The sequence below is a fragment of the Dermacentor silvarum genome, chromosome 5, assembly GCF_013339745.2.
Source record: "Dermacentor silvarum isolate Dsil-2018 chromosome 5, BIME_Dsil_1.4, whole genome shotgun sequence".
In the NCBI taxonomy this organism is placed as follows: domain Eukaryota; kingdom Metazoa; phylum Arthropoda; class Arachnida; order Ixodida; family Ixodidae; genus Dermacentor; species Dermacentor silvarum.
In genome coordinates, this window is record NC_051158.1 from 28,001,312 (window position 1) to 28,145,490 (window position 144,179).

Genomic DNA, 144,179 nt, shown 5'->3' on the forward strand with positions numbered 1-144,179 from the left:
CCTCGCTGACTGATCATACACTTGACTTGCTGGCTCACTAACAGAGTTATTGAATAATGGATTCAAGGCCCCAAAAATTACGCATGGGCAATGACAGACACTGCAGTGGGAGGAGCTATGGATTGCGCACCCAATGAACAATACACGAGCGATATTGCTTTTCCTCCCCTATCGGAATAGAGCCTCCCCGGACGGGATTCGAAACCGTTACCTCGCGCTCAGCAGTAGAACGCTATAGCCGGCAAGCCACAGCGACCGACGGAACATCAGTCTCTGATCGCCTCGAGTTGCGCGTGAATCTTCTTTATTTCGTAAAGTCTATGAATCGTAAAGCCGTTCGCTATAGGTCAAACACATCTTTATTCGTCTGAAAATTTCTGTATCGTGACTCAGGTCCCTTCTGTGGCTACAATGGCCTACACTTGCACAACTACGAGACGCTCCGAGCTCTCCTGTACGCGGCACCGACGACTTCAATGCAACGCCGCCGCGTTCATTGTATTTTTCGAAAATTTCGGCATTTCGCGAGAAATGTTTCGCAAAAGTTGTGAGGTTTATAAAGTCTTTGCATTCCCTCGCACGTAATGTAAACACTTTTCATCGACGAAGACTTAACTAGCCCTTGTTAACATATGCCTCCAAAACCCATGCGCCGCCCGATCGCCGAGGTCATCATACAAACAAGTACGCGTATTATATAGACTATCTATTATAGTAAATCATTTAGGTCGCTCTGCGAAGTGCCAGTATTTTTCTCGGGTTTAGTGGGCTCGGACTTGCATTTTATGCAAAAAAGACAAGCCAAGAATGCGATGTCAACACTCATTTAAAGGGCCCCTCACAAGGCCACATAGCAAATTTCAGTTATACTCTGGAATTTGTTACGTGCCTTCTGGGTAGCGTTCTACCACGAGAATTTGTTCAAATTGGTTCATTATTACCAGAGATGGAAATATTTGTCGCAAACTCATTTCAGAAGGCGAGCTTCACTGCCGACATCGACACACTCACCACTTGCCCCCGTCTAGCCTTCGGAAGACTTCAGGTAGTCCGCGAGCTGTTGCGTTTGTTTCGTTTCGCTCTGCGCACGTTCTTTCGAGCTGCGCACTAGAACGCCTGCGCTGTTGTGTGGCTTCTTCTGCGAAATGGATCCTGCAGTGCGCGAATGTCTGGAGACACAGGCCCGGCTCATGGTTCCTTACCGCATGGAGGATATTGCAACATCCCTACGGGCCCCAGACAAGCAGTACGATAAATCATTGCCACATGAACACTGAGGCAGACGCGATCGGATGAAATAGCACGATCGCGCGCTGAAAGATAGTCGAAAGTGTCGTAGTTTCGCTCTCAGCGCGCGCGACATGCACGACGTGGGAACAAGCAGACGAAACGGAAGTAGATCACTCTTGCTACGCACGAAGTAAACCAAAGACACGCAAACATGCAGTTTGAATGTTTTATTATTTCTCTAAACTTTACTCCGTCTATTGAAGCAACAGATCAAACAAATAACTGATGTTGCCTCGAATAATTCTCGAAGTCACGTGTCACTGTGAGTGACGTCACAGCACTGTCATTTACGTAGGCGCAGTTGTGCGACTGACGTCGACTACGTAAACGTAGCGCGGCGCTTAGCGGTGTAATATTGTGCAGACACGATCGTTCTCGCACATTGTGTGCACTGCGCTTGTCAGCTCAAAATGATCTGACCTGGTGAGGGGGCCCGTTAAAAATAACGCGATTTCCGTGTGCCGTTCCTTCGCGTATATACTCGATAAAAGGCTCGGTCGCTCCCACCTTGCTCTTGTTCCGGAGCCGTCCCCCGGGTGCCCTCGCCCTTCTCATCCGTGCTGAGCAGCCTGAGCACCTTGGCCTCACTCTGGCCGCTTTCGTCGCCCTCTGCCGGTCGTTTCCGATGTTCCCGGTCGTCATCATCACTGCTGCTCCGCTTGGCGGCCATGCCCCAACCGCTGCACTGGGACAAATAAAGGGACAAAGTCAATGGATTCTCAAAACCTTTTCTTTTTGTTCGTATGAAAAATGTCGCAGTTTCGCCCGAAAGGCGAAGCATGAATTGCGATAGCAAACTAGTAGACTAGTAAACTAATAGCAAACTAGTAGCTATTCGGAGTAGGGATAGTAGTTTTATCGGCTGCATAAACTTGGACACATTTGGACTAACTGAATTAACAAGCATGGTGTCAGCGCGCACAAGCAGACATGAATAGATCACACCGAATGACCGCAGACGACTGTCAAAACGCTGGCAGCAAGCGCAGCCGCCGCAGCGGGCGAATTGTTCGCGCGGTCAATCCCTTCAACGGAAACTGAGCGGCGAATGCACAGCGCATGCAAAAGCCAGAGCCGTGTGGAGATAAGAGACGGTGCGGGCGACCGCCAGCGCCGGGAAAAGTGCAGAGGAGTTGTGCAGAGAAGTTGTTGGCAGAGGAGAAGCTGCCCCCCCCTCCCTCCCGCGCTGCCTTCCCGCTTTCTTGCTTTCGCGTGGGAGATTGAGTGGGGAGATTGAGTGGGGAGTTCCCCTTGCACCCGGTTGTAAGATAAGCCTTTCGTGAAGCAGCACAGCGTCGCCCCGCCTCCCTCCCTCCCATACCCCCACGGCCTTTCGCGCGACGGTCGCGTTTGCTTTCCGCCGTGCGTTCGCTCTCCGTGATAGCGCACGTCCTCCGCGCGATTTCACTCGCGCATACGGCGCGCGGCGACGGTTTTATCGCCCTTGGAATCTATACGGAAACGGAACCTCACGGTGACGGCGACGGCAGCCATCCGGTTGAAGTGTCCATATAATTGCTATCGCAATAAAAAGATTTGTCCACGGCTGACCGCCTCAAATCAGCCAATTTGTAGGGGGTTAGCAGTTTCGACTTCGACAACTCGTATCCGAACCCTTGCGGATTTCCGCCTAAACTGATCTGCTATTTGTCGCTGTCCCAGTGCCTCGATTTGTCAGTTAATTCGGCCTCGCTCTGCGAAATCTCGTGGCTAGCTCAGATGGTAGGGCGATCCTCCCGGGGAGGCGTGTTGGACCCAGGTTCGAACTCCGAATCGGGACGTGGGTGTGCGTGTCACAGGCTACAAATCGCCAGCCAGTCTGTAACCCTGCGTTCACGCGCGTGGGCGATGGAAAGACGTTGGTCCCAGTTTCGATCCCTGGCCTGGGACGAATTTTACTGTCACTGCGAAAATTTATTTCTGAGGTAACAAACAGTACGTAGGTTTTCTTGTAGCAGAATCCTGCGACTCTCTGGTGGATGACACTCTTTTCCTTTAACTGAACTTCCTCCCTTTTGCCGGTTTACGTGGCACTGCTGATGTAAATGCGTCAGCTACAGCACTCATTGACGTATAGTAACTACGTTACTTTTTTTACGAGGACACTCGTGTAACACAAAATGCACATTGTAACACAAATTTTGCTTGGACTATTTGGTTAGTTTTTTAAGTATATATACACGGCAGAGCGTCAAAAAACACGGACGAGAAAGGGACTCGTAAACAGGACAGGCGCAGACTTCCAACTATATTTCAGAAATTAAAAACAGGCGCCATATAAGCGTACGTCTATCTGACATGTGCCACTCGAATGCCGATAAAGGCGGAGGGAAAACGTAATCACGGCTATGGATAAACCATATCTCAAACCTGACGCCATGTGCGAAACCACGTATATACCTTGTGGTTGATCAAACTGACCCAAGGTGTCGCTACCAGCCTCTGCCATTAGCGGACGCCATTTATGGACGTGTGAACAATGAACCTCAAGGTTGATGCGCGCTCGTCCATCTCATGGTGAACGGGAACGTACGCTTATTCTTGGTACGTCACCGACGAGATTTTTCGGTAGATTTCATCGCAATGACGACATCGTGGTGATAGCCACTGTTGTGAAGCATGAGCGCCAGCGAAGCGCCAGCGAAGCGCCGTCTTTCCTGTTTAGTCTGGTTCTGTGACCGCTCTCGCAAAGAGAGGACGACGGCTCATGACAGGCGACCATGACGTCACGCGCAAACTACAGCATGCTGGTGTTGAGCACGCGTGCTTTTTCGTCGGGTTTTCAATGGGTATTTCGTGTTTTATATCAGTGTTATTAAAAGGGCGCGCACGCTAGCTTCAAGCAGTTGTCCCAAACGATTCAATTTCGCGCGGCCAATCTACAGACAAGCACGCGCTCGGAATATCATAATGTTGCTCAGAAGAATTTACCTGCACAACCTGTTGGCCATATCGTTACTGGATAGGCACAATATGGAGTGGTTGCTGCATGGAGGAAACGCGTCAGTTGCTACCGCATTTCCAACACCGCTCCGATCCCATGCCAGTAATGGAAGCGGCATTTTACTTTTTGCAGCAGATTTCGGAGCCGAAAAAATTCCGCTTTGGAGCAGTCATAAGTGTTTTCGGAGCAGCTATTGGTGTTTTCGGAGCAGGTGGCAAAATATTCCATACGACCATCACCGAAGCGTCTCATAAATATTAATATTTGTTATGAAACATATTGCACATAATCAACGCACATTTCAAGAAATGAACAATTAAGATGCATGGTTATCGAATGCGCAGTAAAATGAGCTTATATTTAAAATACCAGTACTTGTGGCAGAAATGAGATCAAACCGGTAAAGCTGAGCACCACATTATAAAAGTAACCACAATCCTATATAACCGTTGCCAAAGTAGCAGTTGATAATCGGTATGGGATAGAAGTAATTTCAGTCACTTTCACATTTCCCCAAGATAGTGTGCGTGGAAAGTTTAAAAAAAAACAGGTAAATGGAGCAATATATATAAAATGCCACTTTTGTGCCAGAAATGAGATCAAAACCGACAAAAAGCTGAGCATCACAATGTAAAAGTAATCAGTCACACATCACAGCTGCCCCAGCAGCAGTTGGTAATCAGTATGAGATCGAGTTTCCCAGCGCCGTATCGGAGCAGGTTCGGGGCATTTACTAACAAAAATTACAGTTCGGAGCAGCGTGCAGCAGCACTTCTCTTTTGGAGCAGTTTGGAGTAAGTGGAGCAGCACTTCCATCACTGTCATGTATGCTATGGCGGCTAATATTCTAGAGCAATTCTGCCACGCTGGCATTTGGGCCAATCAGACATGGCGTATAGCCGCCCTCTGAGGCAATCAAAGATGGCGGGATGACGCAGTTGACCGTGTCCGCTCCAGACTAGCACTTCCATTTGTTTCAACACTGCGCGCTGTCGCTACAAGCTACATGAACTGCTCGTTTCCGTGGGCTCTTTGTGACGTGGGTTATCTGGCACCACGAAAATAATGCCTGGACGCTCTATTCATGCCAGCCCGTATATATGCTCGCTTCAAGAAAGCGAAAGCGCGCATGCGCGTCACAAATTTGCGCGGACTGTTTGAATTTCGCGCCACCTTGATACACAACATATCATCTTGTCAGTTTACATTGTTTTATAGTTTAGTGATTTGTATTGATTTGATTTGTTAATTAGAGTATTGTATTTGTATTGGTACATTATATAACTATACGTATAAGTGTATCCTTTCACAGAAATGTTTTTTGCCACTCCCCTCTGTAATGCTTCGGCCCTGAGGGTACAATAAATAAATAAATAAATAAATAAATAAATAAATAAATAAATAAATAAATAAATATTTTAATTGCTGACTCATCAAGTCGCCTTTACACAATAGCTGAGAATTTTCTCCGCAACCTTACCCGTCGTACAGGCGCCGTAGATCGAACACATGCAATATCGAAGCAGCATAGGTCCCATATACCATCTGAGCATTTAGGACCTCATGATCGTCGCATCTCAGCCAGCTACTGTAGGCAGCGCGAAAGACGGTGCTCTCGGGGCAAGCGGACGATCGCACTGTGCTTATACTGAATGCGAGCACGCAATACATGCCTCGGTGTACACCACGTCCAGTGTCTTCCAGCAGCCCTGGATTTCCTGGGTCGCCTGGATACAGCCGGGACGGAGGCGGCTGGCACACAATTGATGATGATGATGAAGCTCTGACATGGCTCGTACCCACTAAGGTGGATAGGCCAAGAGTTGTTGAGGTGGATGATGATGGTGATAATTATGACCTCAAGGACTATGGTGCATGACGTTACACATAGTCGTTGCTTACTAGTCGAGTGTGTTGCGATGACATGCTCGTTTCCTATGGCACGTGAAATTTGCACCACGACAACCGTTCGACCTCTTATCGAGCGATCAAGCATACAGATGAGCGCTCGGCAGCAGAAAATCAAGCATTCAAGCTTGATGGCAGAAATTCTGTTTGCATTCTCTTCCTCCGGTCGCTGTATAGCCATCATCAGCGTTGACCACGTAATGTGAAGGGTGTGAGAGTCGAGACCACGGTGGTTCTGACTTGGTAAACGAAGTCCTATACGCAAGTAGGCAGATAAAATTCGGCGGCGCAACCATCCGCGTAGATGATAGGCGACGTGAATGCAATTAGCAATTTTTCCTGTGACTTAATTGTGCATATAATTCGTTTATATGTTTTATATGTTATCATGATTATGATCGTGGAAGTAACAAGACCGAGTAACAAGACCGAGACAAGTGCAAAGTGTTTATTAAGCCTTCCAGCATCATTGACGCACCGGTACGTTACCGCGCTTCTGTCCCGCCATGATTCTTTCGACATTCTTTTTGTCAGGAATGCGAGCACCACACCAAGACAGCATTTGCCATTATCTGTGACAGTGACAAGAACTTTAATTGGTCCTGAGAAACTGTGGCCAGGAGTGTTCCTTTTTTTTTTCAGCGAAGCTGTCTATGGCTAGGGTTCTATGCATTTTTCGTATCCGTCAACAGATTGCGTATGCAAAGACTCAGCTCCCGAATTTGATGCAAAATCGCTTCATTCTGTGCAAAAGCCTTATACGTCTCATCACCTGGATATGCATTTTCAGTAGATTAGCTATCAATAGGCACCATTTTCAAAATCAGTAGACTCTGAGGTAGATAATAAGTTTCTCAAAGATACGCTCCTGTGCCACCCGCATCGACCATGTGTACGCTCGCACCGCCCTCTCTTTGTCGTCGTTCCAAGCGCTTTCGTGCCTAGTTTCCTTCCGCTCTCCTGGCGTGGCGGTCCCGTCGCGCGTGTCTAGTTTCCTCCCACTCTCCGAGGTGGCGGTGGTCTTCCACGCGAATGTATGCCGCCGATCAAGCCCGCTGATCAAAATAAAAGTGTGTATGCGGGTCTTTCTTCACGATGACCGCCGTCGCTGCTCAAGAGAAATAAAATTTGCTCATACCGGTCTAAATTCTGTCTTACCTCTATCTCGTGTGCTAAACTGCTTCGCTGGTAATCCACCTTCACGGCTAGCAATGGATATGAAGCGTGATTTTTTTTTTTTTTCATTTTTGTAGAGCCAAAAATAAACAGTTGTGTTCGTTTTATAATATTCGTGAAGGAAATGGCGACGCTGGGGGCGTGTCGCATGCGCAAAAAACCAGACACTGAAAGGAATAAAGAATTTTATGTGCTATCTTTATTTGTTTTATGCCCTCTAAAAGCATTTTACACTCTTTGGGGTGCATCTTTGTCCTACAATGAGAACCCTCATGACACTGCTTTGTATTACCGTATTTTTCGATGTATAAGACGCCGTTTTTTCTGAATTTTTCGTCGGTGCGTCTTATAGAACGGTGCAACTTATGTACGTCTTTTCTTTTTTCGGGAAAACTGCCGTCAAAATCGGATTCGATGTTATAGCCACGCGAAGCGCGCTGGTTTACTTAATTGCTACTGGTTCTGTGCGCGCTATTGAGGTGCCGGGTTCTTCTCGTGGTCGAGTTCCCGAGCGCGGTGCGATAAGGACGGAGCAGCAACGCAAGCGGCGGCAGGCCGACCACGAGTCGACCGAACCCGAAGTCGTCGCTTCTGCAGATCGCCGTCAAGATACGGCGCGCGCCGCTGCGCAAGCTACGCAGTTGCACCACAGTACAATACACGAGATACGAGTTCAGGAATTGAGCTTCACGACAGCGTGGCACGTGCTACTGTGAATACCGTGAAAAGCAGCGATGCTGTGTGTAATGATAGGCTGCAAATTGTATACTTCTTCTATCAGTTGTCTGGCATATTTATATTGTCGCCCCTCCTGCTTGAGCCAGATTGATATGGCTCGCAGTATTTTGAAATAAAATAAAGATAAAATGAAGTTGGCCTACCCCAACCCATGTATTTTCTGTGGAGCCCTATGTATTTCCATGGGAAAGGCGTCACGCTTATGCGTTACACACATGACTTTGCTTCCAAGATTGCTGGATACTCGATATGGAATGCTATGCAATAAACATTACTTTAAATTAATAAACGTTAAAATGCGGGCCGCTCCTGAATATGGTCTAAAAATGTAAGTCGATCCCGAACATAGTGCAGTCTAAATGTTTGAGTTGATCCCAAAGATATAGCATCAAAAATATCCCAGTTTCGCCATGAGGGCAAAGCAATGAATGCAGTAGCAACATATCTTAGAATAATATACGAAGTGTAAGACTCGTAGCTGTAGTGGCCATATGAATTGAAACGCAAGCTAATTTAACGAGTTGTTGTGAGAGAGGTTCACTGTTTGAATCCTGCCATGGGACAATTTCATTTACGTTTACTAATTAAAGCTAATGTCTTCCTTAGCGACTTTACCACTTTTCAGTAACGGGTACCTTTCAAACCTCTTTCCTGCGCCGATCCCCGAGGAAGTGCACAGCCACACCGACAAAAAAAAATGTCACAGTTTCGCCCTAAGGGCGAAGCAATGAATGCGATAGCAACACAGCAATGTCATACGAAGCAAGGTGAGCGGCTTTGGTAGCAATATGAATTGTAGTAAACGTGACCTGATTAAGTAATCAGGTGTGCTGCGGCGTAAGTAGACCGACATGAAGAGAGACTCGGTGACCACGAGAAGGCGCGTGTGAAACGGTGGTGTTGATGAGAAGCGCTTACCGTGGGCAGCGCGTGCGAAGGGACACACCTGTAGCGCTGCACTGCCGACCCGGGCAGCATTGCATGTGTAGCGTGCGTTGGAAAATGTGGCCCGACTATTACTAACTGATGGAACAAGCGTGGTGTGAGCACCCACAAACAAACATGAATAGATCACACTGAATGACTGCGGACAACGACTGTCAAAACGCTGGCAGCAAGCGCATACGCCGCAGCAACGGGCGAAGGTACGTGCGGTCTATCGCTTCAACGGAAACTGAGCGGCGAATGCACAGTGCATAAAGGTCAGAGTCGTGTGGAGATAAGAGACGGTGCGAGCGAGCGACGAGCGCGGTTGTTAGCAGAGTAGAAGTCCGACCCCCCCCCCCCCCCACACTCCCGCTCCCTCCGGCGCTGGCTTCCCGCTTCCTTGCTTGCGCGTGGGAGATTGAGTGCGTTCGCTCTCCGTGATAGCGCGCTTCCCCGCACGCTTCCGCTCGGGCATACGGCGTGCGGCGAAGATTTTATCTATAGGGAACCTCACGGCGACGGCGACGGCAGAAATCCGGTTGAAGTGTCCATATAATTGCTATCGCAATAAAAAAAATGCTGGCTCTCCCGTAATCGAGAATAGATGGAAGCATGAAATGACTACCTTATGGCATTTTTTGCTGCCTGTGGTGCCACCGCCTTCAACCGCTTTTCTTCCAACACTGCAGCGCGCTCAGCGGCTGTTGTACAAATGTACCATTACGCTCCTCCAAAAACATTTACACCCGCAGCAAAGTATAATACACTTGATCACTGCTATATTAGTTCTGTGTTTGGTTGAGCTCTCTGCCACCAGGTGGCTGCACCGTCCAGGCCATTCAAAAGGCCGTTCATGTTTGTGCCTCCGCCCATCCCGTAAAACGCCCAGGCGCAGTCAGCTTGCGCTCGAGTTTACCCAAATACCGGACACGCGGAACACTATTGTGGTATATAGCAATAATCCTACTGAGTGAAGTGACGGCAGCAAACGCGTAGATGCTGCTGAGAGTCGGATACCGACAACCAGCACTGCAGCCACTTCGCTCGTATGTTTGCCTTGCAGAGGGACATGTGGATCAACATGTCACTGATCGCTACGTTTGCAACCCAGAACGCAAGGGCGAACTATGGTGCTCGCGAAAAGATAGATCGGGACCAACACAGACCGTGCAGCTCGCATCAACACAGAGAACACAAGCAGATGACACTTGCTGTATGCTGGAAGTGCTTTCAAGAGTGTAGTCCTTGTGCATTCTCTTTCTGTTACTTTCTTTTTATAGAAACAAATTAACATTTCAATTATTACGAACAATATTTGTTCATAATGTTGGCACGCTCTGGGCAGCCAATCGGATAGCTCGCTCTACTGACGTCATATGGCCAAATCGCGTCACCTGGTCAGGGGCGGCTGAAAACTCGGCCGATTCGCGTGCTGCGATCGGTAGCGATGTGCCTTTTTTAAATCGTTATACTACATTACTACTGATCTCTACTTCAGAGAGCAAAACAGTACAGATCAGTGCAAATTACACGCTTAACGACACTTAAAAGTGTCAAAAGATGATCAAAAGGACCTACCCTAACGACTCGGTACGTTTGTACAAAATCGTTTCAGGATCCCTTGAAGGCTAAATCGGCTTCAAATTTTTCTATTTTTATTGGTGAAGCCAGCATAGGCGATGTCAATGGGAAGGCTACGGTGACAGTTTGTGAAACACAAATTGCACTGCCTAGGGCCGTTATAGATGCACCTTGAAGCCAAGTGATTGACAGGTGCAGGTCGCAGTTTCACGTCTCCGTGGTCAAGGGGCGTTGGGTATCTGAACGGCACCGATTCTGCATGCGCAGGTGGTGCGAGCGAGGCAGCAAGAGAATGCAAGCAACACATCTGCTAGGCTTGCGCATCCATTACAACACCCCGTACATCGTGAATTTTCTTGTACATCAGTGTCCACCAGCTCCGAACAGTCGCGCGACGCCAGAAGCAACTTATTTTGGATATCAGCCACGACATGACAGGTCGCATGTTGTAGCGCTGGTATCAAATTTCAGAGCAGGTTATTTTTTTTTTAATACCTTTCATCCAAGGAACAGGATGCAGATGACAAATGCCATGAAGTATGATTGCAGTCATCATCATCATGAGCCTATTTTTATGTCTACTGCAGGACAAAGGCCTCTCCCAGCGATCTCCACTTACCACTCTTGTGCAACAGATTCCAGCTTTCACCTGCAAATTTCCTAATTACATCACCATACCTAATTTTCTGCCGTCTTCGACTGCGTTTCTCTACCCTGGACAACCATTTTGTAACTCTAATGGTCTGCCGGTCATCTACGCTATGCATTACATGGCCTGCCCAGCTCCATATTTTCTCTTAATGTCAACTAGAATATCGGCTATCCCCGTTTGCTATTATCCCCGTTAGCAAACAGGGAAAATTGATGTAGTACGCTACCTTTAATAGCTATCGCTGTAACCCTACATCACTGGCAACAAGTTCATTCCATTGTTTAACCCTCCGTATGTTTGCAAGAACAAATTTTTTTTTTTTTTGCATTAGGTAAAGTTCCAAGCTCTTTAAACCCTAGAAATAAATACTGACAAGTCTCAGAGCACCATGAATAATTTACCATAATATTCGTTCTATTAACCAGTTCCTGTTACAATAGCCATCCTGCCTCAAGTAAGCATCATGGCGTCAGAGTACAGCTCACTTCACTTCTGCAATCGCTCCAGCTCCCACATTCTACACTCTTGTCTACACTCTATGATCAACATCATCCTACCTAGGCTTAAAGGTACTTTCTTCATCAAAGTTTGCTTTGTGTAGTGATGTCATGATAATGTCAACCACACCAGGCACAGACTTTCGAGAGGAATATCTTACTACTTCCCAATCAGGGAAACTGGAACACCAATTTCTCTCTCCGGAACGAAACCAGAAAAGAAAAAAGCATTCTTCGGTTCAGGTTGGCCGCCTTCGCTGGAGGTTTTTCCCATTCTTTGCCTGCACTTGTGGCTACTGTATCTATCAATACATGAAAGCCCACTGTCATTTTAGAAGTGACAGCACCGCTAGTGCAGTTTTCGAAGTGGCACATTGGGAGGCAGGAATGTTAGTAATGCACTCGTGAGCATAGGTCGGCACACTCGCTCCCGAGTATGGGCAAGTTTTGATCACATCGCTACGTAACGTGAAGTGGTGCAACAGAAATTGCACACTACTTCTGAGGTGTGCTATCAGGCTAAGCAAATAAACATAAACCAATGTGCACCATTTTCGCTGATCCAAAACGAACACTCGGTTCCCCAACCAGCATGCTAAGTGTCATCTCTCTGCATGCGAGACGCGAGAGCATCTACAGCTTGGAAAACATGCATCTATGAAAACAAAACTTCACACCAAATGCCCATCTCCACTGTCACAACTTCTTTTTTTTTTTATTTTCTCACAGCACGCAACCTTGGGAGCGCCCGTGCTTCAGCGTCACTCGTACAGCCGGGGGACAGAAAGGGAAGGGATGCCCCGAGTGTAAAATTGCAAAAATACCATGCTCGTCAAAGTGTTTTCTTTCACTCTCGGACGTCATCAACACTGAATATGAACATAAGAACAAGAGGAGAATCAGCACGGGAACCTTTCGCTTCTATTTGCTTTATGGCCATCTTTCAGTTTTTTTTCTCCCCTTTCTCCCGCGTCTGGACTCCAGTCAATTTATGAGGTACTGTGACTATTTTCCTAGGATGGTCTCTTTGATGGCATCCACGTACTGCGCAGGAACCCAGTAGATCCAGTAGCGGGAGGCTTCCGTTGTCCCAAGCTGAAGAGCCTGCAATAAATATTGCACATGGCCCGAAGAAACAATTTATTATGCAACAACCCAATGCACGCAGAATACATTGGTCCATTCATCATTGACTAATTCAACTGTGTTTGAAAGTCATGGTAAGTGCTTGCACAGAGGAAAAGGTTTGTTATTTTAAATTTACACTATATTGAACATTGGATCATTTATACTAGAGGCAGCAACTCAACATAGAGATTATGAAATCTACAGGTTCTGCTAAAGACTCTGCACTACCTTCTGGTTATTCTCTGTCCTACATATTTCAGACACATAGCTGACAGTACTGTCCCATTTGATGGCATTTGCCGTACAACCGTGTGGATACATTTTTCAAGAGACCGCATGAAGAAAAAAGTAACAATGAGAAAGGTCGTAAATCGCCACAGCAACGTCAGAAACTGCTTGGAATGACTGCCAGCCCAGTTCGTACTGTGACCGGAGACGGTGCGTGCATAATTAAGGGACAAGTAATATTCGTGAGGATATCCCCATTACACTTTTAAACGCACTTCACAACATAAGACGGCTCTACTGCGGCGAAGCCGACTTAAGGGAACCAGCAAAAACCCCAATTGCACCAAGACATCGCCTATTTCGCCTGCTTGAGGAACTTGTCTGTGTAAACTTGCCCAAAGCAAGTGCCCCTCTGGCGTTCTTTCACAATCAAAAGCGTTAGAGCGGAAGGTTCAGAGACGGAGGGGCAGAACTTTTCTGCAAACAGAACTAACTTGTCTAAAATATCGACGCCACATTCATAAAATCGCAAAAGAAGTCGAAATTTTTAAGCCTTACTGAAATATTCAGGACAGTTGGCAGGTATATAATCACCAATGTTATCGGAGAGGGTTCAAGCTCGTATCGCAAAGCCAGACCACAGTTTTTGACCTCGCACGCATTTTTAAGGACACGAGCCATAGTTATCGGGTATGCTAGCTCGATTCCTAGTGCTAGTTAATGAAGCAGCAAGGGCACAAGCTATTGGCAACAGAGTGCTATGTCATCAGTGGCAGCCCACGCCCTGGATTAAGGGGGGATGTGGGTTTTAAAAAAATTTTCTTTATTTTTGCTTCAATCTTAACTAAACTTCACAGTTATGTTCAGTTTTTCACACTGGTTTCAAATATATAATTAGTTTTTTGATAGCTACTCTGGTTCAGAAATTATTGAAGTCTGAAAATAAATTTATATGGGTAGTTCTTACGGGACTTTTTGGCAATTTCACCTTGCTAAACACAAAAAGTAAGTGCATGACCCTAATGCCAAAGACTTGCTCTAGGGGGTGATGCTATTTTTATTTGTTTAAAAGCATTTTTAAGGCAAGAAAGTAGCCCAACATTTACTGTGAACATTTTTTCCTTATTTTCACTCATTATTACTCTTAATTGTAATTTATAATATAATGCTAGAGTAACAGAAATAGCATCACCCCCTAGATCATTCCAATACGAATACACTGATACCAAACTTGTTATTGTCACTCAAAAACATCATAGAAAAAAGCCCCGTAAGACCGAGTGAGGTGTGTAAAAACATCGAACTGAGAAAAACGCATTTGAAGTTTAGACAGCTGTAACTTTTTCTAGAATGCAGCTACAGCAATATTAATGACATCATTTTGTAGCTCTATTCTTCATAAGAATATCCACACTAAATATAAGGTTGTACCCTCCCAGAAAACTGGGAAAAGTTTGTTAGAAAAAGCCATGTACTGCCCCTAAACCAGCAGGAGATACTATATTTACCACTTCATGTGCCCTGCAAGCTAAAGGAATATAAAAATTTTGTAAGGTATCCTTGCCATAGGCAAGTAAACTTACACAAACACACATGGAGTGTTTACTCAATTACCTAAATTTATTATTGTCGTGCACCCAAAAAACACTTCACTCTACAGCATGCCAGGGCTGTACGCAGGATCCTTTGCTGGCTTGTGCCGTTTCGATAGCTTGGCCTTGGTAACACGACTGTCCACATGCTGCTTTTGCGACTTCTGAAGCCTGTTTTTGTCCTTTTCAAGGCTGCGGCGCACAAAGCAAGACCCTGCACTGTAGCCCAGCTTCTCAGCAATTTGAGTGTTGCTCTTCGTGATGCCTTGATTGAAGCGGCTGATAGCCTCAGCCACTGCCCTTTCAATGCTGCGCAGTGAGGCATGCTGGGTTTTTGGGGCCTGCTCCCAAATCATGGCATGCAGGCTTTCATTAGAGTTTTGGGTGATTCCATCACTACATCGCTCCAACAGAGCTTCACTACCAAGACGCCTAAACACAGGCTCCAGTGCCTCGCCAACAAAATCTGGCAGGCTGTTTTTATGTGGTGGAGGCTCCTCATTGTTAGCCACAGCTCTATTGAACCTGCACCATGACTCTGGGCCTTTCGGGCATAGGTCGTGTCTGGGTGCCTTGTCCGTCGAGGACATGTGCTGCAGTGTGGCCTGCACAGCCTTTTGCATGCCTGGCACATCGTTTCTGTGGCTCCTCAAGGCATAGCCATAGTAGCAAGTGATCTTTTTGATCCTATCTTGTGTGAGTCTTCCTTTACCACCAAGTGGCTCACCTTGAGCTTTCCTTTTGTCGACAAGTGTGCGCAAGGCAGCTCCCATGCGCTTATGCACGTGGTTGATGCAGTCTTTTTTTTGCACTTTTATATAGCCATAGACTGCATCTTCCGTCAGGGCATGAAATGTTCGGCTATCACCATCCGAAAGCATAGTCGTGTAGCGAAGCTTGTGCTTCTGTAATGAGCGCTGGAACAAGCGCAGGGCTGCTTCCACTTCCATCTGGCCAGCTTTACAATCTATGTTTTTTTGGCACAGTGGAGCATGCTGACTGAGCCAGGCAGCATGTCCGTCCTCATTTTCTTTTGGCCCGTTGGTGCAGCCCAGGCAAAAGTTTGACAGAACAACATGGTCTATGACGAGACCGGTGTACATCTCAATTATGGATCCTACACAGATGTGGGACCGATGTCCGCGAGTCAGCCAGCTGCCGTCGTAGATAACGTCGATGTTTCCTGGCAGGTTGCCAAACTCCGCGTACAATTCTTTGACCCGAGCAACGCTAGCGGCCTCGCACTCAGTAGCAGTCGCACTGCACGCTTCTACCATAACCTTCATGTGGCCCTGGAAAGTCTTGTGGTGCAGGCCACGATGCGAAACGTTCATAGCGGCGAAAAAGTCGGACAGAGCCGTTGCTCCCTTGCCGATGCTATTCATGGCCTTCATAGCACGCAAGTTCACTTCGAAAGGCGTTATTTTCGCACCAGCATCACCGGCTACCCTTGGAGAAGAGAACCGCTCTTCGCACAAGTCGCAGGTGCGACAAGAGAGCACCAGCTTCGAACACAGTCCAAAGTCTCTGCTGTCCGCCTTCGACAAAGTCATGGTTTTCGTGCCGCACTCGGGGCAAAGCGCGATACCGAACAACGTGTTTATCACGGCCAAGTCCACAATAACAAATTCAGTGCCGTTTTCCTTGTCGTCACTCACCAGTTCAACGTCTAGCAGCTTGAATTTCCGCTCCGTTGCGCACTGCGATGCCAGGCTTTCTTTCAAAATCGCCGCACTTCTCGCGCGCTCGGCCGACTCGCCCACTGAATAGAACTTCGTGTCAACGCGGTCTTGGATGCCGCTGGATGTGCCGGCTGTCGATCCAATGGCACCAGATGTAATGCAGCTAGGCCCAGCGGAATCAACGGCGTCGGTAGACTGCGATTCGGACGCATCAGGTGGTTCCGGCCGTTCCTCGGTAGAATACTCCGCTTCGAGCGCAACAGAAGGTCGTTGCGTCAGCGCGCCGTCATCCGCGATATTCAGCTGTGCGTTCCATGGACGCTTTCGTTTTTTCCCGTAAGACTGACGCGTCTTCTTCTTTAGGCGAGCGTCTCCTGACATTTCACCGTAAGATGAAAAAAATGTGCGTGAGCCGCGTGAACGCAAGAGTAGCAGACGACCGCCGATAACACGGAGCAACGGAGGACTGACAGCGGCGCGCACAAAACACAAATAAAAAAGCAAAATGGCTGCCTCACTCACTCGCGCCAGCCAATGGGAGGCGCGAGACGGGGGGCTCGTCTTGCGCGCGCACGCTCCGCCCAATCAGAGGCCCGGAACCACCCTTCGGGAAAGTGGCGAGAGCGGTCGTTCAGCTTGAGCGGCGCCATTTTGAGCTGGCGCAAAATGCTCACAAAGAAACCAGCTACAAAACAAGCCCAAGATGGCGACGATCGGGTGGCGGCTGCGCCCGCGGCGCGCGCGGGAAGTTTGAACAAATTTTGCCTTTCGCAGGTCGTTTCGCGGCTCCCGTGGCGTTCTCAAAGTCGATTTTTTCCTATTTCCTGATCGAAATCATGGTTAATAATTTGAGGGCAGGTGCTTGAAGGCCCAAACATTCCTAAAATGCGTTTTTCAAAAAATCACTTTTTCGGCCGTTTTTTACCATTCTAGAACCCGCGTCCCCCCTTAAGCTAACTTACTCATAGTACCGCAAGTGATGTCCTTCACAATGTGAATACAGAGCAAGACTAACACTTAGTTTCAAAGCGAAGCGTTCCTTAGTGTTTTTTTCACCCACTTCGTAAGTGCTGGCTGAAGCTGTCTTGCCGTGTAGACAACTGGGGCCAGTGGGCATGCGCCCGTTTTTGACCTATTGCCCAGAATGGCTATACAGTAGACTTGCGTTAATTCGACTCATTGGCATAGCTGGCTATTGGCCAAAAGCACTGTGCAGTTTGCATTGACGCACTGCTCTTAACGAATCTAACCACAATACGAAGGCAAGTAAGATGTTATGGTTGCTTTCTTGCTTCCTGAAACGTTTCTCAACATCTTGGCTGTTTGCAACCACCGGAACAAGCAATGTGCATGCAAGCTCAGTGCACCACCCACAATCTTCACGTGAATAAAATGATAAAACCAACAGCTCACCATTATGTGATACTCTTCGTGACCCTCAATAGCTTCACTGATGACTTGCTTAATAGAGCTCATGTTGATTTTTTCTGTCCTCTCTGAAAAACATGATGACAATGTAAGCAATGACGTCGAGGCATTTGCTCCTGAGAGCGCCCATCAGTCACGAGATGAAAACTGCCGCTTCTGTGCCGATCTAGTGCGAAATATAAACGAGGTTTGTGCATGTCTTCAGTAAGTAAAGGCATGTTGATGTAGAGAAAGAATTTGTGGATTGCTTTCTTGATACATTAAATAATTCGGCATTGAGTTATTTGGACAGTTTATTTTTGTTCCCCAAAATCCGAATTAACGAGATTTTACTATACCTTGATAGCAGTGGCAAGCACTTAAGCACTTCTTTTTGCAAATGCACTATTGCTGCGAAAAATGGATAACTATTGTATTCAAGTCTGTGTAATCCAATTCTAGCCATTTTACAAAGGTACAAATTGATTTGTTTTTATGACAACGGCAAATTGACAGGTTTGGTCACTAGAATGCGAGTAAACCCAATTACCACATTTTCACGCACCAAAATCCCCACCAAAAATTCAACATAATTAACAGTAAGGTCGGGGTATGGATTATACGCAAATTTTGCTTTGAGGTGTGGCTCCACCACACCAAAAATTTCACCTAGAAAGCCCCGAATAGGTGTTCTGCGATGCCAGATGGGAAATTGTCGCCATGAAAGCAAGACAGGCAATCCACTTTTTTCTGCCGACAACAGCCCATCTTGACATTGCCTGTGTTGAGCTAGTAGAGAAGTTTAGCTTGTCCGGTAACCGGGTAAACGCGAGCGGACCGGGCGTTTTGCCGGAACCGTAATTGTAAGCGGCCTGTATGGTGCTACCACCTGGTGGCACAGAAATCAAAGAGACAAAAAACAGCTAATATTGCAGTAACCAAGTGTATTCTACCTTGCTGCTGGTGTAAATGTTCGACAGTGGCGTAATTGTGTTGCCGCCGAAAATTTACACCAGCAGAGAAGTAGAATACACATGGTTATTGCAATATTAGCTGTTTTTTTGTCTGTTTGATTTCTGCACCACCAGGTGGTAGCACCATACAGGCGGCTCACGTTTACGGTTCCGGCAAAACGCCCCAACACCAGGTCCGCCCGTGTTTACCCGATTACCGGACAAGCTAAACTTCTCTATTAGATCAACACAGGCAATGTCGAGATGGGCTGTTGTCGGCAGAAAAAAGTGGATTGCCCGTCTTGCTTTCATGGCGACAATTTCCCATCTGGCATCCCAAAGCACCTATTCGGGGCTTTCTAGGTGAAATTTTTGGTGTGGTGGAGCCACACCTCAAAGCAAAATTTGTGTATAATCCATACCCCGACCTTACTGTTAATTATGTTGAATTTTTGGTGGGGATTTTGGTGCGTGAAAATGTGGTAATTGGGTTTACTCGCATTCTAGTGACCAAACCTGTCAATTTGCCGTTGTCATAAAAACAAATCAATTTGTACCTTTGTAAAATGGCTAGAATTGGATTACACAGACTTGAATACAATAGTTATCCATTTTTGTCTTGTTGGTATGACAAGTGAACTGGTGTCTAGTACGAAAGTCTCTAGACCACATGCTTGTCCATTCGTCTAAAGACGGCACTTGTGTGTCCACCTCCCTCTTATCCTCTTCTCAAGAATATCACGATAAAGCACCAGTTCACCAAACTTGATGCTTTAGCAGGGCTTCTTACTGGCCCACCAGCACAAATGCCTTACTCACCTTTCGTGCCGATCCAGACCTGGTCTAGCTCAAGCTTGAACGTGAGTCGTACTTTCCCTCCAGATTTATTTAGCATTCCCGAAAGCGGGGCTGTTGGCAGTGAGTCCTAGGGTCAAGGAACAAGGGGTCGAATGAGCACTCCACCGAGGCATGAGAAAAATATGGCAACAATCACTGCCACGCCAAATTTAATGCAATCGTGCATGGCTACCTGAATTCTCATAATAAACACTTTGAAATAATGTTTTGTGCGATGTGCAGTGCATCATGCTATATCCTGTTGCAAGTGCCAATATAGCAAGAGTTCGTCCTGCTGAAAATTTTGTGCTTAAGCTGCTTCACTGTCACTTTTCATAGAAATTAAATTGCAAGGTTTTACGTGCTAATACCATGATCTGATTATAAGACACGCCGTAATGGAAGGCTCTGGAACACCTGGGGTTCTTTAATGTGTCCCCCATGTCTGGTACGCGAGCGCTCTTGCATTCTAGCTCCTGAGGAATGCGGCAGCCGCGGCTGGGATTGAACACATTACCTCTAGCTCAGCGGCGTAATCACTTTTCATGTAGACAGAGACTTAGCTATTCCATATAAGTATTGCCTTGCACAAATTGACAGTCGCTGGAGACATAGCTGGCAGTAACAATGCTATTAGCAATATCTTGTGAAGCTTTGTCTAACAATGAGATAAAGACATTATTGTGAAAATATAAAAAATTAAAGTCGCATTAACGATTACATTGCTGCCTTTGCTTTGCATCAGCAGATAAGTAGAACAATGTTGGTCACTGCAATAATAGGCACCACCAATGCAGCTGCTTGCTTCTACAATAACCCAGTACTCTGTAAAATACTATAATACAACGGAATCTCGTTAATTCAAAGTTACACTATGGTCCTGTGAAAATTATTTGAATTTTAATGTGCGAAAATGCCCAGTAATTCAAACTCTTAGATGCTTGTGTTGGTTATTTCGAAAATACTGCACAGCCGACCATCCTCTCGGCAGCCCAGAAAGTTAAGCGGTGGCACCTCCAACTCGACAGTGCGGCCGCACACCGGCAGCTGTTCCCGTCTCCTGTTGCAAGTGCCATATTTTGGCACATATAACCCACACCCAAAACTCGAATTGTTTAACAGTAAAGCCGGGGTGCGAGTTCTATGTGAATTTTGCTTTGAGGTGCGGCTTCACAGCAGCAAAAATGTCGCTTAAAAGTGTGGCTTCACTGCCTTGAAGTCACACTTCCAGAACTTTTCATTTGTGGTAGCTCAGTGCACATGTGCCGCGTAATGCAACAACGGACATAAGTCCTCCATTCAATGAGCTTCCTTTTGAACTCCGTTTAATTCAAACAAGCTATTCAGCACTTTCCGAGTTTGAATTGTCTATATTCGACTATATATATTCGGACAAGCTAATGCTCTCTGTAATGTCATTATTTGGTGCACACTGTTTGCTTGCGCGGCTTGTAAAGACAAAATTAGAAACCCCCGTTGTAACCCCTCCTCGCTATCAAAGAAGCAAGCTGCTACACAGAGCTGTACTGCTTTCAGTGCCTGCTTACTAGCAACTAAAAGTACAGATAGACAAGGCAGACAAGCTATGCAACAATGTGGATCGAACAATACAATCTCCTAACAAAATTCACATGGGAATCGGGCCAGTGGTAAGCATATGATCTTCATTTTAAGCTTGCCAGAATGAAAAACTGGAAAAGATAAATGGAAAAGATAAATTTTTTTTTAAGGACATGTCAGTCATGCTGCCAGGCATCAACATCGGGTGACAATCACCAATTGTGTAACAAAGTAGACCCATTCGACACCTGCGTTCAGCAGTTGAAGAGGATGCATGGCCTCCAATGCAGATATCCACGTCATCTGCATCATGCACGGTACCTTAAAACCACGTGACATCTTCGTCACAATGAATGCCGTGTATTTATTCGAATACAAGGCAAGGTTGTTTTTTCCCAAAATCCTTAGCCTTAGGCTGTTAGATTCAGTTACTGTTTCAATATGGCAGCAGCAATGCCACATTTCCGGCAATCCAGATTTTAGACCGCAGTGCAAACTGCAGCAACTAATAAACCTTGGCAGGTGAGGCACTAATGCTATTGTATACTATTGCTCATATAACCCGCACTGAGAATTTTAAAAATTTTACAGTAAAGGCAGGCTGTGAGTTATGTGCGAATTTCACCTTGAGGAATGACTTCACAGCAGTGCAGTGCACATTGCCGTAAAGCCACACCTTAAAGCGACATTTGCACTGCCGGGTAGTCGCACTGCAAGGCCAAATTCACGCTGCCGTGAAGTCGTGCAAGGCAAAATTCGCATATGACCCACACCTATTTTTCGGGCGACTTTCGATTATTATGTTTTGGGGGGAATCCCCGCCAATCCTGAATAATTTTTCAGCCACTCTATATCGCCCTATATATACGTGCATACTTCAGTCATTTTTTTCGGGTCCCCCAACTTGCAACCTCGCCGTATAATCATGACTGCCTTATATTAGACTAAATACGGTGTGTACTACCGCCTGATTACTCCTTCGTGTGAATACACCGTCAAACTAGAACAAGTCCTCCTAGTAACTGCTGCTTACAAGCAAAGAATAATGAGACTAATAAGTAACAATAACTTGAAGTGCTTTCACATAGCCATTGTGTCTACACAACTGCACACTCCAGAGCTTGACATTCTAGTCACTGCCAGACGCTCAGGTTCAGAGATTGTGACGTATAGCTTAGTCTTAAAAGTGAAGTAAGGCACAGCAGTATGTTCGTAAAATGCATCACCACTTTTCTCATTACATGTGATCAGCGCAGTCACAATTCTTCTGAAATGTAACCACAATAATAAAGCGAAAATAGGGGAAATGCATGTTACAGGCTCCGATCTCCCTTTTGCTGTTCTTTACATCAGTGTAGCCATTTTAGCAATTTTTTCGATAGATTTAGCGGCTTTCTTGTCTGTTTAGCATTAACTTTTTCAATTTAGCGAGTGGTTACTTTTTCAGCTATGTGACGGGACAACTTTGGCGACATTATAGCGACTTCAAAGCAATGAGAGTTTTTTTTTTTTTTTTTTTTAGTATGCTTCTAGAACGCGCTTTTTTACTCAAATGTTAAATTGATGCGGCAGAAATTGGCTGTATAGCACGTAAGCTCTATGACCATGATGAAGCAACAGTTGCCTTCACAGGATTCACAGTGTGTTCACAAAATGCAAGCGTTTTTCTTCTCTCTTAAACCGGTTTAAATGGGCTCTGCACTTGCGCCGAACACGTTGAATTCGTGGACATTTCCAAACTTTACAGTGAAATTTATAATGCAGCAGGTGAATGATAAGATAGATCGAATGCAGAAAGGTATATGTTGTTCACGCGAGCCTGAACACACTGCTTTCTTATTGCATGAATCTTGGACAAACGAGGAATGCCATTCTAGACGTTGACAAGGTCCGCCATGTTGTCAAATTTGCCATCTTATCAGCTCTGATAGGCTCAGAGGGCTGCTACTGGACTGCTACAGCATCTCTGATTGGCTCAAAATGCCGCAATCACAAGATTTTGACTATGTGGCAGGATTTTACAATGTCCACAAAGCACCCCGGTACTACGAAGAGCCTTCAGATAGACCAAGGGGTGGAAGCGGAGTATATAACCTGCACAAAGGTCACAGAATATGTCATCGCTGTGATTACATATGCGGCTTGTGCGTCTTCCAGAGCTTTGCTATCCTTCGAGGAGTGCAGAGAAATTGAAAAAAATTTAAGGGATAAAGTTGATCGAGTGCCTCTGCATGCTATAGGAAAGTCAGATTGACTGTGTTCTTTCGAATCATGCTGCATTTGGAACCTCACAATACGAGGGTAAACACCAAACTTCAGCTGTCATGCAAGTATAACAGTAAATTAAAAGCTCACTGCACACACTGCTAGTAAATTCACTGTTTATTCCTCACTCGTATTAGCCCTAGACAAATGTGAGATGTTTCGGTAAATGATTTACACCATGCTAGCCTATACTACAGTGCTCAAAAACACCTATGTGGCCTAAAGGTTTAGCGACCTTGCAGCAAAATTAGGGACCTTTTCATCTCACTTTAGCGAGGCACATCAAAAAATTACGACAACACTGCTTTTCATGCACTGCAGGCCTAGACTTACGGCAAGTAGAGACAGCGTGGTGTTGAAGTGATCTCAAACACACGACTTTAGCATGCCACGGGCAAACAAATGACTTCACTAGGCTCACTTTGACATTGCGGATTCCTGGGATGGCGTCTTCAGGAACCCCCTTTTCGACTACTTTCTGGTGCAACTGCAAAGGAAGAACGAAACACAAACCGACAGTTGTTTCCCAAAAACAAAAAAGAATAGAACAGAAAGAGGCCAGGGTTGGTATAATGTAAGGATGCCCTTCGTTCTATGCTTTATCTTTTTTATCATCCACCGTTTGTGACTGGTCGATACTGGTGATAACATGAACACACCACCGTTCACACCACCGATGAAGCACAAAAAAGGAATACCAATGGAATAGGATCATTAGATTATCCTTGGCCACAGCAACAATGCAGATATTTCAAGGGACAGTGAAGGTGCCTATGCCTCACTGATTTGTCACTGATTGCCTCACTGATTTGTCAAAAATGGGTTAATCACTAAAGGGGAAAATAAATGCCAGACTCTTTTCTTGACTTTGCGCCAAAACCTACATGATGGCAGGTCAGTGTGATGTCACAAATTTTAAAGTACCGCAGTTTCCAGACTATAATCTGCACCCGCAGTAACAGTATTGCAGGGATCAGTTTGGGCTTAAAATAAATGGGTTTTTTTCTAGAAAGTCCACTCTGCCATAGTCCACAGAGACGAATTTCGACTGAAATATGTTTTTTAGATTGTCTGCAACCAGTGCAAAGTAGGCTAGAAAATTTTTTTATTGTCAGCCAGCAAAAACCTAGCTTTATTTCATTAGGCTCGCATATAGCTATAGAGTCAATTCTAAAACCTAACACAATCGCTTTTGTCGGGGCTTCAGAACAAAACAAGCCAAGCAAGTCAGATTGAATGAACGGCTTTTCAATGTCTTCATCACCTTCACAATTCGATCTCTCCGCTGAAGCAGTTCTTAGTCCACCTTTCGTGAAACCATCGTACGGTGACAAGTATTGCAAAGCTGATTTCAACATGCAATTTAGTGAGGCAAAAATTTGCCGGCACAGCCTGGCCATGTTTCTTTCAAACGTGTTTCCAATGTTAAATAATAACATCACATATAGCCTGCAATTTTAATTTTAAACGCCCCACAGACTATAGTCCCGAAAATGCAGTACATTGTCATGTTCAAGCTGCATTGGGACAAAAAACAAGTCAAAACTTTCTAGGCCAAGTCATTCGTTTCTTTAGAAAGTGGCGTAGTCCTTCCCTAGCGAAAAACAATTAATGTGTTTAGTAGGAGCTTCCAAAATTCACAACTTCATGGACAGCTGTTGCAGTAAGTTCAGGACGGCATGGCCACCTGTATTCTGTTTTAACACGAAAGTGTTTTATGCCGGGGTCCACCAAGACTTCACTGACGTATTTCCGTCACGGATATGACGTTCTTACAATGTACACGAACATAATACAAAGAAAGAAACCAGAAGAAAAAGTTCCACAAACATGCAAAATTTGGAAATCGAACCCACGACCTCTCGGTCCGCGACGATAGATCGCCGAGCGTTTAACCCATTGCGCCACAAACGCATTTGCAGAGAGCTACACAGACGCGCCTTATATATCTAACACTCCTCCGTGTACCCGCGCTCTTGCTCGGGGCGGTGCCGCCGCCTACGAGCAGAAAAGAGAAGTACTGCATTATGACACTAACGCGCACCGACAGTGAACGCTTCGGTGGTCTCAGCACTACGACGCCTCGATGCCAGCATTCGAAGGGACGCTGGCATCAAGAAGCACTACCAACGCCACCTAGGTGGCGTTCACCGTACTCAGCACAGCGGAGCGTGGCCTACGCAATTAGCTCTGAAAATGTTTCTGAAGTTGATCGCGGAGGCTGCAATTACGACGCGCTGTACGCGCTGATTTGACTCGGTGACGATTCAGTTACGTGCTTTGTCTTGCGCGTTGTATTAGTGTGTCAGTTACGTGCTTCGTCTTTCGCGTTGTGCTAGCGTGTGCAGCGTAGTGCAGCTTCCATATGCACGACGGTTGCTCATGGTCATCGCCGTTGGTAGTCGTGATGGAGGAGACGTGCCACCAGGCATCAGCGTGGGTGCATCAACGCCTAAGGGCGCTTTAGCCACAAAACACCAATAGACATTATATATCAATGTGCAATAAACATTACACTACTTCTGTGAAGACACGTTTCACTTTCGTGTTCTATACCGATTCCTATATAAGAGGGATCAACCACATTTTTTGCATCTCTTCTCCTTTGCCTCATTTTTAATTCTCATTTGCCACTGCAGAACCATAATTTACTGGTATACATCAACTCAATATTCCTCTGTACTGTCTCTTTAACAACGGTATTCCTTGTGACTGCCTGAGAAGCAATGGTGTTTATGAAAAACAACTGAATGACTGAAGCAACTTGAATGCAGAACAATCGTTGAGTGAATGGATATACAGTGCCCTTGTTCAACATGCTTACTCCAAGAAGTTAAACGGTTGAGAAACAACGGCTTCAAGAGAGGGAGATACTCACTTTTTGTTTACTGATTGGCTCTTTCGTGGCTGAAAAGAAAAACGTAAAAGCGAAAAGTCAGCAAACAGCATGAGCTTCACAAGTTGGTGCATATGTATAAGAACGGAACAAGGAAGAAGGATCATGCCACTTAACTTCCAATTCAAATTAACCTCCGTGCGTTAGAACAGTGAGATTATTTCACAGGCACAAACAAACTTTTTGTGCCGTTCAACTACAAAGTCCAACAATTCTTAGTGTTGAGCAGAATCAGTGCAAAACAAAAGAATGTAAGGAAATAAACAGAAAGTCATATGACTGGCTGAACACACTGCTCTAACTGCTGATACCAACAACAATACGTATAGTTGCCATCAATCACCAAATGTATTTCTTCAGTGGCAACCTGTTAATACTACAAACATGCATTTACATACAAAAAAATCTTAGGGTGGGCAGTTTCGCTCGAAGGGCAAACCATGGACAGCAATAGCAATATTCAGCAGTGCACCAGAGTTTGTTGCCCAGTGTTCCAACAATACACAGGATGACACGTTGGCACAATGCAGCACCCAAGGTAACTGCAGCTTCGCAGTAGTAACATAGCCCTGGCAACTACCACGGTGGCAACATGGAATGGCAACTACCAAGTTGCCACTCCACGGAAAACCATCAGTGTTCGTAGCTTCAAAGGTACTGCCTGCTCAGACGACCACTGCATGCACTTCAAAGCTGGAACGCTAGTTTTTCCATGCACAACACTCGTGATGACCGCTTAAGGCAGAACAAGCTTTCATTTTTACAGCAGAACGCGCTGCGCGTCCGTTGCGTCTCTGAAGACCTAACCTTCCACATGCAAGCACCATCAACCGTGACAGCATGGCGGTGCAGAAGATGCAAAGGCGCCTCCCAGGCGTCCGTATAATTGCTATCGCGATAAAATGCCACAGAAAAACGCACCCTGTGGTGTGTCGTCCTTGAGCTGCTCGGGCGTGGGGACTTCTAGGTTGAGCACATCGTCTAGGGTGGAGCCGACCAGCATGAGCTTGGCGTTGGCAGACAGATTCAACTCCAGCAGACTCTTGGTATCGTCTGGTTTGGGAGCCCCTGCGCATGAGCACACACGGAAGGCAACATGCTTGGACACCACAACACACGAGTGAAAAATGTAGAGTGCGTCCATTACATAGTAACCAGTTCGTGGCACTGCTTTTACACAAGTACAGTGGAATCTCGTTAATTCGAACCTCCTTAATTAGAACTTCCAGTGAACAAGGTATTCACCCTTGTGCAATAATTTTCATGCTGCATGCTCGTACATACAACGACCATATAACGATTCGGCATGTGTCCTGATAAAACTACATCAAACTCACCGTTTCTAGATTAGTTCTGCATACAACAGCTAGTTCACTGTACTAATAAAAATAAATATAAAAGACGCAAATTGGCATAGGTATGTGAAGACCAGTGTCAAGTACAATAATCTCTCATGTGCCATAGTTGAGTTTTTTTTTTTCTTTTTTTTTTTACTGACACTGTGGTTTTGTCACAATTATGAGTATATTGAAGTGCCAAAGCACTCAGTAATTCAAGCACGTAAGCATTTGCAACAATTAAGTCAAACACATCACATCGCCCACCGTGCTCTCCGCAGTGCTCCTACTCATGCAGCCGTGGCTGCAGGAGTTGAAATTTCGAAATGTTATCTCAATTTTGGCCCTAAATTCGACTACTTGCAAAATGTACCAATTTAAACGCTTTTCCTTACAAGAATACTGGTAAGCTACGAGCTCCTAAACAATTCGACAACACCCTCATTTGCAAGGCTGTCTCCAAATCTTTCGGGACCCAATGGGACAAATGAGAGCCGAGCATTAGATAGCAGCACCCACCTTTGTAGATCAGCTTTTGCATCGCTGGCGGGACCCCTACAAGACAGAAGAAAACAAATTAATTGTACAAATGTGGCCGAACAAACTGTGTTCTCGCAGCGCCACTAAAGGCAAGTGTCAAGACCATCCTGGGGTGACAGATTAGTGCTTCGGAAAGTCTAAAACACCAATTTTAAAGGCAAGAAAACTTTTGCCAGTTGCAGGGAGGCCCTCTAGTTAGACATTCACAGGGGTGGAACTGGTACAGTGTGGCTTGGAACACTCCTGGATAAATTGCTGTTTTGGAGCAGGCTGGGAGCAACTAAAATACCATTTCAGAAGAGATAGAATGGGCATATCGGACTCAATTTTACATTAGAGGAGCATGTATCATATCTGAAAACGTTGAACCTGATAACAATGTTACAAAAAGAGGCTCGATTGCCTTGGACCATTTTATTACATAAGAAACACTGGTGTGCTAGGCACTGGACCGATTTTAATGAAATTTGTTACATTTGTGAAAGAAAGTTAAGTTCGAATGACTGTTGGAAGCGAAATCTTGATTTTGACCCAATTGGCGAGTTTACAATGTTTACAAATTTGAAGCTCTACACCAACAACAGATATCGCAGTTTTGTAAACAGCATCCGTTAGAGCATCCAAAGCAGACAAATTTTGTGCATCAGTTTATACCTTCAGTGAATTTGTTACATTGTTTACCAGGGCTTCGCAAAAGTCACACTCCATACTAACGGTATATTGCAGAGCAGTGTATTATACATTATTTTTGTCCACTTTAGATTAGATGTAATTTCCAGGATTGTGTTATCGGTTTTCATTCCCGAGTTACAAAGCTGTAAATTTCATAGTTTCGTTTTCAGAAAAGTTGCTATGTTCGACAATCTTTATAAAAAAACTCTATGCCTAAATCAAAAATACGCTTCCACCAGTCTCTAGATTTTAAGTTTATCTTTTAAATGCAGCAAATCTCATCAAAGTTGGTGCAGTGATTGCCGAGAAACAGTATTTCTCCTTTCTCATGTATTTAGATAGCAGTCCCGGAGCTAAAGCTTCCTTTTAAACCATAGAATGCCGTAACTTTTATGCGGGCACTCTAGAAGCAGAACCGCTACACCTGCTCATCCTACTACTCGATCGCGACAAAGGCAACTAACCTAAACGTGCATCGCTGAGAAAAGACCTACCGGCCTACCGCTCGCTTCTGACCGCTTTCGACGCTGGCTGGTGCGCTTTACACTTTCGCGACTGCACGCTAGTTGCGGTTACACAAAATAGCAGGAGAATATTATTTACTTTTGGCCATTTTTCAGTCCTTGAACTTCCAGACTGCCGGCGCACAATGATAGTCGCTGCTAACTTCAACAATCACCGCGTATGAAGAAGAAAGAGAAAAGGAAAAACCCTGGCTACAGCTACATCGTAGCAAGACTAAATTGAGCTAGCCAGACAGACGACGCACTTGCCTGTAACTGAAACCGAAACTAAGCCAAGTGCCCTTATTAACAGCGGAGCTGTTAGTCGACCCTTCGCCATCCGTGTAGTCCGTCACGTGACAGTAAAGGATGAGAGCCATACGGAGGGAAGGCCCCCCCCTCCCCACAGAATTTTCCGGTTCGGCGGGAGTGTGCAGGCGCAGTAAAGTGCGGCCCCTCTACCTCCATGCCCTCCCTCCGTAGCGCTGTCCGCGACTGGAAGACTGCGCACTTCTTTCCCGCTCCCCACCCTTGCATGCGCAAGCCGCGATTGCCGGCTCCCCGTCGCACGCTTTCACTCGCACATACCGCACGGCGCGCGACAATTTTATCGCCCGTGGACTTCATACGGAACCTCGCGGCAAAATGCCAAGCAACAGTCTACCATAACGAAGACAACCACAGCTCCGCTGTTTCGACAGATTTCACTTCGTGGAACTGGCTTGAGTTTATTTTTTTAAGTAAAATTTCCTGCATGGCGCAGTGCGGTGCAGGGTTTTATTTTTGGCTCAATTAGCGGGCGATGGAGCAGGATGGCGCAGGAAAACTCAAATGAAGCAGAATGGCGCAAACGGAGCAGGAATTCCACCACTGATCATTCATCCTGCCCGCACAGAACACTCACATATCCTAATGTTCAGCTTCCCCACACAACACGCAAAGGCAGTAGTTGTAGGAGCACAGCTATGACAAGAGACGGCAGAAGTCCTCCTATGCTAGTGCCACCCTGTGGCCACTATGGGGACAATCATATTACGCACCCCGACATATGTCTTTCCCCCATGTCACACATGCTCTGGTAGTGGAGCCATTGTTCTAGTTGCACAGATACATGAGGCAGCACGAGCACTCGCATGCTAGCACCGACTGATGGCTTGGACGGCTTAGGCGCAAGAGGATGTTTCTGCCTCCTCCCTGGCTGACAAATGTCAACACACACTGACCATGTGCTCTCCGCAGGACTATCTTGCTGAAAGCTTCCCGTCTGGCCCCAAAGTGTGACACGGCAAGGACAAACATGATCGCTCGGACAACGGTGATTTGTCAAACTTCCTCGAATCCTTAGCATAATATTTGAAGAACTAGGCTTTGCATGTCATTTACCTGGCATTACCAAGTCAAAAGGTAAATAAATACTACCTTTGCATTTATTTACACTACTACGTGTTGTGTTCATCCTTCCAAAGCTAATCAACCTCACAAGAAAACATAATGATGCAAACACGGGACAGGATCGATGCCACTGCTTTAAACATACAGTGCCAGCGCCCAATGGTGTCTGTGTCCCGTTTATGAGCCATAAATAGGAGCGATAGCACCACAATGTGGCATGCATAGTAGGCTGCACCACTGCACCAAACATAAACAGAGTGCGGCTAGTGAAACCATGGTTCCACACTCACTTTTAGTGCACGTCAATTTCAGGCATTTCTTTTCGTTATTTTTTTTTCTGTAAGGTAGTGCAAGCTCTAGCCCAGTAAATATGGTAACTGCAGAAGTCGCTCGCAAACGGCAGTGTGCTAATGCAACCCCCAGAAGAAAAACATGGCTATAAGCTCATTTTAAATTTTCTATGAATTTGTCACCTTAATGTGAAACTAAAGCCTTCCCTCACCCAATATCCATAGTACTTTACAAGCTCTCTGCTTTTATGACAACGAAAGCAGGAACAAAAGTGACCTAGTAAATATGAAATGGAACAACGAGAGGCAATTGTGAACTGCAAAATTTAAGTTTAGTTTTTTGCGTGATGACTAGTTATGCATGTGCTGAGTGTGATAGGCTATCGTGGTGTAATGGGTGCAAAACAGAGACCACCAGAGAAGGGGACGGACAACTGCACTACTCGCAACTGAAGGATTTAAGACAACACAACTAAATAGAATAAAACGGCCCTCACACCGGCTCAAAAAACCATGCAAGGAGTGACAGAGGAGGATCAGGAAGCAACACCAATCATGTGCCTTATAACACGTCTAGCTCGTGACGATAAGGTAAGCTTTGACAACTTGTCGGATACATTTCTTTTGTGCCGAAGCAAGGTCTAGTCAAGCAACAGCAGCAAGCAGCCACATCTCACACACTGGTTGGCCAGGTGGCTTCTGTCCTTCTCGTTGACACTGCAAATGTGTTTCCTTATTCTCCACGATGATTACACCACGATGATTCCTTACCCAACTAGGTTAAATTTCAGTTCTTCAGTGACAGGTTATGTCTTACACCACTGTTACGGTAATTGTTATTTGATACCCGCCAAGACCTTTCATCCCATTGTCACATACCGCATAGACTCGTGTAAGGCCCGCACCCGTGCACAATGTAAGATATATACTCTTTAGGTGAGGACACCTAAGCCAAGTTGTGGGTGCGGCCCTTACACAGGGCACCCATATTAGGGCCGTACCCCCAACTTGGCAGTCCAAAATTTGTTTTACACAATTCCTACAGAGAAGCAAACGCATTCGGTGTGGGTCCGCATGCCGTTACTAGGTGGTGAGAGCCGGGGTGGGCACAAGTCACCGGCTGTGCCGGAAACATTTCGAACAAAAGGTTTGGTCTCGTGTAAAGGCCACACCTTGTCAAAATTATGAAAACAAAAGGTGAGACCCTTACACGATGCTATACGGCCCCTTTCACGCACTGTCGCACAGCCATCACATAGTTCTCACAGGTCGTCACACAATCGCAACATTTTAGCTAAGCTCATCGTTCTTCATTTCTACCAACAACGCAAAGACCCTTGTGCCTCTTTTGCTATCGCCTCCATTTCGGGGGCAGGCAGCACGATCTCACCGGTGAGCTTCTGTATTTCCTCCTTGAGCTTGGCCATCTTGGCCGAGAGCGCCACCTTGACGTCGTACCGCCGCTTGTTGTACATCACGACCAGCGGCACGGCACTCTCCTCCTCCACACTATCCTCCTTGCCATCTTCCTCTTGTAATGACTGCTGCTTGCCGGCCACCAAGCTCTCGGGGTCACCGTCCTCTGAAACCACAACAACACACACTGTCTGAGCACACTTTCACAGCATGCAACGAGCGCCACACTTAAAGGCCAAATGCAGCTAAATGTTGCATCATTTTAAAACAATTGCCATAGCGATAGCAGACCAGCCAACCTTAGAATTTTAAAAGCACGACAACAGAAGCCAAGAAATACTACTAAATTTCGGCAGAAAATACCAAAAATTATTTGACTATCAATATATGTTGACTGTTTATTCTAGATTCACAGACAATGCTTTGTAGGGCTGCTGCGAACAACCACTCTGCTCGATAAAGTCGCAGCAGCAGTGGTCTGCACCACAGAAAAGCATAAATACTTGTTAAGTTCATTAATAGAATATTCACATGACGGCTGTCAAAGATTCGGCTGCTGTTATACATTGGTTCTATCATTCGATGCCGCCGCCACACTGGTAGATCTGTAAATTCAATGTATTCAAAACATTGGGCCGTATTAATCGCTCAGCGACCCTATTTGTCTATCCTTTAAAACCCACAAAGCTCAACGTATCATTCTAATGCATTGGCATTCTTAGGTTACCTCGCACACTACCCAGGGGCTATGTACCTATCTATCTACATACGTTTGTATCTATGTATCCAACCGTTTTCTCACCTACCTTGGCCACTGGGTAGTTTGTGGTCGAATGAGTAGTTCATGAGGCTGCTGTGCTGAGGAAACGGGGCTCGATCACTGGGTAATGCTGACACACTACCGTCGACAAAGTGATACTTAGCGTGCTGAAGTTCGCTCGCTCAAAGTGCACTTTACTTTGCCCGTGTGGCATGGGTATAAGACGAACTCACTTCGCTGCACAGAAGTGTGTAGTCATGATAGGAGTGCTTCAAGGATAAATAAACGACTACCCAATGCAGAGTCGTCACTAATTTTAAGGCCACTTTATTTTTGTATGTGTGAATTAAAATGTTACGAGCATTCTCGTAACATCAGTGAAGCCAAAGCAGGCTTGAAACTTTCATTTTTGGCACCTATCGAGCCCTCCACGGATTCAGCCATTTTAACTGCCGGGATTTTGGATATGTTTCCTAATTGAATTTGCTCAAAACAAATAGATATGTTAAAAAAATATTATTTCTATATTTTATTGCAAAGGTTCTTGTAAATAAGCATTCCCCCCACCCCGTAGTAATTGAGTAACCCTTTCCTGAATGACCCTTCATTGGACCCCGCCGCCAAAGTGACACCCAGCGAGCTAAGTGCACTGGCTCGAAGTGTCACTAATGGGCTATATAATTTTTTTTTTTTTTCGTTTTGCTCTTCCGAGCTTTGGCAAATGCAAGGCTTGCCACAGACAGCAAAGCTGTGCCAATTCGGTATCGGCTCCGAGAAAACAGAGCACGAAGCGCTGTCAAACTCTGCCGAATTATACTTGCCACAGTAACACGTGCATGGAAGCTCGACCTTTGTAGCTTTCCCATCGCTGCCCCAGAAAGTTGGGTCGCGAGACAGTGGTGTGGATTAGACAGCAAACGGGAAGGAGCCGATATTCTAGTTGACATTAAGCGGTACAAGGGAAGCTGGGTGCAAGCAATGTAATGCGTAGGGCAGGTAACCAGCGGACCATTAGAGCTACAGAATGGTTGCCACAGGAAGGGAAGCGCAGTTGAGGACGGCAGAGAACCAGGTGGCGCGATGAAATCAGGACATTCGCAAGCACAACTTTGAATCGGCTAGCTCATGAACAGGGGTATTTGGAGATCACTGGGAGATAGATGCCTTGGCCCTGCAGCGGACACACATAAGCCGCTGATGATGATGAAACTACTACTACTACTATGGCTGCTTCTGCTCTTGGACAGACAATTTCTTTTCCCCTTAGATTGTAGAGGGCGCTCACTCACCCTGGGGTGTGGGTGCACCATTCTGACTGTTCTCGTCGCAGCTTGTCTTAGGAATTTTGGCCTCGGTCTCCCCGCTTTCCCTGTCGACTGTCTGTTGCTGCTGCTGGTTAGTGCTTCCGTTGCTGCTGCTGTTGTTGCGCTGACCGGCCATGGCAGCTGCGTGAGCAAGCGCACAGTTGTACTAAACAATCACCCGCCGCGGTGGCACCAAGATCACGGGTATTGACTCCCAAGGGCGACGGCCCCATTGTGATGGAGGCGAAATGCAAGAATGCTTGCTTGTGCACTTAGAATCCCAGGCGGTCAAAAATTAATTCGGAGTCTTCCACTATGGCACCATAATGAACCACTGTGCAAAGTGCCATTCCCGCCTGATTTCCCCCTTCTTCCATTTCACCCAATTTCAGAGGCGAAATGGAATACTCGTGTACATCAGATCGAGTCGATTTAGGTATACGTTAAGGAACTCGAAATGGTAAAAATTGATTCAGAACCCACCACTAGGATGCGCCTATTGTTACGTGTCCTTCCACACGTAACAATATTGTGGTTCTAGCCCGAAAAACTCCAGAATTTAACAAAATTTAGCTTTTATGACATTAAAGTATAAACCGCATGCAAGCGGTCTTGCGATTGACAGCGACGTCTCCGCGGTGTTGCCGGTATGAGGGCAGCAAATACGCGCCGAAACTGGCGTGATGCGTGCTTTATTGATTGAAGTTGATGTCTTTTACAGTAAAGAGCAGCATAAATATTTCTAAAGGTCTTGAACTATGTTCTTATCCTCGCACATATCAAAATTTAGTAATTTGCTCGTTCCGAGTGCCAATCGGTAGTACTTGACTGATGTACATCCTGTTCCGGTTTCGCGCTATTGGCTAATCGCTCATAGCACTTCCAGGCGACAAGCGACGAATTCTGGATTTCCAGAACCGAGCGATCGAGCGACAAGAATGAGTGATCTGTTCGCACGACAGCCCGTTTCGTCGCTCGTTGCGCACAAAATCACTCTCATGTGGTTTGGGCTTAAAACCCCCCTATTTTTTTACCAACAAGAAATTCACTTCGGTTCATCGATTTCATGATAGGAAAAAGAGAAAACATTCTTTAAACACTAACTGCAGCAGAAGTTTGGACCAAGTAAAAAAAAGCCTGGTTCCAGGTAGTGTAGATAGCCTTTGCGCAAAATTTTATGTTTGGAATGCAAATGTACGTGTCATGAAAAAGCTCGCAGAAGCAGAGACTTCCGATTGAAAAAAAAAAACAAAATTTTTAAAGAAAGATGCCGCTATTACCGCTTCTCAGAAATGATGCAGAACCCCAAACAATGAGGGCCAACGCAACCACTGAGCATGAACTCCGGGAGTTTGCTGGATTTGATCATTCAAACAGGAAGCTGCAGAGCTGGCTAGTAAATCTTTCATGCAAGACTGTAAACCAAAGGCTGGTGAAAGAAAAGTGATTCGGAAGGTCAAGGTTAAATGCATATGCAAACAGGAGGTCATGGAGTTACACAAATGTTGATTTACTAAGCCACAATTAGACAGGGTACAGAGTGCAAGTCCTTCTAAGGGCTCACTCACACCAGCGACTTGAGGAGGTCACGCAAACAAGTTGTCACAAGCAACCGGTCGCAAAAGGTCGCTTTTCTCAAAAAAACTATTGTTTTTGAGACAGTCACTCACTGCTCGAATTTTCAGTCAAGCGACCAGTCGCAAGGCATCTGAACCAATCAGATGTGCAGGAACATGACGGCTGTATACAATAACGCTTATTTTATGTGGCAAGGGCGTTGCGAGCAGTCATTAACGGCATAAATCACGAGATATTTCGGTGCCGGTCATACATGCCAGTGACTGGTCACTTGGAGTCGCTGTTTCGTGGCCAGTCACAATTGGTCACGCGACCTCCTGGAGTCGCTGGTGCGAATGAACCCTAAAAAGGCATGAAAGCTGTGCATGGAGTACTATCAGATTTTGGCTTTTTCTGAAAAAAAAAAAAAATACTCCTATTATTGAGTTCTCTTTGCACTATCGAAATACAAAATCAACCAAATAACATGTGTCCCAACGATAATTACATGCCCCATTATGAAATTATTTAGGGCATTAATTGGTGAAAATTTGCTCATTACCACATTAAACAATGTGATTCATGAGTTAAGTACTGCAATTTTCTAAATACAAACGAAGATCAAAGCTGTTAACAGATTCACAGTGCAAGCAAGAGACAAGGACTTAGAAAACCACCGATATAGTTTCTTTGCTGGTTCTGCTTATATGTTTACATGCAATTCCTTTATCTGATTTATTGTACTTTATTTTTTAACTACACATATCAATCTAAGAAAAAACATTTTGGCAGAAATTGGCACATGGCCTGTCATTTTCTTTGTACTTGCCTTTGCCAGTGCTGTTATAATGTGTTACCATGAATCACCAATTAGCCTACTCCACCACTTTGCACTGCGGGAATTGTAATACGCCACGTGCGATTTTCTTTAACCTTGGTAAAGCAAATCCGAAATACATCGTGCCTAGTTAATAAAACAAAACAAAAAAAATCTCGCTGACTGGCTCACGCGTTGTTTACGAGACGCGACAAAGTCAACACGTGCACGACACTCGAACACGTGTCATCCACGTGCTTTTTTTTTTTTTTTTACAACATTTAGTTTTGCGTCACGCTGTCCCGTCCAGTGCACGTCGATCAAGCCATAAGCATTCGCGCAATCCTATTAGTGCACCTGGGGCAGAACAACCGATACGACGGCGGCTACTGCACAGAACTGTTGGGTTAGTACCAAAATGGACCGTGATCTGTGGGTAAGTGATCGGCCCCGGACAGTCCCAAAAACGGATCTCTGCGGAGCATAAACGGCATGCTAAGTTTGTTCATTTTGAACAACAATGACTGAAACGAAAAAGTCCCGACCAATCATTGTGACACCACGAGAACTGCCCGCACGAAACCCGGACAATTTCCAGAAAAGAAAATAATAATAATATAGTCACGTTTAATCGACAATTAATACAATGACTAATCTGACTTCTGAGAAAACGCCGCCTAGGACAAGTACCGTGCAAAGCGATTTGCGTATCTCTACGCACACAATGACATTTCTCAAGCGCTGATAATAAACGACCCTGTTTTTGTCACCGCGCATGGTATTTACACACAGTACAACGCCTGAGACGCAGAGAGGTCTTTTTTTATCTCTTTTTTACTAATGCAGCTAATTCTGTCAACACACTGTTCGCTTACCGAAAGTGGCCTTTGCGCAATCAGCGAAGCGCCAAGGATTCGCAAAATGACTTGCGCATTCTTTATATTTCTTTTTTTTTTTTTTTTTTTAACCCAGCAACGTCGTCGAAAACATCGACGCGTTCAAATCGTCTGACCAAGTTGCTAGCAATCGTTCGAGTGGGGCTGAAGCCGAGGGGAATAACGAGCAAATAAAAGACCGCGTTTCGCGATGTGCAAGCACAAGGCGCCCTATGACTATGCGATTTTTTTTTTTTTCCGCGCCTCTCCCAAACAAAAGCATAGCGTGGTCAGCTAAAACGGGTAAAAAGAAAACTCTGCAAACGCTTTCTTCGTCGAGTAAAGAATTATCAAAACGAACCAGCGCGAACGGTGGGGTTGGGACGGCGTTACCAGAAAGGCGCGAAGTCGTACTGCACGGCGTATCGCACGAGTCAACACATCGGGATCCCAAAACAGCTGAGCGGTATGACTCTGTTCACGCAAGCTGACGCGTGGACGGCGCCCGATTCCCCGCTTCGCGGCAGACCGCTGGCGCAAAACTTACGACTCGGCGAACCACGAGGGTTCTCAAAGCTCGTCTCCACTAAGGTCTTGGCTACCAGAGCACCAGCAATCGTCGAAATAGCCCCAGCAACTCACTTTCGCCGTCAGATGTGTTGTTTTCGGAAGCCATGTTTGAGTGCAACTGCGAGATTGCGATGTCTCAAGACACCAAAATATTTTACAAGGCAAAAAAAACATGACAATATACAGTATAAATTCTAATAATTATTTAATTATAATTTAAATGTAACTGTTTCTTTAAAAAATATTTTTTGTTTTATATTTTCTGCGGTTCTGCGGAGTTTGTCTGCTGCTCACAACCGGCAGCAGCTGAGTTTGCGCAACTACTGCTTTCGCTAGTTCGGTCGCGTGCGATCGCCACCGCGCAGCAGTTTTAGCAGTTTGTATGGGTGTTCTGTGTTTTAGCTTGCTGCTTGCTTAGGTCGGGATCGTCCGCAGGTTTCTTGCGGCGTCAACCGTTCGCGATGGCGTACTGCATGTGGAACGGGGCCGAAAAGTACAGAGACACATTCGTGTCAGGTAAGCGATTTCGGTTTCCTCAAAACTCATCGCCACGAGCGGCGCGCGGCAGCCTTGGAACCGCGGGACGTTGCTATCGCGACGCCTTTGCGTCACATTTTCCGCGCTGAGGTCAAACGTGTCCCGTCTGGTCCCGTCACGTTGACGGCTTAGCGACAAGAAATTGCGAAAGGTCGAGTCGGTCGGTTACTCGGGGCGCCGGCGTACCAGCAATACTTGTGGAACGCCGGAGATATACTTTGCCGAGGGATTCGGCACGGGTTTGATTATGGGGAAAGTGCTGCCGAGGGCCACCAACGCGGAACGAAGTGCGCAAAAGCGATGTCGTTTCCTGCTGCAGTTTTGCGGCCAATCGCGCGACAAATCTAGGCGGAAAAGCTGTAGGCGTGTACTTCCTCTACTGCTGCACATCGACATTCTTTTCTTGTTGACGTTCTCGCTGAGCGCGCGTGTATGCGCTTTCCGGGCATCGGCATTTCAGTGCCTCTAGCTACCGATAGTTAGGTCTGATCCAAGTTTTCAAACGTCGCCGCAGAGTACCTCCTTCGCACAAAAACTCTCGAAAAACAAGCTCAGACGCGATCTCATTATAAGGCGCGCACGCTTGAATGATCCGGACAGACCTCCCTACGTTAGCCACAGCCGCAAAAGCAAGGTCCGAATAAAGCGCGAAGCGGATTAGTCTGTCTGCTTCTAAGGTCAAAGAGAAAGCGTGAACACTTAAACACGATTACAGTGCAAGTGCATACCGATTCCAACAGTACACGCCGACTCCTGCTAAGTTAGCTCGAATGTTTAAAGAAATCTTGTTTGCCTTGGTTGTTTAGCTTCAACGCAAAACCTGAGAATAGCTGATCGACTGTCATGCCTAGGCATGTGTTGACTGTTCTCTTTCACATTGTCCCAGACTGTATAGAAGTAGACAAGCTGGCTTTAAAGCATAAGTATTCCTGAACTCGTGATCTACAGTACACACTCCACTTTGGCTGTTACCATCTGCTTTTCATATCTATATCCATGTCCGGCACTGCATTCTTGCTCATTGGAAGAAGCGTACAAACGTCGATTCTGTGCTCTCTCATTTACTAACCATATGCAGCGTGTCAACCTAACTATGGATGTCTTCGTTTAGTGTTGCATAAGCAAATTAAGCATATGAGTGCAGATATGGTCGAGACACTCATTCAAACAAGCTCTGATTGGCGTATCCCCTCACCGTTCACACACTGAGCGACAGTCCGCCCCGTGTTGACACGCAGAAACTGCGTTCGCTGGATCGTGTTAATTTCCCTTGCAGTCACTGTTCAAACATGCTTTGTTTGATAACTTTCCTTGAGCTCTTGTCTGGCTTTTGCACTTTTGTATAATGGTGAAATGAATGGTGGTCTATTGTGCAAAGGTCTATAACTGGTAGGCTTCCGGAAAAAAATGCCGATAACAATCCCTTGATCTGAACATAAAGAGCACTGCATTACGCATTACCTTTCTTATTGCAACATAGAGTATAATAGGGTTGGTAATATCAATGAGCGATTAATCTTCATCGATGTCCACCTTTGATTTAATGGACTTAATCGATTAGACATGTTCGATTAATCGTTTTCGAGAGTTTGACAGGAGTTGCACGAAAATTTTAAAATCGTACTAGAATAGCGGAGCACGAGCAGTGACTTTGGGGGTGTGGTAAAGCGGCTGTCGACTGTTTCTCGGAGTCCTGAGTGATGCCGAGCCAAATGCTTCCCCTCTCTTCACCCATGTACACCGCACATGCCACCCGACGCCAGGGGCTTGAGATGTCCTCGCAATGCAAGGCATGCTGTAGCAACCCAGTCGTTGATCGTCGTGTCACTCCCAGTCCACTAAAGACGTGGCACAGCATGCGCGCCGTTTTGGAGCACGTATTTGACATAATGATTAAGTGCATGTCGATTCCAGCAAATCTGTAGCTTCTGAGCCTATTCGTCTATTCTTGCGTGCTGGTTGTATGGCCATTCAACGAAGGTGTCGCTTTCACCCAAACATCCCAACCAATTGACATTCCTTCGCTCTGTGGAAAAGAGCATGTGGCTTAAAATCCTAAACCATGGTTTTGGGGGTGGTGGTGGTGGTGTTGCAGCAGGCGGGGTTAGCAATACATAGCCGGCAACTGTTCCACCCGGGCTTCCTGTGAGTTGAGATCAGGGGTGTGTCATCAGGTGTCGATGAGCCCCGGGTCTCACAGGAAGGTAATTAGCACTCGTTACACTCTCTTCCTGATTGCCACAGGCCCTCCGTAGAAAACGAAGTCTTCAATGTTCCTGCACAAAAGACCACTCTTTTGCAGACTGTCGACCATCACGTTTCTTTCTGTGTCGAGCTGTGGGCATAGCCAAATGAAATGTTCAGTGTCGCCGATATCACTGCAGTACCTTGGTACAGAGCGAGAAAGCACAGTCTTGAATGACCAAGCTGGGGTGTACACAGAGTCGGTTCTGGTGTGGTACAACAGTGTCACTTCCTCACGAGAAAGTCCATGGATCACACAGGCTTGGTGTGGAGTCTTGTGGATCACCCTAAAGTGATTACGGATTGCATCCTTAGAGTTCTGAAAAATACTTGGCGCTCTCACTTTTGGGACACACGTCAGCGCTAGGCGTGCAAGAGCGTCAGCTTTCTCGTTTCCTTCAATTCCTACGTGTGATGGGATCCGTTGAAATTTTACGTTAAATTCCTTGCTCCTTAGATCTTTTATCAATGCTAGAGATTGCCTTGTACACTTATCTCGAGGTAGGCCAAGATGCGATCATTTTAATGCTGACTTTGAGTCCGTCAGCACCACAATATCTTGTGCAGAATAGGCCCGCCAGATCATGATACATCAAGGGAGGGTGTGCAGAATTCTGCTGCACAGCTATCTGTTTGTGCACACACTGACCCGTCTGTGTACGCTTGTGGGTGGCTTTGATATGCCATGCTCAAGTGGTTCAGTACAAGGATCTTAGCTTCGGCAGTTGGAATGGAACCTCTAAAACATTAAAATAGGGTCCTAGAAAAGTAAATAACTGTTTCAATCTTTTTAAGGTGCCCAGCAAAAATTTCGATTAATCGATTAAAGGCTAAAATGATTAATCATTAATCGAATAAAATAGTTAATTGACCATCCCTAAAGTGCCAACACGTTTAAAAATGCTGCCACAGCAGCTGATGAGTGTAGATGAAACCAGCCGTCGTAGGCCGGCGACGGCATAAATAATAGTCGGATATATAGCGGGAAACATCTGCTGCTTGCAAGGGGACACAGCTGTGGATGCATCCACTTTGCTGACATTCAACATCCGTTCTGAAAATTGAAGAAAAATAAAAAATTTAATTGAGGTGTATGTTTTGTGATTGGAGATTTCCTAGCGGCATTAGCTTGGCAATGGCATATGCAAAACATATTAGAGAGTTTTAGCGCACTGCGCACGCGCGAGATGCAAACTGCATTTGGGTTTTCGTCAGGCACGTTATTTCACTGATTTAGCGGGAGCCCCAAAAGCTGCCCCAGAAGCTTTGTGTCAACAAACATGGCGGCGCCCATCGAAGCGACAGCTCTAACCAAGCACCAAGCTGAGCTCGATTCGTGGTAATGCGTCAAGTTTGTAAGCTAGGAGATGTGACTACGGTTATTGCTTTCTCTCAACTAACGTGTGTAATGAAGATTGATTCATTAGACGTCTCTGAATCTGAATGCGATTGTCGATTTCGTGGCTCGTAGGCCTAACGTGGATTAGCTTGGCTGGTGAAGGCACGTAAAGTTGATTACTCAAAATTAAGTGCAACAAATCGCTTGCTGCTAATAGAATGGCCTCTCAATTGTAATTAAATGCAAAATCACAAAAGTCATAATTACTCTTATCATAAAATGGTATAGTTTATTTTACTATTTATAATAGTTTTTCTTTGATACCGTAGTGGCGCTGCAAACGCAAGACACTATTCGCAAATGCAAAGCCCTATTCTAAAGCTCTTCACTCCTGCATGCCCCAACGCTAACACCAGCAAAGTTCTTTGGGGCCCCTATTCTAAAACTCTCTAATAGCCATCATTGGTCAAAGCAGATAAAGTACATTGCAGCTGATGCGAACCAGAAACTGTTCTTTATCCAAAGGACCTTAAAAATTGTCAACCCCTGCTGTTCGGTTGCTGGCGTACAAACCTGTCGTCTTACCATTATTAGACTCTCTGCTTCTATGATATGGAACCCTTTTACTAAAACTTTATATTAATGAAATTGTGAAAGTACCCCAAGAAATGGCTGTTGGCTTTATAAGTGGCAGTTTTGGACACATGTCAATGACAAGGTATGCCAATTTACCTACCTTTTACCATAGAAATTGCTGTTCCTGTCTGATATTGTTCCTTCAGCTAATTAAATGGCACTACAAGACCGATATAACAAAAATGATCTCATCTGGATTATGCCTACAGAACAAAGACGATGATTTGGTAGTAACTGCCTTTTGCACATGAGTCATTTGTTTCAAGTGCCCCTTTAAGAGAGTTGTTAATGTGTGGAGTACTCTAACTAATCATCAAGTTATTCAGCCGAGTTTAAAGTTTAGTTTATGAACTGTTGGCATAAAGTTTTTCATCTGGCTGGTTAGAGCAGTGTTCTGTTTTTATGTGCTGCGATTTGTGTCTGTTTCACTCTTGCAAATTTTGTAATCAGTTTGTTTTGTCACCCACGCCACTAAAATCCTCAGTGGGGATTGCAGTATAAATAAATAAATAATGTACAGTACTGTGAGAAAATGGGGCACAGTAAGTAGTCCTCGTGTTTGTCTTGCCTTGTTCTTGCACTGCTGCTCATCACGTTTCGTTCGTACTAAGCAAAGGAATTTTTTTTTTGTCTCAATTAAAGGGGCACTTAATCAGATTAAGCAGACAAAGTATACTTGCAAAACTCAATTCTTATTCATTTTACAGAAAGAGGCTCGTTATTAAAGGAGAAACATGAAGGCCAAACATTAGTGTGTGTGTGTGTGTGTTGTTTTTTAATTTTGTGCCTGGAACCTTAGCACCAGTACTACAGCATGACGTCGGAGAATTCAAATAATTTTCTTATATCTAAGACACAGTAAAAGTTATCAAAAACTTGTCAAGTTCATTTTAACCAACAAGCAGTTAGCTAGGCCTGAGCAGATGCCATCAAAATCCGTAATGTTATGGCAAGCTGATGCGGAAACATCAATGCAGCGTCGTCACCGGTTTTTCATTTTTACGTCTTTTCTGGCTTGCCAAGCCTCTCACAGTAAGAGTGACTTTTCTTTTAAGCGTAATTAATTAATACAGTTCAATTTTTCTCTTTTGCGTCCCTTTAACTATCGTACTCGTCAAGACTGAGTTCGCACAGATCAGGTGCATCTGTAGATGTGATGCAGTGCCCAAGAACACCCTTGTCTGAAATCTCATGTTCATTTAAACCACAGGGGTGGCGACAACCCTTGCATTTCTTTTTTTTTTTTTTTTTCTGAATTGCAAGTTTTGTTTCGCATATTTCTATCCATGTGCCAAAGTCCTATGCTTTGACCAAGACACCTGTACTCCATTTCATGTGCATAGAAGGCAACGCTTTGAAGACTAAAGAGACTTTTCTCACTGTTCGCGTTTGCTACGAAAAAAGAGTGCGGCACATGCGAAAGTGATACATAAGTATGCATCATGTAATTTCAAGTAACTTTAGACTCATACATTTATGCCGCGAAATATGGCGCAGTTATTACGTGGAGGGCGTCCACTAAGCAGGCTGTCCGTTTCAGCGCACGCTGAACGAGTAGAGCTTGTGAGTTGGCAATGACAATTGGCACCTGCCTCCCTCCCCCCTGAATACATGTACAATGCAACAAGCAGAGCGACACGTGCCTGTGGGCGGTGGCCACAGCACGCCTATAGCGAGTTTGCAGTCGGTGTGCGGTACATACCAAAACAGGGTGTGCCACATACTGGAAGCACGAAGGTGCACAAACAAAGTGTGATTTGACACGACCTTATGTCCACAAGCTGTAGTTGTAACAGATTAAGTAGTTGTTCCGTAGAAAGCGTTGCAGATCAAAAACAATTGCACTGCAAAATGCGCGGAGTGGGACTCTACAATGATGCTACTTGCGTAGCGTACACCGACGACAAATTACTGTCGTTTCAGTTGAGCGTGTCTGCCGCAGTTTGGATGTAAATTTGTGAATTACTTGGAAAATATGAGACAGCCACTCTGTGTATCACAAACAACTCGTGCTATTTGCAGGCACTTACGTCTGCTCCCAGTGTGGCTATGAACTGTTCTCGAGCCGAACCAAGTTCTCTCACCACTCCCCCTGGCCTGCATTCACCGAGACGATACACGAGAACAGTGTCACCAAGCGACCCGAGATTGGCCGGCCTACTGCACTCAAGGTTGGCACACTCAAGCCGTAGAGCTGTAAATTTCGTTTCATGCACAAAAAAGTGCAACGTATTCACAAAAACATTGTCAAATTCTGTCAAATATATATTTTTTTTACAGCCGAACATCAATTACAGTGAACGGTGCCCTGTATCAAACTGAAAATTAAACTTATTGAGCGGGGACACGTGTACTGCCGCATCTGAAAAATGCCTGCCTTCATTTACGTCAGTGCCTGGCTTCTTTAAAGTGTTTTTCAAGGCCATTCACAGCTGGCTCTCTGGGCAAACTCTTTTGTGCTTGGCCTGTCTTTGTCCTCTTTGCAAGTTGCATAACTGCAAAATTTATCTATGGCTAGAATGATCGCTAAACAGAGCCAACTGTACTCTCTAGTACCTCTGCATACTTCTGCTAAATTCCAGGCTGTTCCTGCAAAGTCTTTCCTTTCTGTACTGACGTGACACCTACTTGCCATTGTAGCGCACTGAATGAAGGTCAAGACCCTCTTAAACCGCAGAAAAAGAAATACCATCAACCATCAGTATGCCCTAAACAATTAACTGTAATTAGTTGTTTCTGCAAACCAATTTCAGTTTCAGTACTTGGGAAGTGGATGTTTCATGATAAAGTGTTAGCTCACTCCGTTACGCAGTTGCTACAGCTGTCACACGTGAGCGCAGTTGTCTTTCTTTTTTTCTTTTAACGAGCATCATAATCATATTCCACATTATTGCTACACAATGTCAGAAAATTTTACTCAGTGTCGTGATATTGCGGTAATGTTGGTAATACCAGGTTCAACATTGCAATTAAAAATTATCAGATAAGAATTTCTCAACCTTCATATTTGCCAAGTTTTACTCTTTTATGTGCAAGAAGCATTTAATATAGAGTTTCCAAAAATGTTTCAGTACTCTATTAATGAACTGCCATCAGAAGAGCGTCATTCATTGAAAGCATGCATGAGAAGGCATTGCTGACCTTTGCGCAAGTACATAGTGGCATCGTCATTTCACATTTCACAGGCTTTTTTCAGAGCCTAGAAAATGAGAACAGCATAAGACACAATTCATTACAACTGCACTAAAAGGACGTTTGTCAACAATTAAAAAAAATTATTCTGGGTTTTACATGCCAAAACCACGAGCTGCTGGGAGATATTGTAATTTCAAGTAGGATATCAGCGTTTCACATGTCTTCAAGAGTATGTATGCCAAATTTCGTTAGTGTAGGTGCAGAACAATTATAGTGTACAAGATTATGCTTCGTGAGATTGTGAGAAAGGTTAGTTGAAGAGGTCCTAATGTTTTTTTTCACAGTTCTAATAATCGGACATGCTGTTTGGCAAATATTGGCACTTTGCGGTCTACAAAAAGCTAAATAAGCTAGAGCGCGATACTTTTTTGTGAAAATTTAGTACACAGAGAAGTGCCCCCAAAGATCCCTATATTTTACCACTATGTAAGACGTAACTCAAGAACTATTGCAGCTAGACAAGAGCTAATGAGCTAATTGAAATATGATCGAAAAAGTGTATGGGCTGCCTTTTCAAATCTCCAATACAAATATTAAAAAAAGAAAACTTCAAGGAGTGTCTCCCCTTAACACGGTTGCCACCAAATGGCTGTTTTAGAATATTCACCGCAACTTTAGAAACGACACATGTGCTCCAAGATAGAGCGAAGCAGCCCAGCAATGAAGTGGCACAACATCAAGTGGTAAATAAAACCTATTGTCAAGTGTGCCTTGGCATTGGTGCGTATTGGAAGTGGGGAGTGGCAGATATGTTTTGATCCAGCTTAGCCGCACTCAAAGCGCAGCATGTTATCAGCTCTTGTTCATGAAGTGTCATTGGTGGGCACGAAATAAGGCTGGTGACGTTCTTATCACTGTCCAAGGCTACAGGTAGGCAGGAGGTCAAAGTTTGGCACACGTTTGCCTGTTGTTGTCATGGCAGCCTGATATGTTGCCTGATATGTTGTCATGGCAGCCTGACATTTATTGCTACAGGAATGTATTAGTGCAGTGCAGCTTGTGAACAATGTGTACTCTTATTTATGAATATGTTGCGAAATTTCTAAGTAATGACAGAAAGAGTGGGCGACCACAGCTAATAGAAATTTTAGTAACGCTTTACCTGTGCCAATTTCACCCTCAGGTGAGCCATGTGGGAAAGCTACCACATGAGGATTAAAATGTTCATTGTTTTGAAAATGTATTTTACTTGTGGCCAGCACCAGTTTCTTTTCATCACGGTTCTTCCCAACCGGGCAAGTTTTCATACATTCACCGACTCGTTTCGAAAGGACGATTGTAATCACATGGTAATCAAATTTGTCTCCTAGCTACAGAAAAGCCGGCAAATCACTTCTTTTTCACTTCTGTGTAAAAGCAGTACTGATGCGATTAGCCCAGCCCTCGTGAGAAACGAAAATCCCGACAAGAGATGGCTAGCCTCACCAGCTCCAAGTGGTGAGGCTTTGGACTGGTGAGGTTAGCCGTTCTCAAGATATTTACTTAAAGTGTATATGTATTTGCATTGCCTCTCACATTTAGAAATGTGGTATAATCTCAGACTTTCAGGTGCGTGTGTCGAAATTATGCTTTCCATGTTTGCACAGCCTTGGAATGGTGTGATCAGCACTTTCTGTTGCTTATTTTACCTCTGTTAGAATTAACCCCTGCAAGCAACCGAATAACAAGAATGTGTTATACATTCGAACATACTGAATCACTAGATATGTTGAACTAATTTCTTGCACATCGTGCAATCCTGTAAATACATGTTTGACAACACTTCTGCTTTTCCTGTTGATGGTATTACCCACTGGCAACATTTGCCCCAACATTGCCCTTGCAATGCTGCATTCCAATTGCATGCGTAATTAGTAATTACGTATGTTATTGCGCCTATCATAAGAATGTAAAGGCTCATTGGCATTTGGCAGTGGGCCTAGAAGCCTGCGCATTCTTTTTCCTGCTCAAGGTGAGTTGTAAAACGAAAACAAACCAGAGAGCCATACTGTGCATGTTTTTTAATAGCGAACCTGCCAACTTGCAAACTTGTTTAATACATAGGGAGCTTTTTTTTTTTTTTTTTTATCTCCACCAAACTTTTTTTCAAATTGCCTGTTGCAGATAGACAAATTCTAACCCATGATCTAAATTACTCGATGAGGTGGCCATTACTTCTACGAGAAATCAAAATGATTAATTGAATTATTACGACAATTATGCTGATTCACTTTATAATTAATTATTTTATGGCATATATTTAATCTACAAATTGTAGCTAGTGAGTTCACAAGGCACTCTGAACGAATTCTCGAGACTGCACCAGTTTCGAGATATTAATTTTCAAAGTGACCAACGAAATCCATTGGCGTTCCACTCACCTTATAAAAAAAATGCTGTTTGATGCATTGAAGCACAAAAGTAACCGGAACACTAATGCATTTCGTTGGACATTTTGAAAATTAATACATCTCGGAACTGGTGCCATACAGAAAATTCATTCCAAGTGGATACGCCTTCCGAACTCACTAGCTACAATTCGTAGATTAAAATATGTACCGTAAATAAATTAAGAAGTTACTTAGTATAGTTATGTCAATTATTCCTCGCAGATTTAATGGTCATCTCATTAGATGAAGGATTAGAATTGTGCTATGTGCCACGGGCAATTTTTAATAAATTTGGTGCAGCTGAAAAAAAAGACGCTGTGTACAGTCAATCCCAGGTATATCAAACAGTACAGCGCAGCTTTTCTCACAGAGCTGGAACACTGTTAGAACAGAGGTCACTTGTAATAGCCGTAGAAACACCAATCCCAACCTACGTGTGTGAATTGACAAAATAATGTCACTTATTACTTTGTGTATTAGTGTCAACTCTCAGTCTTCTCAACGTCATGCAAGCACAGTAAGTAGCAACAAGCAGAATAATCACTTGCAGATGCGACCGAATCGCCAGAAGGACGTGTATGTCAGATAATAACCGTCAGATAACACTAGTTTCTCGAACTACAAAGAGCCCACAAAAATTATGTACATTTTATCACTAATCAGCGAACGTAACGTGTGGGTTTCGAACAATTTTGTCTTACACCAGTCGTCATCGTCATTAGGGCCCCAAGGATGCAGTTAGCCCCGGGCCCCGAAATTTCTTAATCCGGCACTGGGTCTGCATACTGGCCATTTGCACCTTGGAAAATTCCTGTTCCTGCTTTGTACGCTTGCAGGTGTACTGCGGAAAGTGCAAGCAAGGCCTCGGCCACGAGTTCCTGCGAGAGGGGCCCAACGGCAAGTCGCGCTTCTGAATCTTCTCGGAGTCGCTGCGGCTTGTCCCCAGCGACCAAGGTGATTGCAGCAGTGGGTCGGCCTAAGGGGACCCCAGTCGGTGCTCGGTCAAGCATGTGCCTTTGCTTTTTCAAACTTTTTCCACCACTGCCGTAGGAGCTGTTTTCTAGTCTTCAGATCTGTCGCGAACTTGTCGTCGGAGACGGCTTCCGTGTTCCCGAGCCCCCCCCCCCTGTCCCAGTTCCCGAGAATGAGTTGTGCAACGTAGGCACAAGCGCGGGAAGAATAGATCTGATCTCGCCAACAAACCTGGGAAGGAGAAGGTGCTGTCGCGTCTGCTTCGTGGCAGACGGAAGTGCTTTTAACCGTGGTTCAATCTTTGCAGTAGCATAGTCACACTCACTGTGAGATCAGTTTATTAGATTTAGGAATAGCTCTGAGGATGTGCTGTTAGAACTCCTAAAGTATGTGAAATTATTCCTTTTGAAGGAAGTGTTGTTATGACTTCTAAGGAGTATACTATTATGACTCCTAAAGAATGGTTTATAACTCCTAGAGGGCACAGTTTCGTACAAAAATTAAGAACTTTGGTGCTGGTGAGGCTGTTAGTATGGCAGTTCAGAAAGCATGGAAATGATGGGTACCCAGATTGGCCTAAACTACATCCTTCTGGCTTCAACCAGCCTTGCAACTTTGTGACTTGATAATTTTTATCAAAATATGGATGATGTGTGACATACTGCATCTGTGGAGTGTTTTCAGCTCTTAAGAATGCTTCCGGTGCACCTTTAGTGCACGAAAGCATGGCCTCTGAGATTTGCTTCGTGTTACTCGAGGGAGCTTTCTCTGGGTGTGCAATGTGGACACTACCGATCATGCTATGAATTAGAACAGTTTGCAGTTCTTATGCACGTGTGTGGGAATTGCCTTCGTGCATTTAGAAAAAAACGTACTTTCTTGGTAATTTAAAAAGCGTAATGAATAACACCACAAGAAGATCTGAAGTGACAAGCTCAAAGATGAGACAAATCCAGATAGTACAACCCATCATTCTCGTGGTCTCTGAGTGATAGCGGCGCCAGCGTGCCCTCTAGTAACGTTTGTTGAAAATTCTATGCTGCCTTGTTTTAAGAGGCTACACAATTTTGATGTCGGCTTTCAGGAGAAGTTACAGCATTGTAAGCTTAACGCTCCGTTTTCGTGAAACGTGTCAATTTTCAGCAGTTTATGCAAACATTTTGAATGCATGAATCGGATATCTGCTCTGAACTGCAAGTACAAGTTGACGTCTTTTAAGTGCAACAAGTTTCATTGAAATTGGCTCACTGGTAGAGCAATTTCTGCCTCCCTGAAACATGTGAATTTTCAAATTGTAATTGGTCAGTCCATGCTGCTGATTGTGTCGATGTTTGATCTGTGGTGCAATATTTGAAGACAATCTCCGAAATGCATTTGTTGCCAAATCCTGTACTTATTTTAACTTTGTGTCTTCTACTATTTATAGAAAGTGACGGGAGAGTATATTTATGTATTTATTTTTTCTCTTTTTGAAGTGTGATGCGAGACGTGTTTTTTCACAGTCATTTGCCTAAAACATGTGCTCCAAGAAGTGGTGGTGTTTCTTATCCAGCATTGGCACAGCTCTCTGCACATGGCATAGTACTATTGTTTAATATGTTTACTGTTTAATCTAGTGCATACAATTCATGGCTGCAGAAAGGCAGTCTTGTTCAGCTGCAAAACATGCAGGGTTCTCAGAGCTCTGCTGACAAGTGCTGTTAGGTCGTTATCATTGGCTGTACGGACGCAGGTGCATCTTTTTGCCCTCTTTAGGTAAACTGTGCAAATTTGATTCATTTTGAAGGCAAGATACTCAAAAGTATGCTATTTGCAAACTGAAAAATTGAGAGGGCTCATCGTACTTTCTCAAGTGCCATCACATGTCCTTTTAAGTGGTGATTTCAGCGTGTCCGACACCTGCTGTGATAAAAACGAGGAACACCTAAGGTAAAGCTTGTTTGCCTTTAGCTGAATTCTAGAAACAATTGGCAATTTCAATTTTCTTATCCCTGAAGAGGGAGGAGATGCTTGCTTAGTTTGCGCTGCTGTCCCGACGCATTCTTGACGGTTTATCGCACCTTTTTGCTAACAGCTGCCAATTGACATTCACGTGCAAAGTAACTTGTACACCGTGTAGTGCATCGAAAGCTGTGGGTTGCATCAACTAACAAGAAAACAAAGAAAAAAAAAGGACTCCTCCATTGTGGGCCTTTGAACCTGAGCTTCATGTAAAGATTGATGGCGCACAATGGGCGAGCTGCGCTCTTTTGTCTGAAGCCAGTTCTTGTTGATTGGCTGACACTAACTAACCCTAATGTTCAATGCACTGCATGAAGTTAAGTAAATCTGAGCATACTCCGCTTCATACATAGCAGACAATGCTACAAAGACCAGAGAGACTTACTGCTCTAACTCATGGCCAAAAAGTAGTGCGTCAAGTACAAAAATAAAAGACCTGGGTATGCATCATGTGATTCGAGTGGAGTGACATGTTTCCGTGACCAGCGGTCACAGCCTGCCACGTGCGGTATGAACCGGGGTGTAGTGCCTCTTTTTAGGTGGCCCAGTGACAACAGCTAGGAAACCTACACGGGCTGTTCTGCCTTCTGTCGAGCTAAATACTAACCATTTTCAGCTCTCCGCTGTACTTGTCACCATATGCTATATCTCCCTTTCCTCTCGTCGCTCCGTGTGGACATTCGTCGAGCCATTGCTTTCGCTTCAGTGCCAGGTTCCAGCGCGGCGAATGCCGGGGACACCCCAGACAGCAACACGGACCAGAAGCCGAAGCCTCTGGGCCTTCTGTATCGCTGCAACCTGTCCTAAACGCTGCCTGAGCCAGTGTGTCTGGCGACTCCAGCGTACCTCGTGATCGCCGCCTGCGGTTCAGCCGGTGGCAGACTGTCCGTGAAAGTAATCCACAATGTGCCTGGCGTTTCTGTGGGCGCATGTTCTGGGCTGGGATAACGTAGTGATTCTAGTCCATTGTTATTCCTCTTCGCCTTTGGTTTGAGTGGCGCTCTGCCAATGTTATCACCGGGATCGGCTGGCCGTGAACGATGGTTGATTCCTCAAACGAAAGCAATCCTTAAATTAAACTGGCCCTGCTTTCTGAACTTATGTGGCGTTTTATATGCAGCGAAAATGAAAAAAAAAACATAAGCTGAACCAGGTTGTAGAGCCAGGCTTTTTGGCATGTGATGCATAGCCGCAACACTACAGGCAGGGGAGGGAGAGGGGGCCATATTGCGACTTCCATCCCCATGGTGTCATTGGTTGATGCAGCAGAAGCAGTAGGACCTGTTTACGTTTCCAAAGAAATATTGCTTACCATTGCCTTATCATAGCTGTCTGTCTGCTTAAACTTGCTTATAAATCTGCCTAAGTGGTCCTCATATTTGTGGCTATCTCATGCACTTTGTAACTTAATAAACAAAATAACCTAGTAGAAATAGTTTTGGGAAGGAATATATTACTTTCAAATGAGCTGAATAATTAAAGGATCAGTGCTATGGGCAGCATTGTAACTGCAGCGAGTTGTCATGCGGGTGTTGCAGAAGTTTTGGCAGAAGTGTGGCTTTGGAGACTGCAGTCGGTTGTTCGATCTTGGAGAACTAGAACGCGTTGCAACTACTGGCGGCCAATGCTCTGGCACTTTGCCGTGCTTGGTCTTATCGGCTTCTGCTGCTTCAGCAAATCATACGTACAATACTTGTCAGAGATTGCCAGTGATCTTGCAGACTAGAGTCACCCCTAGTGACCAGTGCTTTGGCACTTCTGCTACCAATTGGGCTTATCGGCTTCCGCTGCATGAGCTGATCATACAATACTCGTCAGCGATTGCCTACGCAGGGATGGGAATTGGAATGTGGCCTCACGACTCGGGGGGTTGAGAGGAGCATATGCATGTTTTTCTTTCTGCTCACGTGACCTGTCTGTTCTTAGCCTATACCATGCCATCCGTCTCACTCTACCCATACAGGTGTCCTCACTGTGATGAATACGCCTCCTTGTATCATGCAGTGTGCACATACACCCAACCTTCAACCCATTCCCAAACCTGTCTGTAACAATGTTTGGCTTTGCACAAAAAAAAAACTGTTACGGAGCTATTTGTTGCTTATTAGAACAGTGATGACAGTTTCAGAGGAAAAGAGACCCATCTGTTTGAAACAAGGAACCGTATAAAGGGATGTTAAAAGTACACATTGAGTCAGTCTAGAGTGTTGCTTTGCCAATTTAGATACCTCGCAGTGCTTGCTATATCGTTGCATACAATACTGCAACTGAAGGGGCCATGACAATCTTTCTAGAATTCTCTAGAATTCGAACAGCCCGCAATGAACAGTCTATTTCACCAATGTTGTAGCAGTGACACAAATCCTGTCACATGTTAGTTGCATACGAAGGCTGTTCTAGTTAAACTGACACCTTGAACTCCTTGGAACACTTCGAACACCTTAGAACACTGAATCTAAATCGATAACTTTAGCTTGACCTAATGTTTGCCTCTAGTGCCCCTTTCAGAAATTCAAAATTCACTTTACAAGTGCGGTGGAGTGCAACTTTTTGAGATTGCTTGATGTTGCAGGCTCAGTGAAATGTGTAATTATGTAGTTTTCAACTGAAACTGTGACCTCGCAAGTGTATATTGTGAAACATGTGGTGTAAAGTGATGTGGAGCCTGCCTGAAAAAGAAGCCAGAGAAACTAAATGTGCCTGTAGGCTGTTGCTGGAAGTCACAGTAGCATTCAAGTAACTAACGCGTGCTTGTTTTTCATTGAAGAAAAGTACTGGATGTAGCTGTAGGCCGATTACCACGAATCGCTTTTGCATAAGGGTTGAACAAGATGCAACCACTGATCTCCTCAAAGATGCTTCAGGAAGTCCCTTAGTTTTAGACGAGTATTTTTTGAAAGGCCTTGTATTTACACATGTGTGTTCCCGTTTTGTCTTTCCCAGGCTTCTGTGTTACACTGTTGCCACTTTCGCTAGATTCTTGCATCGTGTACCAACTACAGCACAAATGACGTGGCATTGGTAAAGCCTTCGAAATGACAGGCGCGGTGCCGCTGATGCCTTGTCCGGCTGTTGGATGTCCAGTGCAAGTTGTCTTTGTGAATGCTGGCATGTGCAAGTTTTGGATATGCTCGTGTTATGTAGTGCACCGTGTCGGCCAACCTCGCCTTTTGGTGTTGGTGACACAAATAAAGTTCCTGTGTGAACAGATTGCATTTATACTTTTTGTTTCACTCGATGCAAGAAACCTGCATGAGTCAATTCCTTCCAGAATGACAAGGAGAAAAACATATTGTCCAACAAGCCTCAATCCAAGCTAGCGCCCTTTCTATGGTGGATCCACTAAACAACTGGAACATGTTTGGCTTGGTCTAAATGCACAGAAACACAAGGGGCAAGAGAAAGGGTTGAGGCAGCACATAGTTGTGTGTGATGTAACCCTAATTTTTACTATTCTTTTTAATTCTGGGCAGATTGTAGTGCCAACTGTTCCTGAACCTTCAGGCACCTCTGTGATCCAGCTCTTCGTGGCAAAAATAACCTTAACATTTAAAAAGAAAACTTTTTGTGGTATCTTCAGAATAGGAGGAGGAATAAACTTTATTTAGGGAAATGAGCAGACGCTAAAATCGTCCGAGGTGGGCGGCGTCCCTAGATCTTCAGAATAAATGCCAGATTTTAAAGTTCTTTTTTTTTTTTTTGAAAAGAACAGAAACTGGTCTTTAAAGCTTTAGATGTCACCACTCTTGCTACACAAATGAGTTACTGATGCACATGGAAGCGCCTTTTCAATTAGCAAGTCAAACTAGTATCAACAAACAGGAGTACGAGATAAAAATAATTTATTGTGGAACGACCTTGGTCGATGTTGCCTTAATGAAAAGGAAAATTCATTTAAATTGTTGGGGCTTTAACGTCCCAAATTGCACAGTGGTTTATGATTGACGCTGTAGTGGAGGTTTCACAATTTTGATTGCCGGAGCTATTTATAACGTGCATCCAAGGCACTGCACAAGAACGTATTTGCATCCAACCCAAATCGGGATGCGGTAGCCAGGATCGAATCCGCAACCTTGTGCTTGGCTGCACAACGCTACAGCCACTGGGAAATCGTGGTGGGCTTCTAATATTTTGTATGTGCCACTCGGAAGAAACTCGGGGGTTCCCACCCAATCTTAGATATGTGCAGCTGAGGGACAGCGAGTAGCAGTTGCTGGCTTCCCGAGTGGACACTGGCATAGGAGTGCGCTATCAGGAGCACAGAAGTACTATTGTTATAAGCTTTGCTAGTGTCTCGCCACGTCATCATTGGGTATGTTACGCAGTTACTGGGCGCCCATCAACCCAGATTATTGGTCGATACCATGTAGTCGAGGGCAGGCCAGGTATCAATTCTGACTGGCTGGATTTCTTAAGCACAGAGATGTCTTCGCACTCTGCCCCCAGTTGAATGTGGCTGATTTTTTTTTTTTTTTTTGGGGGGGGGGGGGGCACAGTGGCTAGTTGTTTATGCATTGTTCTGAGGACTATATAGCTCTTTCTTCATATGTCGGCTTCCTGCTGCTGCAACCAATAGTGTACACACGCGTCTGCCACTCCTACACGTTCGCACTCAAGCAATGACATGCTTGCAGCCACTCAAAACGTTCCTCCAGTCAGGCACTGCACCTTGACTACACGGCAGCACTGCCCACTGAAACTGATTGCTGCAGTTCATTAGCACCTCTAATGCGATTCCTGAATTAAACTTTTACTGGCCCCTTGTAGGACGGACATGTATTTCTCAAGGGACCTCTAAGGATCACTAAGGTGCGCTGACAAACTGCCATGATCATACTTCAGTCAACAGGTGTCGCTGCTCTACACTTGCTGATACTTTTGGAAGTCAAGGCGCACTTTTTAGTGGAGAAGAAACGTTTCAAGGTTTTAAATATAAGTGTTCGAGTCTGCTGAGAGCTCACTAGCCACGCCGCCGTTGCAGATTGTGTCCACCCCGACACGACGCAGCTCGCACAGCTCGTCCCGCAGTCGCTTGCACTCGTCTCTCAGCGACTGTATCTGCTCCTCGTACGCCGCTATCGTCAGTCCAGTCACCTGCGTCTGGCAACAGACAGATGGTCTCGCGAAGTGGCTGCCGTGCACCGGGACAGCGACAGGCTTTTGTTGGCTACTGCTTCCTGCCAAAGTTCTAGCGCTGTGTGTAACACCGGGGTCAGCGTTCTGACTCGGCTCTGTAGTTTCAGCGCTAAGCCTAGCGTTGGCACTTTCGCTTGGCACCGCATTCGTAATCTGCGTCGAGACTGCACTGATGGCACCCTGGTGGTCGCGCCTCAAACAAGAACCATCCCCCAACAGATGACGTATCACCATGGGGGTCGTCGTGACGCCAGCTTGAGGCCTTTTGCTGGACTCCCTCGCGCTTGGGGGCTCACTCACAATGGCAGCCGAAGAGCGGTCTTCGGCCAGCCGCGGCTTCCTGGGCCTGCCTCGGCGACCGCGTGTTTGGACACCGCATGTCTGCTGGAACTGGGAAGGTGTGGCGTGGGGCGCCAGGTAGCGCTTCTTGGGGCCCTGTATGTAGTCGTCTGGCTTGAAGTGCTTGCTGCATATCTTTGCATACTCGGACGGCACCCACGGATGGTCGGAATCTGCAATGTGGAGAATGTTACTGCCAATTAGGACCCCGCACCAAACAGGTGGCTATATGAGAGTCGTGATCAGGAAGGTGAACATGTTCCAACGATTGACCGATATCTGCTCAGGCTATCCTTTAGGATATCCACTGCAAGAATATATATATATGTTACAGAGATGTGCTGAAAACATCCTGCACACACCCCTTTCCTGATCGTCTTGCCCCAGATTCCATCTCCTAGACAGAATTCTAAGCACTCTAGCTGCAAATAGCCTTGACACGTTTCTGTAATGTACTCGGCACATTTCTTGTGCATCTTTTTTCTGTAATGAAAGAAACATGTTAGGAACATCTTTATATCTCTTTCTTAGAATAATACAAGAAAGAATGAGCATGAGCAGCTTGCCAAGCATGTACATCACAAACTTGTCAAGGCTTTTTTGCAGAATATGCTTATCAAATCAGTTTGTCTATGGCACTGCCTTAGCCATTGCGTCATCAACATCTATCACTAACGTCAGTAGTGGATATTGTGTACATTCCCGGCAGACGCCATGTGTGATAAATTAATATCTCGTGTTCGTGGTGCCCGTCGCTGAGAAAACGTTACAGATGTCGCCGCTCTGCTATGCTACTGATAGAAAAGTCCTAAAGCAAATTGTAATACGACATACCCGTAGTTGGAGACTGCGAATTAATCTTCACCACCTACATTAATTTTCGCACCCGGCAGCGGTGACCAGAAATCAAAATGTGACCTCGTGCCAGCTTAGCTGTGCAAGACGCTAATCCATGAGGCTATTCCATTTCCAGATTTACCACATATATTACGGAGCTGTGTTAAACAGTGTTACAGTCAGTAAAATGGCCGCATTAGCTTACCCGTCGCCAAGCACACCTCACGACCGCCTTTTGTACAAAGTACCTCACGTATGCACAGGATTCTACCGCATGGGCACAATACACAAGTCTGAACTTCAGATTGTCAATCGCTATCCATCTCCTCTTCCTTCATCACAGCTGTGCCGTATAGACTCGTGTAAAGGCCGTACTCCCAACTTGGCAGCCCAAAATTTAAGGGGGTGGAGGGGGGATTTCAACAGAGAAGGAAACGCGTTCGGTACCCCGATGCCGTGCGCGCGCATCGGCGAATTTTCACGCGCTGCATACTTCCGCGTGCAGTTACTAAATGGCGAGAGCTGCGCGTTGACCTTCCGGGTGTGCACAAGTCGCCGCCTGCGCCGGCACCATTTTGACCAAAAGGTTCAGTCCGCACCTCGTCAAAATTGTGTGTGTGGGGGGGGGGGAATGCGGCCCTTACACGAGTCTATACGATATTTCGATCTAAAGTAGTTCGGCACTAAAGTGGGAACTACATACAAATGGCATCAGCTAACCCAAGGAGGTTTAAAACAAAATTTTTAAACTTCATTGAGCCAGCCAGAACTGCGAATGCGCAACCGAACAGACGTGTTCCTCCGTGAAGTTGCGTCGTCTGCTCAATCTCGGCCGCCTGAGCATGCCATAGCTTTCGTAGCGAAATTTTGAAAATACGTCTGGTTTACTGCAGCCAGCCGGCGCTGCCGCCTCGGAATAAGCACACATGTGGCGGTACACGGAACAATGCAAGAGTGTGAAGCTATGTGAGCACGCCTGGCAGCCATTTGTACGCAAGCAAAGGAGACAGCCATTGCGACTAAGTGATGTCCGCATATGAGCCCGTAGGCGCGATAAGCGCACGATTACGATGAACTCTACTGGTGAGAGTTTCCCAAAGTACATGATTAATGCTCACTTAGCTGGAGGAAAACCCTTAAGGAACATCGAGGGCAAATATTAAGTCGAGGCGCAAGTTGGAATCAGCAGGGATGATGACAGGGGTAATTGGAGATCGCAGGATAGGCTGATGATGAGTAAGTCGAGCTAAAGTCGAGATCAGAAGTTTCACAATAAGCGGGAAAACGCTTGACAGAAGTGGCGCCGCGACGCTAGAAATACGCCATGACACAATATGTCGATCCCGTTTATGATGAACAAATTCTAGTAAAAATTGATAACTTAAAAAGTTAATTACGTTTCATTTAAACATACAATAAAAGTGTGGCTTGACCAATTTTAGTGGAATTTCTTACACAAAAAAATTCCCTCAGCCAGCGCAACTTGAGAGGCATAGGCTACGAAACTTGGTTCGCGGTGGGCGGTTTCAATTGGGGAACCGCACAAAGTCGTGTGTTAACCCAAAATAAGCATTGAGTCTATAGCAATTCATTATTTGCCTTCAGTGTCTCTTTCGAAGTTCCCTGGCAAATTATACCGTTGAAAGCACTGGACAACAAACAAGGAGTTGGACGGTCGTTTGTGTGCTTTTTGCCGGCACAATTTCCACACCGCGCGTCACGGCGCTCACAGTGTTTCCAAGCATACAGCTTGAACATATTGCCACATTTAGACATCGATTGCGATAGCAAATTAGTAGACAGCTATACGAAGTGAGGATAGTATTATCGGTCGTATAAACTTGTAAACATTCGCTAACTAAATTAGCAAGCATGGTGTCACGCGCACACAAGCAAACATGATCACTCGATGACCGCGGAAACTCTCTGTCAACACGCTGGCGTGATAAACCTCACGGCGACGGCAGAAGTGCGCCTGGAGTGCCCATATAATTGCTATTGCAATAAAAAAATGTCGGATACTGTGGACAACGGACTTCTAACACCGTACCGTAGACGCCTTTTGCGCCGAGTGACAACTTGATAACAGCGATAATGCGGTAAGAACACCGGCAAAAAGTATAAAATTCAGTGGTGATGTTGCGGTAAGTGCAAGAGACATGCGTGAGCATTACCTCTTTGAGTTTCCGGATCCATGATTTAAACCGCGTACACCACATTGCAAAGTGATGTTCAGGAGCTCACTCAACACGTCCTGTCTATTCAAGGAGCAAAGTGCAACTGAAGGTGGTCCGGAGCAGACCACTGTCAGCTGCACTACATATATATATATATATATATATACACACCACTTGACCGGCTTACCCACCACTTCACACACACACATTCTTCCACTTTGACGCTCCTAACGCTACCGCATTGAAAAACGATGACGCATAGCAATACACTGATTTGGCTGCTATAGGAACCAAGTCGCTCGCCTTGAGCGGGTGGTTGGAGTGCGCGCACGGCCAGTGTCCACGTCTCCCGGCGCTCCATGTTGGAAGGGAACTCGTGGAACACCACATCCCTGGTGGCACCCACCTGGGAGCAGCAGCCGGGAACCACGCAGTACATCATGGCCGACGCCGTCAGCTGCAGGAACTATATGCCGCCCCGCAGCTGCGGCATGTGCTACAACCTGCAGGCAATGCAAAGTGCAGAAGGGAGTGTGACGGGGCAGGTGGCAAATGGGAAGTGAAGGAATGACAGAGGGGAATCATTTTTCGAGGGCGCTGCAACAGAGGGGAATTTGGGTCAGAAAGGGCAGTGCTGCAACAGAGGCGAATTAGGGTTATAAGAAAATTTGAAGATGCTGCAGCAGAGAGGAATTAGGATAAAGGGTTAGAAGAAAATCTGAGGATGCTGTAGCAGATAGGAATTACGGTAGGAAGGTAATTTGAGGGCACTGTATAACAAGGGAATTTGTGGCCATTGTAAGAGAGGGAAATTGGGTTCAGAAGGGAAATTGATGGTGCTCCAACAGAGGCCAATTAGGGTTAGAAGGAAATTTTAGGATGCTGCAATAAAGAGGAATTAGGATCGGAAGAAAATCTGAGGACACTGTAGCAGAGAGAAATTAGGGTAAGAAGGGAATTCTAGGGCACTGCAACAAATGGGAATTATGGTTAGAAGAAAATTTGAGGATGCTGTAGCAAAGAGGACTTCAGGTAAGAAGGGATCGAATTTGGGGTCAGAAGGAAATTTGAGGACACCATGGTAGAGGGAAATTATGGTAAGATAATTTTAGGGTGTTGTAGCAGAGAGGAATTAGGGTAAGAAGAGAATTTAAAGGTGCTGTATAACAGGCGTTGGGGTAAGGAGGGTTTGTGGATGCTGTAAGAGAAGAGACAGGGTAATTGCGAAGGAAATTCGTGGACGCTGTGAGAGGGAAATTGCGGTCAGAGGAAAATCTGAGGGTGCTGTAAGAAAGATGAATTAGGCCAAAAGGGAATCTCAGGGCACTCTAACAGATAGGAATTATGACAAGAATGAAATTTGAGGGAGCTGTACAACAGAGTGGAATTAGGGTTAGACTAAATTTTGAGCACGCTGCAGCAGAAAGGAATTGGGGTAAGACAGAATCTAAGGGCGTTGTATATCAAAGGGGAATTGGGATAAGGAGGGAATTTGTGGACGCTGTAGCAAAGAGGAATTAGGGTCACGAGGGAATTTGAAGGTGCTGTCAGAGGAGAATTGGGGTACTTAAGGGAATTCGTTGACATTGTGAGAAGGGAATTGAGCGCACTGGGGAGGGAAAATTGTGGTCAGAAGAAAATTTATGGATGCTCCACCAGAGGGCAACTTTTCTTCCTTGTCACATTTCTTTTTATTGCGTTAATTATATGGCCACTCTTATAACTTTCGCCGTCACCGTGATGTTGCGTAATAAAGCCAAAGTTCGATGATGAGCGGCCCACGCGCTGTATGCTACGGGCGCAAGAGCAAGCGTGCGAGATTAAGCTTCACGCGCCGTCTTGCTATTCTAGTACATTTTAGCTTTGCCTCGCGCCCAAAATTGGAGCTCACGTGATCGCGCATGCGCAAGGGAAGGAGAGCGCGCGTCCTCCTCTAGCCCTGCCGCGGCTGCGCGTGGCTGTTCGCGCGGCTGAGCGCATACACGGCCTGCGGGCCCGCGCCCCGTGTCTTGGAATTAAAGGGGCACTAAAGGTAAATAGCAAGTCGACGTGGACTGCTTAAATACCATTCCAGAAACCTCGTAACGCTTGTTTCGTGCAAATAAAAGACTTAGTTTACGAGAAAATTGCATCTGAAGGGTCCGAATACCTTTATGACAATTCAAATCTACTGCCACGCCAACCAGGGAGTGGTGACGTGGCATACGCCATCACCGCCCTTTGCTGCCGTCGGTGAGTAAAACGGCGCCCGACAGACGGCCGTACGATGCGCCGCTGCAGCTGCTTTTGGTGAAGTGGCGTGGACCGTTCGGGCACCCCGCGACATGCGACAAAGTTGGTTCTTTATTCTATGACATCGCTTCTTTATTCTGTGATCACATGCAAGTGGAATTCTCTGCTACTTGCAGTTTGTGTGAGTTTCGCGAGCCAGCAAAACCAGCGCAGCACTACCACAGGCACGTACGCGATAACGGAACTACTGAAACGCGAAAGCGCAGGCGGCGCAAAGTCAGCGAAAACAAAACTTTTCGACCGCCCGTGTCGCTGTCAACGGTGTAATGTCAATGAGTTCTTTTTTTCTAAAAATGAAATAGAACTGGTGAAGTAGCATTTTCTTTCGTCTTATAGTACAATACAATGTAAAAAATTATAACGAGTGGTTTAGTATTAGCGACAGAATATAAATGAAGAGTGCCTTCGTCATCGGACAATTATACAGTACATGAATGTCCCGGGGGAGTCACTATTCGTGTCCTGCATTTAACTAAATTTCTCGAATATTAAGGCTGTGTTCGCGATAATAATGACGCCTTAGAGATAATCGAGCACTCATCCATCAATGCCTGGTGGCTTCATGCGCGCTATCTTCCCGCGTTTAAAAAACAATAAATTTTTGGAACTTCTCACATGCATAGCAGACATGTAGAGCTATATAATGATGCATCACGACGACCAAAGCAACTTTTTTGACATTGAACACGAAGCTTTTTGCAAAAAGATGGAACATTACAGTCTTTTTTTTTTTTTTCAGGCGATTTGCTGAACCTTCAAAGTTTCAAATATTTTTCGTCTATAATATGTTAACCGGGTTACCAATCTATATTTATTTTGTGCCCTCTAAATGTTCCTGTGTACCGAGAAAATTTTCAAACTGCAATTTTACCGGCTTTCCCGGTGCCAAAAGCGCTAGAAGTGTTCAAATATTTGAAGTATTGGTTATTTTGGCAGGCACATCACTTCACTGCCTTGTCGTAAACGCACCATTTGAATGACTGGATCATACAATGTGCGTTTTTTTTTTTTTTTTTAATGTTGATTGATGCCTTCTGGTTTAGCTGGGCAAGAACAATAAATTTTCGCCAAAAATGCTAGAAAAGTTTTTAAAAGAAATATAAACGATGGGAATGAGTTTTGAACTTCAACAAATATCGGGAAATTTTTTCGAAAAAAACGGTGGTTGATATGGCGTGGAATGACTCACTTGAAAATAATAGCATATGATGAAATAAACGCAGGAGTTGCACTTCCCGACTACATACCGGTATTTTTAGCTAAGTTTCTGGCGGTTATATTGGTCCTACGAAAAGCGAACGCATCAATCTCGGTTGTTATAGTAACAGATTCTTTATCGTTATGTTCAACTCTTACTGCAAATATAGTGGCTCACATAGTTCACGTACATTTCAGTCTCTAATACCCTCTCACTTAACGCTAATTAGATTGGTATGGGCGCCTGGTCACACAAAGGATTATATATAGTTAATGAATTAGCAAACAGCTTGGCTAGCTTGGCGAAAGCGACCCTTAGTGGTCCCGTTCTTCCGATCCTTCCTGTGTCAGCTTTCATAACTGCTGCTAGGTTCAGGAGACGGGCAGTCATGCGAGACCCTTAGGACCTATCGTTAACAAATTTAACTGATTACCGACCGCTATTCCCCTGGAGTATAGAGACTTCTGCCGTACTAGAAAAGTTTAAGTCCTGTTTACCAAATTCCGACGTCGAATGACGTCGACATGAAACTATTTACAAATTTACATGAAACTAAATAACAAATTTACTTGTTTTTTCCTACTATGTAGTTATTTTTATGCCTTATTTATTGCCTTTTTTCTGTAACCCCCGCCCCCCCCCCCCCTACGCAATGCTCCACTGGACACTGGAGCCTGTGGGGTAATATGAATAAATAAATAAATAAATAAATAAATAAATAAATAAATTATCTGCATCGATCTGGTCTGGCTCCTCGTGCTCATACTGTGGTGAGGATGAGACAATAGAACATGTCATGCTGCCGTCTTTCATTCTACTTTAGAAGGACAATTTCATGGTGCTGGAGTGAATCTAGCCATGCCCGATAATCTATCTTTGGGAACCTCCTCTCTAGGACATTATCATAGGGACGTTGGTGCAGCTGTTGTGGGGTTTATAATTGATCAGGACGATTTGCTTGCTAAGTTCTAAAATTTTTATCTGGCTTCATTCTTTTTTTTATCTATTAAAATTTCTCATTAGTGTTTCTTTTTAGGCTCGACTAATTATTTTCCTACCTTACCCGATTCCTGGCCAATCCCCCATGGTGGGTAGGAGCCACTATAGAGGAAAACCAACCAACCAACTTGGCCTATCCCCCTTAGCCCACGAGCCATAACAGAGGTTCATCATCATCATCAACTCAACCTCGCGGGCCGCGGCTGAGCCCGCGTCGAGCGCGGAGCCATGTTTTCCCAGTGGGCGGCCTCGGAGGAGTATCGGGACCACTTCAAGGCCGGTAAGAGCTCAAAGGCTCGCATATTGCCAGTTTGCGCCGCCATTGTAACATATGCGGTTCGCACGTATAGATGGCCTGGCCAGGATATATTGCGCGCTGTCGCCATTCGACCATGTAACATGTAACTGCTCAATAGCGAAATTAAGGTGTACAAGCGTGGATCCCGTGACGTCACGTCACGCGCGTATGCCGATGAGGCATATTTTTCACCGCAAAATTGCTGGGTTACCTATAATGTCAGAGTATAAGCCTCGAGACACTGCATACGCAACGCTCATTGGCTGAAAGCACCGCCTCAGTCAGTCCGGAACTCTCAGGGTCGGATAATCGAAGAGCCTCATACACCGTGGCCCCATGACGTGAGGGCGCGCTGCCTTTCTCTTATCTATTGAATGTCGATGGAGATGTCCAGGATAATTGTGGCACATTCAAGGCTGGGCTAGCTGACTCTGTGACTGGTCGAATTTCGACAGAATAGGTTGATCATTAGAAGAGAAAATGAAGATTAAAGTTTTTTTTTAATTTCGCGCCGATGCACCTGCACTGTTACGTCAGTGTGACCCGTAACGTATTTCAAAATATTTTATGGTATTTGGGCCGCGTTGGCGCAGTGAGTTGTAGAAACTTGCCTCCGGCACCTTTAGAACACACTGTGGTCCATCTTTACCGATAAACAACAAGCCAGGCCCTAGCAGACGCTGTCAAAATCCGTGACGTCACGGCGGGCTGGTGCGGGAAATTCAAGGCGGCGGCGCCACCAGTCCTTCCTTTTTCTTGCGCCAGTTCTGGCTTACCAAGCCTCTTGCAGTAAGAGTGGCGTTTTTCAGTATTGCAGAAGCGTAATTTATTAATACAACTAAAATCATTTTTTTTCTTCTCTTCAGTGTTCCTTTAAACGCGTGGGCGCCTGCACCCGATGCTACTAACAAAAGGCTCCAGTCAATGGATGAACGTGGGGGGGGGGGGGGGGGGGTATTCTGTAAGAGTCCACCTAGTGGACTAGCTGTCCATTTCGGCTGCTGTTGATTGGTAGCGAGAGGGAGACTGGCTGGCTCCTTCTCGCTCGTGCAGGTGGAGCCAATCGCGACAGCCGAAATGGACTGTCCACTAGGTGTCTTACAGAATACCCCCCTGGCGTATGCCTCCCGTTCAGCGTAGCTCATTTAGTGGTTGTATAGCGGAGGCGCGTTGTAAAGGGCGGGAGATTAATTTCCGGAAAAAAAATGTAGCCCCCAAAAAAGTCAGTTTCGCCCGCATGGCGAAGCATCAACTGTGATAGCCAATTATTAGACAGCTATACGAAGTAAGGACAGTAGTTTTATCGGCCGTAGAAGCTTGTAAACACTCACTTAGTAAATTAACAAGCATGGTGTCGCGCGTGCACAGGCCAACATGAAAACATCTCACTCGATGACCGCGGACACTCGCTGTCAAAACGCTGGAGTGAGGAAGCGCGGTAGCGAGCGAAATGTCCTTCGTGCTGCCTCTCTTCAAGGCGAACTAAGCAGGCGAGAACACAGCGCACACGAAGCTATCAGCCCTCGGCGTGCCTATAGACTATGTGCCCATCGCAGGTCGTTTTCAAGATAGGGCCCGCGTGGCCGCTCTCAGCCGCGCCATTAGCAGCCGCTGCCGGAGTAGAACGCCCCCCCCCCCCCCCCCTTTCGGTGCCTTGCGCGCTTCCTCCCCGCCTCCCTCCCTAGCGTGCGCGAGATCGCGCCACCATCCTCGTCTCTCTCGCACGCTTTCACTCGCACCCACTGATACGGTGTGCAGCCGCGATGCTATCGCACTTGGACTTTATACGGATCACGGCGACGGCGGAAATGCACCTGTACCGTCCATGTAATTGCTATCGTAATAGCCACATAGACAAAAGAAAATTTTCGACGCCAACTCGCTCCGGTTGCGGCCTCGGTTACAAAAAATTAAATCTAGGTTTACGTGGCAAAAACCAGGATCTGATTATGAAGCACGCTCCGGCTTAATTTAAGCCAGCTGGGTTTCTTCAACTTGCATCTAACTCTAAGTACACGAGCGTTCTCGCATTGCGCTTCCATCAAAATCAGGCTGCCGCAGCTAGACTCGAACCCGCAACGTTGAGCTCAGCAGCGCATCGTCATAGCCAATAAGTTATGGCGCTAAGTTTATTGCTGTTCTATGCAGTAAGCAGGAAGCGACTCTTCCTTTTATCCGATTGTACGATCGAGATCTTACCAACAATATGCTCGACATACAACACTAGCGCCAACCCGACAATTCACCGCTTATATCTGGCATTGCGTCGGCCTGCAACAACACCGCAGCCAGTTTCTACTCCGCATAAGAAATGCTTGAGGGATTAGATTGTTAAGGCAGAAAGTTGGGCAGGTTGGTATCGAGCATAATAAGACATGATTACTAGCTTAAAAAGACAGGGACTAAAGAAAGAACACAGGACCACGCTAGACTTTGTGATTAGATTGTACCTCGAATTGCCGCTCGTGCAAAGGACACCCTGGTATTGCTATGGGCCTTAGCATGCACCACCGGCGTCCACCGCTGAATGTTTCATTCCTTTTTTTTTTCCCTCCTTGCAAATAACTAGGCCATACTTATCACAATAAAGGTTTGAATCAATCAACCCTTCCGCTCGAGGACAGTGAAACTTTCAGGCCTTCCTTAATAAATAGTCCAACAGTAGTCTGTCACCTCCGCTGTAGGCGTGTACGTCTGCGCGGTGTGCGGCAACGAGCTGTTCGAGAGCGGCTCCAAGTTTGCCCACCAGTCGCCATGGCCCTCGTTCAGCCAAACGGTGCGGCCCGACAGTGTGCGAAAGGTCAGGGAGATGCCCAGGGCACTCAAGGTGCGTACATATATCTGCAGCGAACAGCAGTGAATCGAATCGAACCGCCATCTTTGCTGGCTCAAGTGGCTCTCATGACGCCACATGCAAATCGCATCACAGATCTTTTTCCTAGTTATAAAGTTGAAACCGGTATGCTATCCACTATAGCATGGTTGCCGAGACATGGGCTTTTAAATTAAATAAAATGACTAAGCCAGCAATAAACTTTGGCTTGTACATTTCTACGAACTGCGGAAGCTACACGTCTTACAGACGTCTGACATGGAAGTCTCATACTGCGAATTTTACAGAACAGTTCTGGATCTGCAACGCTTTCTATATTACGTATAAGTACAACTTGTGGATGTAAGGTTACATCAAATCACATATATTTGTGTAAAATTGTGCGTCTATAGTAAGTGACGTACTAGGTTTCGGTCATGAGCACAAGCAGAGCGCTGTGGTCGCTGGTCACAAAAACATGCCACATCGCTTGTTCGGTGGCAACAGGTGCAGATCTGCGATGCCTTACGTGTAATAATTACATATTTCCAAACATAAAAATATGACTTACGCTACATCAAATTACATGCCACATACCTATATACATTCCCAAGTGAAACACCAATTTTTTGTTACGAATGCGATAAATGAGAAGTCTCTAGCCTTTGTAGCATTGCCTACTATGTATAAAACGACGTATTGACCAAGTTGTTTTCAAACCTTGAATACACAGGCACTCCTCACAATCTAAAAAAAAAGAAAGATTGCGGTCTACATCTCCTCTATTGTCGTGCAGGTCTACTGCAGCAAGTGTAACAACGGCCTGGGCCACGAGTTTCTGGGCGAGGGGCCGGGCGGGAAATCCCGCTTCTGAATATTCTCCGAAAGCATGGACTTCATCCCACGAAGTAAGTACATCGATCTCGATTCACTCTTTTTCCACCACTGCATTCGCACTTTTTCCAGATAGCCAACTGCAGTGCCCTCTGTACTGGCTGCAAGTGGCACAGCAATACAGTATCTCCTCACATACTGCTAGGAAACACGCACATGGGGCTAAAAAAAGAACAAGACAAGGCGCTGGCTTTCGACTAAAGTTTATTGGTTTGTGCGCACATATATAGGCCAAATGGCAACATTATCTGACAAAAACATGGATGACAACAAGCAAAAAACAGAAAATCATGCCGTATCCAAGAAAGTCACTTCCTTTGGTGACGGCGTGGCGACAAGGCCTGCAAGACCCCTTGTCAGGTGTGCAACAGGCCTTCTCTATTCCACAAGTTTGTCATGAGGGAAGCGATATTATAGGTCAGATGTGCAGGTGCCTGAACAAGCGTTTGGTGGAGCATGTGTCTGCAATATAAAAGAGTGATTCAGCCCATCTGGCTAAGCACCGCTGCTTGTGCCAGTGCTGTCCAATGTTGCAGGAAACCATAAAGTTGGTTAATACTAAGCATGCTCTCACTATATTGATTATTGAGGTTTACAATATTATCAAAGTGGGTGATGTGTGCTTAAAGCCAGGCCTCTATCATAGTGTCGCCAAAGGAAATGGCTTTGTTAAATACACGATTGTTTGTTTTTGGTTGTTTTCTTTCAGGTATTTGTGCAATAACAGCGCTATTTTGCCTATATGTGTGTGCACATGCCAATAAACATTAGTCAAAAGTCAGAGCCTTGTTCTTTTTTTTCCCCCGTGTACGTGTTTCCTTGCACTATTTAGCCACAATGAATCCACACAGACTAGCTGAAAACTCAACTTTCATTGCTTCACATAATGCTCTCATGTTTTTTTTTTGTGTAATACTGATGTGAAGTTGCATGGTGCAATAATTACGCAGGGAAAGTTTTCCGAGAAGGTTCTAGATGCTAAACAGGAAAGCGGTGACATGAAACAAAGAAAAGCAGTGCCAACGTTGGCTACCCACCTGCAACTAACTTCACGAAATGACAGAAACCTTGCAGATAGTAGTGTATGGCGCTCAACAGATGGCACTCATCAGCCATGCACTATTATCATCACCGGTGAGAACAAACACAGTAGCTGCAGCAATTTTCGTGGGGGGGGGGGGGGGGGGGGGGGGGCATTCTTGATCCCAAAAGGGAAGAATTTTTCATGACCAAAAGGGGAGGAGGGGGGGGGGGGCATTATGTGATCAAATGCGGTAGTTATTGAGACTGCCAGCTATGACATTTCGGCTGTGAGATACATCATGGCAGAAGGCTCTGGTATAATTTTTTACTATGTGGGGCCCTTTAATGTGCACATAAACCTAAGTACACGAGTGTTTTTGCATTCTGACCCCATCAGAATGCAGCTGCCGCTGACGGGAATCGAACAATTCAGCAGGAGAGTGCCATATCCTCCGAGCCATCGTGGCAGGTGTTTTGCTACATGTTACAGTCTCCCCACCTAATTTTCTGCCATGCTCGACTGCGCTTCCCTTCTCTTTGTATCCATTCTGTAACTCTAATGGCCCACCGGTTATCCATTCTACGCATTACATGGCCTGCCCAGCTCCACTTTTTCCTCTTAATGTCAACTAAAATATCGGCTATCCCTGTTTGCTCTCTGATCTACACTGCTCTCTTCCTGTCTCTTAACTTTACACCAATCATTTTTTGTTCCATTGCTCTTTGCACGGTCCTTAACTTGTTCTCGAGTTCCCTTGTTAACCTCCAAGTTTTTGCCCCATATGTTAGCACTGGTAGAATGGTATGATTGTAACCTTTTCTTTTCAACGACAGTGGTAAGCTCCCAGTCAGGATTTGGCAATGCCTGCCGTATGCACTCCAACCCAATTTTATTCTTCTGCAAATTTCCTTATCATGATCAGGGTCCCCTATTCAGCACAACCTGTTCAGCACAGCCCGGATGACACATGGCAGAAGACAAAGAAATAATTTTTTTTTTTTTTTCATACGGTCAGATTATTTATTTACATATGAAGCCACTACAATGCACCTGGGTTTGGTGGACCACCTCAACACCAGCAGCAAGGAACAGTTCTCGGACTGAAGCCACGCCTGTTTTACAATGGCGAGATCACTCAGATCAGCGTTTCTCGAGGGCTTTAAACTTCACCTCGAGGCGTTTAGAGTAAGCGTCCAGCTTGTATGCTACTTGCTCCAGCTTGGCAACGCTGTCCTCTACTTCGTCAATCTGGTCCAGGTATGGTTTAAGGCACTCACACTTGCCGTTAAGGTCTTTCAGGGCTTTGGTGACGCTGCCGGCAATTTGTTGCATGTCGCTGTACTTCGCTACTGTGGCCTTGTTCATCTCCTCAGTTAACCTATAATCGTCCAGTGTGGCTGACAGTTCGCTCTGAATGTACTGTCCCGTTTTCTCGAACACTTGTCGCGGCTAGCTCATTCAGCTGCTTGGACGATTGCGCTGCCGTATCGCCAGATTCCATAGTGAGATGCCCTGGCAGCAAATTCGGTAAACTGCGAATAGCAAAAAAAAAAAGAAGGTACAGCCAAGAACAACATTACTTGACAGCTTGAAAAGGCATAGAGCACAGTTGGCAATAGTGGTAATTGAGCAGCACAGACAGCTTCTATCTTAAGCATTCTCCCACGTCATCCAAAGTTGTGCCAAAATTCCTCACCGTGAACAACATCCCTTGTTAGTCAATGCCTTGTGCAGTCAACTTGAATCGCTGACCTGGTCACCACAAATATATGCTCATAGGCACCAAGGTTGAGAGGTCTGTACATTTTATTCAACTTTGTTTAACCCTTCAATGCCCCAAGCCCAACCTGAACTGATCCTGCCAGTTTCTATTAATAGTATTGTGAAATACCTATCCTACTTGTTCACAGCTCCCTTTCTTTATCTCTGCAGTAACAAGTCATGCCTATCAACTCATTCCATCAATAACTACTGGCTGTGGGTACTCATGGATATTTCTTTTTTGTAGTCTACATATTTCACTGCCATGAATGCAGAGAATATTTTTCACTTTTACGTACTTTTGAGAAAAAAACTCCAGACATCTTACTCAATACTTCCACCAAATATACTAGTATAAAACTCAAAACTCAGTATCCTTTTAATGAGAACATTACATGCAAAAGATTGGACACTTCCCCAGGAAAGAACTTGGAGTTAACTTTTTAACCCCAAGTTCGTTCCTGGGGAAGTGTATTAAATATTTTCGCCCCCCCATCCCCCCTTTTTTTACGTACCCAATCTTTTGCGTGTAATGTTCTCATTGAGTTAACTTTTTAACTCAACTTCATGATACCTAAAACAAAAATCTGTGGTCCCTGAAGTTTGAAATAACAAGAGTCGACTACAACAGGTTTCAATGGCCCCTTCAGTCACGAATTATGACCGCGTGTTCCTATGGCCTCCAAATTTACTTATTTTTCTGGAGAAATGGCGCAAACTTTGCAGTAAAAATTTTGGAGCTGTAGCACGCACAGGAAAGTCCAAATCAGGGCTGTCGCAGAATTACAAAAATTGATTATAGAAATTGACCTCTCATAGATGAAGCATTATATCATGAAAAGAACGGAAATATTTGATACAATTATAGGGCAACGAACTCGCTCAGATTGACATGCAAGTCGGAGTGAGTGAGCCTGGTTGAGCAGGATATTGGTGAGTAGAATTTGGTGGGTCTGAGTTTGAGTGAGCCTGGCTGAATAAAATTTTAGTGAGTCCGAGTGAGTACAGCTAAGTAGAATTTTGGTGAGTTTGGGTTCGAGTGAGCCTGGCCGAGTAAAATATTGAAGTCTGAGTACGAGTGAACCTGGCTTAGTCTGATCTTGGTGAGTCTGAGTCCGAGAGATCCCAGCTGAGTATAGTGTTGGTGGGTCTGAGTCCAAGTGCACCTGGCTGAGAAGAAATTTGGCGAGTATGAGTTTGAGTGAGCCTGGCTGAGTAAAAATTTGATGAGTTTGAGTGAGCCCAGCTGGATAGAATTTTGGTGAGTCTGAGTGAGCCCGGTTGAACAGAATACTAACGAGTCCAAGTGAGCCCGGCTGAGCAGAATACTGGCGAGTCCGAGTGAGCCCGGCTGAGCTGAATACTGGCGAGTCCGAGTGAGCCCGGTTGAGCAGAATACTGGAGAGTCTGAGTGAGCCCGGCTGAGCAGAATACTGGCGAGTCCTAGTGAGCCCAGTTGAGCAGAATATTGGCGAGTCCGAGTGAGCCCAGATTTTGGTGAGCCCGGCTGAGCAGAATACTGGCGAGTCCGAGTGAGCGCGGTTGAGCAGAATATTGGTGAGTCCGAGTGAGCCCGGCTGAGCAGAATACTGGCGAGTCCGAGTGAGCCCGGTTGAGCAGAATATTGGCGAGTCCGAGGGAGCCCGGCTGAGCAGAATACTGGCGAGTCCGAGTGAGCCTGGCTGAGCAGAATATTGGCGAGTCCGAGTGAGCCCAGCTGAGCAGAATATTGACGAGTCCGGGTGAGCCTGGCTGAGTATAATATTGGGGAGACCGAGTCCGAGTGAACCTGGCTTAGTCTGATTTTATTGGAAGTCTGAGTCCGAGTGATCCTTATGCAAAAAATATATTTTGTGAGCGAGTCTGAGTGAGTTTCGTTTATTTTGTCGACCTGTGGCTAAAGTATCGCTGCACTAATTATTATTGAGTAAAAGGCCTTCTGACAACAAAAACCCTTATTAATAGCAATGATACACAGCAACATGTCAAAGTTCTCATCAAACCTGCTAGAGCACTTAATTCAAGTATGACTGTTTTGCATTAACTTTCCATACTAATATGACTAATGACATTAAAGGGTTTTGGCTTGTCTGTACATGTAATTACCGTTAACGGAATGCTGATTGACCGAGGGTATACTAGATGTAAGCAGCTAGGCTGGTGACACCATCTAGTAGCACACATTTTAACCAAAGAGGAGACAGAGTTATTATAACTACCATATTCTACTTAGCTGCAGGTGTAAAATATTGGTAGCAGTGCAATCAACAACGTACGGTCTCGCATGTTGTCACAAGGTGTCGCTACCAGCATTAACTGCCCATCCATGTTCATCGCAACCCTATATTTCCGCAAGGAGTGGACAAGCAAAAGCTCTCTATTGTCTGCATTTAGCTGCAGATTTTGTTTACATCCAGAGCTATGTGCAATGTTTTTCCTTGTCATCACTAGTCGGAACATTCAAAAGTAAGTTGCGTCTCCATACGGGGAGACATTGGGAGACAAGTCCCACCTGTACTTCTAAACAAGCACCTAAAACAAATTAGTACCAGCAGGTGCTAACATCGTGAACAAAAACCCATTTCTCGCATTTCAGAGGCAAAATCCAGTCAAGCTGTCTCATCAGGAGGTGGGAAGCCTGATCCAAAGGCTCCTGACAAGAGGGATTCCACGTCTTCCACAGAATGACCAGGCGAAAAGTCCAAAGCTAAGGCGAGCGGCAAGGCCAAGCCTGAAGCCAAGCCCGAAGCCACAACAAAGCAATCCAACAGCACTGCACAGGCTGAGACCTGATCAAAAACCAAGCAATCCGATGACACTGCACAGGCTGAGACCTGATCCAAAGCCAAGCAATCCGAAAGTACTGCCCAGGCCAAGCCCAGTTCCAAAACCAAGCAATCCGACGACGCTGCACAGGCCAAGGCCTGATCCAAAACCAAGCAATCCGACAGCACTGCCCAGGCCAAGCCCTGATCCAAAACCAAGCAACCCGACGGTATTGCACAGGCTAAGCCCTGATCCAAAACCAAGCAATTCGACAGCTCAGTGAAGACCAAGGGCCAAGGGAAGGCCGAAATGTCATCGACAGAGCCAATTACAGGGCGATCAGGTCAGAAGCCAAAGATGCCTAGCAGGTCCAAATCAGCAACATTAGGCAAATAGGAGGACAGATAGCATTTGGTACTAGTCTCTGATCAGCTGTCAAACCGCTCTGATGGCCCGTTCACTTCTCAGCGCATGAAGCCTGTTTGAAAAAGCCTGACCTGGTCACGAACAGGTGGAAGAGTGGGAAGCCACGGTTCATCTTATAAAGTATTCAAACTGATGCTATGTGTGCTGTATATTCAACATGTATTTTGAGCTTATCCGAGGCCTATTCGATGTCATTTGACACATATCAAATCTCTGAGTGTGATGTTGATCGTAAATAACGATTTATTAACAAATGGTTTTGAATGTTTTCAAAAGTAGACAATGTACAGTAAACCATCATTATAATAATGAAATCACTTTATTTAAGATATCGCTTTATCTGAAGTTTTTTCATGTTCTCACGTTCCTGTGACTCTCTTAGCTTATTTGCTTTGAGAGAAATACTGTTCATAAGAAAGTCAATTTCCCGTCCAGATTACTTCATTACAACGAAGGTTTACTGTATTAGCATAAACTGCTATATAATTTTTACGAAGTGCACTCTCTGAAATGCAGAATGCAGATATATTGCAGTCCCCCCCCCCTCCCCTTTACATCAACTCTCTTTTTCAGATATTTACGCTCAATAAAAAAGCCAATTTTAAAGTTTACGACCTGACCCCGTGACAAAAATGTCTAATGCTGTACTTGCTGTACGCATCCATGGAAAAGAATGCCTTGTCAAATATTGTCAAGAGCATCTACATGACAGGCAGCAAAGACAAAGAACTAAGGAGTTCTCTTTGGCATGCAACATGTTTCACACAACTTATACCAAGCTGTGGCACTAGCATCTTGTAAACATGTACTTTAGAGTCATATGACTAGCTAATTGGCTAATAGGAGCACCATGGTGGAGCAACGTTTCCTTTTTCCTAAGCAACCACAAATTTTCGTCACCACAAATATAGTTGCACTTGCTCAAGGTGATTGATAGTAACATAATGCTGCCTAATATGTCCAAGATGTACAGAATCTTTCTTTAATCTCAGCAAGGAAACAGCCAGTACACTAAAGTGTCAGTGCCAGATGTTGCTTCATGCCAAAGTGAAAGTGTTGCCAGAAACAAATTATTCAAAAATACGATGCCTGGCAAAGGTGAGACTACGATCTTTCCAAAAAAAGACATCACACAACCTGCAGCATTCTCCAGGTAGGGAGTGGCAGCGACTGAAATCGCATCGACCGCATTCAGGGGTGGGACTGTCCAAAGTCATTTTGGCGCAATTTCTGGAGCAGGTCAAAATGCATTTTGGAGCAGTTTGGAGCAGACAAAATAGCATTTTGGAGCAGCTTGGAGCAGACTAAATTTCATTTAGGAGCAATTTGGAACAGATAAAATTTTCATTGAAAGCAGTTTGGAGCAGGCCTATCTGAATTTTTGTGGAATAATGGAATACGGCAACGCAATTCGAAACCACGACGAAACACAGAATAAACCAACAGGAAGCTCGTAGTGGAAGCGCACTTCGTAGCTATAGAAATATGGAAGAGTGGGTCGAGCGGGGGCTCGGCGCATGCTTTCCTATAAAGCCAGAAACATCGGTTTCACTACGATCAAACTATATATTTCCGCGCCTACGCTCATGACTATAGCGGAAAATATTCTCAAATTATGCGATCAATTTCTGTGTCACCATATGTCACCGCAGACGAAGAGAGCCGCAATCAACCCTGGGCTAGGATAATGTAAAAGAATTCCAATCTGTTTTTGTTGCGATAGCAATGATATAGACACTCCAGGCATATTTCTGGCGTCGCCTTCGCCGTGACGTTCCATATAAAGTCCAGGGGCGATAAAATCATCGCTGCGCGACTGTATGTGCGAGTGAAAGTGTTAGAATGAGCCAACAAGGGTGAGCCGACAATGGCAGCTCAATCTCACGTGTGCGAGGGAGGAAAGCGGGGACTAAGCGCGCCGTCTTCTATCGCGCGCAAGGCACCGGAGGGGGGGGGGGGGGAGTCATTCTGCTCCGGCGGCTGCTGCGTATGGCACGGCCACGCGGGCCCTATCTTGAAAGCGATCTGCGATAGGGACATAGTGCAAGTGTTGATAGCTTCGTGTGCGCTGTTTTTCGCCGCCGCTTAGTTCGCGTTGAAGCGAGGCAGCACAAAGGTGAATTCGCTCGCTGCTGCTGCCGCACTTGCCCACTCCAGCGTTTTCACAGCAATTTTCTGCGGTAATCGAGTCAGATGTGTTCATGTTTGCTTGTGCGCACGTGACACCATGCTTGTTAATTTAGTGAGTGAACACAAGTTTCCAAGTTTATACGGCCGATATAAGTACTATTCTTGCTGCTTATAGCTGTCTACTAATTTGCTATCGCAATCGATGCTTCGCCTTTCGGGCGTTGCTGTGATGTTTTATTCCAAATCCGCCATTAGCCCTTCGTGATAGGTCAAAATGGCTCACGCCTCGCCCATATGGGCATAAAAACAGATTGGAATAGTTTTATGTTATACCGGCCTTGGGGACACAGATGCCCGCACGCTTCACCCGCTGCAGCGCGTGCCTCCGAAATATCTAGTTCGCTCACAGCGCTTCTCAGCCTACTTTTTGTTGTTTTGCACTTCAGCTAGGGAGCGCTGCGGTGCTCGGCCCACTAAACCGTATTCTAGTACTCTAAACACAGCCGCCCTAGCCGTTCCGACAGCAGCGACAACAGCTGGCAGTGGCCGCGCGCGCGCCTGCCACTTGCCGGAAGCGCTGAATAGTTCAGTGGTCCAGTGTTATACGCGCGAAAATTGCGAGAAACTCTGCGGAAGGTGCCATCGAGCGGTGTGCGTAATGTGAATGGCTGTACTCTTTTTCGAGGAACGAATCCGCTCGCTGTTAGCGGCCAATGGTGAAGCCGTTCTGGCGCAGCGTGGCGCAATTTCGGTCAATCTTCTGTGTTTGGCGCAGGAATTTGCGTCTGTATCAAAAATCCGCAATTGGCGCAGGAGTCCCACCCCTGCACATTGCAATGGCAATATTGAAGACTACAATGCAAAACCAGACAAAGTAGGGTGAAACAGACACAAGCATTTATCTGTTGCAACTTTCTCCATCCTCGTCTGCCTGTGCGCTATGGCCTTCAGGTCATGGATAACCAACTACAGTCGAATCTCGTTAATTCGAACACGCTTAATTCGAACTGCCGGTTTATTCGAACTGACGCTCTGGTCCCGTCAAAGTTATGGGTATTTCAATGGGCGAAAACGCTCAGTAATTCGAACGCGAAAGCATTTGCGACGGTTAATTCAAACACACCGCGGACCGACAATACTCTCAGCAGCGCGCCGAATAACGCATGCGGCGGCGCCTCCGACCGCCATTGCTCCGACACTGCCATAGAGCAAAAGCTTGGGAGACCCCTTCATGCAGCGGCGGAGGCCCAGTCCGGCCAACGAACTGCCCACGCCGGCAAGCGTACGCGCGAGCGGTGCAGCGGGGCGCTAGCGGTCGAGCGCTGTACGAGGGCGCAAATAGAAATACGCCAACCGGACCGCCGCCAGTCCGCGCCGGGTTTTCAATTGACGATCGTCGTCTCTCGCATGAAACAACGAGCGCTCGCGGTGTTGCTTGCGCGTTCCGAGAGCGCGGGAGATCTTAACGCGAGTGCCACGGTGGACTCGCGGCAAGGCGTTGACGCGCGCCAACTTGCCGCTCGCGGCATGACTCGCGGCGGTGCCAGCGGGCGTGCACGGAGATAGTTGAAGGTGTGGAAGCTGCGAGGGAGTTGAAAAAGAGGGCGAGGGGAGCCACCGAAGCGGCGGAGTTGCCGAGGCCAAATCCGCTTTCCTGCCGCCTTCCTCCCTCACCTTCGACGGTCTCCGCGCGTGCGCCCGTCGCCATGTTGGCGCCGTCCACTCCCTGAAGTTTCTTTTTCTGCCGTTATCGGGAACCGAACGTGGGCCGGCGTGGGACGCAACTCGCTATGCGCTTGCGCGCAGCGAAATTTCACAACTCGCACCGTTTGTTCATCTTGCTATGGTGCTCGAATACTTCAAAAATATGTCCTTCCGTTAATTCGAACTTCTCTTAATTCGAACAAATTTTCGGGCCCCTTCGAGTTCGAATTATCGAGATTCGACTGTAGCATACTACTTTACATTGTGAAACAATAGCAGGAGCATTCTGCTGCCAATCACTATAAGTCATCAATAAATGGCATCAACATTGCTCCAGCCATGGTTTCCTACAAGAATTACGAGTGAAATCGGGCACTAGTGCTTACCAGCGCTGCGAGTATGGCACTTCAGCCAGCATGTGAATGACGGGCGGTACACGGGATTTGCACAAACTTCCTCCTTCTGGCTTTAAACGGCTTTGTCACTTTGCAAGTTAAGAATTTTCAAACAAAATATTGTGTTATGTATGCAACAATTCGCAATAATTATGCATTTGCACAAACCCTTATCCTCTTGCTATGTTTATAAAACTATGATTGCTTTCATGGACACCTCCAACGAATACTTGGAAGACTCCTTCAGAGTAATGGAAACCAATTTCGGGAGCCAATCTTTTGCCGCACTATGGGCAGTAGAAAAGAGCGCCAACAATGTGGCTGCCATTTTTAGCACCCCGCCAGTACTTCTATAAATGGTATTCCACGCTTACACAATGATTCAGCACAAACAGGAACCGTGTTCTCATTGACACAAACACTGCTGAGCTAGTTTATGCACGTCAGAGAAAAAGTAAGATCAAGAGTGTAACGCAACTACAAAGAAAGACATCAGTAATGTGGTTACAGGATTGTCATCTTTGTAGTTGTCCTACCAGGAGATTTCCTTCATACTTTGCCCTGTTCTCATTTGATCAATTTCAGCCATAGAACCTTGAAACACGTTCTGTGTCATCATCACAATGTGCAGAGACAATCGCTCGCACTGATGACAGACCATTGTCAGAATAGACCTTTTTCGAATGCTGACCTCATAAGCCATCGCGGCTGTATGCGTCAAAGGCATTGGTGCAATTCTTAAAGGGCAACTCTGGCGATTTTTTGACCATGTCAAGGTAATGGAATATTTTTCTTTATCTTCCTGTCTCCCCTTACCCCTTCCCCAGTGTATGGTAGCAAACTGGATATCTACCTTCCGGTTAACCTCCCTGCCTTTCGCATCTCATTTATCTCTCTCTCTTAGGTTCCCAAGACCCCCCTGTCACGCATCTGATAGTACAATTGTTCCGCAAATTCGAAAATAATTTTAAATAAGCAAGAAAGTGCAAAAACGAAACCGAAACCTGGCCAAGCAACCGAGCAAACCTGTATGTGTGACGTCACAAGTATTCCCTCATTGGGAAGGCGCGCAAGGCATGCCAGTGAAACCGGCTCAGCTGATTCGTGACCGCGCCGAACCTTCAGGTGACAATGTCAGCTGCACCAGCTCTTCGGATCTATCAAACAGTGACAGCTATGATTCTGATTAATTCCATAGCCACGAATCGCCGTTTGCATTCGACCCACCACCATGAGAGCCAGCGCCCATGCGCAACATATCGCGCTGCAACATGAAGACCGAGGGTAGCCCTAATTACTGATACTGTACGTGCTGCTTGCTTTTTCAGGTGTTTTACCTCTTCTCAGAGAAGTGCTTCACATGCTCACAGCAAGATGTGGAGCACGACTTCGCGCATTTGTATCCCGCGAGAACGCAGCTGACAGTCCAAAGCACCGATCCGGTGCATTTGTTTACATGGGCAGGTACAGCCACCACTCGTCGTTCACTTGGGATATGATGCTAGCCGCCCATCGGTGACCATCAGTTAATGTCAGAACATATAAAAACACGCAGATTTTGTGCATGTAAGCACCGTTGCATCACTCTGGGTTGCGCTGATGTGAGTGACCACACACTTTCGAAAACAGCGAGCAGGAGACCATACATACTTCCCGCTCGCTGTTCGTACGAGAGCGTTGTTATGCCGCCTACTTATCATTCTTCGTATTCCCTTCATGCACACAATTAGTGTCCCGTAAAGTAAACCTATATTAGGACATTGCGCATATGATCGCTCATTTAGAGAACGCATAGTTTTCTCGCGGAAACGCTGATTCCAGTAATTGACACCGCTGGCTGCTGAACGAGGCGGCTGTTTACGCTGCTGTATCGAAGGGGCCTCCACTTGCAGCCCATTTGAGATACGAGGCAAACAGTGCACCTCGTAAGCTAAATAATGAGTCAGCATAGTAATAGGTAAAAAAAAAATACACCCATGTACGTAGTCACATTTAATTTAGGGAAGCGCCGGCGAGTGCGACTGGCCGCCTTCAAGAACGGCAACGTACGGATGTTGACTGCGCGTCGTGTTGTCGCTTCTACCTTTTTGCGTGTGCACTGTACGAAATGAGGAATGGTTTATTTCAATACTGTATGGCCAAAACTGAACTACTGAAGCAGTTTTCTTCATCCAAATGTCTTAATTAGCTTCAGATCAGTCGCTCGGATACGCCAGCTGCAGACGCACACTCGACGACTGTGATAGGCTTAACCTCGGCTGAACGTGATCGGCATCGGCTCAACCTGTTTGCGGTTGGCAAGAGCTGAAGTTCGTGCAGCCAACAATGCAACACCGCTTGCCAGCCCCCATCACTTGCCCGTCCACAGGGGACGCAACTTCTCGCGACAGCAACTTCTCGCGCTAAGCACTATAGCTCATGATCGTCGACTTCTGCAAGCTCTCGTCGCTGTCGTCTGCATGATCCCGGCATGCTCTGCGTGGAACACTCCTGACGTCATAAACAATGTGGCCTGTAACTGAGGAGGAGGTAAGGAAGGGTGTTCGAGGCCGTTAATTAAATTAATTTGTAAAAAATCTGTGCAACTCTCCAACCTGCTGTCTTGAGGACATAACGGAAGTCTTCAGAGGAACATACCCAGCGAATTTCATCAGCATCCGTTGAGATGGAAAAATTTCCAGAGTTGCCCTTTAAGGCCAACAAACCAACACAAACAGCTTTGGCCTTCAGCCATGTTCATTGTGCTGCACATGATCCTGTGTTGTAATCGCATACTGCAGTGATTGTGAACAGTTAAGATTTCATGAACGCTCTATTTCTTTCCTATCTTTCTACCCCTGCTCCCCTGTGCACCAGCACAGGGCATCCAAACTGGATTTTCCATTCCGGCTTACCTCCCTGCCTTTCTCCTTTCTTTCGTATCTCTCTCTTCAGTCACTGAGTTTCACAGTAAAAACACCAGAGGGAAATGTGGCACTAGTGCCCACGTGCACCGCCTAAGCAAGCAATCCCTTCAACATGGGAATGACCGGTAGTACATGGGTTTGCCTGAACTTCGTGCTTTCCGCTTCAGGTAACCCTGTGTTCGCTTGTTTCGACCTAATATCGTCATCTCAAGTTTGCTGTAAGGCAATGGTTAGCCTCATATACACTACAATTTCTGTTGTCGTACCTTTTTTTTTTGGAACATTGCAAATAAAGACAACTCTTTAAAAGATCTCAAATAGTCACCCACACAGTGATTGCTGGTGCCCAACAGCCATCCAGATCTCGCAAATAACTGAACCACAAAGAACAACAGGAGAAGCTTCAATCTGCTTCCTCAAGAATGCACCATACCAAATCATATACAGGTCCATGTATTACTAATTATTGCCACAGTGATTAAACGACCTGCAGTGCCAGTTTTATCCTGGAGTAATTTCATTAGGAAACTCCTGTTTTGAGCTGTAATGCTTCTGCTGCGTGCAGGCCAGCCAAGACCAGCAGAAGCAGGCGTAACAAAGCGATGGCAGGCAGGCTTACAGTCGACATTGCTGTAAACACTGCACATTCAGCGTGTTTGCAAGCAGCACACCACAGACTTACCTAGTTTGTTACACTGGCTGTCGGTGTTGCCTTGCCCGTTGAATCTTGGTTGGCAGTCAAAGCAGCACTATCTTTAGCAGGCAGCAATGGCTTGGTTGCCGAGCGCTTCCGCCTTGTCGTACCACAACTGGTAGCCCCGCTTGGTAGGAAACCGCTTGATCGTGCCGCACTGAAGGCAGGTGACGACGAGGCGTTGACCACGTCGAGCTGAGGCTGCAACAACGGATCTGCATTCAGCAATAGGCCTCTACAGCAAGACAGTTAAATTCTCATGTTTAACGCACCAAAACCACGATCTGATCACGAGGCACACTGTAGTGGGGCAATCCAGACTTATTTTGACCGTCCAGAGTTCATTAATAAACAATTAAACTTTTGATTACGGTTCAGAGCATATGTGCGCCTAAATCTAAGTACACAAGGGTTTTTGCATTTTGCCTCCATCGAAATGCGGCTGGGATTGAGCCCGCAAGTTCAAGCTCAGCAGTGCAAAACAGTAACCGATGGGCTACCGCAACAGGTGAGTCTCTCTGGCAAAATGAGTATCTAGCTTCACTGTTTAGCAATGGAGATGGCTATCTAGCAGTGTGGTGCTTCTAGCACTGCCTAGCGTAACGAATGCATCAGGGAACTTGTGCACTTTGGTAAGAGGGATGGCAAGCACTGGCTGTCGGGTAAGTATATTGCAATGACAAGACATGCGCTGCAACAAATTCTGGCCAAAGTTTTGAACCTCGATAAGATGTTCCAACTCTTAAAGGGACACTAAAGAGAAACACGAAATCAATTTCAGAATGATAAAGTATTGTGTCGAAGCTCCATCTTCACTCTTTGGACCGTGAGATGTTGATCATTAGAAGAGAAAATTAAAGTCAATGTTTTGCTTTTTAATTGATCTCCGACGTCCTGGTACATGACTGCCCCCCCCCCCCCCACCCCACCCCGACATGACGAAATTGAGAGTACTTCGTATTTGGCCCATTGCGAATTGGCAAAAGCATTGGAAACCAGCCAAACAGTTTCTAGCTCTTTTGAAATGCAATGTAGTCCATCTTAGCCGATAAAAGATTAACTAGACCCAAGGAGGCACCATCAAAACTCGCAACGTCAGGACGAGCTGGTGTGGCAAGTTCACCAGCAACACCGTCATCAGTCTTTCGTTCTTGCATCTTTTTAGCTTACCAAGCCTGCTTTCACGGCAAGAGCAGTTTGGTCAGTATTGTAGATGGGCAATATACTAATACAGCTCAAGCTATTTTTTCTCTTCAGTGTCCTTTTAATAACAAGTTAATCAAAAAACACCAATAAGCCTGAGTGAGTAAGCTAAGAAAGCTGAACAGCTCGGAAGTGAATGACTCGTAGCTTTACTACGCAAAAGTTTCACTTATTTTATGTTTTTCTTTGCCATGAAATAACCCAAAGCGATGTTCACAAACTGAAGAAATCGAGACTACCAAGGAAGACAGCAGATATACGCTCATCTGCAAAATAAGGTTGCATTTTATTGCGATAGCAATTATATGGACACTCAAAAGCAGATTTCTGCCGTCGGCGTCGCCGTCGCCGTGAGGTTCCGTATGACGTCATTTGGAGAAGAAATCGTCGCCGCGCGCCGAACGCTGTATGTGCGAGTGAAAGGGCGCGAGGGGCGCGTCTTTCACGGGGAGTGAACGCACAGCGGAGAACAAACGCGCGTTCTGCGCTGTGCTCGCTTAAGGGCTGCAGAAGTAGGCGTCTCTGTTCTCCTTCACAATCACCATGTATGTAGAGCAAACGCGCCTTCTTCCGACGAGCGAGAGGCCGTGGGGGAGGGGGAGGGAAGGGAGGCGACGTTTAGCTGCGGCACGCAGTGCCTATTTATATCAGAGGCTCCGGCAACAGTCACCAACGCCGCACGCATTTTGAGCGAACGCGGGCAAAACGCTGATGGCGTCGACAACAGTTCTGCGTGTTGCCGATGCTGCTGCATGTCCAAGTTTATACAGCTGATAAAGCTAATATCATTACTCCGTATAGCTCTCTACAAGTTTGCTATTGCAATTGATGCTTCGCCTTTCAGGTGAAACTGCGACAACTTTTTTTTTAAAGAAACGTCACTTTTTTTTTTGTGGGTGTCTCTGACGTAAGTTCGTGCCCCACATCAATGTTTGGCCAAAGCAGATTTTTCCTGTAATGTGTTCTGCGAGGAAATGCTTCATTTCCTGGTGTTTTATTACTATGGGTGTGTTCCAATACTCGCCTTAGACAGTTAAATGGACGCTAAGACAGCTAAGTGGACGGCGGCCATCTTAAGTCTCGTTCCAATTCTCACAATGATGTCAAAGTAGACAACATCGCAAAGACAGCATCGAATTCAAGAATGATGCAGGCTACTTTCCTGTCTAAACAAGATGGCGACTGAGCAGGGCGCTTAGAAACTCGACGGGAAGGTTGTCTGCGCAAACAAAAACGTGGACCTTAATGTAAGTCGCATCATGTTTTTCATAGGTTCGCAGGCGAAAATACTTAAAATACAGAACTAATGTGTGCTTTTCTCAACATTGTTTTTGTCGCCGCGAGGTGGCGTCACGTCGCGGAAGCGTCGTGACTGATTGGTGGCTGATTCACCACTCTGATTGGTGGCTAAAATCAAGGCAGGGGTGAAATTTCACCCACCACAAAGTACAAAATATGCTAGGTGGCGTATGCCACCGCCCGATATAAAGGGTTCAGCCTCATCCATCCATCCATCCATCCGTCTTCCAGACTGCTCGAAACGCGTTCCATTACTTGTCCTTGAAGCTGTCTTGGCTGTCTTCGTAGACGTCAAAGTCAACTGTCTACGATGATGGAAAGAATTGGAACACAGTCTATGTATACGGCCACTCACCTCTCAGGCGCTCTGTGCAGGTGACTCCAGGACAGAGGAGGACGCTACATTTCTTGCACAGACTGCGTTTTATGCTGGGGTCACTGCAGAAAGATGCAAAGCTCTTAACGATTTAAATAGAATTTGCAACAGTGCCCAGTTCGCTTCTTACTAGCCTCTGTAAAGTGAGAGAGTGTGTGTTTTTCGTTTTCTTTCTAGTTTTTTAAGGAAACAATAGAAAGATGGAAATGCTTTTTATTTGAACCACATAATTTCGCTCACAAATCACGCTGTCAGTATAGTTTGTTCCTCAACCGACATTCCTTAGAAAAAATCGGAATGTGCTTTCTTGAACCCCATAATTCCGCGCCACCAACATTCCTCATAATGACGGGAAAGCAGCACAGCAAGTCTCTAATTTGTTCTTCGGAAGACCTTCGTATGCAACCCCAGTTTAAACAAAACACGCTCGCCAACTTCTCTGTCACCAACTAGCGCGAACGCATGACTTGCTACGCCTTGACAACCACTCGGGACGAATAGCGGGCAAGCACATGAAACGATTTCGAGACCAAGGACAGCACCATCGTTATCACGCACGCAAAACGACTCTAAGCACTCACAGTTTGGCCTGAACGCGTCGAGATATCATGTGCAGCACATGACCGTAGAACGACGCAAGCTTGCCGGCTGACGGATCCTGCTCCAAAACTTTGCTCGCAACCTGCGAGTAAATTACAATCAACGTCAAGTAAGAGGCGCAAGAATATCTGAAAGCGGCGAGGAACAGATCGCTCCACGTTTCAGCAGCTCGAAGATGAAGACAAACACAACACCTGATACAGAAAGTTCATGCGATGAAACGCGTCCCCGCCTTTCACCAGCGACATCACAGCTTACCCACCTTGGCTCGGCTAGGCTAGGGTAAACTGGATTCAGTAGACGACTGGAGTTCGTTTCGGTTTTGGCCTTTCGGTTTTTGTGGTGCTACCGTTGGTACCGGTCTTTTAGCTGGCAAAATGAAGAATCGCTACTTTCTTGAAAGTGGGTCACTACCTTCCGCGATGTTCCGGTTTGATGTTCCGGACGTTCCGGTTTTGATGATGTATTAGCAATAATTAGCTCGTTGGGCTGGAAATGAAACAGCGAGGAATAAAAAACAACGCTGTGTGTGGTCTGGCGTGCTTTGTCTCTGGTGGTGTTTAGATAAGCACTAAACACAGGTTTGGATCAGAATACGTTCTACCGAGACTAGAGTGTACTAGACTAGTACACTCTACCGAGACCAACTGGTTCTGGTCTACGTCGAGCAGCCATGGCAAGTTGGTTCTTTATTCTATGCCATGGCCAGTGGCGTCCTGGAATGAGGACACCACTCGCTCGACCTCAAGAGCAACGACCTCGTTGGACCAAATAAATGTTTTCTCTCTCTCTCTCTCTCTCTCTGGTAACGTGATTGTAGAAAGCAGGAAAAGCGCACATGTCATATTTCTACTTTCTTCATTCCTAGTGCCAGTAGCGCTACCACCATACAATGAGTAAATACAGGTTCCGACAGCTTTTTAGGATCAAGTTTTCAGCGTAGCAAGTTGTGTAAAAAAAAAAGAAACTTATCAACTGCTCTGAAGCCACTTCATTTGTCGCGCACCACGACATGGCACTTCGGAGTAAAATTGTAAAAGAAGGCCATTCCCCGTAAAATGTCTAGGCATCCTCAGCAAACAAATTATAATCATTACTGATCATACGGTAATTCCAGCTGTAATCTTCATCGGACACCACAATATACGACAAGCAATGGGCGTACTTTATTTATAGGCGCGAAAGCGCTTCACCCATTCGGGCCGGTGACGTCCACCAGTTTTCTCACTAATGTAAGTAAGACAAAAAATATTATTTAATTTTACGTGAAGCACTATCTAATAATTGACATTTCACGTGTACTTGTAATGCAAGATCTTCATTAGCTCAGCCAAAAAACAAGGAATCGACTATGTTGTTCTACGACAACGTCGCATATTGACATGGAAAGCGCCATCTGCCCGAATATTTGCGCACTATGGAATAAGTAAAGTAGTTGGGCAACAAAGATTAACAATTTTACAGAAAAATTTTTCCACAAAAGGTGGCAGCACGTGTACAAAGGCTCATGTTGATGATGGAAAGTGGGAGGGCTCAATCTGCGTGGCCAGCAGATCGAATGAACATTTTATTATGTCTTTAATTAATGCCTTTCACGGAACGCGCATAATTGCTTTTAAGAAAAGCCTCCAAACACCAAGCAGTTAAAAGCAGCCCTTAATGCGGTGCTGCCATGTAGCGGCAACATGCAAAAACAGTGTCCTTATCTAAACACAGATTTACAATGACGTGCGTAGTTTCACGTACTTATAAAGTCATCAATCGCACACTTTCTTTTCAGTTTCTTCACTCGTGAAAAGTATATTCATTACAGTTAAATTTTTAACTAAAGATAGATGTGAATAAATAATAAAATTGGTGCACTGCACAAAAATGTTCTAACCTGCAATATGTTTTCATAAATGCAATTCGTGTGCGGCCGTAACCCGGTACCATGTGCAAGGACGAAAGTTGTGGCTATATATAGTGAATCAAAAGATGGTCTAGTGTACTTCCAAAGTACATATACTAAAATTGGAACGATACAGAGAAGATTAGCATGGCCCCTGCGCAAGGATGACACGCAAAATCGTGAAGCGTTCCACATTTTTTTTTACATTTTCACTATTATTTGTTATGAATATGTGCGGGTGTGCCTTGAAACAAACGTAAACTTCCGAAGCAGAAAACGCTCTTCGGCGGCGTGCACTTACCGTAGACTTATGTTATTTATTTCATGTTTACATGAATTCAGCATTTATAGCTGTTCCCAGAGCACTGGCTCGAGTCAAACGAAATACCGCTGGAGAATCATCTGTGCACACGGGAGAGAACACATATGCATGCACACGGTACACACGCCGAGAACCGGTCAGCGGGCGGGACGCGCATACCAGAGCCTTTTCTCATTTTTCTGTTTCTTTTTTGCGGCTGAATGGTGCTGCGCCATTGGTCGATAGCCTTGAACAGCGCGAAGTTTGCAAACTTCGAAACGGTCGTGCTCTGCGCGCATTTGACGCCTGTTTGACGCGTCGTAACTAGGCGTGCCGGAACCACAAGTCCGAACCTTGCTGCGCGACCCACGATATGCAAAGGAGAGAAAACATCGCATCTCCAGCCGCGGCTACCGGCCATCGTCTTTCGAACTGTCGCACGCCACCGGATCGCCAGCCGACCACGCCGTCCCCCACTGCTCACGATGCCCGTCGAGAACGGCTCAGCAGGTTAGACGCCACTCGCAAAGCTCTGCTTCTTCGCCAATGTGTCAGCGGGCGTGCGAGGAACGCATTGACGCCACGTTACGATTTGCGACGACGTGTTCTCGAGACGAACCTCGTTCGCGAGTCGAAGTGCCAAACGGCGCAGCAGCCCGGCGACCCGGTGCTTTCGGCGGCGCCCGAACCCCGGCAGCCTACGCCTCCGAGGAGCTTCAGGCGATGGGGCTACTGCGACGCGGCGCAAGCGAGAAGTCGACTCGAGTGCCGCGCTCGAACGCCGCAGCGCTCGCCAGTGTCAACCGAGAGACCTCAGCCCAGCTGCTGGGCACGACCTCAGCTGGCCGCGAAGTTGAGTCCGCTCAACCCGACGCGATGCGGCGCCAAGTCGTCCCCTCGCAAGTTGGGATCGCCGAGAAACTTCGCTATCGTCAGCGCGGCGGCGATCAAGAAAAGACTGCGTCGCAGTTGGTCCTACCGCGAAGCGATCGCCGGCGACGCGCCGGCCGACGAGCAGCAAGACGTGCAGGCGCCCCCCAAGCGGTTGAAGACGGATTCGCTAGATTCGCCCGCGGAAGCAGCAGCGACGAACACGCGACCCGTGCTGTCGAAGCGGCCATGCAGAGTGCAACACGGAAAACCGTTCGCGATACCAACGCCACCCGCGATAACTCCTTCGTCGACGCCGCGTAGCATCTTATCTTCGCAGCCGCAGCAGGTTGCTCGAAGCGCGATAACTTCACACACGGCGTCGCCCACAGCGGGCCGTTGCGTAAGCTGTCCTGGAACCTTGGCTACACCTAGCGCGAGAACTCCTACAGCCCCACACGCGACGTGGACTCTCTCTCCACTTTGTCATAATGGGCAAGGCGGGATAATTACACCAACTGTCTCACCCTACCACCAACACCTTCAAGTGATCAAGCCACTTTCGCCGCCAGTGGTGTCGCAGGGCACGCAGACGTCGCCGAAGAGGCTGCGGCGAAGGTCATCGCTCAAGCGTGCCTTCGAGCGATTGCTCAGCAGTGGCAAGGAAAACGAGGCAAACGCATCGCAGCAGTCTGCGTCAAAGAACGCGAAAGCGAAGGTCAAGAGACGACCGTCTCTCGTGGAGTCTCTTCTGTTCAGGCGTAGCAGCAACGATAATGACACCCAAAGCAAGCCCGGTAGGCGTTCTACCGACTATGCGGGAGCATCAAAAAACATTGTTGGGTCGAGTCCACGTAGGAACAAACCTCGCCGAGCACACAGCCTGCAATTGAAGGCACCAGAGTTTGACCCATGGGGATAGATACTGCTTGATCATCCCAGCAATCTCGTACAGTGGACATACTACCACGGCTGCTGCTGAATGTATTGCAGCTGAATGTATTGCTGAATGTATTGCAGCTCTCCGTGCCAACCCAAAGGTTGGCACGGAGAGCTGTTGAGTAGTTTTTTCTTAATGGTTACTCATTTCTGTACATCACTGGCAGTTAGATTTTCTGACATGTGCTTGGGCTTTATAATGCAGGGCCACAATCAAGCACAGCATTTCATGCATTAAATGTTTGTCATACTGTAGGCCAAGTAAGAAATGGCTAAATGTGATATGTCATAAGTGTGATGACATATAATTGTCATCACTGTGCCTTAAAGCTTTTTATTTTTTCTTTGCAAAAATTACAATCAAAAGAAGTTGGTATTAAAACTGAAACGGCACTCAATAATGATAAATTGAAGTTGTATTTGTGTGCCAGCAAGACATAGTGATAGGCTATCTTCGAGAACTATTTTGTTACAGCTGCGTTTGACAAAGTGTGCAATAGTGTGTCTGGTTGTACTTCTTTCTTGAAATGGGGTGAATTCTAAGTTGCTTTAGCTCTTTGTTTCAGTTCCTATGCTGTGTCTGTTCACTGTGTCTGTTCAATGCTTCTGACAAGAGCATGACAAGAAGTTCCTTGCCATTGCTTGAACAGTTAGGTTACGTCATTATATAAAAGTAGCAGCTAAGTGATGACCTTGCTGCAAAGCCAATTCTTTTGCCAAACAAAGGCATGTTAATCAAATGACTGTGGCTTTTACTCATTTTACTTGTAATAAACATGTTTCCGTTGCAAACATTGTCTTTTTTGTTCTTGTGAAGTGGTTTACTAGAAGTGAAACTTACTGTCAATGTGACTGCACCAGAATGCTACAAAAGGAACCTACACAAGTCCCTCAAAAATGCAAACGTTAAAGTAAAAAAAAATTTGTTTGGCTCGGGAATCGAACCTGGGATCATTGCTTGATGGGGACAGTTGTTCTACCAAGAAGGTTAACCAAAAACTAGCAGAAGGCAGCACAAGTACAAGTTAACACGCACAAGAACTTCAAACAACAATATAACGCTGACTTTCATTCATTTGACACAGGCTAGTTCAGCTTATTTTTTCGTGTGAGTATTCAAAAGTCCTAAAAAGCAGCCATTGGATGGGTTCAAGCCAATTCCGCATGTTCTTCCGGGGTCAGATTAACAAAAGTCAACAATGGTGTTTACCAGATGAGTGATGGTATGTGCTTGTGATCAAAGAAATGTTTGTGCAAGCATGCATTATTATTTTTACAGTGTGTCGGCTGTCGCGCATCAAGACCTCCAGTACTGTGACGTTAGCAGAATACCCTTCACTGAGGCGATGTACCATGCTGGATGTTACATCACACAGAACTGAAAGTAACTAAGAAGAAGTGATCATTCTATGTGCAACTAGCAATGAAAATTAGCGTGCCAAAAGCAGCGCCGTAACACATGCCTATAGCAGGCTCAGGAAATAGCTTTTAGCAGAATACAGTGCTACTTCGTGTCAGCGATTCCGTTGCTCATCTTGAGACACTTATGTCAAGCGTCTTATCTGACTGGGCACTGGCGTGTTAGAATGTAGGAGCACATGTGCTCCTCGGAACACGCATACCTATGGACAGAGCTCGGCTGGACATGTCGGGCATTAGCAAGTGTTGATACAGGCATTTGTCTGTCGTTATTCAAATTATTGTACCATTTTCATGGCCTCCCTACCAGCTACCAGACAATATCAGCATATTTTAGTAAGGTACCCAAACTGCAATAGCACCTCTTGGCCAGCCTATGCATGTTTTCATTTTTACGCTCTGTAGATTGAGCCTTCGAAGGGTAGGATGAGCAGTCTGCTACCGTTCACTGAGCCCATACATCAGCGAACTCATGAGTCAACTCACTGATTCAGAGCTACTCATAAGACTGAGCCTGAAATAGAGCCAGTGAGTCAAAGTGGGTCTAAAGCGAGCCTAAGGTGCGTCCGAGTCATAGTGAGCCCCAGTTAGTGAGCTTGTGCAAATAACTCATTGTTTTTGAGTCGCGACACTTCATGCAAGGCTGAGTCCGCATGGTTTCGGCCAAGTGAAACTTTTTGTTTGGACCAGCAGGGTCCAGCCTGAATGAGTTGGCGGTTTCGTTAACCTGAGTGAATCAGAGGGAATATGCGTGCCCGAGTCTCTGATTTTTGGGATGTTTGGCCCTGAGTGAGCCTAGCTTATCGTGATGCTGGCGAGTCTGAGCTTGAGTGAGGCCTAAGTTTACATTTTCTTTTTTTATATTGTCAACACTATTTTTTTAAATTGTCTGTGGCATTCTGGCACAATTCTACTACTTGAGCTGGATTACTCTCAGAGGCGGACATTATTTGTACAAGAAATGAATATTCGGCTAATTAACGTTAAAACTAATTACGCTATGGCATATATTGAAATTTACGAGTTGCAGCGGGTGACTTAAAAAGTTATATCTACTAGTACTTGGAATGAATTCTGAGCATAACCCCAGTTTCGAGATATGCGTTGCCAAAGTTTGTGACTCAAAATGCATTCGTGTTCCAGTAGTTTTGTAGCTTCAATGCACAAACACACCATTTTGTTAAAAAAGTAAGTGGAACAACAGTGCATTTTTATTGGAAGTTTGACTGTGTTTATCTCTAAACTGGTGCTATAGTTTAAAAATTCATTCCAAGTGGCTGTCTCTTGTGAAATCACTGGCTTCAATTCATACATTACAATACGTGCACTGAATTAATTAGTATAGGGGTACGCAAGTACCAATTTTTGAGATCAAATCGAATATAGTTCCAGAAGGAAGCGAATCGAATCAAATACCTTAAAAGTAGTTTTCAAACAGTGTGTGGCCGTTTTCACAATTGATATAAAACGGATGTTCACATATCCTAGTATTCATAAAGTTAGCCAAGTTTCTGTCATAACACTGCACGTTGTGAATCATTGTAAATTAACTCGAGCATTGTTTAAGACGAGCTGAGTTCGTGATGCGCACTTGCAAAAAAGACGAACGATGATCCCAACTCGTCCAGTGCCATTTTACTTCTCACGCAGCCCTTAAGGCGCTTTGAGCTCGTTCTCTGCTCTGTGGTTATTGTAAACAGCACCAGATTAGGTAAGGTGCCTGTTTATTGTGTTGCCAACTGTCTACTTCAAAAGGGCATCCTCCGTGGGACGATTGAACGCTTCGGGTAGTGTTGAAAAGAAAAGAAAGCGTGGTAGATTCAAGAGCTGAGCTACTTTGAGTGAGAGCAAATTTGTGGAACAGCGCGTTATGTTGAAACGTGTAAATAGTAACAGCCAAAATGTGCAGTGAAGCCAACCTGTGTGCAGCTGACCGTTGTTACAGTTAAAAACAAAAATAAAGCCTAATAAACTTTGCCTTTCTGACACAAACTTTTACTTTGGTCTTGCTTTATGTTATCAACAAATTCATTTGCATGCAAATAAAAGTTATGTCTTTTTTGCACGTCTTTTACCGTCCTTAGGGAATTATGAACAAGTTGGAGCACAACGAACAAATAAGCAGTTTGTTTGCATACACAGGGCTCTTCGGAGAGAGCAAATGATCGTTGTATAGCCACTCAAGTCTGGCTCTTTCGGTGGTGTAGCCTGCTGCACTGGATCAATTCTCATGTTTGATGCCTACACTATGCCGGCAGGGAAAATTCATTATATTTTCGCTACAACTTATGCCTGATTTGCCAAGACGTTCTAAAGTATTCAAGAACTTTTCAAAAGATATCCATATTTACGAATAGTGACTATTCAATTTGAACCTCGAATCGAATAAAACATCATTCATGGGGGCGAAATGCGAAAACACCCGTGTGCTTAGATTTAGGTGCACACTAAAGAACCCCAGGTGGTCCAAATTTCCGGAGTCCCTCACTACGGCGTGCCTCATAATCAGAACTGGTTTTGGCACGTAAAACCCTATAATTTAATTTAAAACATCATTCAGTTCGCTATTAGAACGTTTTGAATGTTCGCCCGCCCCTAGTAATTAGTTAAAAAGTTGGTTAGTGGAATTTCATTAATTAGTCAATTACGCATTTTTATTTCGAGTCTAATAACATCAGCCTGTTCGAGTAATCCAGCTCAGCAAGAAAATTTAAGCTATATATGCCACAAGCGATTTTTTTTTAAATCTGTTTACGTTAAAAAAATTAGCACCCTGCATAATTTGTGAATAATTCTTAGCTCATTTCGGTGACCTCACAATGCCCAAAAAAGGGGTGACCCTCCCCCCATGCACTCACTTCCACTTTCAATTAGACTGATTAAAAAATTTCCAGATGTCCTAAGCTATCGCCTAAAATATGCCAAGGCGACAGCCTTGTAAAGCCTACTGTAATTCACCTTAATCCTCCTTAATCCAATCACTAATCAATCATTAATTAACTTTGCTAATTATTAATCAACCCTTATACACAGCTGGACATGCTTTGGTTCGCTTATGGCCTTCCTTGGGTCACGCGACTTTCTGTACCTCACAACGCGACCTTGAAACATAAAGATCTAAGGCCTTTGCCTTAAAAATTCAAAAGCGAAGACTGAGATGGTGTGGTCATGCAATGAGAAATGAACTCTCTCTCTCAACCAGAAAGAAGACAGTGATGACTGACTTGACTGATGCAACGTCGATGCAAAAGTGCTGAGGAAGGAATAGGCAACCACTAGGGTGAAGGGAAAGGAATCTTGGCTAGTTGGAATATGTTTATGATAGTAGCAGTGCTAAAAAGGCACTAGGATTAAGTTGAAGAGTCACATCAAAAACAGTGGCAGTATAGCCAATATAATACAAATGAAAACGGGGCAATCCAAAGAGAGTACGGTGGGGAATGCTATGCAGTATCTACGTCGCCATAATTTTGCACACATTTTTAGGGGACTACTAGCAACACTTACGTCATCAAACATCACAGAACCTCAGGATAGTCTTATAGCTCAAGACCCGTCTTAGTGGCTATGGCATTTCAGCACGAAGACTATTTCAGACAGAGACAAAATGCAATAACGCTTGCACACCAAAAATTGGCTGCACATTAAACTCTAACCTCCGTATTCAGAAATGCATCATAAGTTGAAGATCATGCTTGACTTGTTTTAAATGACACCTGTCGTGAACGCGCCAGAGGAAACGCTACGAGTGTCCTGGACACGTTCACGCCACGCGTCACTTTAATCAAGTCAAGCATGAGCTTCAACTTAAGATGCATTTCTGAATACGGGGCAAGTGTTCGAAATCAAGCCGAAGGCCTACTTTAATTACAACCGTGTCTGTAATAGCCTCTGTATTGATTATTTTGGGTCAAACATACCCAGCATTCATTAAAGAATGTATCACTGTAAACCCCACCAGTTATTATCACCTTTGTTCAAGTGAAATATAATTTTAGTGAACTGTACATGCACGGCCTTTCTGTCAGAGAAAGACGTCCTAAATGCTGGTCGATTTGATTACTTAGTTGAAATGATGTTTGACTGAAGTAATATTTTAATGTGCCATGTAAGTAAACCTTCATGCTGGAAGAACTTCTCAAATGGGCATGCCCGTGGAGTTTCTTACAAATCTACTTAAGGGGAAATCCAAAGCCACTGTCTATGTGAAGTTCTTCAAGAGGGAATACTACTAGGATATGGAAGGTTTGGCATGTTTTGGAAGCGACATGGCTTAAAACATCGTCATGGCTGTGCAAAAAGCTTTCTTGAAATTAGGAGGTCTTCATAATAGTCTCGGTTCTCCCATGAAGCATCTTGCACTAATGTTTTCTAATGTGTAAGTAAATGGAAGCAAACGAAAACTTCAGACAGAAGCCTGCACAAGGAGTGTGGACCTCGTTATTTTTTCTCCAAATTTAGCTGTACAAAAGAGGTGTTGATAACATTTAACTCAACTGCACACTACGGTGCAAATACATTTTTGTTTAATTGAACATTGCTTATAGTAATATAGCAAAAGCAGCATCTTCACACATTTGTTTAAGTACAGGCTAAAACTACCATGGCATATGCAACAACTGATCACCAGCAATTTTTATACTTATGCGCGACACGGTTGACAAGCTATGCCAAAATGCAAACACCAAACTAGGCAGCTACACACAGTGCGAGATGTCTACACAGCTATTTCACAAAAATAAAGGCAATGCACAGACAAGTGAACCTTTTTGCTGCACTGCTCCAGTAGTGAGTGTCTGAATTCTATTACATGTGCTCCTGCTGTTTATTTCAATCACTGTAGTGATTCTCCACTCGTGATCAGCTTGAATGTAGTGCTCGTTTCATTATATGCCCTTATGCCTGTTTATTGCAAACCGTCGTCTTGTCTGAAAGCTTGTACATACCTTACCTGCTTTATATTTATTTGTTTTGCCGATTTGCAAATCTAGCAAATGTATATCCACCCTGCCAAAACCCTATGTTAGGGTTGCAGTATTCATAAATAAATAAATAAATAAATAAATAATAAATAAGTATATATGGCAAAGCTTTAAAATTGCTTTAAAAGCTTTAAAGCCACACTAAAGAGGAATGTCAATTGGAAAAGTCAAGGAATGTCATGTGGAATGTCGAGGAAGGTCACAGTAAGTATGACCGGAAAGGTCACACTTACTGTGAGCCGAGGCCTGGTTAGCTAGAAAATATCCAAGAACGAAAGCCAGCTTCTGACGCTCCTTTGAAGTTCTCGCTCTAGCCTCCCATAGCTGATGTAATGCATGTTTAACAGCATGTGCTTCTGTGCACAAAAAAAGGAATTCATTGCATTCTAAAATAAACCAAAGGCTTAATCTAGAAAGTTTTGATAACTTTTTCTGCGCTGAAATGTCCCAGTTAAGAGAATCTACTTTAAAATCTAAGACTTCATATGCACCGAGGTTCTGGCACAATGTTTGAAAACGGAAAGCCTTCCTTTTCTCTGGTACTAGCTGTCAACATCTTTCTGCCACTGCAATGAAAATATAATTTTTTAAAGAATACTTCACCAGTGTAAACTGACCCTCTAACCCTTTCAGGCACTGCGTGTGCAATTGTGCGCACCAAGATAGCGCATCAAAAGCAAAAGCAGCGGTGAAAGGGATAATTAAAACGTGCCACGTGCATCTTGAAACACTTCTGATTGGGCCAGTGTTGCAAGCTTGAACAATATGTGTAAAGTGTTCTAGTAAAACAAGTTCGAAGGTAGACGGCTGGATGTTTGCTCTCAGTGCCAGGATGTTGCCATGTACTAGTGGGCTCACTTCTTTCACAGTTTTTCACAATGATCTGATTCACAAGTGGCTGCTTTTTTAAGTGTGCTAGACATGAAATAGTTGACATTCTCATATCTGTAGAGTGCTAGCATGGAGTCCACATTCTGTACGCTTGACAAAACTCACTGAAGAATTGTAAATTCTTAATCCATTCTGCAGCTGGATGCTTTCCATGACACTAACTATGCAAGGAATGTGGTGAAACTCAGTTAATTGGACAGAATTAGCGCCTGAATGGATTTTAAGTGACACTATAAAGAAAGGTTTTTAGCCGTATCAGAATGTTACCTGTTTACAATACCAAATGCAACACTGCTGTGTCGGCTATGGGTCAGAGTAGCCCTCACTAACACACACAGCTGTCGCAATGGCACAGCTGACTCAACCATGTGTGCCAAGTGCAGATGTGAAGAGACCATTGATACTCTCCTGTGCCACTGCTCATGCTTCGAGAAATTACGCCAGACTCTCCAGTGTGCCGTGAGTGGAGTGGACGATCGGCCTTTTACAGAAGCAAAAGTCTTGGAAGTCCATGGCCTCACAACTCATCAGCCCAGAAAGCCACAGGAGTTGTTCTGCAGTACACGAAGACAGTAGACTCAAGTGCTCAACTGTAGATAAACGGCACTTTACTTAGTGCGTGGGAACAAGCTAGACCCACGTGTTCTCTCCTTATTTTACTCCCCCAACCCTCTCCCCATGTGTAGGGTAGCAAACTGGACAGTCTCGTTAACCTCCCCGCCTATCCTCCCTTCTCTCTCTCCCCACAATAAAAAGCAAAGCCACTCTTACGGTGAGAATAGGCTTGGCAAGCCAGAAAAGACACCTAAAAACTGTGGCAGAACCTATTTCACAATGATTGTCAACAGTAATGCATTGAATCAATACAGCGACACAACGTATTGCAACCATCAAAACAAGTTACGTGCGGGGCGTGAACTGCCGCAGGACTCGTCTTTCCCACTTCCCTAAAAACACTCGGTGCCATTTAGCGCCGCCGCCGCGAAGCCTGCATGTGGCCTCTGAAATGCATGGCGCGCCGGTGCTTGCGAACGTTGAGAAACGCGTCATGCGTCAACTGGTCTCCTCTTTCGCACTTCTTTCTGGACACGCTTCACCATCTAGTGACACTGCCAAGAAGTCTGTGCGTGGCCTCCGAGACAAGAAGCGTGGTGTGCCGGTGCCTGCGAACGCTGAGAACTGTTCCCTTGCTTGCCGCACAGCTCAGTGGCACATACTCAGTGACACGAAATTGGTGAGAGGTTCGTTGAAGAACGGCACATACCCAGTGCATGTGTGGTGCAGCCTGCCAACGTGTCGGGTTGCCGTCCTGGAGGAACTCTTTGCACGTAGATTCGATTCTGCTGAGCATCGGAGAAATTTAGGGGATCTTTTTTTTCCTCATTGTAATGTGGCACATACCTAGTTACCCAAGTTGGCGTTAAAGACGTTCATTGAAGAGCGGCACACACATACTGGCACATTCCCAACGACCCAAGTTGGTATCAAAGAGGTTCATTGGAGACCAGCGAGTGGCACATACCTCGTACTCCAAGTCGGTGTCAATGAGTTTCATGAACAGCGGTACCTGTACCCAGTGCTGCATCTACATCGACCCATATCACTGCGAAGAGGCTTGTTGAAAAATGGCGCGTATGTACACATTGCCACACTACTCGGTGAACCAAGTTGGTCCGGTGTCTGGTTTCAAATCCTGTTCCTTCAGCTAAGCAGCCCGATGCGCTACCCATTCCACCATGGACTACCCAATGACCTGGGTAGGCGGGAAAGCAGATACAAACATACATGCATACTTACATAGATACATAGCCCCCGGAAAGTGCATATACCCCCAGAATGCTAAGGCATTAAAAAAAAATATGGGTGGCAATGCCACCTTAAAGGGACCATCACCAGGCCCCATTGTAAATTTTGGTTATACATACACTGGAAATGGTAAAACACCATCTAGGGGTCATTTTACCGAAAGTATTCTTTAAATCGGTTCATTATTGGAGGAGGAAGAAGAAACACCGCCAGGAGATGACCGTGGCTGCCAACATGAAGCGACACTCTCTCCCTTTGGCTTGAGTAGCGTCCTCCGCAAGCGACGTTCCTTCCCCGCCTTCTCCTATATACCGGAGCCAAGGGACCGTGTCGGGTTCAAGTGACAATCCCTGCGCCCTTCCTTTTTTCTCTTCTCATACTTCTTTGCTGAGCAGCGCATTGACAATGGCGGCATTGCGCGTTCCGTATTGAATGATTTACCAAAGTCACGTGCCATCGTGAGTGACGTTGCCAAGACGGCCGCAGCGGCCGCATTTCGATGGAGGCGAAATGCAAAAACGCCCTTGTGCTTGCGTTGTAGTGCACGTTAAAGAACCCCTGGTGGTCAAAATTAATACGGAGCCCTCCACTACGGTGTGCCTCATAATCAGAACTGGTTTTGGCATGTAAAAACCCCGGAAAGAAGAAGACGTTGCCAAGATGGTGATTTTGGTCACGGCATTTGTGCGTGTGACTTGACTGTCTGGCTGGGAGTGAATCATTGTCGAGGAGGGGGCCACGGTGGCATTAGTATTGAAATTTAAGCTGTCTGTGTGGCTTTACAGAAACGATCCTCAGTGTGTGAAGTATACTTTATGCCCTGCTTCGGTGTGTTATGTGGAACTCTACACTTGAGTACTGGACCAGTCCTGATTGACGACACAGGCGACTGCACAAATGGGACCCAGAAATGAAGTTCCACATGCCTCATAAACTGAAGAGGAGCATAACAAGTATGTTACACCGGATTCATCTTGGTGTTACACTTGCGAGGCGTTATACGCATATCATCGGCTGCAGTGACACTGGTCCCAACTGCGATCACTGCCAAGTGCCAGAAACACTTGAGCACATATTTTGCTCATGCCCAGCGTACGCGCGAGAACGGCAGAGCCTCATTTCTACTATTCGACGAGTGACTAAAAGACCAATATCTGACGAGATTGTATTAGGTCCTTGGCCTGACGCCAACAGTGCAGCTGTGGTCATCGAAGCGACTATAGCCTTCCTTCCTTCAAGCCACTGGACTCGATGCACGACTCTAGTATGACCTCAACGTGATGGACATGTATATACGCACCTCCTTATCATATCATCATTCATCGCTCTCTTTATCCCCCCCTCCCCCATTGTAGAGTAGCAGGCCAGAGCAAACTAACGCTCAAGCCGACCTCTCTGTCTTTCTTCAAATAAACCTCTCTCTCTAAGCTTGTCTGTTTAAAATGGCCAAACCTTGCGAGCGGTTAAGTTCCTGCGCCAGGTTGCAGTGATGTGATAGATTTTTTTTTACAGCATCTACTTGGGCGTAGTTAACTTTTTATTGGTAAAGATGAACTAGTTTGTATATTCTAAAAAAGTCAAAGACCGAACTTACCAAGTTTCAACAACTTTCGCTGAGTCGCAACGGCCCAAATATGTAGGAAAAAATACATTTAAATACAAAACCAGAGCTGAGGTTTTGGCGGAAAGTTAAAAAAATTATCTGCTTTTTCTCTAGTAGTAATCAACCCTTTACTGCGAAATTAATGAAAATTAGAGTTTTGAAATAATACTTTGTCAGTCTAAACTGGCTTAATGCTTTTCATTAGTGTCTTTTTGTTGTTCATACAGTAACAAGCATTGTCATAACAGATGTGCATGTCTACACGTGGGTCATAAAAATTCATTGTACAGTAGTCAGACTGCTGACCTACATCAACTTGAAGACTACTTTTCTAAGCGCCAATCAGAAATTAACAATGTCACAAAATAAAGTGCTCACATCTGCCAAGTCTAGAGCTGCCTCTCAAAATTGCGTTCTTTGAGCATTCTGCAGTTTACACCACAAATTAAGTAATGTCAGGAGGATCATCATCATCCTCTATTTATGTCTACTGCAGGATGAAGGCCTCTACCATCGATCTCCAATTATCCCCGTCTTGTGCTAGCTGATTACAACTTGTGCCTGTAAATTTTATCATTTCATCACCCCACCTAATTTCTGCCGTCCTCGACTGCGCATCTCTTCCCTTGGCCACCATTCTGAAACTCTAATGGTCCACCGGTTATCTATCCTACGCATTACATGGCCTGCCCAGCTCCATTTTTTTCCTCTTAACGAAAACTAGAATATCAGCTATTCCCGTTCACTCACTGATCCATATGGCCCTCTTCCCGTCTATTAACATTATGCCTAAGATTTCTCACTCAGTTGCTCTTTGTGTGGTCCTTAACTTGTTCTCGGGCTTCTTTGTTAACCTCCAAGTTTCTGCCCCATATGTTCGCACCGGTAGAATGAAATGATTGTACACTTTCCTTTTCAACAATAGCGCTGAGCTCCCAGTGAGGATTTGGTAATGCCTGTCGTATGCACTCCAGCTCAATTTTATTCTTCTGTAAATTTCCTTCTCATGATCAGGGTTCCTTGTGAGTAACTGACCTGGATAAACGTACTCCTTTACATACTCTAGAGGCTGACTGGCGATCCTGAATTCTTGTTTCCTTGCCAGGCTATTAAACATCATCTTTGTCTTCTGCATATTAATCTCCAACCTCTGTCTTACACTTTCTTGGTTAAGGTCCTCAATCATTTGTTGTAATTCACCCCCATTGTTGCTGAATAGACAATGTCATCTGCAAACCGAAGGTTGCCGAGATATTCACCGCTGATCCTCACTCCCAAGCCTTCCCAATCTAAAGGCTTGAATACTTCTAAGCATGCAATGAATAGCACTGGAGAGATTGTGTCTCCTTGCCCAACCCCTACAATGGATCACATCCATGTCATCAATCAGGTAATCGAGCAATCTGCAGAGTACAATCAACCTCTCTAATGGCTTCATAGATTGGTTTTTGATTGATTCTCTATTGATTGATTGATTCCAGTGTATGAATCGAGAACATTTGATTCAGTAGAGATACCAGCAGTGAAGGAGGAATTGCGTAATCAAGGAGTACAGGGCTGATATTTTGTAGCGCTGCCTTTCCAATGCTAATGCCTTTTCGTGCTTTTCACACTTGGTCAGTGGTCAGAGCGACGGTCCGCTCACGTTAACGGGATCAGCCGGCAGTGAGCGGTGGTTGATAAGACTAGCATAGAATAAAGCATAGCGCATCGCTACAAAATAGCGGCCCAGGAGGCATACGTGAACCATCTTGGGAAATATCTACAAAGATTACAGAGCTACCTCGGTTCTCCACAAGAAAAGCAGAAAATTGCCTATCAAGAACGGGATCAGGCAAGGAGTCAGGAGAATAGTCTGCAGTAAATATTAAAGCTAGGCCTTGCGACCAATGCCTTGGTCCATTCAGCACCCACTGCACACGCATTGTGTGGTGGCATACTAATGTGTTGTGACTACAGCCAAGCAAGCTTGCAATCCATGGCAACATATAATCCCACTTATCTTTCCTTCTATGTAGCCTTGTTACGTTTAGTTGTCGGTTCTTTCTTGCACCATGAATGATTTCTCTATTGCTCCATGCTCTGTGGGCTACACACACGTCTACCCCATCTGGAGTACTACAAAGGAACAAGGCTGTTATGTGCTTTGCTTAATTGCAACACACTAAGGCAGGCAACAATTTTTCCTGCACATTAGGTCATTAGGGAATTGTGCCACTGCTAGATAAACCTCTTTCTACTTTCTACTTCCGCTTTCTACTTTCTGTATGCCTAGCATGCTCACTGACATGTTTCTCTAGGCTTGTTGGAGCAAAAGCGCAAGTACCCGATGTTTGGGGTAAATTTTACAGTTGATATATTTAGATAGAAATATGCACTCTCAAATATATTGCTTTAATTTACATATAATTTCTATCTTTTGCTTCTGATAAATCCATCAAACCAAACGGAACTGCAACGGGCGCGAGGAAGCCACCGAAACATTATAGAAGAGTTACCTGTATCATGACGATTCGTGCCGGGCAGCCAAAAGCCGCAATCAAGACAGCTGCTCAATGCACCTTGAACACCGTAAAAGCGATACGATGTGAAATGCAGAGGTGCAATAGAGACTATGAAGCCGTGGCTGAAGACTTGTTCCGTTCTCAGCATGTCATGAACGTAAAATGTCTCCAAATTGTGATGGCGATTGGATGTGCCTCCAGTGAGGGTGATGAGATGCCCCCACATCTTCCCACAGGGGCTCGGGCTCAAGTGGAATGTGTATGTGCAGCTGCTGCACACTGTTGTGAAACCTTGGGTGGAGAGGGTGGCTGCCAGTTGACCCTACGTGTGGCAGCAAGACTCGACTTCCTGCCAACACCACTGAGAAAACTCTGAAGTGGTTGTCCGAGAATTTTTGCAATTTCAACAGTCCCAATGTCTGGCCTCTCTAACTACCCTGATAGCAATCCTATGAATTATTATGTGCAGGGCGTGGTTGAGTAGGTAACCAACCGCAACGTCACTAATACCAAGACCCTGTTGATCAATAAGATTCGGGCAGCTTTTGCGGCTTTCCCTTGGGACACCGTGAAGGTCGCATGTGGCATATTTGTCCTCACGGCAGCTGTGGTTGCTAAGAGTTGCTTCACTGAGCGATCTTACTTTGCCAGCTTTACATTTCTATGTCCCTTTTCCAGGTGTCAAAAAATTCCGTTCTGCTGAAGCCTCTTTTCGTCTTTGTGTCAAGTTTACTCCAAACACCCTGTATGTTCAGTGAAAGCAGATGAAGATACAGGATGGAACGAGACAGGATGGAACGAGACAGGATGGAACGAGACAGGATAGAATGCTGACTAAGGGCTCATTCAGACCGACGTATCACACAGGTTGTGTGACCAAGTTGGTTGCAAAAAGTCGAAAGGAGACTGCTTTGGGCAAGTCGCTCACTGCTCTATTTTTCAGCCACGCAACTGCAGTAGCAAAGCTTCTGAATTGTGCACTCCTGTACATCCGATTGTATACACTGACACTTATTCTACGTGGCGATAGCGGTACAAACAGATGTGAACGGCATCAACCACGACACATTTCAGTGTGGCGACAGGCAGGTCGCGCTTGCCGATGTGAACATCAATCGCCACGAGTTGCTCCTTGGTGACCAGCCACAGTTGGTAACACGACTTCTGTCAATCACCAGTGTGAGTGAGCCCTAACAACTGATGAACAACATCAGATGTTAACCAGCGCTCTGTCCAGTGTCTTAGTCTGCTCATGCTGTAGGCACTTGCAATAGCATGTGCGTGCTCTAAAAGTGCCCACTCTCATCTTAGTTTTCATAATTATTCAGAACGGAGCAAAACAAATCAATTTTTGTCAGGGTCTGAAGACAAACTATGTCAAGCTCTTGCTACAGAACCTAAGACAACCCTTAATCCTGGGACGTACCCAATTTCGCGTCGCGATAGACACAACGTATGCACACACACAACACAAGCATATGCATGGAGGGACGCAAGAAACCTTTTTATTGGCTTCACGTCCAGCTGCTTGCAAATCATGTATATATATATACATAAAGTGAACTTGACTATCAATAAATACAAAGGCAATGATGGTGACAACATGATGAGATATGTACAATTAAACTGAAAGACTAAGACACCTGGTCCTCAATAAAATTAACACAAACACACATGTCAAAGCACACCAGATACAATATTTAAAAGAAAACAGACTTTTGCTTAAAAAAAAAATTCAACACAAATGGAGCCAGTTTTGACAATAAATTCTCACGTGCTCTGCACCAAGGATTAGTTATCTATACTTGTACAAAGCAAGTTTGTCAACTTAACTTTGCATTGACTGTTTTTTCAGAGTTGTAATAGATTCAAGTCCACCTGAATAACTAGTACTGCATCTGAAAGGTAACAACCAGAAATGTATGTACAAAGCAACTGTCTGTACAGATCGTTACGCTGTTAACACGGGACGCAGGTGCACATCATGTCGTCTCAAGAACTTTCCAAAGCACGTGCTCGTGCCTCCAATTCCTCGGTTCACGCCACTAAAAAAATGTGAGCACTCACGAGAACATACAACATGAAGGCAGTAGCAAGAAAGATAGCGGTACATAAAAAAGTTCCCGGAAGTCTCGCCGGCAAAAGCTTTATGAAACTGCGCCCCACCGAGGAATATTTTCCAACAGGTAGGGAATGAATAGAAAACAATGAAAACACGCGCACGTGAGAGCTGACGCTTGAGACGGCCAACCACCTACATCTTGCCAAGTTCTGTAAAAAGCTGCTTGAGACTCGCGATGGTTGTGATCTTTTGCACGCCCAATACCACTTGCTTTTTGCCAACGTACACACTCACTCGCAGGTCCTTTTCGAGAATGACTTTTTTGCTGCTTTCCCGGTCGGGTGAGTTGTTCCATACCAGGTGTAGCCGGTCGTCCTTCAGGTCAGAATCCCAGTGCATGTCGGGGACTACCCAGGGCAGCTCTTCTTCGATATCTTCCAGCGTGAGCTCGTAGCTCTCTTCACCCATGCCATCCATGCTTCCAGATGGTCCTGTCCCATTTGCTGACAGTGACAACTGCCCGGCATGAGACATGTTGGTGGAAGCTTCCTCTTTTGGTGTTTCACGCAACATCTCAGCTAACTGGGACTTCCCAATGTCACCCTCAACGTCAGTTGTTATCTCGTCCGACGTGAGATCGATGAAAATCTCATTTTTTACTTGGCTAGGTTGAGCGCTCAATGAAGCCGAGCTTGCCGCAACGCTTCCCACAATTGGTGGCGACGCTGGAATCGGTGGACCTTTAATATCTGGCTCTGCTAATGGTCTGGCTAACATCATTCTCGACGGCTGCAAAGCAGAGGACTGTTTCACAACGCTTTTAGGTCTAATAGATTGCGAGGCCCTTGCGGCATCCCCCGGAGTGCTCCTTCTGGCATTTTTGGAGCTGTTGCTAGGCGCACTTGGATGTGCTACACCAGCTGTAGCAGACGGAACCGCGCCCTTCTGGAGACCCAGCAAGCGCTGTTGACGTCGCACAAACTTGGAGCTCTCAAAGTGCCGAAAACACACACGGGGGCTGGCAGGACGGTTTCCTTCCAGGTCAATGGGAAGCTCCTCAGTCCACAGTCGACGAGTCTCGTCGTCCTGGGGAAGTGGAAACAACCACAGGCCGTCCAGGTTGCTCAAGCCCCGCGAGGCACAGTTCCGTACACAGCAGATGTACCTGGTCCCATGAGTGGTGGGCCTGCGGAACAACACGACAGACAGATATTGAAACTGGAACACAGGAGCACACCGGCTAACACAAGAGACTGAAGGACCTTATAGTTAAAACAAAGTGCCTCGAACATGCCCACAAAATAATGAAACAATTACTCCAGAGGAACGTCAAATCTTAATAAAAGGCACACCAAAGGCACTTTTATACATCTCATACACGTTGCGTTATAGGCACGTGAGAGTGGTGAAGAGAAAGAAATTCTTCCGTGAAACAAGTTGCGTTGTTGGTAAAACAAACTGTTGGGCTGAGTTTATACATAGCTATGAAGCCGAGCATGATGCGAAGCGAAGGGCAAGAGGGGAACTGGAAAGCAGCATGCCAGCCTGCAATCACAGCAGACAAAACTTCGTTAATACGTATTTCTCCGGGAACGCGGATCAGGTACGCACTAAGCGATGTACTAATTGAGAATTGCAGATGAGCAACTAGACTTACCAGCCAAAAAAACATGTTAATTCTCACTCAAACACACACGCAGCCAAGTTTTATTTGCAAGCAGGCAACAAAAAAATCTGATTTTCACTTGCCGCCGTGGCGGCCTTGCAGCAACGACGGCATCGTCAAACTCGGCAGGACCGCAAGCCAGTTTTTCCATTACGCCCCACTTCTCTGCGAACGCCCTCATGACGGTCAACGCACTAGCCGCGTCGAAAACGGAAGGACCATCATCCAGCGTCGTCATCCATGATAACAACGTGGAAGCGCTAGAAGCTATAGGAGGAGGAAACACGTCATGGCTACCATGTTTTGACGTCCCTATCGGTAGCGACTGCAGTTCAGGAAAGGTCCGGACACCGCAATTTCGCTATCTATGGTCTGCGCACATGACATTTCACTGATTCCACGCTTGTACACGCAAAAAAATTGCGTAAACGCTGTGCACTAACCATCTGGCATGCATCGAGCAACTACGGCTTAAGCGGTCAACCAATACCTTATGTTCAATGACCATAGTGCGGGGGATTCATCGCGACAATATTTCAACGGAATTGCTTATTAAACGGGTACATATTAACGAGGTTTTACTGTACCATAATGAAAATTTTATTGGCGAACACGTTGGCAAAATTTGGTTGTTGCCAAGATGCACATGACATGTCAGCTGCTAGTAAAACAAGCCACAACATGATGAACTGTTCAGTTCAACAAAGAAAGTGGCGTAAGACATATGTAACTAAATTTTCTTTCAAGTACGCTGCATACTCTATACTATAGTAAGACTTTTGATGCACTAGGGAATGTCCTCTGCATTGAACAACACACTTATCACAAGATTACATAAACATTCAATGGGCCCTGCACCGCCTTTCAATGAATATACCTTCGCAAAAGTTTTCTTCTTTCTGGTGTTTTACATGCCAAAACCAGTTCTGATTATGAGGCACGCCATAGTGGAGGGCTCCGGATTAATTTTGACCACCTGGGGTTCTTTAACGTGCACTACAACGCAAGCAGACGGGCGTTTTTGCATTTTGCCTCCATCGAAATGCGGCCGCCGGGGCCAGGATTCGATCCCGCGACCTCGTGCTCAGCAGCACAACGCCTTAGCTGACTGAGCCACCGCGGCGGGTAGCATACGGCCAATGAGAGCATACGGCCAATCGCTTCTCGGCCTTTTGGCTAAGATCAATTGTAGCACAAGTTTTCGAAAAATAACATAATAAGGATGGAGATATAAGAGTGAAATGTTTAGATTGCCCATTCCTCCTTATTATGCTTCTCTCAGTTCGGCCCCATGATAGTGCCTTGCCTATTGCTTCTTTCTTAGTTTTGCTTCTTTTCACAAGGCACTTATGGCAACCCTTCAAGGTAGGACCTGACAAAAGTGCCAGAGAGTGATGAAGGAGTGGCGACAGAGTAAACAGCTAGAGGACTAGAGGGATGTGCATGCTCAGGTGTAACTCATGATCATGAACAACGGCTGGTGCAGGTCGATGTGACATCCTGAACTGGGCATAATAACAGAGAAGCCTCGGTAGCCACAGGAGAGAGGGAGAAAAACATTTATTAAAAATAAACAGCCACCCCTGTGGTGCTTCCGGTGGGATGCCTAGATTGTTTCGCTGAGATATGGCTGCAAGCTGTCGTAAATGGCTTTCTTGGAGAGAAAGGGTCTTTTACGCAAGGTTGTTTGCTGCATTCAGTGGAATAACATTTGCCTCGCATGTCCATGGCAGCACTGTCTACAGACTGCAAACAATTTTCTCACCAATGGAAGCTACAAAAGCACTGGACTTCTGCAAGTGCATTCTAAATTGCTTCATTCCAAAAGACACAATATTACAGACCCACACTTATGGTGGAAAGATAAGCGATGACATGTATTTCATGAGACACAGAAAATGATCTTCGGTAGTCATTCGTCATCGGTTACAGAGTCCCATTATCCGCTTTCATTGCCTACACATTACACAAGAAAACCCTGGTAACAGGATTAGTTCTCGAGTTTTACAGCTGAAGTTGTTTTTCTTGTGGTCTCCCGCAGACTTCCATTTCACGGAAACTACACCATCACCCAACATGGCTCAACATAAAGCTCCTCCATCCATGTGCTGCCGCCGCTTTTGCTAAGTAGCGCCAACCTTTGATGTGCGCCGCTGTTCCCCGATTCATCGCTCAAACCAGTTCCTCTTCCCCAATTTCCGCTTCCGAGGTTTCTGATTCCAGTTCTTCCGTTTCCGGGATTTCCGGTTCCGGAATTTTCGCTTGTTTCAGGCTTGCACCTCTACGCAGCTGTGACGTCGCTTCCGCCTAAAACCAGACGCTGGGCTACGCAAGTTCCGCCTAATGCCGGAAACTGAGGGGGTGAGTGAGGGAGGAGTGCGGAGGAGGAGAGTAGGTTGGCGGTACTGAACCTGGTCGGCGAAAACGTGTGTGGAGGGGCTTTAGCTCAACACAGGACAGCATAGGTATCAGAGTCTGCATGTATGTATAGCCCAATATACTACCACTGCAGTCGTGCCAGTTGCCGGCTCTGCTCTTTACAAAATTACACAACAAAACAACAAACGTTACCTAAACATCCTCACTGCAGCAAATACTACATGCCTTCAAGTGCATAATTCTTTAGGTAAACCAAATTTGTTTCAATGGCTCCTTCTACCGTTGTAAAGCAAATAGTTTCCTTTGGTTCTTTCAGCAGTTGTAATACTCAAACAGGTTTGTTTTAGAAGCATACGCTGTCGCGACAGAGGTTTCTGGTGTCTGAAGATTTAGGTGCTGTGCGACCACACAGCGCCACCACAAATGGTGGCGCCGTGTCACATTTCTTCGCCGCAAAATATTTCTCTGCCTTCTGGCCCATGATCTAAAGATGTATTCTTGTTCCATGCGTAACACACAGTTCAAAGCCATATACTTGCAAACACACTTGTCACTACACTTTGAGTGTTCTCATGGCATTCAGTGGCCGCAAGCTTCTGCAGCAGCCTAGTTTGGTTCGAAAATCAAATAGTCCTAAATTTATTTAATAAAATGCTTTACCGAGAGCTTATCCATGCAGCTGAAAACTCACTAGGTTAAGTTAGACTAATTCAAGTTTTTACTTACGTATGCTGTGTGACGTTTGCATCTTCCATCAAATTGAAGCCAGGCTTCACCACTGTGATTATGGTCCCCGAACACGGTTTTCCAACTTGCTTGAGTGGGACGGCAGCCTTCTTGGGTGGTTTGGCTGATAAGTCGGAGTCATTAGACGTGCTTGAGCTGCCCGAAGAAGGCCGACGTAACCTCTTATTCGGTGTGCGCTGTACCTTGTTGTGGTGGCCGTCAGGCTCCAACATGAAGTCAGGGTCATCAGGGTCGTCCATGCTGTCGGAAAGGTCATCCAACATGCCACTGATGGCCTCTTGGGAAAGTCGCCGTACTGCAACATAATCAGCTTCATAAACTGTGAGAGTACTGCCTTAATTGTACACACATTCGGGGACTTATATGCTATAGCACATGCTTAAAGCATGAAGCATGCGATAGCACACCTGAACGAGTTCATAATTTCATGTGATATGAGTAGGGTTCAGTGTCATTTGTTCTTACAGTCACAAAATTCAACATTTTTCGGCTTTTATTTACAACGAGAAATTAATTCGATTTTTAACAGCGGAGCTGTTTAAGCCGGCCATTATTCCGTTAGTCGTCCACAAAGAATGTGGGCCGATCCTGGTGGTAGTGCAGAAAAAGTCCAAGCGTAATGGCACATACCCCTGGGAACTAGCAAAGCTGAGCCTGGCTAAGTCTAGCTAACCATGGTTGGGACTACTTAAGCTTTGTCAGTCATCAATAGCTAATCGATAATCGATCAATAATCAATAAATTCTGGAAAATGCTGGGGATGACTTGGTAGTGCTTAGCCTAGCCCAAATACGTGGCCAATACCTTGCGATAGCCAATCAATAATCAATCAGTAATCAATAAATTCCGGAAAATGCTGGGGATGATTGGTAGTGCTTAGCCTAGCCCAAAAGCCAGGACTAGCTAGGTGCCCATCAGCTCCGCTGTCTCTTTAGCATTGCGCCTCCATTGCAAGCTTGCAGCTAGTTTTTTTTTTTTTCTTGGTTAAAAATTTTTTCTAGAACTTTCGATGGCTTTTTTTCGGTAAATAACTTTGCATCAAGCTTACTCACTTTTTTTTCAATTAATATTTGGTTCACTAGTATCACTGACACTGAAACATGTTGCATTATTGCACATCTTGCTTGTAAACACACAGAATAATGAAGCTTTAGAGAAGCAGTCTATAGCAACGACATAACACCATACAGTAATGTGTAATGCAGAAATTGAGAGTGCATTTGATATTCGAGCACATATAGAAGGAGAGCTTTTAGTTGTACTGTTTGCATTTTACCGAGTTACCAGAGAGGTGTATGGCAGCAACAGCGCTGGTAGTGAATCTTGTGATGAAGAATTTAACCAGACAACACACCAAGCAAATACTGCAGTGAAATACCATACTTTACTTAACTGCTGGTATAAAGCATTGGTAGTGACATAATCGTTCACATGCAGCCCTTTTACGATTATCATTTTCCTTCGACAAGAACTCAAACACATTGTAGTTGGACAAAGCATCACAAGGTGTCGAAAGAGTGACAAGGTAGTAAAAACCTCGCCATTACACTGACAGTCAACTTGCCAGTTACCCGCCGTGGTGGCTTAATGGCTATGCTGGTGGCTTGGCTACTAAGGACAAAGTCGCGGGATCAAATCCTGGGCGCGGCGGCCACATTTCGATAGGGGCGAAGTGCACGTGCATTGGGTGTACGTTAAAGAACCCCAGGTGGTCAAAATTAATCCACAGACCCACATACGGCACACGCCTCATAATCAGATTGTGGTTTTGGCACGTTAACCCCCAATAAAAGAAAAGCCAATTCATTTAACACAATGGCCATCGTGCAAAGATTGCATGGACTCGTGCAAGCACTTCCTCTACATTTTTCTCACTCCTTGTTAGCTGGAGACCACCGATCGATAGATGGGAAGTAATGTCTCAAAGCAATACTTGAGGCTTTCAGACATGCCGCGGTGGAGGGCCACTTGAGGTTTGTCAACGTGCGCCTATATCTAAGAGCAGGAGCGTTTTTGCATTTCATGCCCTCATTGAGATCTGTGGGGGTATTCTGCAAGTGCACACCTAGTGGACATGTCCGTTTTGTCTGCTGCTAAATTATTGATTAGCTGGGAGTGCCTGTCTCCTTCTGACGTGTACCCCAGCCCAGCCAATCAGAACTTCAGCAGCAGACGAAATGGACATGTCCACGAAGTGGACGCTTCCAGAATACCCCTCCTGGCCGGGCATTGAACCTACGACCCCGTGCTCAGAAGCAGGATGCCGTAGCACTGTGGCGGGCCCGGATAGAACCGTTTAGAACTGCATCTGTGCCACTGTAGCAATCTGCTGTTCCGCTAAATGCAGCGCCATCTTAATTTCGCCAGGACAAAGCACGTACACTTGCTGGAAAATGAGATCAGTGGTGCCACCCCCCCCCCAATCACTCTTTATTATTTTTTTTTTTCGATGCCTGGGCATTCTGGCTGAAATAAAGTGGTACTGCTTATGTGCGCGTGTTGAACCAATGCAATGTATTGAAGGAACTCCACATTGTGGAGCAGTGTTAGAAGAAAGCTTCATTTTTTGCTGATGCAGTGGTCTCCAGACATTTGCTTCCGAGTGCCCATGTTCCAACTGAATGCAAAAAAACTGGTTAGAATGTTTTGTTACCAATAACAAATACACTAAAATGAAGTGTGAGAAAGAAAAAGTTACTTTCCAGATACAAGTACATGCATTCACCATGAATGAAAACTTATTTTGTGGGGAGTGATGCGAATTATGAATAAGCGCGTTACGTCTTATAAATTCCTAGGTGTCATGTTTCATGAATCATTCAACTGGTTTTTTATTTCAACATGTGTCAGCTATCCCCAATCCATCAGGTCAATTAGATAAGGCATATCTCTTCAAATTTTGGGTTATAAAGCAGCTGTACTACACATTAGCATACTCACATATTCAACACTGCCTTTTCTCATTTGGGTAGCCACAAGAAAAACATAGATAGTATTACAGCCTACAAAAAAGAATGCGTAACAGTATTTTCGAAAGTGCACCAGGTTCAACACATACTGTAGCATGCTTTGATAAAAACAATTTGTTAATCTAAAGTGTCTACATAAAAAAAAATTGTATTACTCATATATGATGAAATAAACCTAGATGCAGATGCACTCTTTCTTGCAGGCATGCTGCTGGGAAATATATGCCCATAACCTAAGAAGACTTCATAGAAAGAAATCATGTACAAATTACAGTACGCAAAAATTTTACAGGGTATCTAATTTTCTGAATCCCCCCCCACCCCATCACTACACCACAAATAAAAAAGCCAGTGAGCAAAAGTTTAGAAAAAGAAGACACATATTAGTATTTCATGTGCAACTTCTTTTTATGCAATGCAAGTCAGTCAGTGCACAGTTAACTGTTAATGAAGGCAATATTTCATATAATGCAAACATAATGAAGGCAATATTTCATAGTGAGTTTCTTGTTATTTACTAGCTTAGGAGACTAAAGTGTCTTCAAAATGTACCGTTTGTATCTACTACAAATATGATTTGTCAATGTTGTCAATGTGCAATTCTGAGAAAATTGTATTCATTGTTCTGCGACGTTATGTTGTATTTACTAAGCCATGTGCTGATCGCACATGTGGGGCTGGGAACTTTGAGCTTTTCTGCCGCTCTTCATTGGCCATCCCCATACACAATTTTTTTGTTTTACTTTCTAAACAGGTTTCAAACGACTTCATTATGTCGCTGCACAGCACAAAAAAGTGTGGACACTGGTGAAGACATGACAGGACGAGCACTCACTTCTAACTGAAATTTATTACACACAGAATGGACATGGAGACAGGTGCGTTAGCCAACAGTCGCTGACTTAACCCAAGAGCAAAGCTAATCTGAGGAAAAAAATCCGGTGTTGAGCCCCCATGAAACCTACTGTCCGAGCATGCGTGCTGTTCACTATTAAGGCGAAAGCCTTGTACGTCTCATCGTAAAGTCGACCTTCAACGTCCTTGAGCCAAAACTGTGTCGTCGAAGCGGAATCGTACACAATGACACGATGTAGTAATTTACTTATTACAGCAACTCGGCATCGCGTCTTACCTATATACAAACGCTCACGCAACAATTGTGATGGTGTGCGGGTCGCCGTCGTCGTCTTCTACGAGTAAGCAAGCAACGGTCGCGCAACAATTCTGATGTTGTGCTGGTCAAGCAAGCAATGCTCACGCAACAATTTTGATGGTGCGTGTGTCACTGTGTTAATTAAGATAGAGTTAATTAAACCACTTGAACCCACAACCTTCGGTGGGAGTCAAACCCTCGAGCTTATGTGGGAGTCGAACCCACCAGTTTTGGTGTTAAGGTGAAGTTAATTAAGACACAGTTAATATAGAACTAATTAAGGCACTCGAACCCGCGACCTTTGGTGTTCATTATGGCGAGGTTAATTAAGCCACAGTCAATTAAGGTAACGGCAATTTAGGCACTCGAACCTGCAACTTTTGGTCTGAAATACCAAGTAATAAGAAGTAACAATGCATTCGAATGAGAATGTCAAGTAATTTAATTAATGTCTCTTGAGTGCGCAGGCTTTCGCCTTCACCCTCTTTAGCGTGTGCTAATGTGACTGTCAATTTTTTGTTTTCATTTTCCTATCCCCCCCCCCCCCCCCCCCCCTGTGTGTAATAAATTTCATTTCCAAGTCAGCGCTCGTCCAGTCTTTACTTGACCTGCGTCCACGTTTTCTCGCACTGTGCAGCTACATCATAAAATCGTAACTCGCCTAACCTTCTATGCTTCTAAATGTTTCAAACCAACAGCAAATCGGCGCCGGCGCCCACTCTGCAAATATAACGTCCATCGATTTTTTTTTTTTTTTTTTTTTTCGTGAGCCGCACCAGCCCGCGAAGTCCAACATCGTGATCCTCACAAGAGGTCAAGTAGCAAATATGGAGGCATGTCGTACGCAAAGCCCAGATGCAAAAGAAAATAGCCAGTGGCGTTACCACAATCCCGCGTTCTTCCGCGTTCGTGGTAAGCGTTCACCTGACTACGTCACGGCAGCTTTCCATTTCAACGTGAAAAGCGTCGTGTGAAAAGCGTCGTCTAAAGCCACTGAGAGGTGCAGTCTGCTTTCGCACACCCCGTCTGACATAAAAATCAGTTGGCGAGACTAGACAATGCATATCGATCGTTGCAGAAGGCCCACAGTCCGTTAAATATTAAACCGTGGTGGTAAGCAAAGGCCTTCGAAACATGGCGGCCTCCGGCGTCCCAAAAGCGTTCTGCTTCCACGAATGCGAGTGCCGCCGTCATTGTCACCGAACGTTCCTTTAGAAGCGGTCCTCGCAACGCCTTGAAGGCTTGCGAACCATTATAACATGTTCAAGCGTCTTACCGCATTTCCGGTGTGGCCTTAAGGGCGCATTTCCTTCTTCCGTGGCATCCATGGCAAACGCACCAAAGCACCCGCACGACCCGCACACGAAATGCGCGCACTAGACGAACGCACACAGACGCACAAACGTATCTGAATTTGAACGCAACTGTGACGTCAACAAGCTCGAAAAGCTTGGACCACCGTGACTTTGACGCAGACCGTGCACTCCGTCAAGCGGACGGAGCGAGTACAGCATATGAGTACAATCCGTACAACTTGGTCGTTTTGGCCAACGTTTTGGCAACACGACGGCATACGTGCGGGAGTGCGGTGGCCAGCGCCAGTGCGCTTGCGCCGGCGCAGACGAAAGTCGGCACGACGAGCTTCCCGATAATCAAGTTTAGCCTCCGAGATCTTAAACAAGCGTCGTAAATCTTTTGTTCGAATTTGGTGGGTCACACCTGTGGTAACAAAAACAATTTTTTTTATTTACTTCAGGTTCGGGTGCTTCAAATCCACGCCTCAGTGACGAAGCCCTTTAAGTAACAAATGCAGATCTCAAAGGCTTTGCTTTTGCTGGTTGCACGCGACGGAATCGATTTGAGGGCCGGAAACACGTCATAGATGGCGGGTTGCATTTGGTTTTTGACACCACCTCCTCCCTCCTGTCCCCCATTTCAAATAAAATAACCAAGAGATAACCACAAACATTCATCATCATCATCGCATGTGAGGGGTTTTGGGAGGTCGCCAGGATAACCGCGGATGGCGTGCGAGGCTGTGCAAAAGAAAAGTGATAAACCGTAACGGTGTACTTTCCCTCCCACTCCACTTCAAGCATTGATCATCATCATCGCATGCGAGGGGTTTTGGGTAGAGGATTTGGGTAGTTTTGGGAGATCGCCAGGCTAGCCCCGGACCAGGGTCCTGAAGGACCCTGCCCGGACGGCGTGCGAGGCTGTGAAAAAGAAAATAAAGTGATAAACCGTAACTACAGTGGCTAGACTGTACCGTAACGGTGTACTTTCCCTCCCGCTCCACTTCCCCGCGAGAAAGAGTTTTGCGTGACCAAATTTTTAATAGCATCATTTGCCTCTTTCGTCCGTTTTTGGTGTTGGCGGCGGTGGGTGGTTCGTTTGAGGTCGGACTTGCGGTACAAAGGCACCGAGGGAAAGCGTAGGCGTGCGTATGATAAGGCCGCCTAGCAACCCAATAAGTCCCGCCTCCACACACGTTTCTGCCGACCAGCAAATGCGGCGGTGGCGCGTGCGCCATGGGTGGAAGGGGCAGGGAGGAGGGGGCACTGGCTCCTCTCGCTCGTGAACAGTTCGTGCTCGGCTCGACGCTCGTGCCCGCCACCCTTCCTCCAAGGACAGCTGTCATGGGGGAAGTTTACCTTCCTCCATTACAGCTGTGCAGAGAAACGTTCGCTCGTTGTCTCTCCCCCCCCCCCCCCCCTCCCTTTTTTTTTATTATTATTATTATCTCGCCTCCCGCGCAGGCGCAGTGCCCGACAACGCGATGCTGCACAAGCCCACTCCGCGTACGCTTGCGGGCGCGTCATAGACTAAAGAACCAACTGCTGCGCCACGGCCGTGGACTCGTGGCGCATCTTTGTCGATCTTGTTAGTTGGGGCAGTTGGGGACTAGTTATTTTAGCTATGGAGGGGTTGCCGGTCGACGACGCGGTGTTTAGCAGTAGCAGGGTATGCGGCCTAGGGGGCCGTGCCCCGGCCCAGCTGCGTCCCTTTACCTCCACGGAGGACGCATACTTAGCTCGTCGATGGTAAAGCCCCTCCATCCACGCGCCGCCAGTTTTCGGCGAAAACGCTTGTGGAGTCGATACGGTCCCTTGGTGTAGTGGCTGCACTGAGTGCTGGCGCAGCTGGTCATAGAATGAAGAACCAGCTTTGTTGGCTTTCCGGAGAAAACGAGGGGCGGCCGGTGAGGATGTGGTGAGGGAGACAACGCTGCCTCCTCGCCATCATTTGTGTTGACGACGACGATAATTGTACGCGCCATCTTTCGAGCGTCCATGCACTTATTTATTTAATGTAACAAGCTTATAGTTGCCGTGCGTAAAATGACGTTACAATAGAACCGGGCAAGAAAAAGCAACTGAAAACAAGCAGACCGAGACGGGCTTGCACGAGCTGAGAACAAGGTAACTGGAGCGTATTTTATAGTTTCTGCAGCAACGGCTTTAGAAAACTCATCCCAGCCCGGGAGAGCCACAAGCCATTTGCAGCACTGCAGAAGATACGAGATGTACATATACCCTTTTCGCGGTGATCCCGTGGGCGCGGCCATTGCTTGCCTCAGCTACCTCCGTTGCCTCCCTGTTTACAATGAATGCACATAAGACCCGGTGCAGCTCTGTAAACCTCTGTTTCGGGAAATAACGTAGACGCATGGGTGGACGACATGAAGCTTTGGCCACAGCTTCAGAGGACATGTGAAAGCGCTTTCAGAGCTCATAAAGCTTTGTCCAAACGGCGAGAGCAGTGTATATCATGCTTGCTCCAAAAGCGAGGCTAAAAATGTATTCCAAGCTATCGAAACTTTCAGCTTATGAATTGAATCAGGATCAGTGTGTTTTGCTCTTCATTCTATATTTGGCAAATACCTTGAAACAGCGGCTTGTCACGTTTCTGACTCGGTGAAGTTCGTCGGTGCGGTCAATCACTATCTGATTTTCTGCCTAATCACTTGCGAGTGTGCTCGGTTGCAATAGATTTACTGTTTCTGCACACAAGGCTTCGAACGTAGCTTTTCTGTACTTTAATTGTATATAGCTTGTAGCAAAGATGTATTATCACTATAGTAAGTAGCTTACTCCTGTAGACAGTCACAAAGCATTCAGCTTCAACCATTCGTGTGCTGTCGGCGCATTGATTAAAGCGTGTGTCCATTCACATTCTTAATACGTTGGCGATAGAGTGTGCGTAAGTTTGCGTGCGAGCTACATGAGTGTAGATAATGTGTGCGAAACTTACTATGCCAGGAAGTGGCGCTACTCCCTTTGTTATTGTTTAACGAGCGATACTCACTCTTGCCGACGTTCTGGGGTTGAAGTCTTTGGAGGTTATAGCGATACAGCGCTGGGGGCGAATGAGTGAAATTTTTTTATCCACGAGGAAAGTCGTGCATCGAGAAGGGCCAGCAACACAGGCTGTCCTATGTAACAACAGTCCATGAACTTGGTCACACATATTCATTCCATTCCTTAGTATGCCAGTCACTATTCTGCAGTCAACTACTGCACGTCTTCAATCCACCGCTCCACATTTTGCAGCATGAATGGAGCACAGTGCGTAAGCGAAAACATACTTGCATTTCCGACAGCTGATCGCTCACAAACGGGGCAGAAGCGGTAATAGCTTTGTATTCGTGCACTTTCGCTGTGGCAAGGTTGTTGTTGTAAAACTTTATTTGGCTCTATTTACAGAGGTGTTGCGCGGCTGCCTGCCGGGATCTTCAGACTTGATGCTTCTGTTCCCAGCTGGGCTCAGCAGGGTCGGTTCCCTTAGTCCAAGCCTCCGTTGGCCTCAGCCACCTTACGAGCTCGCTGCACTAGACCGATTTGGTCCTTGCGGCGGTCGCTGGCCAGCAGTGCCTCCCATTGCTTCCCACTTGGGCGCGGCGTGCCGCCGAAAATGTCATCTTGTTTCTCGAGAACCAACTGCTCTGCGAAAAGGGTCAAATATAGCTTGGTAATATCCATGCCCAGCGGAATATAGTTCTGGGCGTAATTGTCTGATTATTGGAGGGATTAGAGTTTTATTTTTGCTTGATACATGATACGTTAAAGCGATGTACGTGACATGTTAGGACCTTGGCGCACAATGCACATCATATACCGCGGATAGGTGTTGCGGCGAGCAGACGACGCGGCACGGATGAAGACATTTCGAGGGACAGTCAGCCTACCTATTGGCTAAGATGTCCTGCAGCTTCCACAGTAGTGCTGCCGACGACTTTGCCAACGATATGAAAAAAATGTGACGTGAATAGTCACGTACATAGCGGCGTTTCCAAATATTGAAACAAAAGCAGAACTCTTTAAACACTTGAGCCAAATAATATTATGTGCAATTAACTCGGAATGTATCTGTTCAACACGCTGCAGGAGCGTGTAGCCAGGACGGAGGGGGTGGCACCTAACCCCCCCCCCCCCCTCCCTCCTTCATTGACGGTAAAGGGGGTGCCTCAATGAAAAAATGTTATGGCTACACCACTATGTGCTGGTTGCCTTATATGAGCTCTGTTTGATTGTGACTAAAAATGTTGAAAGCTGCTGTAGAAACCCAAATCATTTTGTAAATAAAGTACACCAGCACTTTCTTTTTGTGTGTGTGCACTTATTTCACTGTCTCTCTTGAAATTATGTCCCAAGCCCTTCATTACAAAGGCATTCGACTGCATTGGTGTGACTGTTTTAGGAGGAAGATGTTATAAAAATGTGGAGCCGGCCTACACTTGTGGACAAAGCTTTATTGTGAAAGTTTAATGAGTGGCGCTTTATTCTTCGAGACAATACAATAGTGTACTTTATAAAATATGCTGCGCCTTTGTGGGAGCAACACCTGATGTAGCTCACCTTATGTATATGCTATATTTTGGAGCTTCCAAAAACAAAAAGGCTTGTAGCGAAGAGTCAGACGAAACTTTCTGGCAAGCCCGCATAACCTTCTGGTAGCAAAATGAGCATTTTAGTGGGAAATATTCTTTGCCTGGAAGTGTTCTTACTATTCAGGTGTGTAGCATGGTTCCATCAAGTGACGGGGAAGGACGTTTGTGTTGCTTTCAGAGGGGCGTGCGATGAAAATACATTATAGGTCCAGATCTAGAGGTGATAACTTGCGATGAATGCAGGCATTCAAGACTAAAGCATTCAGCATTTGGTTCAGTGGTAGTTGAAACATTCAACAGACTGGTGGTATCTCCTCCAATAACAGTTGGTTCTTGCATTACAGTCCTGTTGTATGATTTGCTCGGCAACATTTTCATTATAATTTTCTGACTATTCAAGGCTTGCAGTCTACATCTGGTTTCCCAATGTGGATTGCCCTACTTTCACTGCATAACTCATCTCAACTGGCAGAGGAATATAGATTGTTTTCTGTTTCCTCCCACCCATTTTCCAAATTGTAATAAAATCCTGCATAAATTACCTGTCTTTTTAAATAATGCTCACAGGATATCTAAATGTATTTTATTTATCTCAATGTACCGTTATTTTATTGACTGCTCGCTATTTTATTGACTGAGTAGAGTGTGACTAATCTACGTGTGACTAAGAGAAAGATGACTAATCTTTCTCGGCAGCAAGAAAGGAACCAGGAAGAATAACAGAAATGTTGATGTAATCCTCAATATATTTTTTACCTGCAATGGTCTCTGAAGTTTTTGTAGTCAGCAAAAAATATTTTGTCGAAGTACAGGTAAAAATACCATCGTGTGTGCTTCGAGAACAAGCACACCCCTCTAGCATACACACACCAGTGTACTTTACAAAGTAGACCTGCATTAATTTTCCTGCAACGCTATACATATGTATCGTATATGGAATTTCATGCATTCATCGTGTACACCATTCTCTTCTAAAACTTCCACACAAACCTCAGCTTCGAGATGCATATGCTATGCTTGCCAAAAAATAAAAAAAGGTGCATGTACAGCAGCACCTGCCATGTCCAGCACTTCTCAAAGTTTGGCGATGAATAGATCAAATACATCATGCAGCTGACAAAAAACTGCAATGTGGTCGTCTTGGCAGGACCTTTCTTAGCAAAATGGTGTACTAAGGAACGCAGTATGTTTCTTCTTTAATTATCTACAAATTAAAATGGTACTGTAGTTTTAAAAGTACGCTGGGCCCTAATGGGTTAATGCTGCACTCGTACACTTCGCACCGCTCATCTGCAAAAATGCTCTTCGTGGCCGTTCTCACACTATGAGAAGATATTTAAGGGGCAAGGCTGAGATCTTGTCCGTTGAATGGGTGCAGGTGGAGGGCAACATCTTGCCAGGTCTTCTCTTAAAGGCCAAATGCAATGAAATTTTTACCCTGCAAGAAGCATAGTTTCAGATGGGGTAGGTTTCCAGCAGCCTCCATGCAAAATGTTACATTTGAAATACGAGTGAATGTGTCACAACTAGTAGTAGAAAACTTTATTATATACAGAAACAGGACGGGCTCCTACCCCAGTCCCCCAGAGGGGCTAGGGGGTGAAAAACGGAGTTTGTCCAGCAGGGTGGTGCCCTTATTCCATGGCCCCACTAGCACGGGCCATCCGCTCAGCTCGTTGGATACGTCGTAGCTGATCTTCCAGGGCCGGGCATATGTCTCTGTATGCGGTGGGGTAGATCAGGTGGAGAGTGTGCAGATTTATGTAGGTGTTCGTCTGCAATCTTCGCAACACGGTTGCCTCCGCAGCGCCGAGTTTGCCGTGCGGGGGTGGATAGATTTTTCTATTTTCTCTATAGTATTTCAGAATTGTTGCAAAGCAAGGGTCTAGGGTTGTAGGGCCCTCCATTGCAGAGTCCGGGGCAGCACGGACATACGTGGGAGTCGGTTATAAGCTTGCAGACGTGTCACAAAAAGACATTTTTGACACCGCACCAAAAGAATCAGCTGATCCCCCACATATGTGGGAGTTGGCTATAAGCAAAGCTTTCTTTGATGCTTATTAAAATGTCATCAGTTCTTCTTCTTCCCTTCTATGTAGCTCAACTTTCCTCCCTCAATGCACACTCGTGCATTTTGGTTTGGCTTTCCTTCACTCCTTTCCCCATTTTGTTCCCCAAAATTTATTTCTCCACACTAGGCTGCTTCTGTTTCCAACTTGTTGTAGTTGTGACCAACAGATCGTCACTTCTGTGTAGCAGACTTCTTTACTTCTCTGTAGCTTAATGTTGCTACTCACTCAATGCCTGCTTTGGACCCACTCTCTCTCCACCTTCCTGCCGTTCAAATTCCTCTCTCTCTCTGGTCCCATACCGTAAACCTTTCGTTCTCCACATTTGGCTGCTTTTTATGCCGGCTTGTTCACTTCACTGCAGCCGATTTCTTCAATTTTTCTGTTGCAGACTCACTCCTTGCTCTGCTAGCCGATTTGCACACCTACCTACAGTGGCACATTCTGGGCAATCGACCAAGAAGTGTTCATATACCCTGTTGCAAATAAATATCCAATGACCCAAGTTGCCTATTCGGGCACATACTTAGAGGCCAGAGTTGTATAATCGCCAAGACAGCAGCAGCTAGCGCCCATAATAAGGGTAGAAGAGGTAAATAAACTTGGCTTTAACCCTTTCTCTACTGCCGACGGGTTTAGTGGTGATGAGTGTTTGTACTAATATTATTGATGACAAAGTTGTAGTCCGCTAACGGGAACTAATGATTTCTTTAGTATGCCGGGGACGTGCACGCATACCAAAGGTTGAACCATCACCCACGGTGGTTTGACGGGGTGATATGGAAGGGCATAGCCTGATGTTATGTGGGGTAGATGGCAGCGGAGTGCACTTGTGAAACTGCTGTCCGGCCGCTCACGTAGAACCGACGTCAATGGATGGCAATGGTGTCGTGTTAGTAACCGTAGATATACTCGAAGTGGTTCGTGGGACAGGTATACCGATAATGGGCATACGCAGGCTTCCTCAATTGTGCCTTTGTTGGAGGCACGCCGTGGCAAGCCGAGGCATATCTTGAGTGCCTGCGCTTGAACGCTCTCTAATGTCCGTAAACGGGAAATAATCAAGTTTGAGAGTATCGGGAGGCTGTATCGAATGTAGCCTACAAATAGAGACTGATAAAGTCGTAGTAAGGAGCCTTCTGTGGGGCCCCATTTCATGCCTGCTACGAAGCGAAGAACATGGCAAAACAAATTAAGTTTTTGCTTCAACATATTTACATGCCTCGGCCACGACAAACCGCGGTCAATGATAATGCCCAAGAATCTGTGGTGGGAGACATAAGGTATTATAGCACCGTTAATGGAGATCGGATAGCATACATCTGGTCAGAATACCAGACCTATGTTCATGTTTACATAGTAGGGTCCGCATCACCAAATGCATCGACAGCAGCTGTGGTGATACCAGCCCAGCAGATGACTCGAGGTTTCATTCTAGATCACAATTCAACATCAACCGCTGCAGAGCTTGTGGCTATTCGGGAAGCGATTCGCCACATCTGCGGGGAAAGACCTCATGAATGGTGCATTTTCACGGACTGAAAACCCGCGCTGCAAATTTTGGGATGCTACCTGCGCCACACCGCATATCAAGTTCTGGCACTGTGATCACCGAGCTACTTTCATGCGCTCAAGAAAAACACCACCGCATAGTGTTCCAATGGATCCCGGGACACTGTGGGCTCAATGGTAATGAGATGGTCTATGCCGAAGCAAAGCGCGCCCTCAGCAATGGCCTGCGAACTGCAGTGCCGTTCTCTAGACAGGACATCACATGCCTCCTGTCGAAATTAATGAGTGCGACGAAAACATACTGGGCCCAGCCAGACGCTCGTCACGTCTGCCTTAAAAGGCTGGATCCCGATATGCAATTTCCTGTCCTGCGTGGAACTCCATGCCCTCATGCCTGACACATGCCTGATACACAGACTGCGATTAGGCGTCGCTTTCACGCGCAAATACTTGCACATCATTGGACGGACAGACTCCCCGGACTGTTCAGTGTGTGGTGTTATAGAGACTATAGACCATGTGCTCATGGTGTGCCCTGAGTATGCGCGTGCAATATTGACACTGGCAGCTACCTTGAGGCATTTATACAATGGACCACTGTCGGAGGACCTCTTGCTAGGCCCATGGCCACAGAGTTGGCACACGATAGAGACAATGCGTGCTATTTCACGTTTCTTAGGCGACACGGGCCTGGACTCACGATTGTGATAACATTTATGCAATGTGTCCTTTTACCTCGTTCCTCCCATTGTCATCCCCCATTGTGACCCTCTTTCTTCCCCTTCCCTCACGTAGAGTAGCAGGCCAGATGTTCCATTTTCCAGCCGACCTCTCTACATTTTCAAATCATTGAACTACTACTTCTTCTTGATGACAAGTACAGTGATGAATGAAAATGCCCCGCAGAGCAAACCCATGACGCATATAGGTGTCAAATTGAGTCTAGTTGCAATTTTTGACACTAGGTTACCACACTTGTTCATGTTGTGCCGTTGTTTCTCACCTTACTGTTTATTGCCAGCTCCTCTGACACTTGCACGGGAAACATGGCTGCCTTCCTGCCGCGTGGCAGTAAAAGGGCATGCAAAAGGAAGTATTTTGACGACTCCTGGTCACAAGAAAGCTCTCTAGAGCTTTGCTCAGAAACAGAAAATGTGTCCTCCTCTGAGCACTCGGGCGACGACGATTCTGTGGATGGGCCGGAGGTTCTTGTTGCTGCCCACGAGTGAGACTCCAAGGCAGACATTTTCCAAGAATTCCCCCACAGAGAAGAAAACAACACCCACGAGGATATGCATACTTTGCTGCCAGTCTGGAAACAAAGATGGTTCACAGAAAAATGAGGACAGTGCTGGTTCAAACAAACAGTGCAGAGTTGGCCTCTGTGCTGCGCCTTGCTTCAAATCCTACCACACGAAGGCGACTTTGTGAAGTGCCTTTGGAGTTGTGGAAAAGTAGCCACTAGTCATGTGCAGTCGCGAGCAAAAGTTTGTGGACCAAAGATGCCACGATTTTATTTTTTTTCTTCGCAGCCTGGGCATTCCGGCTGAAATAAAGAGCGTGCGCCTACGTGCACGTGTTTGACCACTACAACGTATTAAGCCAATTCGAGGCCGCGGAGCTCTGCTTGTATTTAAATTGTTTGCCGATGCCATGGTCTCCAAACTTGTGCTCGCGACTGTACATGCGTTTTGCAACTTTCGATTATTTCTCCTATCTTTTTTCTCTTTCATACTGTAACGCGCCTTGCAGAGCGCTGTGCCACAAGACCTCAGTGCAGTCCAGAGAAGCCCTCTTTAAACTTTTATTTCAAGCAGTTTAACAAATAAAGCAACCTTACTGAATTGAAAAAAATGGCACCATTTTGTTCAGAAAATAAATCTCTAGAAACCGCCAAAAAAAGTTCTGGTAAATTGGATACCATCCTCATTTTTCACGGAATGGAAAGGGTAAAAAAACCGCTTCCATTATAGCTCTCAGAGCAATGAGAATCAGTGTGGCTATTCAGTAGGACCTCCATGGTAAAAAAATTATCTTGTAGGTAATGTGCTACGATTTGTGTCATATCTGCTAACCCCGGGTGCACACGTTGCCCCCTAAGGCGCTATTAAGCTGGTAATAAAAAAATGAGACAATTACCCTTCTTGTAACTTTGCCAAGATTGCTTCAACAGCATATGCTATTCCTTTACAATCAATTTAGCCAGAGTAAAATTTCGATGCAGTAGGCCTTTAAAAATTCTATCTTTAGCATGTGGCTGATACTAGAGCACCGCCATATGCACTGGTCGCTATCATTACACTGGAAAGTACATTGTCCAAACTGTGATGATGTGAACTTGCTGCAACGAGTCTATTACATGACAAGTGTACGAGACCACTTAGGCAGATAATTTTTTTCCCTTTCTTCGAAAGGCTGAGATGCGGCCAACTTTTTGTTCGTGGAGTGTAATGGCCACATTGACAAATGGGCCTTGATTTGAATCTTTTCCTCGACTTTGAGCGGTGCACAGCATCGTCCTACAACTGTAAGAGCTAGTGCTTCAGCAACACTCATTTCTTATGAAAAGGATTTTCTTGCGAAACATACTTTTACTCCAGTGCATCAAAGTAGATCCCAAAAGCAACCTGGTCAGAAAGTTTTTCTTTTTGGAACCACTGAGGAGTGAAGCGCAATTTCCAGTTCATTCAGGTGGAGGGACATCCTAGAATACAAGGGATTGTAAAGCGACAACTGCGCTCCCATTTTGAAAGAGGGGAGACGGGAAAAAGCCCATGGCTCACAAATGTCACACCTGTATATTTGCCACGTCGAAAAATAAGCTAAGCAGACACAGAGGCTCAACACATTCCAGCCGTGTCACAGCTACGGTGTGGCCAGTCTTTTTCTTACTAAACGAAACAATGAAAATGGTAAACATTTATTTAAACAAATTAGAGGAAAATGAATTCATATAAAAACAACACTAAACAAAACATGCTGAGAAGCTTTGCGGCACACACCCAGGTGCACATCCAGTAACATAACTGTGACCACTAACATGTTTCGTATTTGAAGGCTTTGGTGTGTTTGTGCAACATACTATGCACAAACACTGTTGCACAAACACACCTGGCCAACAATAATCCGCCGACTTGTGCGGAATGAAATGATTTATCGCACTGTCAGGTGCATTTCTGTACAGTGATATGGAGTGACTGGAGCTCTCATAATGCCCCACTGAAGCATTCAGCTGCACTAAGAGAGTCTCAAAGCATTAGTTTAGAAATGATGGTGATGGCATTAGTGGTGATCATAATAGATAACACAATCGCCAAAAAGAAAGAAAAAAAAGTACTGTACAAAGAATTGACTACTGAACACGCACACCAACTCTGCATAACGCAGATTTTTTTTTTTTCCGTTCACACAAAAATGAAAACATGTTAAAAAAAATGTAGAAAGACAACTACAATTGCAGCCAAACAAGTTGCTTTTCTAAAGACCAGATATGAACTGCAAAGCAACAATTTCCAGAAATGCCAAACACTTCACAAAAGAACCAGCAGAATTAACAGCACACACAGCTTAAGTCAGAACACATCATAGTGGAATAACGCAAACATATTCCTCAATATTGACTAATACCTACACATAAAAAAAAATTTAGTAGGAGGAGTGCATGGAAACAATAAATTGAAACACATGCCATGACCTCGCCAAGGCTATTTTGCAGCCTCCTGCCACGTCACATTTGCCTGACCGAAACCAAAACACAAATATTCCCACGTCCTGCAACACTTAATGGCAACAAGATTGCTTGCCAACATTGCGACAATAAAAACACAGCAAGAAGTTCGATCATGTTCAACGTGAAAAGTACTTAAAACATAAGCACACAGCCAATGACACTTGGGATAAAGTTTACCCTACGACTTCCTAGTCATGTATGGCTTGTGTACAATTGGTTTTTAAGACAAAGATAGCCTGTGGCTTTACGAGCATGTGTGCAGCGTGTTGGCCACCTTTCAACAGTGGCTAACAAACCTTTCCATCCTCAAATGTGACAAGTGGACAGAAGCCAAAGTTTAAATATGTCGAGCATTAGCATTTTCCCTTTAAATGCGTGGCTAGGTGCAAGGTATGATGCAGTAGGAGGTTACAAACTGGGAGCAACTGCCAGGGGAGTGAACACATGAAGTTTACATTCACTTTAAAAAATTCCTCACATCATGAAACTAAATTCGAAGTCACAACTACTCTTTTATAAACATCTTTATAAACAATTTCATTTTTCCAGCTTTAAACGACAGGGAGCAGCGGTGGCTACTTGTCATGGCTCATTTTTCGTGGCAATAACCATTCAAAGAAGCAGCAATACTCCACTGATTCACCCCACAACATGCAAGCGCACGGAGAATCAAGTGTGCATTACAGTCAACAAGCCTCTGGCCTGCATTGACACGAGCGTGAGATGTACAGCTGTCTAATAACAATTGCCCTAATATGGCACCGTCACGTCCCCACAAACAACCTAATGCAATTTTCAGGCAACAGAGTTTGTAATAACTGACTTGACCAGAACAAAATGCAAATGCTAACATCACTGCAGTTAGCTTTAGATATGTTCCATTCATTTTATTTCCACTGTATGACCCCCCCCCCCCCCCCTCATTTCACAAAGAAAGTTGCTTTCTTACCCTGCATTTTCCCCATAATCTGGTTTGAATCACAGCCTTTTGATCATTCAATAAGTTAACCATAAGTGCTGTCCATGAATGGTCATATCGGTCCCTTTCCAAGAAGAGGCTCTCCAGCATTTGAGCCATCAAGACAACCAAAGCAATGCACTAAAGTAAATGTTGCAGAGGCCATGTACATGTCACATAATGAACATTTTTCGGCACACGCACTAAGGCCTTTACGTTAGACAATACATTTTTGTCATGAATTAGGAGTATGCAAACCATCCGTTCAGAGCGATCAATCAGCCACACCTCCCTGCTCAACTTTTGTAGCAATTAACAGACATTGCAGTTGTCTTAAAGGCTACTCCCCTGCTGCTAAATGAAGCGCTTATTTTCTTTAATTTCAGTAAGATGCTTCTGTCTTGACATGCGGTGTGTCATCGGAGAGATCTATCTTCAAGGGGATGGCATCCTCCCGGAGACCGAGGAGTCGCTGCTGCCGCCGCACGAAGTCGGACTTGTCAAAATGGCGGAAGCAGACGCGTGGACTCAGTGGCCGGTTGCGCTCGTAGTCGATTGGTAACCGCTCAACCCACTCCGACTTGATCTCCTGCTTTTCCGGCATGGCAAACAGCCAGAGGCCATCCTTGTCGCTCGTGTCACCAGAATCGCAACCGCGGACGCAGCAGTAGTACGTCTTGTCGGCCTTCTTTCTGCAGGAGATATGAAAACATCATTATGCAAGTGACACGTTGACTAGGTACAGTTGTCGTAATGGCACTTTTATAAATTCATTCGTTTTGCTTACAGTTCAAGAATGGAACTGTCTTGACTCACTGATTACTAATTCTGCATCGCTGGTGAATTTCAGCAATTTGAGCGGATGCAACTACAAGATCACTATGACAGGCTGTTCTTTGTTAGAGCTTTAGCATGTCTGGTATTTCGGCATTTGCTGGCAGTTTCGGCGGATTGCCAGGTAAATGCAGGCGTAAATATGATCAGTCATAGTGGCAGGGTCACCATTCTGGCTGATCATGCTTACACCTCCGCTCATCCGGCAATCTGTAACAAATTTCGGACTACGTAAGAAGGCTTTTTTTTTTTCACTTAGGGTGGATATAGAGCTGCCTCTATGCAAAATTTTACGTTTGAAATATGCGTCATGAAAAGCTAAGAAAAAATGCGCGTTTTGATAATGAAACAGGAAATAAAAATAAAAACGTCACCACCGCTCAATCGGAAATGCAGAACACAGAACACAGAGAGCCAGCCCGGCACCTTATGACTTCCGAGATTAGGCAGCGTGAACTGAAAATCTCAGAGGTGATGTACTAGGATTTGCATCATATCCGCTAACCACTAGATGTACAAGTCATCCGCTTAGGTGCTATTTTAAAAGCTGTTAATAATAAAATTCGCAAACATGCCCTGCAACATTGCCAAGATCGCTTCAATAGTATGTACTACTCATTTATAACCAATTTAGTCAAACTGAAATTTCGTTGCAATTGGCATTTTATAAGAAGCTTATGCTTGCATTATTCATATTTAAGTTACCTATGGTTGCATTATGGATTGATGCATCTACATAATAGCAATTAGCAGGCATTTGATTGTTGCATTGTAGAAACCAACTTGTATGCATGTTTAATTAAATTCTCCTGAATTTGTAATGTTCTCCTGAATCACATGAGAAATAAATCTTTCTTTGTTGCATTCCATTTGCACTGACCATATTGTTTTATGCACATATGACTATCCAGCTGCTAAGGCCTCGCATGATGATACTGGCAGTATTGAAAATAAATACAACAAATACAATGTCAAACTTCAGAGATAGTGAATCTATAAGAGGCTGCAGCAGGGATATGTGCTGTTTTCGTTCACATGAACTGTTATACTTATGACATATGGACAGTTCAATGGCCATTCAACTGGTGGCCTTCAAGGTTTTCGAATCTATGGAGCCAGAGTAAGTTGTACCACTAGTGCAGCCAAAAGCTGACAGCTACTGAAGTAATTCAATCCAAAGCACTTGTGGCATCATTATCTACCACATACACAGCAACTGTGTGTCTTGCCGCTGACCTTCCTGCTACAGGCAATATGAGTACATTTGTATGCAACCTATCCAACTGCCAAGAGTACTAGAGGTATAACCATGAACAAGTGGCGAGTTTTCATTCACATGTACTGTTACATACGTATGATTACGGCTTTCATGATTAGCTTTCAGTTTGTTTTTGCAAACTTCGGCAGTCATTTTTGGCTAAAGGAGGTTCAGCGCAGGGAAACACTAGGACAAAAGAATGCAAAGAATGCACATTTTTGTCATATCTTTTTTTGTCACACAGAATGCGCCCGAACTCCAATGTGTCTTCATTTGTCCTAGTATTTCCCTGTGCTCAACCACCTTTAGCCAAGATGTACTAACAAGCCCACATCGCAACCCTTGTCATCTATTTTTGGTTGTCCCCTTTCATTATTTTTTTTCCGCAAATAGTATATTTTTCTAGCTTCCCATTGTTTTAGCGAGTACACAATTCGCAATGTTCTTTTTTTTTGCATTTAAACATTCTGCACAACTGCAGATTCGGCTCTTCAACACTAGTTGCATTTAATACACAGAATGCCATAATTTTTTAGAAGCAGGCTAGCAAGGACACACTGTACATAGGGTGATACGACTATGGAGGAATTAAGATTCAGTAAATGCAAGATTAAAACACAGACTTTATTTGTAACAAGTGGAAACACAGCTCCAACGAACAATATAGAGGAAACTGACTAGGTATGTACGCTTGGGCCATACGAGCCACTGCAGAAAAATAACAAAGCTCCGAGTATTGATGAAGGGTGTGAGGAGAACAAAACCTTGAAGTTTGCTCCATGTTATAGCATCTTGTGTAAGTGCCCGTTTTTATCGAAGTTCTCTCCCCTAATGCAACTCTTTTTGTTTACAACCCTTATTTCTGAAATTACACGCTCACCAATGGCACTTAAGAAACTGGCAAGTTGCAGAAGCTAAACTTCATCAGTAGCTCAGTGGTGTGTGCAAAAGACCAACTCTGTTAGTATCAGTGAACTTGACCAGTTTATCTACTGCAGTGGTCACAGCGCAGACAGCAGGCAATTGAGCCAAGTCTCCCTTCTCTCTTTGAACGCTGCTCTTCCTTGCTTCTCGTTTTCATTGCACGGTCAGGCAGAAAGGACGTGAGTACGAAATAAAAAGTAAAGTATGCTCGCGAGGCAGGTCGAGGCATGAGCTTAAGAGGAGCTAACATGACATTTTCGACTTCTCAATTTCCATGTTAAGGTCCTGGATCTTAAATCTCTATAAATACTAGCAAGCCTCAGAGCACCCAAAATAATTTACTATAGCTTTTCTGTGAAACAGTTTCAGTTTTGTTTTCCCGGAAATTGATGCACTGTCGAGATTGTTGATGTGTCATGGCATCATGATGCAGAAGGTGGTCTCATGGTAGCGGAATGCGGTGATGTTTTGGCGCTTGCTCCGGCTTGCTGAGTCATCTGCTGTGATGCTACTGGTTGAGCAACTCGATTTAGCACCGTAACTGACAACCGAGCAAGCTGGAGTGAGTACCAAAACATTGTGATGTTCTGCTCCCATGCGACAACCTTCGGCAACACGATTCCATGACACATACACCTCATGGGAAACAGAAACAGTTTCACAGAAAAGATATTTATAGAAAACTATTTAGGACACTCTGAAGCTTGTTAGTATTTATTCGAGAGTTTCAATGGCCAAGACCATCATTTAACACAATAAAGTATGTTAAAACTGTCGTCCTTCAACCTCACTGAGCTTCTTGCATTGAAGCAGAAGTGAGCTCGCAACTGCCCACCCTATCTTCCATCTCAGTCCTCCAATAAACTACTTTCATTAACCATTTTTGCAAAAACCGGCATCCAGTAAAAAATATTTGGCACACTTTTCTTTTTCGGCCTCAACCGGAAACACTGAACCCTACCTGCAAACATAAATACCTTTAAAAGGCGACAAAGTTAACGGCCTTCAAGGTCTTTGACTCTGCGAACCCAAGCAAGTTGCACTATTGCTAGAACGGAAAGCCGATGGGTGCTGAAATGTTCCAATCTAATGCAAAGTATCTGGGGCATCATCGTTGTCACAAGCTACAGCTTCACATTCCTCAAATCTGGCTCCTGAATCTGCAGAAGCAAAATATCCGTTTTTGTCGCTGAAAAAAATGTTCCCAATGCTCAAGAAAACATGCAATTTTTAAACACATCTTGTGATTACATTAAAATATTTTATGAACATGGATTCAATTTTCTGAGTAGTCCTGGCAACACAGTGTACAACACCCGGTAACAAGCAGTCTTTTCATTTCATTACTATCATTGTCAATGGTGTGCCAGACATGTTTACATTTTAGTTGTTTCTCATTTACAAGCTGCTCAGTTGACTGGATGTTCACCAAATATTGCAAATTCTTTTTTTACATTTCACTATGTGAACTGCACGCAACTTTTCAATTTCCCTTTGTTCAGAAATGCGAAAGTATGCAATAGTCAAATAAACTGCTTTTCTCTATTATTTGTATTCAACTCAATCTGGAAAGTTCGCTATTCAAACACTGCTATATTCATTTGGCAAATTGTTTTTGTGGCATGCTAGAGTAAATCACCTGCAAATAGAAGTTTATGCTCCCACTGCTAAAAGACCTTTTGAATTCCAGCAAAATTTCACATCACTCTATCCACCTGACGAGACTTTTGACTTGTTTACTGAAGCTATGCTTCCAGCAGCACCCACTAAACCACTCAAATGATAACAGACAACATGAAAGCCTTTCTTTCAAACGCTCTTTTCTACAGAAGCCTGCTGCTCACTCTTTTCTAGACACTTTATGTCATAATATAGCAGATTCCTATGCGTGGCTGCTATTGGCCAATAGCTGACATCAATCAAGAAGGACGTTTGGATCAGTGCATTTCTTCCTACTGTTACTGCGTATATTTATTGATACAGTTTCATAAACAAACTGAAGTAAACGAAAATCTATTTAGAACTATGATAATAATCATGAACGTGCAGAAGAAGTCAACTATCGTCTACTCGTGCTCAGCCATCGCCAGGCACAAAGGAATTGAACTTTGACCACCCTGCTTATCGGTGTCGTAGCCGTCAGGTCTAGCTAATTTCGACTAGTTTTGTCAGACTACAAGCATGCTTGCCAGCGCGGGCTCACGCCAAGCCACTCTTGGTTAGACCCCCTGGCAGACTTTGCTTTCGTACTGAGCTACTCATAGCGCTTCAAAATGCACAAGTTGGACATGGCTGCTATCTGTTGGTCAAGCTGGTGCAGGACAAAGCCAGTCCGCACCACGTAGCACGGCCAGACTGGAGCACATGACCACGAGCGCGCACTCAAGCCCTGTCGAGCACAAAGCAAATGCTGCGCATACGCACTTTGGTTGCATGTAGCTGCGGTCTGCTACGAGCGTAGATACCGCGGCCACTGCGAGTTCGCTGAGGACAACCACGTTTGGCTCCTCATAGCTGCCAAAATCAGAAGTAGCGGCGTCTACGTGAACATCCAAAATCAAACTTGAACTGCGCACCACAGTGACGTTTAGGGCACGCCCCGCTCCGCCGTAGCCTTCGCAGTGCAAGTCATTGAAGAAGGAGCGGAAGCACCACGTTAGGGACGTTTGATTGCAAATAACTCCGCTCCTAACAACGCATTGAAGTACTTTTGCGACAAAGTATTTCTCAAATAGTCTATTTTAACTTCAAATGCATTTCTCGACTTCAATAAAAAGTGGTTCAGATTAGAGCACTGCACGGGCCGATTTTTGCGGCCCGGGCCCGGCCCGGGCCCGTTTTCACATTGGGCCCCGCCCGAGCCCGATCAAAACATTTATGGCGAGACCCGGGCCCGGCCCGGGCCCGGAAATAATCTACGTTACCCGCCCGGCCCGGCCCGCCACCCCTTTACCTTAAGCCCGAGCCCGGCCCGAGCCCGACTCGAAACCGGCCCGAGACCGAAAAATACATGTTTTTCAGAGTTGAGAAGCCCGAGAATAACTCGCAGAAAGCCCGAGCCCGGCCCGGGCCCACGTCAAAAAACCCGAGCCCGGCCCGGCCCGAGCCCGTGAAAAAACTCCTCTACCCGGCCCACGGGCCGGGCCCGGGCTTTCGGGTAAGCCCGAGCCCGTGCAGTGCTCTAGTTCAGATCCCCTTTAAAGGCCAACGAGACAAATGCAACAGCTCACGCGCGCTACCGTCAGCGGAAGTGCACCGTGCAGCAAAAAGGCGAGGGGTAAAAAAAGGCAGGGCCCGTGACGTATGTGTCACGCGATCCTCCAGCTCCTGTATGGGAAAACGCAGGGAAGTAATTTCGCTTGCAGAGGCTAGGCGGGGCAAGTGGCAGGAGAGTGTCCTTATTCGCGGTGATGCTCGCCGCCTGAAATCATGGGTTCACAGCACTGAAATATTTTCTACCTCAGCTATTAATCAACCAATTTGAAAAATTCTTGCGGCAGAACGCGCCCAAGAGGGTATGTAACAACTTCCCGCATATAACTATAATTTCCTATGTGGCCTGGTGAAGGACCCTTCAAGGCTTACAAATCGCTGCTAACTCTGTCATTGTTGCACATCACTGGCCACTCCTCAAATCTGCTGCAACACAAGATGTGTACAGAATAAATAACACCAGCTTACACAGGCTCTACTACTTTGGTGTCGGTGTCCCACTGCGAGTAGGCAGCTGGATTCTCTATTGGCGGTGGCACATCATAGGCGGGCGCCCACGATGAAGAACGCTTGGGACCATTCTTACGCACTTCCCCTGTTGCAATCTTCTTCTTGACTGGCCCTGATTTCACTTTGACAGCCTTCTTCCGCGGTGCGCCCTCGTCAGGATTGTCCACGTCCTCGGAGGACTCCGATGACTCTCGGGACCTCCTCTGGCGGCCTTTAGGGCTGAGGTCTCGGGTTAAAAAATCCGGGTCATCATCCGAACAGTCTGTATCGCTGTTGAGAATGTCTTTTATCTGCTCCTCCGTAAGCCTCCTCGCTGAATGAAAGAAAGAAATAGGAAAGAAAAAAATTGTCACGCCTGTGGCCAGAACCAGCATTGCTCACATGAACAGCACAGGTCAATGAAGTCACCAATCTCGGGCAAGTAACCTTAGCAATGTCAGGCTTGTTGGAGCTTGAACATTTGTGTTATATATAAAAAAGAGGGGAAGAGCATGACCTCTCAATTATTGTATTTCTGTCTTAAAGGTGCAGAGCTCTTGTACAGTGAAAACACACACAAAAAAAAGTTTAAAAAAAAAAGGGGGGGGGGGGTACACTTCCGATGTTATCGCACTCTTCTGTGTCATTCAGATTGGTAAAGAAATTTAACACAGAAGAATGCTTGTTGTAGCAGCATGACAACACCCTGTCCTGTGCTACGTGCCAAGGAAATGAAATGCCTGAATGTCATGCATAAGCTAAGTAAGGAGCAAAGGGATTGGTATTGTGCCTTGCCTGTGCGAGCTCTAAGGTACATTCGATTTGCCTGTACCACATGAACCACTCCCCGAGGTTCTGCAACCTGCTATTCGTTTGAACGGTGCATGGCTGGTTCACGATTTTGCTGCACGCTCTTTACTGTTGAGGCCAACATACAGGTGTGAAGCAGCAACACAGCGGACGACACAGCATATGCAATCAAGCACTGTTGAAACCTCGCTCACACACGTCTGCTGTGTCTACGCAAGCGCAGGGTGTACTTACGCCTGAGAAGCTGATTATACCAGCAGTTCATGACCTCTCAAACTTGAGCACTCCGTGCCCATTAGTTGGACAAAACGTAACACCTGCACCGTGTCTGGACCCCAGCATTCGTTACACGAGTGTCATGCTGTGCCTGCATCGCAGAAATCGAGCTGCACAATTTCTGAACTTCTCGTGGACCACCATGAACTTGTTGTTGTTTGAGCCAATAACGCACAATCCATGTAACCTACTCTACTGAATGTTTGGGGTGTGATGTACCGTTGCAGTTTTTTTTTTTTTTTTTTTGGGGGGGGGGGGGGGGGCATTTTGAAATTATTTTTAGCGTCATTAAAAATGATTTAGGGCACTAAAGATAACACAAGGAAGAAAAGAAACACAATTGTGACCACAAAATGCAAGAGAAATGGAAATCCTGGAGTTGTCATTTAAGGAAAGTAGTATGTTTAGGACTACTGTCATGGAATTCACACACAGCACCATGATAATGGCACCAAGACTCGGGTCTGAAGCATAAATGCAGAAGCCACATGAAACAAGACAGCAGGGAAGACTGACTTGCAATGAAGTAAATGATTCAGCACAAATGGCTCTGCCGGAGGTAACAATACTGTGTGTCATGACCGTGAAATTCACAAGACCTACAAGTTGACCCACTGCAAATGTTGACCTGCAAATGTGAGCCCACTTCTGCCACGCACACACACACTAACAGTGAATAGATACTGCAGTGCCAGGTCGTAGGTAGATGGACAATGTTTTGGCTGGTATATAATGCTCGCACACATACCTGTCTGGCTGCGCTCTGCTTAAGCACTGGCATCCTGAACTGCAATAAGTGCCATGCATACAGCTGTTCACGCTCCAGTCTAGAGTGCTTGAGCGCAAGGCTAAAGGGTAATGACACAGCAGCTGCAAGGCACCGGGCTGAATACTGTGTTACCCGGACATTCCTGTGGCTTCAACTGGCGACAATATCTCAAACTGACCAGCAATGCACATACTTCAATTTCTTTGCATTGCAGGGCTCTGACGCAGCGTTCTAGACAGAAGTGTGGATGGCTGTAATATGAAGACAGTGTCTATTTTCACGGCAGCTGTGAGAGTTGCTGCACTGAATTTCTAACGGCAGGCGCCTTCCCTTGGCTGCCTAAAGTGACGTCTGCCCAATAAAGTTTTTTTTTTCCACTCTCATGGCAGCCGTGGAAATCTTCAGTCCTGAATTCTTCTTGGCAGTCAGCGACATCCCAAATGACCTGTGCTTTTGATTGCGATACCGCAGCTTGCGCAAAGAAGTGCCAATTGTGAAAGGCATGTTCAATGCCGAGCCCATGATCAAAAATGCCCCTGTGTGACTGCCCCCGTGTGAATTTTCCTCGATAATTAACAGTGCAATTGGGGTGCAACTGAGATCAAATTTATCGATTCCAATACTGCATCTCGCACAAAGAAGCGGCAATCGCGACCGACAAGTTCAATGGTGAGCCCGCAATCGCGAATGCCCGGCGTGACACCGGCATTATTGTTGAATTTCTCATGACCATTGCTAATGTAGCTAACTGCCATGACCAACCTCCGATAGTCAGCTACGTGCTACTCTCCCGGTTGCCACAAGAATCGGTTTGTTTCTTGCGATACACTGCGACTTGCTGGGCCCAACATAGCACTGTCGTTGAAGTTCGACCCGTCCATGCGGCATGCCATTGTTTCGTGTTTCTTGCGCCAGTGTGGCAAGACAAGCTGGGTCCAACGTTGTGCAGTGGGCGCAGTCGGTAAAACAACTACCTAAGTGCATGAAATTTTCAGCATCTTTGGCCGAGACTGCAGAAATAGCGTGGCTCCCCTGTCACCACGACCCAACACCTGTTATAGCGGTGTAACACGTACAACTCTGAATGCGATCGAGGATGATCCAATCGAATTTCTTGATTGCGATCACAATGGTCGCTGCTACACAGTCCAACGATCCAGATCAAGTAAATATCGTCTGCAACTCTCAAAACTGCATAATGCTTTAATGCTACAAATGCAGATTTGCACAATACGGTTAAATTTGGACAATATTTCAATTTTACAGCCTAGTATTGCTGATAAAAAGGTTTTTAAACATTTTTCATTGAGCTGCCCTCACTTTTCGTTTTTTGGCGTTTTCAGAATACTGCGCTAGATGGCACAGACGTCAGCCTGCAGGCCAGGACATTGCGTGTGTCCACCCGTTACAAAGGGGCTGGCCGCTACTACATCATCATCATCATCATCAGCGACCGCGGCAGTAGTGACCGTGTAGCAGCACACGGATCCGCATCAAGCTTGATGCGGATTGGCCCCGATCGCGATCAGAAGCGTACGTGTGACACCGGTCTTAAAGAATCGTCCACCACCTGGCCGACACGGCTCTCCGGTAATGTCATTTTAGGCAGTCAATGGGAGGCGACTGCCGTGAGAAATTCGGTACAGACTCTCGCTGCTGGCGTGTGAACAGACACTGCGTAATAGGCAAGTATGGACCCTAAACCAAAAAGAAAATCAAAAGTTCCACAAGGCTGACTGTTAAAAATGAAACTGACTCGATAGATCATTTTGTCAAATTAAAATGCGCGCAGCGAATGAAATGTTCGTCGAGGGCCGATTCGGCGTTCCTTGCTTGCTGCGCAGCGTTAACAGTCCTCTGATTACACTTTGTAACAATTCCACAAACTGACACATGCGTGAAGCCACTCAGGTTTCCTATGGCACGTTCTTGTTTGATACACTACATAGCAACTTGGCAGGGATAACGTTTGATAAACACGGGGGTTGATATTTAAAGGCCTGCGCGGTTCACATTTTGCCGCCATGATGGCCATACCTCTCTGCCTAGTAGGCCTTGACTCCGCTGCCGGCGACTCCGTCGCGGACGAGTCGTCGTCTGCAGGACTAGGCTTTCGTCCTCTCGGCATCGGTAATCCTTGGAGGCCTTCTCTGACACCCAACAGTTCACCACGCACACAGTTCTGCACCAACACAGCAAACTTCGTCGCTCCTTCAACGCCGCGCAACTAGCGCAACCTTGCAACTACAGTATCCACAGAACACACTTAATCCTATGCTTAATCCAATCCGATCTATTTCTTCTCGTTCTCATGACTTGATCAAGCAAGTAATATTATATGTAATATAGGTCACAAATAAAACCGTTGTCACAATAAATTTCTGTATCAAGTAATTACGCTGAAAATAAGAATAAAGTTTAGACGGACACAGGAGGTACGAAACTGCGCGTGCGAAAGTCAGCCGCACTGCCAGAACCAGCCATTTGGTACGATATGCCTGCATGGTACCTACAGTGGCGCCAGGAAACCGAGCAGTCAGAGGGCGCTACTTTCTCAGTAAAAGATCAAGTTTTCAGAGAAAACAAGTTTGTTTATCACAACTTCACAAACTCGCATCACAAACTACACTTATCTTTATCGACAGCACGCCGACAAGTACAAAACGTTATACAAATTGGACTGCTAACACTCTTGGTGCAAGTCGGAGAACACTCACGTGGGAGCAGAGGAGCGACAAACTCCATCAAGACGGAATGTGGCGCTGCCGCTAGCTACCTATGCATTCCGCAGCGACTGGACATGTATCGCAAAAATACAGGCCCAGCGAGAGCATCCTGAGGGTTCTTTATACGACACCGTTTTGTGCGCGGTGAGCGTAGTGGAGCGGTGCGAGTGCACGAATGCGATTTTTAGTACGTACTCTACGTGGGTCTGTGCGTGTTCGCGCAACACTCCAAGCTTGATACACGACCGGCTTCTGCGGATGCGGCCATGTATCGGCGACAGCCGACTCGCATCGAAGTGAAGCTCGACGACTTGCAAGAGTACGAGGCGCTGAAAAAGGAGTGGGATGACAAAGGATCGTCGGCGGCGTGCGAGTTGAGTGGCACTAGCGGCAAGGCCACTGCGTCGAACGCAGACCCCGCCGGCTTGAGCCCGGCGAAGCCGACAGTCCACGAACGCATCGGCTACAAGCCGGAACCGCGCGTTACCAACTAGGGTCGTGCTCTGCATAGTGATTTTGTAACTGCAGTGTTGGCGACGCAGCTGTGGTGTTACCTTCGGCCGTGGTCTTCATTTGACGGTGATCAATTCATTGCCCAGGATACACGCTTAATAAATGCGAACGTACGTCGTTTTGGCCTACTTTGTTCCATTCTTGCAGCACCCAAGTAAATAACAGCCGCTGAAACGAGTTGAAAGTAGTATGCGCAGAGAACATGTACGCGCTATGTAGGAGCGGCTGTTCCTACAAGCCGACTTCCCTGCGCTGCAACCCCCCTTCTCCTACTTCATAGCGCTGCGCTTGCAAGCGAGTGTTGCCGTTGATCAAAAGCGGTTATACTAAAGGTTTGTACTTATTTGAAAGCAGGGCTGGTTTGGCGGATAGGACGGACGGTCGTGTGTGTTTCGGAAGAAATCATTCCATAACCTTTGTCTGCTCTAACAGACATCCGAGTGTTTGTTTTACAGCACTCTGGCAGTACTACTGATTTCACATATTTCAGGCTGTATTATAAGTGCAGGTCAAGGCAGCATTCGGGCGTCGTTACAAGTCTGTTTACGATAGCAGTAAAGCTCAAGTGCTGTCTTGCACAACCTCTGAAGTGCTGCTGGAGCTCCTGGGATATATATATATATATATATATATATATATATATATATATATATATATATATATATATATATATATAAACTTTGATGCACCTACTCTTGGCTCTGCGATTGCTGCACAACATGCACCTGCCAAAAACATGGCACTCAATGTTCGACGCCAATTAACGAAGCCATAACCATCGCTACCATAGCATATTAAGTGTAAAAGTGATAAACATGGCATTCAGTACATGAAACCTGCAGTGACCATGCACTGGTAAGCAGGCGGTATGGAAGCGAATTTCAGCCCTCCCCTCGGAAGAGACCCACCACCAAAAGACGCGGAGGAGTGGTTAATGGACACCATAGCCACAGCAAGTATTGGAAGCATGGTCATGCTACTAAAGTTGCACACAACTGGTGCTTCTTTCATGGGAGTCTTCAAAACAAAAACGTTACTCTCTGCCATGATTAGTACCAGTACTAGCATGTTGTTGCCAACACAGCACCCCAGTTCTTTTCTTTCCTTTGCTACTAACCAGGTACTCTTTGTTATTAAACATTTAGATGGTGATTGAAATGTTTTTATTGAAGGTTGGCTGGAAGGCTTATGCGGATTAGGAAGGGGCCTAATCTCTTGCAGTTGCAATACCCGATTCTTAGCCATTCTTCACAGTGGACATGCACCACCGTGACATCGAGGGATTACTCTAGAGTGTCACAAAGTTGTAGCCGATATGCATGCCTTCCTTATACCCAATATTCCCTGTAAGCATAATTAGTTACACACTAGAAACATTTTAGATGTACTTTGTCGTATCAAGGCTTGACTGTACTACAGCAGCCAGCTGCAATCACTGCAATTTGTGCTAGCAATGCACGGAAGCACGATAGAGAAGAAGAAAACACATTTTGGACAAGCTTCATCTCTGTTTATTACATCACAGCCTGCCACCGCTTTTATATTTTTTCACGCTTTGTTCTCCTCAGAGCAAGCAAACTATGTACATCAACAGAGTTGCACACAAAACGAACATGTTGAATGGCGGCTGCAAATGCCGATTCCCACTTCGTGGTAAACTAACGCATCAAAGGGGGCCGTCAAGAAGAGGGGAAGAGAGGTTCACAGAAGAGGACCAATACAGCACCGCACACACACGCACACAAAGGTCACTGTCTGCAATGACACAGTCTCTCTCTCGAAACAAACATGCAGCTCCAGTCATCCAGATTCAGTCATTGAGGAAACGTTTTTGCAGCTTGAAAACACGCACTCCAAAAACGAATTAAGAAGCTATGAAGACACCACTGACCACGACACACAGGGAATGATCTTTTGTCTTGCCAAAAAACAAACCGGAAGCCCGGGCGGTCCATTTCGGCACACGAGGGTCATTTACCGGCTTTTAGATCTAGAAAATATCGACAGCGCAACTCCACACAGCCACGACTGAAAACTCGACCGAACTCAACTGCCATAACACTTGTTGCAACCTTCAAAGATGCACTTCCTTTTCTCAAATGAATTGGCTCCCGCCATCCTAAGGCTTTATGGGGGGGGTCCGGGCAGAAGTTAAGACTGACCTGCAAACTTCCCGAAGCAGAAGCAGCACAGGCTGCCACAAAGAAGTGCATTATAAACAGGAGATGGATTCGTGGACAAGTGAGCACCATCGACTACACCAAGCCATGAACAAACCTTAGCCATTTATACTAGTCTTACTTTGCAGCTAGATCAAAGGGCCTTTTCCAAAATCATGCGGGCCATTGGAGCTTCTCCGTGCTTCGAACAGTTCAGAGTCTTCCTAAATTATCCTGAGCATTCCAATGGCACGCATACTTTTGACAGAAGCTGCGCATTGTGGTTCGGGCAGAAGGGTAGGCAGGGAACAGGTGGTTCTGCACATCGGGTTATATACACAGGGCTAGATGCACATGCATTGCTGGTGTGCTACTTAGACTACAGCAAACCCCTAAGCTGACAATGACCCTCCCTGTCCCGTTGCAAGATATCAAAGTTTCAAAATGGTTCAACATTCATCTAAACAAAAAAAGAAATATTTTTGGCACCGTTTCCACTCTTGCAACATTTTTCTTCCACAGGCCCAATCTTAGTAGTATTTCCATAGACAGAACTGCCTATATTGTAAAGCTGTGCCGAAATCCACAAGAGGTGCCACACGTTAAACTTTGCAGTGTTACTTTGAAAAGACATGGCATTCAATCTACATGCATGCACTTGCCGTAGTCACTTCCAAAATGCAATATGACCGCAAACATTAAAAAAGAAAAAGCGAAAGGAAAGGAAAAACTGCAAAGCAAGCACTCTTCGGAACAAGTATAAGCTGCAACGACTTTGTCGGGGAAAAAAAAAAGGCTTACAGCAGTGCAACTGTACACTTTGTCAGAATATGCACAAACAGCACAGACATACACCTGTTACAAACAATTGAAATGTCTACACTGAAAATAAAAACAAAATGCGACGTACTTACATTTTACAAACTGTCATTGCAATGTTTCCTCTGTTGGAAATGCACTTTATTAGTCGTGAGGCGCCTGCTTCACAAATCACCCAAATGGTCGACAGAGGTCACAAAAACATAGGTAGTCGCAGGCGATTTCTCAACATTCACTATGTATCAAATACAGCTACAACCACTATTTCAGCAGCAACTTGCAAACTTATCACTTAAAAAAAAAAAAAAAAGAGAGAGAGAAGAAGTAGAAGAAACTATCTCACAGGGCACGAAAATTCAAGTTCCACATTTTTAGACGGTCTGGACTTGCAAATCACCTTAAAAGGTCACTGTCTGCTGCTTGCAACATTCGACCATCACAGAACTTAGCCAAGAAAAAGCTTGCACGGTAATATTTACAGCGTTTACAAGAAAAAGAAATCCTAGAGGACACAAGGAGCATTTTACCCAACTGCACCTTGAAGAACGGATAAGAACCGCTCCCAGAAACGAAATCTCGCCTGTCGGGCCTGGACTGCCCGTTCCACCGATCGTCTTTTATTGACGGAAGCGCCCCACAAACTTGCACACACACATGCACCATCTGTTAACCACAGGACACGGCGGCAAATGCCACCACGGCGAGGCATGCAGACCAGTGCACAACTTTTGAGTCTTCTACACAGACACACTTACACGGGTCACACCAGACACCGTCTCACTCATCAACTGAAGAGAGCAGGCTTTGTGTATTTAGTCAGCCACAAAAGTCTACAGGACTGCAGCATTTGCACAAAGGCTAATTTCTCTGAAGACTGGACACACAGTCTCCAATTTAAAGTGTTTCAATCTGTGCCAATTCTTGCGACTTACGCAGTGATTCATTAAATTAGAAGCGCCGTGCCTTAACAGATCAGAAATTCACATATGTCATACAACTAGTGTCCCGCAAGCTTTTGTGGCCAACTGTACAGTATAGATCACTTTTAAGGAAAACACCCAAGCATCCCGGGCTTAATTACAGCCGAAGTATGCAATGAAACTCTGCGGATTATTTTTCAAGCATAGATGTCTGCCTAATGCGTCATGTCAGTCGCTTTGTTGAGACACGGTTGAAATATTGCAGGACCAGTTAG

The 144,179-nt window shown here is 45.5% G+C and overlaps 7 protein-coding genes, 1 long non-coding RNA gene and 1 other non-coding gene across 16 annotated transcripts in view; 4 read left to right on the forward strand and 5 right to left on the reverse strand.

The window, feature by feature from the left end:
• Positions 1-12,402: 12,402 nt before the first annotated feature.
• LOC119453173 (uncharacterized) lies at positions 12,403-82,502 on the reverse strand. Of its 2 annotated transcripts, XM_049667609.1 has the most exons (12): positions 82,364-82,502; positions 60,380-60,579; positions 56,549-57,235; positions 34,461-34,616; positions 32,386-32,577; positions 28,118-28,153; positions 27,183-27,329; positions 26,244-26,272; positions 23,787-23,852; positions 19,523-19,628; positions 17,757-17,839; positions 12,403-12,817 (listed from the first exon to the last, which is right to left on the reverse strand). In XM_049667609.1, exons 2-12 carry the CDS (start codon positions 60,516-60,518, stop codon positions 12,719-12,721), a joined length of 1,740 nt encoding a protein of 579 aa, XP_049523566.1. In that variant the 5' UTR covers positions 60,519-60,579; positions 82,364-82,502; the 3' UTR covers positions 12,403-12,718. The 2 variants fall into 2 exon arrangements, with proteins under 2 accessions (XP_049523566.1, XP_049523568.1); XM_049667611.1 differs by lacking the exons at positions 12,403-12,817; positions 17,757-17,839; positions 82,364-82,502 and having other exon boundaries at positions 23,699-23,852; positions 60,380-60,557.
• LOC119453175 (methionine-R-sulfoxide reductase B1-like) lies at positions 38,604-74,678 on the forward strand. 3 transcript variants are annotated; one of them, XR_007467013.1, is made up of 5 exons: positions 38,604-38,810; positions 45,073-45,221; positions 49,451-49,568; positions 68,472-68,583; positions 73,951-74,678. XR_007467013.1 is itself a non-coding variant. In XM_037715191.2 (4 exons), exons 1-4 carry the CDS (start codon positions 38,756-38,758, stop codon positions 52,392-52,394), a joined length of 423 nt encoding a protein of 140 aa, XP_037571119.1. In that variant the 5' UTR covers positions 38,611-38,755; the 3' UTR covers positions 52,395-54,797. The 3 variants fall into 3 exon arrangements, 2 of the variants coding, with proteins under 2 accessions (XP_037571119.1, XP_049523569.1); XM_037715191.2 differs by lacking the exons at positions 68,472-68,583; positions 73,951-74,678 and adding an exon at positions 52,294-54,797 and having other exon boundaries at positions 38,611-38,810; XM_049667612.1 differs by lacking the exons at positions 38,604-38,810; positions 45,073-45,221; positions 49,451-49,568 and adding exons at positions 64,326-64,845; positions 67,548-67,690.
• Positions 70,466-71,125, reverse strand: LOC119453179 (biogenesis of lysosome-related organelles complex 1 subunit 2). Its single transcript, XM_037715194.2, is given in 2 exon segments — positions 70,466-71,036; positions 71,038-71,125. Coding segments are annotated over 2 exon segments (360 nt in total). The 5' UTR covers positions 71,095-71,125; the 3' UTR covers positions 70,466-70,733.
• A 5,338-nt stretch (positions 82,503-87,840) lies between the features above and the next one.
• LOC119454688 (U6 spliceosomal RNA) lies at positions 87,841-87,943 on the forward strand. Its single transcript, XR_005192620.1, has one exon. It is a non-coding gene; the product is annotated as a U6 spliceosomal RNA (small nuclear RNA).
• LOC119454025 (serine/arginine repetitive matrix protein 1-like) lies at positions 87,881-90,646 on the forward strand. The gene has a single exon (XM_049667613.1). The coding sequence runs from the start codon at positions 88,419-88,421 to the stop codon at positions 89,835-89,837; it is 1,419 nt and encodes a 472-aa protein (XP_049523570.1). The 5' UTR covers positions 87,881-88,418; the 3' UTR covers positions 89,838-90,646.
• A 13,881-nt stretch (positions 90,647-104,527) lies between these two features.
• LOC119453180 (uncharacterized) lies at positions 104,528-115,641 on the reverse strand. 2 transcript variants are annotated; one of them, XM_037715196.2, is made up of 3 exons: positions 115,312-115,641; positions 109,893-110,208; positions 104,528-106,307 (listed from the first exon to the last, which is right to left on the reverse strand). In XM_037715196.2, exons 1-3 carry the CDS (start codon positions 115,361-115,363, stop codon positions 105,314-105,316), a joined length of 1,362 nt encoding a protein of 453 aa, XP_037571124.1. In that variant the 5' UTR covers positions 115,364-115,641; the 3' UTR covers positions 104,528-105,313. The 2 variants fall into 2 exon arrangements, with proteins under 2 accessions (XP_037571124.1, XP_037571123.1); XM_037715195.2 differs by having other exon boundaries at positions 109,893-110,223.
• Positions 115,642-116,867: 1,226 nt separating this feature from the next.
• Positions 116,868-126,389, forward strand: LOC125945573 (uncharacterized). Its single transcript, XR_007467014.1, has 3 exons — positions 116,868-117,457; positions 122,386-122,671; positions 124,385-126,389. It is a non-coding gene; the product is annotated as an uncharacterized LOC125945573 (long non-coding RNA).
• Positions 126,390-127,595: 1,206 nt separating this feature from the next.
• LOC119453181 (uncharacterized) lies at positions 127,596-139,025 on the reverse strand. The gene is made up of 3 exons (XM_037715198.2): positions 138,805-139,025; positions 134,892-135,246; positions 127,596-128,886 (listed from the first exon to the last, which is right to left on the reverse strand). Exons 1-3 carry the CDS (start codon positions 138,893-138,895, stop codon positions 128,577-128,579), a joined length of 756 nt encoding a protein of 251 aa, XP_037571126.1. The 5' UTR covers positions 138,896-139,025; the 3' UTR covers positions 127,596-128,576.
• A 2,469-nt stretch (positions 139,026-141,494) lies between these two features.
• The window catches only part of LOC119453182 (retinoic acid-induced protein 1), a 56,811-nt gene continuing 54,126 nt past the window's right edge, over positions 141,495-144,179 (reverse strand). For all 4 annotated transcript variants that reach the window (XM_037715201.2, XM_037715200.2, XM_049667615.1 and 1 more), the window contains exon 9: positions 141,495-144,179. This exon is cut by the window's right edge and continues 460 nt beyond it. The gene's annotated coding sequence lies outside the window, so the exon portion shown is untranslated.

Coding starts and splice junctions, on each gene's coding strand:
- LOC119453173 (XM_049667609.1), bottom strand. CDS start 60,518: ATGATGTACTGCGTGGTTCCCGGCTGCTGCTCCCAGGTGGGTGCCACC. Junction 57,236..60,379: donor ACTCCAACCACCCGCTCAAG/GCGAGCGACTTG, acceptor TCCACATTGCAG/ATTCCGACCATCCGTGGGTG. Junction 27,330..28,117: donor GCAAAAGCTGATCTACAAAG/GTGGGTGCTGCT, acceptor GCTCATGCGCAG/GGGCTCCCAAACCAGACGAT.
- LOC119454025 (XM_049667613.1), top strand. CDS start 88,419: ATGCAAAGGAGAGAAAACATCGCATCTCCAGCCGCGGCTACCGGCCAT.
- LOC119453180 (XM_037715195.2), bottom strand. CDS start 115,363: ATGGATGCCACGGAAGAAGGAAATGCGCCCTTAAGGCCACACCGGAAA. Junction 110,224..115,311: donor AAGGCCACACCGGAAATGCG/GTAAGACGCTTG, acceptor CAGTTTATGAAG/CTGATTATGTTGCAGTACGG. Junction 106,308..109,892: donor GCAAACGTCACACAGCATAC/GTAAGTAAAAAC, acceptor GTTGTTCCGCAG/GCCCACCACTCATGGGACCA.
- LOC119453181 (XM_037715198.2), bottom strand. CDS start 138,895: ATGCCGAGAGGACGAAAGCCTAGTCCTGCAGACGACGACTCGTCCGCG. Junction 135,247..138,804: donor AAGGCCTACTAGGCAGAGAG/GTATGGCCATCA, acceptor TCTTTCATTCAG/CGAGGAGGCTTACGGAGGAG. Junction 128,887..134,891: donor ACCAAAGTAGTAGAGCCTGT/GTAAGCTGGTGT, acceptor TATCTCCTGCAG/AAAGAAGGCCGACAAGACGT.